At 43.0% G+C, this 103,846-nt stretch overlaps 3 protein-coding genes and 2 long non-coding RNA genes across 13 annotated transcripts in view; 2 read left to right on the top strand and 3 right to left on the bottom strand.

The window, feature by feature from the left end:
* Positions 1–4,427: 4,427 nt before the first annotated feature.
* On the bottom strand, positions 4,428–12,848 carry LOC111933204 (uncharacterized). The gene is made up of 3 exons (XR_002866562.2): positions 9,823–12,848; positions 8,982–9,076; positions 4,428–4,889 (listed from the first exon to the last, which is right to left on the bottom strand). It is a non-coding gene; the product is annotated as an uncharacterized LOC111933204 (long non-coding RNA).
* Positions 12,849–34,478: 21,630 nt separating this feature from the next.
* On the bottom strand, positions 34,479–49,339 carry PDCD10 (programmed cell death 10). 7 transcript variants are annotated; one of them, XM_086844278.1, is made up of 8 exons: positions 48,984–49,339; positions 42,533–42,747; positions 41,884–41,937; positions 40,463–40,580; positions 39,686–39,812; positions 39,271–39,349; positions 38,867–38,949; positions 34,479–37,305 (listed from the first exon to the last, which is right to left on the bottom strand). In XM_086844278.1, the coding sequence occupies exons 2-8, from the start codon at positions 42,626–42,628 to the stop codon at positions 37,224–37,226; spliced, it is 639 nt and encodes a 212-aa protein (XP_086700404.1). In that variant the 5' UTR covers positions 42,629–42,747; positions 48,984–49,339; the 3' UTR covers positions 34,479–37,223. The 7 variants fall into 7 exon arrangements, with proteins under 7 accessions (XP_086700404.1, XP_086700405.1, XP_086700403.1 ...); XM_086844279.1 differs by having other exon boundaries at positions 49,119–49,240; XM_086844277.1 differs by having other exon boundaries at positions 42,533–42,739; positions 49,119–49,191.
* SERPINI1 (serpin family I member 1) lies at positions 49,233–93,688 on the top strand. Of its 3 annotated transcripts, XM_086844275.1 has the most exons (11): positions 49,261–49,349; positions 60,712–60,805; positions 64,140–64,196; positions 73,037–73,304; positions 74,593–74,823; positions 77,296–77,490; positions 78,279–78,483; positions 85,389–85,486; positions 90,297–90,383; positions 91,569–91,658; positions 92,912–93,688. In XM_086844275.1, the coding sequence occupies exons 3-11, from the start codon at positions 64,188–64,190 to the stop codon at positions 92,986–92,988; spliced, it is 1,260 nt and encodes a 419-aa protein (XP_086700401.1). In that variant the 5' UTR covers positions 49,261–49,349; positions 60,712–60,805; positions 64,140–64,187; the 3' UTR covers positions 92,989–93,688. The 3 variants fall into 3 exon arrangements, with proteins under 3 accessions (XP_086700402.1, XP_086700400.1, XP_086700401.1); XM_086844276.1 differs by lacking the exon at positions 64,140–64,196 and having other exon boundaries at positions 49,233–49,349; XM_086844274.1 differs by lacking the exons at positions 60,712–60,805; positions 64,140–64,196 and having other exon boundaries at positions 49,236–49,349.
* Positions 54,178–58,356, bottom strand: LOC147651367 (uncharacterized). Its single transcript, XR_015274582.1, has 2 exons — positions 58,137–58,356; positions 54,178–55,618 (listed from the first exon to the last, which is right to left on the bottom strand). It is a non-coding gene; the product is annotated as an uncharacterized LOC147651367 (long non-coding RNA).
* Positions 93,689–103,224: 9,536 nt separating the features above from the next.
* Positions 103,225–103,846, top strand: part of LOC147651366 (uncharacterized) — a 15,095-nt gene continuing 14,473 nt past the window's right edge. The window contains exon 1 of the mRNA XM_086844269.1: positions 103,225–103,407. The gene's annotated coding sequence lies outside the window, so the exon portion shown is untranslated. The remainder of the gene's footprint in view (positions 103,408–103,846) is intronic.

The raw sequence follows: 103,846 nt of genomic DNA, 5'->3' as shown, positions 1-103,846 counted from the left end.
TATTGTTAACGAGATGATGAGCACAGAACGGGCACAGATCTAAAATCACTGCAACCACTTCAGCTGAGAGTGCACTTGCATTTAACAAGACAGAAAAGCAGTAGGCAAAGGCTGGATTTGATGGCCCAGTGATTGTTATCACTGTAGAGAGCATTAAATAAAATCAAACCAAAAGTGCACGGCGCTCCTGGAGCCCTGCTCATTACTGGCCAGGCAGGAAATGATGCCCTGAGTGCTGAGGGCATCCCTCAGAAAAACATCCCACACCACTTTTTGTCCACACTCTGGAATCTCACCTTCCAGCTGTAATTACAGACATTTAGCTCTCGGGAAAGCCACAGGACTTTGTCTATTGATTGCTGTAAGTTGAGGATGAAAGTTGCAACGATTTAAAGGACTGGGATTTTAAATGTGTAAACTCTGTTTCTGGCTTCAGTTAATTAAAAGGTACATTAAACTCAAAAAAAAAAAAAAAAAGGACTAATTAATACATTACCAGGATACTTAATACTTAATTTCAGATACAAGATAGCCATTTAAACATAAATGAGAAAACTTTTGACTGGGAATTGTTAAAGCTAGCAGCAAAAAAGAATCTGATACAGATTTACTGCTACCCTGATCCTAAAGGCAGCAGAGTGGCTTTAATGAGTGATGGTTCTGAGCCTCAAACAGCAAATCAGCTCCCAGTGCCCACATCTGCAGCACAGCCAGAGCAGGACAAACCTCAATATTCAGCGTGCTGGAAGCAGGACTGGGGCCACAAGACTTTCAAATAAAAACTGGCAGGGATTTTATGAACAATCCAGCTGTTCCCTCTCTGTAGAGGTCACTGAGAAGCCAAGGCCATTTAGAACTGAAATTCAGATTTGCCAACAGCTGGGCTTATTTACTTTGGTAATGGGGATATTCACACACAAGCATCACCACTCCACTCGAGTTTGGCTTTTAAAATTGCACTGCCCACATGGTTTTAATGGCTTTATCCCTCATTTATCTCTCATTTTGAGCAGCTCATGGTCACATGGAAGTGCCAGACCAATTTTTCTTTTGCTTGATGAGGGTAAGGTTTGGACAATTAAAACTAAATTAGTGAGGAAGCTCTGAAATGCTGGAATTGTCTGAATAAAAATGACAGTGTTTACACCTGGCCTTCCACAGAAAAGCAGAGAGAGCGTTGCTGCTGTCATCCTTACAGAGAAATAGCATCCCTTGGTCAGATAGAAACAGGCAGCTGATTAAAAAATTCACAGCTCATGTGACAATTAAATCAGCTTCAAAGTATTTAATTTGGAGGTTGCACACTTGGCCCTGCTGAGTCAGCTGCAGTGTCCAACACAATCAGATTCTTTCACCTCATTTCTTTCTGGAAGCTGAGCTGTTGACCTTTGAAATCCATCTCAGCCAAAGTGAACGTGTCTCACAGCAAAGCTCCCGATTTTCATCTCCAGATTCCTCACCCTGGGATCTGCAGCCCGTGATCACCTCAGTCCTCCAGCCTGCGGGGCTGGATGCGCCCGTATCCTTCATCCTCCCCACCATGGGCAGGCTGGGAGCTGGCAGGCTTGGAGAGGAGCTTCTCTAAGGAATAGGAAGTGCCAAGCAAAATTCCAAAGGCATCAGGAAGCCTCCTGGAGGCCTCAAGGACACTGATGAATGCGCCAGTCAGCTGCTTTAATGCGTCCAATTAAGCAGCTGCACAGACCCTGTCAAGCGGTTTCCAAATGGACCGAGGGAAGTCTCTCATCTTATTAAACAGAAATCACCTGGTGCAATCCCCAGATGTAATTTTCCTCTCATACTCCCATGTATTTCACAAATTAAAATCCTTTTTATTTGGTCAAACCCATTCAGGAACTGGTATTCCAGACTCGTGTTTTCAATTAACCTGTGAAGTCTGATCCAGCACCTGATTGAAGGAAGTTCTGATGTTTCCATCAAATTCAGGGGGTTCTGGAACATTTTTACAAAATAAGGAAGTGTTGAGATAGGTTTAAGAGTCTCACTGCTTACTTGAAGCCCCAAATCAGCTGCTAAGCAATAAATCTTGGAGTTCTCTATTACCTTCATCTCCTTTTAGCACAGATGGTAAAAGCTAGTGACCTTTATATTTTTTTGTCTTTCTGTGCTGAGAGCTGGAGTAATGAGAATATAATGAAGGTCTCTTTATTTTCCAGCAGCCTGGGAGGACACAGATTTTCCCAGCACTGCTCCACTGTCTTTTCCCAAAAGTACTTCTCAGGGAGAGGAACAAAATCAGACACATTCATGCCATCAGTCTCCTTGAGGGCTCCAACACTCAGTGACCTAAGCACACCCTTCAAAGCCAGGTTTACTGGAAAAACAAATGGAATTGTACTCCTGTGAATTAACTTTTCTCATCTCATCTTTATAATGCTGTTCTACCAGGCAGATAATGTAGTTACAGGCAAAAAGTGTTCAGAAACTCTAAATAGAGTAAAAACGTGTTTTGTATGGGGTTTTTTCCTCCTTATTACCATTTAGGGGAAATAAAACCCCTTCTCTCTTAATAAATAAAACCCATTTCTCTCCTAAAATCAGCTTCCCCTTCAGCTAAAAAGCTCAAACTTTCTGCTCTGGTGGGATTCTTCCCAAGTAGGATGAACACAGGGAAGTGCAGCAACAGCTGGGAAAATGGGCCAGCCTCTTGAAGATAATTAATAGCGTTAATTACTGCTTTGTTTTGTGCAAACAATTCCATCCTGAGGAGAATTCAGGCACAACACATCATTTGTTGCTGAGCTATTTGGATGCCACGTGAAGCAGCGACACCAAGGCTCAGCTGGGATCCGGTTTGATCCCGTAGCAGGAGCAGAAATGCTGTGAGATCAATTGTAGAGCTGAATAAATAAATCTGCTGAAATAAATCTGAATCAATTCAGCTGAAATAAATCTGTGTTTCCTGTTGGTCACAGCCCTCAGGGAGTCCCCAAAGGCAGGAAGAGAAGGCAGTGTCTCCCCCAAGGCTGAGGAGGATCCTTGGGGATGGATCCATGAGCAGTTACCTCCGTGAGCCTGCCCTTGTCTGCACTTTGGTTTTGCTCTTGCTGTCACCTTCAGTGCTTCCCTGAGCTTCAAACTGCCAGATCCATCTGTGTTTGCAGAGCATTCAGGGGGAGGTTTTTCATATATGCACAGTTTATATATTTATTTAAAATATTGATATAGTTATAGACATATGGAAATACAGCTTGGAGCAGACCTTGAGGGAAGATTGCAGGATAAAAGGTTTCTTGCCTGCCATCCAAGGAGGAGACTCACGGACTGGTTTGGGTTGGAATGACTTTAAAACTCATCTCATTCCAAATTCCTTCAGGGGCAGGGACACCTTCCACTGTCCCAGGCTGCTCCAAGCCCTGTCCAGCCTGGTCTTGGGCACTTCCAGGGATGATCCAGGAGCATCCACAATTTCTCTGGGCAAGAAGCTGCTTCCCCCCCTCAGCCTCTGCTTCCACAGGAGGATGAAGGGATGGGGCACAAAGCTGTGCAGCTTTTTCCATCAAACACAAGCAACAAATCCAGTTGCAGCAATTTAAGGTCACACCAAGAACCTTTTAAATCCAAGAGAACTTTTCTTCACCATTTTGGAGGGCTTCAGACCAGGTAAGGAGCAATCTGAAAATCAGATGTGACACGGCCTACTCGTACAAATACAACATGTTTAGCAAGTCAGCCAGAAATCCAACTTACATAATAAGGCTTCTAATCATCTTTTTTAAATGAAATTTTAATTATGGAAAAATTAGTATCTGGTCTAGAGGTTTCTGCATTACCATAAATGTCTCCAAAAAAAGCACATACTCTAAGAAATACCTCCCGTTGCTGCAGAGCTGGAAAGTAGGACATGTTGATGGAATCCCAAAGCAATTTTTACTAAAAGCACTATTTCTGAGAATCTGGTTCCAACAGAAGAGAGAATCCCTTGCAAGGCCACTTTCTCATGAGTAAAATATTTACAAGAGCACCCAAAAGCCCGTTTCTTCTTCCTGTGCTTTTGGTAAAAATGTACCAAAAGTGGAACAAGTTCATCTATTTCTCTTCCAGGCACTCTGAAAACTCAGGGAAGAAACTTTGTGCAAGGCCCCCACTGGGCTGGGAGGTGGGAGAAGGGGATCACAGCCCTGCTCCTGGCTGGCATGGCTGGGAACTGGCAAAAAATGGCAATTCCTTGGAAAAATGCACCTATTTGGCCATTTTTCTACTTTCATATCAGAATAATGAAACCTACAGTGCTGGGCCAAATTCAGGTGTGGTTTCTGACAGCTTTATAGAGTGAAATCAAGGGAGAACGCTCTGGAATTTGATTCTAGATTGAAATTGTATGAAAAGTGCTTTTCATTCCATGTTCTTTTTATTGCTGCTCAGTCTTCAACAAATATCCCATGCAGAATTAACCCCACATATAACAAAATCACCTTCAATTCTAATTCATTTGGATGATTCAGATGCTGGAGCTGGGAAATTCCATTTCCTATTTGTCCATCACATGATGGTCTGGTTCCTAACTGGGGGGTGGGGAAAGCAAACCTGAGAAAGCAAGAATTTACTTAAAATCCAGTTTATGTTGCCTTAACAGACAAATGGGTCAAATCAGAGGCAGTGTGAGTGTTTTCTTTTCACATCAAATCTTGTCTTCCATCACCCTCCAAAAAATTTGGTCTGAAACTTCCTGTTTTTTGGCTTTTTACTTTATTCTGATGTGTCAAAGCATACCTCTGCATAACTCCCCTTGTATAAGTTATTTACAAGTAAAATAATTGTTTCTCTCCAAAATTAGAAGATTTTGGAGATAAAAAAGGAGTTGCTTTTCTCCTCATCTTCATCCTCATCAGCCTTTGTTCTTGTCCTTGTTTTTTGCAACATCCTTCCTGTGAAAGACAAGCAAGATTTTCAATTTGCTGATTTTCTTTAAAAAAAATAAAATAAAATACAGAGGAAGAGTTTGCTTGAAGCTTGAATAATTTCTTGTAGTCTTCAAATAAAATCAGCAGTCTCTCCTACAGATAAATATATCAATTGTCATCCTTTTCCTGGAAGAAAAAAGAGAGGAAGAAAGCACATCTCTCCCCTGAGACATCTGCAGAGCCATAGTATTTATTTCTACCAGAGAAGTTCTTAAAAGTGTTGTTTTTAGAAGTCAGGATAACTCCCAGCCCACAGCTGCTTTTTATTTGTATTTCATCTTTCTACCCAACTACTGCTAAAGAGGGAGAAGTTGTCCCTAAGATATTCCAGCCTTCCACACGGTGTGTACAGGGAGTGAGGCTGGGACCTTCTCACGGGAACCCAGCCCTGGAAAAACATTTTCAGGAAAGAAATCCCCAGGAGGAGTTTGGGAGCTTCCCAAGGCCCATCACGTGCTGTTTGTAATCCTGGGAAGGGAGGATTGATAAGGGGAACCCTCCTCCTCCTCATCTTATTTGGGTGGGAGTGGGAATCAGTTTCTTTTGAGGTGCCTGCTGGGCATTCCTTGGAGTGAAAGGGATCCCTGGAATTCCCTCAACAGCTCAGACTTGGAGTTTGAAGCTTTGCTCCATTTTTCCCTCCAAACCAAACAAAACAACACCAAAAATTAAAGCCACAAACAAAACCTGCTTGATTTGCCCTTGTCCTATAGGGAACAAAAATAATTGGGCTGATTTCCTTGCACCCCACCTGTGTTTTCCATAATTTCACTTGCCTGATCCATCAGGAGATACCTTGATCAGTGGCCATCCTGGACCCAGCTCCAGCCTGAGCATCCCACCCTGCCCTCAGCCCCCTCCCAGGATTACACAGCTTCCATGGGAGCACAGTTTGCTGCAGATTTCTCCTCAAACCCCAAACAGGCTCAGCAATTCTGCACTGAGGGAGCCGCTGCTGTGCACAGCCTCATTGTTCCAGTCATTCCTTAAACATTGACTGGGGCAAACCTGCAAATCAATTCCCTCCACAGGAAAAACATCCTGCAGGTGGCTGCTGGAAGGATTCATTTCCCTGCACAGTGCAAAATGAGAAACAGTTACAGCAGGAAAAAAGCTCCTTTCAGAACTCTACCTTTATTTCCTATTCATGAATACAGCGCTCCCAAGTAAATCTCACTTTGTAAACAGTTTCCTTTATCGGGCTGGAAGTACCTGGTGAAACTGGATGTAGATGGGGAGGGGGAAAAGCTATAAATCAACAGCACAATGGACAGATTTCTTTGAGCAGAGTAAATAAATTTGCATGTTTTCAAATTGTTTTACAGACTCACGGTGCAGGTTCAAGGAATGGCCAGGAGAAACAACAGAGAATATATTTCACTTTCTCCAGACAGAAATCAGCTGAAGAGCCCACACAAACCCAGAATGTGCTGTCACAAATATCCTGTGCAACCTCAGTGACTTCAGGACAATTCCACGGGCTGCAGGCAGCACACATTAGGATTCTGTGTTTGTTGCCAGGCTGGGTTTAGACTATTTAAATTCCCTGTCAGGATCAGTTATGGTCAAATCATTTCCCATAAAAAGAGAAATGGATTCGTAACGAGACTTAATGCTTTGTTGTTTGAAAAACTATTTCAACACACTATTAAAAACTCCAAGGACTCTAATTGAACTGGTTTTTTAAGGAGGAGACAATTAAAGTTTGCTGCATAATTAACATATCACAGCCATTAATAACCCCTAAATGATCCCTAAATTTCATTTTATTCATTATGGACAAATTGAGCCGACTCATTTTAGAGGAAATACTTTAAAACACCTGTCGGTGAAATATTCCTTCCACCATCTAGAAAGAGAAGCCTCCTAACCACTGCCTGGAATTGGTGTCACTCATTAAAATCATCTTCAGACATTGTGTGCCTTCCACAAGTCCTCTGAGCACGGTCACGGGGCTGTTTTAGTCACCGCTTATCTCCAAGAGATATTCCCAGCTTTTATCAAGGAGCTTGTGTTTGTAAATAGGCAGCACAAAAAGCCACAGCTCATTTCCCCACTTTTGTACTGCGCTGCTTCATGAATCCCAATCTCTTTTGAGGAGAATTTGCACATTCACACGGTTTTATTTTAACGAGCTAAATCCTGCCATCCTTCAGGCAGCTAAAGAGATTCGGATCCCGGAGATTAATCACGGAGCTTCAGCGGAACCATTCATTGAGGGATGATCAAACTCCACAAACAAGGCAGCAGATGGTGGCCAGGGGAGGCTTCCAGGCCCTTCTCTAACGAGCACAGCACCGGCTCAGCCTCGTTTGCACATCCCAGCCCCGGCATCCAGGAGTTGTCTCCGCAGGGGCTGGAAAGCGGCGCCTGATGGCGGGACCTCAGCTCCTCCAAACTGGCCTGGCTCTTTTGGGAGCCCTCCGGATGGGGAGCTCAAGGCGTGTTTGGAAAACCCTCCCAGGCACGTGATGGGATGCTTGGGGTCACACAGCCAGCCCTGTGATCCCTGTAGGTCCATTCCAGCTCAGGATATTCACAGAACCATGGAAGGCTTTGGAAGGCACCTCAAAGATCACCCAGTTCCACCCCTGCCATGGCAGGGACACTTTCCACTGTCCCAGGCTGCTCCAAACCCCTTCCAGCCTGGCCTTGGGCACTGCCAGGGATCCAGGGGCAGCCACAGCTTCTCTGGGCACCCTGTGCCAGGGTCTGCCCACCCTCCCAGGGAACAATTCCTTCCCAATATCCTATCTAAACCTATTTTGTCAGTGTGAAGCCATTCCCCCTTGTCCTGTTGCTAAGGGCCCTTGTAAAAAGTCCTTTTCCATCTTTCTTGTTGGCTCCTTCAAGCAGTGGAAGAGCAAAATTAGGTTACCCTGAAGCTTTATTTCTCCAGTCTGAACAATCCCAGTTCTCCCAGCCTCTTTCCATCCCTCTGAACCCCTTGGTGCCTCCTCTGGGCTCCCTCGTGTGCTGGAGGCCAGGGCTGGAGCTGGGGTCTCACCTGGGCAGAATTCCCTCCCTCACCTGCTGCTCACACCAGCATTGATATTCTAGGATTCTACAAATTTCTATCACCTAAATGTTGTGCTCACAACTTCTGGAGAGGTTCTGTTGGCCTGCAGAACCCCCAGCACTGGAAGTCCCTCTGCAGCAGCTCCCAGCAGCAGGGTGAAGAATAAACCCCTAAAAGCTCCACAAGCTTATTGTTCCTTTGACATATCAGTGACATTCACAGCACCATAAACCTTCCTCATCTGAAATATTTAGCTCCTTAGCAGCAGTCAAACAGACATGCATCCTGCCTGGCACATCCCCACCGTAGATCACGAATTTATTTCTTACAGCCCTCCTGGGTGCTGTATGTGCTGAGACAACTGCATTCCCAGAAATGGGCATAAATATCTGTATTTATTTTCTCATCATACTGGCTGGGGAGTTGGGGAGAGAGAGAGAGAGTGAGAGAGAGCCAGAGTGAGAATCATACAGAGAAAATGGCCTGACAAACGCTCTGGGTGCACTTCCTCCAGCGGAGTGCTTGACATTATTCCTCATCTGCTGTGCCACAGCTCAGAGTGGGCCGTAATTATGGATTTCCAACTGGCATTATGGTTATTATAGATTAGATGTTCATCTGTAAAGACTGTCAAACCAATGAAATTTTCAGGTTTTGAGTAGCCTCCAGGGCAGGGCTCTGCTAGGCTCGCTTTCCTGAGCCATTAGTTTTATTTATAGTCTAGGACTAAACAAGGCAGGAATTAAGGGAATGCTCCTCGCTGAAGGTAATGGTATGGAAATGCTGATGTAGGTCTGTGGCAGCAGACAGGAGCAATAGCCTTGAGGAAATATTGGAAGTGTGGAGCTGAGCAGAGCAAGCAGCACCTCAAGGCTGCTTTTTGTCACTCTGACAGGACAAAGTTGTTAATAATCCCCCCCCACACTCTGCACTCAATTATCAGTAATTTAGTGGCATACAGAATATGATATGCACAGGAAAACACAGCAGCCACCCCGAGTTCTCAACAAAATCCCTGGGATGAGTTCCTTTCTCACCTGCTTTGGATTGCAGAGGCTTTGGAGGATTGAAGCACAGCTAAAGGTTGGCATTTTTCAGGCTGCTATTCCAAACAGCTTTTCCACCATAGTTCCTAGGAACAACATGAAGTTGAAATGAATCAGCCAATCTTGAGCCAAAATTACAGAAAAAACATAAATAAATGAATGGATTTTTATTATATACATGGGCTCTGTGAAAACTCTCCTTTTTAGGGCAAACAGAACCTTCAGATCCACATGGGTTTGATGCTGGTCACTGAGAGAAAAAAAACAAAGGAGGGAGGAAATGTGATTTTTGTAAAGATAAGATTATTAAAATATTGATAAAAGCTTTCTAAGGAGGTGGGAAGTGGGTGTTAAAGGCTTTGGTATCCTGTACATCACCAGCAAGTCCCTCTGTGGGTGCCATTTCCCACTGCCCTGTTGGACCTGGAATAAGGGACAATTCCAAGGGCTCCTTGGAAAGTCAGGACAGCAGCTTTGGCTGTGGCTCCTCTCAGTGCCTGTGTTTTGCTAACTCCATTGGCAAAAGTCAAACTTGCAATCACCAGGATCACAAAGTATCTGAAGGGAAGGCTGGGATGCTTCAGCTGCTGTCTGTGCTGTGAGGAGCTGAGCCAGGAGGCCACTGAAATACCCAAAACACCCCCTTTCAAAGGGAAATCAGTGAGAGGCAAAGGTTACACAGAGCACTGCTTGAAAAAAGTTTAATTTTTTGTGTGTGTATGTTGGACTTTCATGCACAATGTGCCACACAGAAGTGTTGATGGCTGCACAGTGATATTCACCAGCCGTCCCTGTTAGGCCCTACACTGCAAATCACACTCACCCCACACACCTCGGGGGAAAAAATGCATATATTGGGAAAAATGAAGTAGATTTGTCGTTGCTACTCAAAATGATCCAGGGTGAATGCAGGGGAGTGGATTGGGAGTGGCCCTGAGGAGGAGGACTGGGGTGGGTGAAAACCTGGACGTGACGCGGCCCAGAGCCCCTGCCCTGGGCTGAGCCCCAGCGTGGGCAGCAGGAACGGGGACATTGTGCCCCTCTGGCACAATATCCCTCTGAGACCCCAGACAGAGCTGCCCTGGAGCTGGGGAGAGCCCAGGGGAGGCACCAGCACGGTCAGAGCGATGGAGCAGCTCAGCCCTGGAGCCAGGCTGGGAGAGATGGGAATGCTGGACAAGAGAAGGCTCAGGGAGAGCTCAGAGCCCCTTCCAGGGCCTGAAGAGGCTCCAGGAGAGCTGGAGAGGGACTTTTTATCAGGGCTTGTGGCCACAAGAGAAGGGGCAATGGTTTGAAGCTGAAGGAGGGGAGATTCAGGTTAAATATAGAGAAATTGTTCCCTGTGAGTGTGGGGAGGCCCTGGCACAGAGAAGCTGTGGCTGCCCCATCCCTGGAAGGGTTCAAGGCCAAACTTGGAGAAATCTGGGCCAGTGGAAGGTGCCCACAGCAGGAGGTGGAATGGGATCATCTTTAAGGTCCCTCCCAACCCATCCTGGGGTTCTGTGATTTGGTCACACCTGGCCAGTGCCCGCCTCAGCCCCAGCCAGGACCTGGGGATGGATCCAGCCCTGTGTGAATTCCCAGGATCCATGGGACAATGGACATCCTGCTCCCTGTAACTGGGACCTGCAAAATGCCCATCCCAACCCCTCCTTCCCCTCCTCCAGCCTGGACAGACAATTGCTTCCCATTACTCAGGTGGAAGGCTGTAATTACCCTCATAAAAGATGCACAAATAAACCAGTCACAAGCAAATTAATCCAGTCACACCTTACTACTTCACGGGAGTGCTTTGTCTGTACTGGCTTAAACACGATTATTATTTCTAATAGGTCGAGCTGAATTTCAACAGAGCTGCCATAAAAGTGCTGCCTGCTGACAAATCAAAGGTACAGCAGGAATTGCTGCAAACCCAGCACTGAACAGGCCCCCAGCACGTTCCCATCAGATCACAGCTACAGGGACCCAAACAGATACAAAAATCATATAAAAGATCTCATAATAGCTATTATAGTGACACCCTGATCTCAAAGAGACTCAGATCTACGTCACTGGGACAGAAATTTCCCACCTGAAGCGGTGTGGATGCTTTCCCACTGATCCATACCCAGGAGGATGGCAGCACTCACACAGAATTCTGTGAAAGCCAAGGAATCTCCAGTGAAGCCTTCCAGTGATAAAATTCTTTCCACTCCTGTTTATCTATTGATTGGAAAAAGACAAACTGAACCAGGCAGCAAAATTTATATCTCCCCGAGGAGCCCCAATAGCGGGATGATATCGGATACAGGTGGACATGGCACAGCTACAATCAGGGAAAACAGATGGCTGCCTTTTCACCAGAGGGAATTTAATGAGACTTTGCCTGAGAGAAATAGGAAGCAGAAATAATCACTAACAAAACTCTTATCTTTAATTTCACCATTTGCTTTTAGGTAGAATAAATGGAGAGTCAGTGAAGTGATGCCAGCTGAAAAGTGGCAGTGTTCAATAACTTGGTAGGAAGAAAAATACACTGATCTTCACCAAAATAGAGACCTTTAGTCTTGCTTCATGGGCAGAATACAAACAGAATTTAGTCTGCCTACAACAATATTTTACAGAGTGCAACAGTGTTTTGGTGTCTGTAGATTATCACTGACTTTCTACCCAGTCTGCCAAATAAAGCTTCAGTTTAAGAGTCCAAACAATAATGAAAAAATATATCAGAACAAGCATTTAGATGATGCAGTTTGAATGAGGTGAAGTTTAGACCCAGCTGTGTGTTGAAAACCACGTAATGATGAACATCATTCTAGGTGCACTGTAAAAATCACGGATTCAGAGGGAATTTTGGCTACTTAGGAGCCATAATTCCTGTGCAGGCACATGTGGACAGCAGCAGTTTGTTCCCATCCCTGGGAGCAGCTGAGAGTTCTTCCATAAAACCAGTAAATACTCTAAATACACACTAGAAAACACAGAGAGAGGCAGCACACACCTCTGGCACTGAAGGCATTTCTCTCCCTTCACAGTGCACTGCCAATACCTGGTGTTGAGCCCAGGGGTTTTCCTGCCTGAATTTCAATCCTAAAAGGCAAAGATACTTGTTTGGAGAGTTTGAAAATAGACAAGGACACAAAAGCAATTTATCCCTTTTTATCTTTCATCTCACACTGAACAACTGCAGTGCAAGTCCTCTCCTTAGCCAGGGCAACATCGGCATTCTTGGAAATTCTGAGTTTACAAATAGAATGTTTGGAAATTGTGCCTCGATATTTTTCACAATAATGGCATAAAAACCTAGCAGATAAATTCTCTTTATCATTTCAGTGCTTTGATGATCCAGAACCATTTGAAAGTGCCCTTGCTCGTCTATTGCAAAGCAGAAGGAACAAAGCCTTAGGAAGTCAATACTGAGTCAATCCAGTGCAGAAAACACCTGAGCAATGACAGATCCGTGGCTTGAAAAGGGATTTATTGAGGACAACTGCTGCCTTGATTTGCAAGAGGTCTGGGAAAGCATTTCTTCAGTGTGCTGCAGCTTTTAAAGCAATTTAGTGACGTGCAGCCAGAGCCCAATCTTCTCCCTGCACCAAGCTGCCAACCAGGCAAGGGAGTTACTCAGCTTAGAGGAAATCAGGCTTTGATAGATTTTTATATCTTAAAAAAAAAACCCTGAAGCAAACAATACATTTCAGGAATCTATCTTTGCTTGCTTTTTCTTACAACGTGCACGGTACCTGTACCAGCACATCACACTTTTCATCCTCTTTAGAGAGCCAGGATCCAATGGATCTGTCCTTTCCAACACCAATTTTATGGTGACTGTGAAATCAAACTGCTAATTAGGAAACTAAAAAAAAAAAAATAAATAAAAAAAAATAGCATAGGCAGAGCAGAAAAATGCTCTGTTATATTCAGAGGCAACAAAGCAGTGAAAAAAATAAAGAAAAAAAAAAGATGTAAGCAAAGTAAAATCAGGTGACAGAAATCAGTAGCTACTGTGGCTACATCACACCCCTCTCACTATGGATTTTTTTATCTGTTTTCAGATAAAACAAAAAAAGAAATCTGATTTTTTATCTGTTTAACAGTTTTCCCTGCACTAGTCCAACATCAAGCTAAAACCCAATAAAGTCTATACCTTGCCTGCACCAATATTTGCTTTTCCTAGGCTGTTTTTGGTTAATTTACAGTCTGGCTCCTGCAGATTAAAACAGCTTTTGAAAAGATGCAGTTTGGGGAAACACTGGTAGCAAATCTCATTTAAATGCAGTCTAATTCATGCAGTGATAATTTATATTGACAGGACTTTGAGAAAGGAAGTGTTTGCCATTATAAGCTGGAATGCATTTCACCTGCTGGAATTCCAACATATGCATTTTTCATGGCATGAATCGATTTCAAAGGTGTTGCATGTGTTTGTTTTATGTCTGTGAGGTTCAGGGAGGCTCCATCTTCCAGTTCTATTTACAGGACAGGAAAACTGAGATAAGGAATTCCCTTGCTGCACCATCCCTGCTGGATTCACTCAACCTCAGCTTCTGGACACAAATGTAAAATTCTGACTGTTCTTAAAATTTGAACTTCCAGATTATTCTTTGCAGAGCATCACCACTGCACCTGCTTTTTCATTATTATTTAAAGCAGGGCTATGGTTTTGTAATGAGCCTTTTCAAAGTGGAAATGGAAGGTAGGTACAATACTCAGAAGACCTGATAAGACCTAATGTTCTAAGGCAGAACTTTTGTATTTAGACAAGCCCTAATGGAGCACTAAGAGAAGCCTCTTTTCCAAGAAATGCATATTATTATTACCATTTATTAGGGCTTCTCTGAAATAACCTTCCTCTGAGAGCACTTCTAATTAGACAAAGCCAAGAGCTTCATTCACATTGACCTCAGCTCCAGCACCCTGGATAATGGGGAAAGGCAGAAGGGCACAGCCTGGATCTTTGTACAACAAAGCAACGAGAACAGAACATTTTAAAAGAGTTTTCATTAGGGAGAGAAGTTTCTGCCTGTGAGGCACATCCAGGACCAGAAATGCATTACAAACCTGTTAATTGTTATTCCCTTTTAACACTTCAGCACCTGGCTGTGCACAGGCAGGGGGGATCCCACTCCAAAGCCTTCCCTTGCAGGGATAAATGTCTGAACCAGTTGATGCCAGGCCTCTCTAACTGAGGATTCTCCCCCTAAATCTCCTGCTGGGCTTTCCAAGAGTCTCACACAATGCAGGGTTTTGTGGGGACTGCCAAAAAGGGGCAGCAAAACCCACGGAGTTTTTGTAAGGTTTCTGACACAGCCTCTCTCGTTTAGCTGGAAATAATTGAGTTAAAATCAGCAGGATTTCTACCATATGTTGCCCAGTCCTTGAATCCAGGATTACAGGTCATGGTTTTTGTGAGTGACTTAGGGTTTAGGTGAGTGATAAAAATCAAACTCCATTTTCCCAACAGCATTACAGCTTCAACATTTTCCTAGCAGGGGAAAACAATGCCCTGTTGTTTGGCCATTTAGTACCAGTGTGGATGAAACTGTGAGGCAGGAAAATACCTTGAGAGGCTAAAGGAGAGGGATGGGCTTTCCCCACACCTTTGCAGCTCCACTGGGGGAAGAGCCTGGTCCTGCTGGCATTGAGGTGCTGACCCTCAGCATCCCCATGACAACAACTCAGATTTCCTGCCCACTGCCAGGCAAAGACAGCAGCTCTGTGTCTGAGCTAATTACCTGGGGGACAGCAGGAACTGCTGAAACAGAGACTCTGGCTCCATACATCTTCATTAAAATCATCCCATACACTCGTGCTCTGAACCTGGGAAAGGCTAAAAGCTGAAATGCAAATCACGGAGCACTCAGCATTGATTTTTTTTATTTTTTTTCCCCACCTTTTTAATTCCTTGAAAAGATTTCTGATCCCACAGTGTTGGATCTTCCAAGGAGACACCTTTGTCACTCCTTTGGAACAGCAGCAGGGACGAAGAAGGGCAGCCCCTGGAAAATGGAATTTAAGGAGGCTGAGGAGGCAGCAGTTGAACCGAGAATTCATTGATAAGATCACAATTAAAAATTAGGAGATGTTTCATTTTAAATCCACCAGCATTGTTTTTTTCCCATGTTTTGGCTCAAGCACAACAAACTCCTCCTGCTGTTTCTGCAAGTTCCCAGCAGAGATCTGGGTTTGCTGCTTTCCTTCACTCCAAAGCCAAGGAAGCACCATCAGAACGTGCCATCTTTGACTGCACTAGCACAGCCACGGCCCTGTGTTTATAAATTCAAACCCTCAGGCACTTGAAACTCAAGAGCATCCCTGGAAGTGCCCAAATCCAGGCTGGAATGGGCTGGGAGCAGCCTGGGACAGAGAGAGGTGTTCCTGCCATGGCAGGGGTGGCTTCAGGGCCCCTTCCAACCCAAACCTCCCGTGGTTCTGTCATTACCTTCCAAATTCTCTTCACAAAAGCTTTTCACTATTTCATGGCACTTTAAAAAAACAAATTTAAATGTTTTTCTTCCCAGTGCCAGTCAAACCTGAGAATATATCCCGAGGTTTGCAGCCAGCACATAAAACAAAACTGCTGAAACCTCACAGCACAAACCAACATTTGCTCTTATCATTTAAAGCCATAAATATAACTCTGATCTATTCTAGCAAAAACTGGCCAAAGCCATCAGAAATCTCTTCCTGTATCCTTGTAAAAATTCATTGAAGTGAGGCAGCATGATGCTGCCCTTTAGAAAATCTTATTTAATTACTGAAGCCCATTTGAGAAGCAATACACTTCATACTTGCCCAATTACAAAGTCTGCTTCTGCCCTTAAAAACAATCTCAAGCAGAGCCAAAACTAAGCTCTGATTATAATTAAATTTCCTTTTTACATGAATGTTGGTATTTTCTTATGCATTCTGAGCTCTCTGCTGATTATTGTAGGATATTGAGGAGGTGCAGGGTGCTCAGAAATGAAAGGAAGAGTAAAAAAAGAGAAAACATTTTATTATATTAATGTATAAAATCTTATATATTTTGATATACCAAGGAATCATGCATTTTTGCAAAAATATGCTGGCAAATGTTATGGGTGAAAAAAAAGAGATTTAAAAAAAAAATCATGGGAGCTATCATGATATTATCACTAATTTCAGAAGGTTTACTACATGCATCCATATAGGCATAAACTTTTATGAGCAATTAGTGGAATCAAGAGCATTGAAAAGTACAATTGCACAAACATGAAAGGAGAAAAAATATTTTTTTTTAAATTACAAAATAATAAAAAAAATATATTCCAAGGCAAAGTAGAACAAGAGCAAAGAGAAGAGGAAAACCAGGGGGAAATGTTGATTCTTGGGAGAAAGATTTCAGCAACACAAGGCCAGAATGTTGAATCCATTATTTAATTAGTGTTATTAAAGGTGTCAAGCAGGGAGTTAACAGCAGGGCCAGGAGGGTAAGGGCTGTCCCTGGAATGGGCTGGATCATAATGGGAGAGGACAGATGTTTGCAGAGGCTGAGCAGTGAACCTCAAACCCCAACAGCTCTCCTTGAGGCGCCGTGGAAAACAGCCCAGGAGCAGGAAATTGAAAAAGGCAATTGTTCTCCCTGCCTGCCAGCAAAGGGAGGATAGAAGAACATGACAGCATTATTTCCACCCAGAATAAAATAAACTAATAATAATCAGGAACATAATGACATCAGTGGGCTGCCAGCAGAGGGGACGGGAGGTGAGCAGTGGCCAGGACACCCTGGGCAAGAACAAAGCTCCTTCTGCAGCCCCAGAGCAGAGCAGCACAGGGCAGTTCATAAATCCGGGCTCTAGGCAGGCATTCATCTCATTAAAGTCGAGATTAAACTGTGCAGAGCAGGTGGGAGGCCGGGTTACCCCCGAGGGGAGGCTGAGCTCAGCCAGGTCCCTCTGCTGTCACCTGGGTGATGGGAACGACCTGGTGGGATTTGGGAGGCACCCCCTGCCAGCAGAGACAAGACTGGAGATCAGTTTCAAATTATTTTTATTTTTAGTTTATTTTTTATTTTAAATGGTTTTTAAATGTATTTTTATTTTAAATGCAGCTCTTTGACAAAACACAGAGGTTAAGGATATATTTAAACATATTTATGCTGAAAAGCACAGTAAATATGATTTAGATTTATGATTTAGATTTATGATTTAGATTTGTCCAGCAAATCTATGACTCAGGGAGACAACAAGGCAGATCTGTGTGGTTATTTTAGCTCAGAGGGGACTGAGGGAAGCTGTGACAACAACCCCCAAGTACCTCCTGCACTGCAAGGAGGGAATTACCCATTGTCTGTGTCCAGGAAAGCTCTGGGGACCTCAGACTGCAGGAAGGAAAATTCTAATTAGACACCAGAAAAAGCTTTTTAAAACTTTTTTTTTTTTTTTTTAAGAACATAAGTCTAGAAGGAATTATTTGAGGAATTAATGAATACTCCATTACTTGAAGCTTTTGATCTGTTAGAACAACTTTTAACGCCTCCTGAGTGCCACTTGTTCTTTGTGGCCAGCATCCAGAGGATGAGGAGCAACTCACCCAAGGTGATCTGAACAAGGAGAGTGAGAGGCAAGTTCATATCTAGCAATGAAGAAATGGGCAAAAATAAGTAAAAAGATACATTGGAAGAACTGACATTGAGAAATGTAAGTTGCTGCTGCAGGTAAAAGGTACAACACCCAGAAAATGTGGGTTAAAAGTCAGAAAGGTGGGGAAATGTATTCAGGAATGGACACACTGCCCCAGATAACTTACAGAAACTAAAGTTTTACTATTTCTCTGGTCAGATTTAATTACCAAAGCACAAATATTCAAGATTTTCTTGCCTTAAAAAGCGTTTCATAGCTAAGGTATCAGGCTGGTTACTCCCGTGAAGGTTCTCTTATCCAAGCTCACACTCAGGGTGCTGAAGGCAGCTTTGATTTCCAACTCCAAACTTTTATTCCCAGCTTGTACAAACTCCAAACACCAGTGCTCTGGATGTGAGCTCACACAAGGCTTTTTCCCTGTTCTAAGCAATTTCAAAGATGTGTTTTTAGTAACTCATTTATTGGCCATTGCCACCCATTTTCAGCTGCACAGTTATATCTTGCCTTTTTAAGCTTGCAGGGAGTGAAAAACTCAGGTTTTGCAGGACCTGCCTGTGGAAAGGGAGAGCATCACCCAGCTCTGGCTGAGCTCTGAGTGTGGTGGCATTCCCAGAAATGAACCTTGATAAAATCCAACTCTGTGTCTCACAATGGGTGCTGTTGAACACTCCCAGCTCAATAGATGGAGAACAGTTCAAGAAAATCAGCATCTAAAATTGGAATGTTAAATAAAACACAGGACAGGGAATATCAAAGACCAATAGACCAGTGAGGCTGAAAAATGCACATTTGCAGCTCAGAAAACACAAGTTTCACAGTTACCTGCCCTAGATGTATTTATCATCTTCCCAGCCATGGTTCCAGATACTAAAAAGCAAAAATAGCTTTAGTAATAAAAAACACAGGCCACAGGGCAAGAAAATAGGTTTAAATCTAGATACTAAGAACGCTAAACCTCTGAGGGAAATAAATCTGTAATCTAAATCACATCCATTTATAGATGGGAGACAGATTTGCTCTATAGAAGGAGCTGATTCATCTAAATAAACTACCAGGCTTGTATTTACAGCTCTACTGAGATGACTCTGTTCTCCTTCACGTGGGTATTACTTTATTACCAGCTTCCTTGGAGCAATATTTCATTTCAGAAAAATGAACTGAAAATCCAACATTTCATGTCAAACCCAGGATGCTCATTCCAGCCAGGATTAGCTGTGGTATTTAAGCATCTTTGCCCAAACCACCATGAAGCAACATCTTACCTTGTTCCCCCATGGATCCCAAGGGGATGCTTTTGGGTTGGGAGGGACATTAAAGATCATCCCATTCCACCCCTGCCATGGCAGGGACACTTCCCACCATCCCAGGCTGCTCCAAGCCCAGTCCAGCCTGGCCTTGGGCACTGACAGAGATCCAGGGCCAGCCCCAGCTGCTCTGGGCACCCTGTGCCAGGGTTTTACACCCTCCCAGCCAGGAATTCCTCCCCAATATCCCATCCATCCCTGCCCTCTGGCACTGGGAGCCATTCCCTGTGTCCTGTCCCCTCCATCCCTTGTCCCCTGTCCCTCTCCAGCTCTCCTGGAGCCCCTTCAGGCTCTGCAAGGGGCTCTGAGCTCTCTCTGGCTCCTTCTCCTCCCCAGGTGAGCATTCCCAGCTCTCCCAGAGGGGCTCCAGGCCTGGGATCCCCATGAATGAAACCACAAGGTACCTCCCCACCATCACAGTCTGAAATAACATTTTTCTCGAGGTTTTAAGAGACCTATTGAAGAAGCATTTGTTTCTCTATCGTGAGAGCTGTCCGTGCAGAGGGAGCCGGTTCCCACTCTCAGCCAGGTGGGCAGGATGCTTTTCCAGCGAGCTCCATCCCCGGCCGCCTTTCCCCCGCTTTCATCCCACCGTGCTGCCGTGCTGCCCACACCCCTGAGCACCAAAACGCTGGAAAAGCCGCCAGGCCGGGTCCCAGCAGGCCAGGTTTGCATCTCCGGGAGGGGCCAGGAGCTGGAGCAGCCCGGTGAGAGCGTTCCCCGCCGCTCCTGAGCATCCCCGCATCCCGGAGCATCCCCGCATCCCGGAGCATCCCTGCATCCCGGAGCATCCCTGCATCCCGGAGCATCCCCTCATCCCGGAGCATCCCCGCATCCCGGAGCATCCCTGCATCCCGGAGCATCCCCGCATCCCGGAGCATCCCCGCATCCCGGAGCATCCCCGCATCCCGGAGCATCCCTGCATCCCCGCAGGACACACAGAGCTGCACCCGGGAGGGAGCACGGCAGGGCTGGCCCAGCCTGCCTGCCTCTTTCAGGGCAGGGATATCCCCAGGAACAGCTGGAATGTTAACTGGGAGGTTCACTGGAGGCGAAGGGAATTTGGTAGCCGGCAGCCGCTGGAGCCCGGCGCTCCCGGGGATAGAGAACCCCGCAGGTTCGGGGATCTGCTCCTGCTGCGGCTGTTTCACTGGAGCACAGGGCACACGAGCATGGTGTGTGGCTCTGGAACACCAAACCCTTCCCAGAATTAAAGCCCGGAAAGGGAATTACTCAGGAAAGGCCGGAGGGCTCCAGCTGCAGAGCCAATTCCACTAAAACTGAGGGGAAGCAAAGCACCCGCCTTCCTCTCCAGGCTGTGCCACAAGAACAGCAAAATCTGGCTACAGAGGAACCCTGGATCCCTGGCAGTGCCCGAGGCCAGGATGGACGAGGCTTGGAGCAGCCTGGGGTAGGGGAAGGTGTCCCCATGGCAGGGGTGGCACTGGGTGGGCTTTAATGTCCCTTTGAACCCAATCCATTCTGTGATTCATGATTATGAGATAATTTCCCGTTAAAGTAAGTGCTTGTTTCTTTTCACCCCTCTGACATCTCTGAAATCCTTTCCACTGACACACTTTTGCACTCTTTTTTTATTTTTTATTATTTTTTTTCCTCAGGGAAATGCAGAAAGATCAGTTTCCCTTTTCCCTTACCTGCTCCAAGACTGAATTTTTCCAGGATCCAGCCACAGCTTTGCCTCTGACCCTGCTGCAAGTTCCCTGCCCCATTTACAGGAGCATCAGTTCATTATTGGGAGAGATAAAGGGGCACCTCTGAGCTTCATTAGGATAGAGAGAAGAATGGGATTTTAGATTTCTGGGAAGAAACCAGCAATCTTCTGGGTTCGCAGCTGATGCTGAATGCCTCCAGTCCTCAGCACCTGTGAACAGAACAAAGAAATCACCAATTATCTCCAGGTTTTGCCTCGGAATGGGATTCAGGAACAAATAGCTCACACAGCAGAAGGTCTGCCTTGCTTATTATTTTCCTCATTTGCAACTTAAAGCATTTTGGTTGGCTCTGTAAAGAGTTGTTATTTGTTTTGTGTCAACAGCCAGGGTCCTGCTGTACAATTATTCATTGCATAAACACACATTTATTCCAGCACTATCCTGCTCCTGCTCCAGCAGATTTTATTCTCTGGCTTTCACATTCCTTTGCAGAAGGAGAAGGGAGCTGCAGGGAGGTTTGTGGCTTGCAGCTCTCGTGCATCTGAGCTCATCAATCACACTCATTTCCTTCCCCACAGCCTGTGCCTGTCTCGGGTGATGTGGCTGCATCCAAACCTGTTTGTTTGATACTCAGCTGAGCGAGAGGCAGCAGAACCGCTGTGTCTCGAGTCTCTGGCTCACACACTCAGAAGGAAATCTGAATTATCAGAAGCTGGAACATCAGCAGCTCTGCATTCTGCAAGGGTCTCCAAAGACCTGGGAATAGCAGGCAGGAGCTGTGCAGCCACCGAGGCCCGCTGGGAAGAGATCCAGTAAAAATCCCCTGTGGAATCGCCCAGGGGCTGATGCAGGAGGCTGAGGGGGGAATCTCGTGGTCTCTTGAGCACAGGGATGAACAGGCAGGCTCTAAAACAATATTCACTGCTGTGCTGTGAGGAGCCACCCCTGATGGATCAGAGGAAATGTCCTGTGCTGCAGGGGCTGGGATCTCTGCAGCATTCCTGGAGCACAGGGCTGCATCAGTAACTGGATGCAGACAAGGAATAATCCTGTAATTAAAGAAATCAAATAGGGTTTGCCATGCACCTTTCCTGGATCACGTTCTGCTGTCCAGAAGAGACAGAGATTTTGCCTCATCAAATACCCCATTTCTCCAGGAAATGAGTGGATGACATCTTTCATCTATTATATAAATTTTACCATTTTTTTCAGTGGTAATAATACATAAAGTGTTTTCTTTTCCTCTTAATTCCACCTTCAATTATGTGTAAATTCGCCCGGCTTATTTTCCAAACTCCATCCTCTCTTTTCTTCAAGCTGATTTATCAGATGAAATCACAGCCACCCTCTAACTGATGCAATAATTCACTCTGATGGCTGACACACATACAGGTGAAAAAATATTGGCACAACACACAAAGTCATCTTAATAAATCATGGTAAATTAGTAGGGAGAACTCATTTTCAAGCTTTTAGCATAACAATTAAGACGAAATGAGAGTGGAAAGCAAGAGCTGAGGGCCAGGTTGGACGGAGCTCTGAAAAACCTGCTCTGGTGGAAGGTGTCCCTGTCCATGGGAGGGGTGAAATGAGGTGATATTTTAGTCCTTTTCAACCCAAACCATTCTGTGAAACTCCTGAAAAACAATTCTTGTAAACAAGCCTCTCTCCACACCAGCACGAGTACATTAATATCGCTGCCTGCACTTGAAAGAAAAGCATTTAAGGAGGAATTACACACAACTATGAAGCAATTCAAGAAATTGATCCATACAGAGGCAAGCACATAATTTTAAAAGATATTATTAAGCTTCACCTGTGGGCTGGTAGCAAGGCCATTAAGGAACTTTCCCGTGATGAACTGCATTTAGTGGGAATTTTAGTGGAGGTGTCGGATCCTGTGAGTTCCTCGGTGCTTCAATTCCTGGCTGCTCACGTGCTGAAGCGTGTTCCTGGAGACCTGCCAGGGCTTTTTGCATGTATTGGGGGACTTTGTAGAGTGTGAATTTGGCAGAGCACTGGGTAGTGGATGCTCAGGGCTGGGAGGAGTCCAGGGGCACCAACAGCCCAAGGTGTGGGGGCTGCTCTGCTTCAGAAGGGACCCAGTGGGGGGAAACCCTGCCCTGCCATGTGGGACACAGCTTCTGGAGCTGGGATAAAGAGTGAATGTCTGGGAACCACCACTTCAAACCTTTCCTGATTAACACCACTCCCATTCCATGATAAATACAGCTCTGGAGGGATTTCTCCTCAATGACTTGAATTGTGCCTGTGCAAACCTAGCACCAATGTTCACAAACACACTTCTTACTCTCCCACAAGTGCACAGCTGTTCTATGCATGATCACGACAGGTTCAAAATGCACAACTTTCCACTTAAAACCCAAGTGCCTTTGTGATTTTTGCTCTGCAGCCTGTACAGAAAGACAGATAAGGAAGGGTTGAAGCCTGGTTGTTGCTCTAGGACTCAAATCTGCAAGGCTGTAAGAGGCATTTATGAGAAGTGGTGTTTCACGAGCTTGGTAATTTGCAGTTTGTTACAAAGACAAATTTGTTTCTGACTAAATTGTATTGTAAGTCAGGCTCCTCAGGGAACATCTGACTAAAAGGTGATGTTAAAGTAATTTCCATAACATCAAACTATGAGACAAATTATAAACTTCATGGAGGAGAAAAGTGGGGGAAAGGAGCAGGAGCTGAGGTGGAACGAATTTCTTCATGGTAGTGCTCAGAATGGGGAGAGCTCAGATAATGCTGTGCAAACTGCAGTGCTGAAAGTGCTTGGAAACAAGCACAGCCTTGGCTTTTCAGCTGTTTCACAGTGAGTGACTCCATCCTTGAAGGCATTTTTCAAACCACCCAGACACCCTGCAGAGCCTTCCCCAAGGAGGAGAGTCCTGGCAGGGACAGCAGCTCAGCCACTGCTTGGGAATTTCCCTGGACCCCAAAACCTTCCCGTGGTAAACCAGGCACAGAGCAAATCTCACTGCTCAGCACAGGATTGCATCTGCAAGGGCTCCAGCAGCCACCAGTGGGGTGCAATGGGATGTTCTGAGGGGAAGGAGCAGTGATCCATTGCTCTCCAGGAGAGCCAGCTGTCATCCAGGAGAGCACAGGGGCCAGAGCAGCTCAGACCTGACACCCAGAGCTGACTGAGAATCCCAGGATGGCTTGGGTTGGAAGGGACATTAAAGATCACCCAGTGCCACCCCTGCCAAGGGCAAGGACATCTTCCACTGTCCCAGGCTGCTCCTAGCCCCAGTGTCCAGCCTGGCCTTGGGCACTGCCAGGGATCCAGAGGCAGCCCCAGCTGCTCTGGGCACCTGTGCCAGGGTTTTACACCCTCCCAGCCAGGAATTCTTCCCAATCTCCCATCCAGCCCTGCCCTCTGGCACTGGGAGCCATTCCCTGTGTCCTGTCCCTCCATCCCTTGTCCCCAGTCCCTCTCCAGCCCTCCTGGAGCCCCTTCAGGCCCTGGCAGGAGCTCTGAGCTCTCTCTGGCTCCTTCTCCTCTCCAGGTGAGCACCCCCAGCTCTCCCAGCTCCAGAGCAGAGGGGCTCCAGCTCCAGGAGCATCTCCATGGTCTCCTCTGGACTCATTCCAGCAGCTCCAGGTCTCTCTGGTGTTGGATCCCAGGGCTGGAGGCAGCTCCACAGGTGGGGCCTCACCTGAGCAGGGCAGAGGGGCAGAGTCCCCTCCCTTGCCTGCTGCTTTGGGCTTGGAGAGGGAAAACAGGACTTGTCAACCTTGGAATTCCCAATCAGGGCATTTATCAAGGCAGCTGCACCAGCTGCAGCACAGAGATCCCATCTTATTGACAGTCCTCACCTGGCAGATTTTTGCATTTAAATATTTTAATATCACTGCTGTGATTGTTTTCCTTAATGAGGCAGAGGAGCTTTCTTCCAGGAGCCTGAAAGACCTCAGTGTGCCCAGCTTGTGACAAACAAGGGGTGACAAAGTGTGGGAGGCACTGAAGGTGGCCAACACCAACAGAAAAAACCCTGTTGAGTGTAGTACAATGATTATAAATGTGAGGAATGGCATGCAGCAAGGATGAGGGCAATTTATCCTGAATATTAGAAACAGCTCAAACACTGAGACTGAATTCATGTTCTGTGTGCCAGGGGAAAGGACTAAATGACATGAGAGACTTCCTTTTCCTCCTGTAATTCCCATCACCTCATGATTCAGTGATAAATTCCCTTCCTACCTCTGCATTTCATTCAGGTCATGCACAGACACAGCACCAGGACAAACCTCCAATGCCACTGAAGCCTCTGATGCTGTGAGCAACAAAATACAGAGTCCTCCCCAAAAGTTAATAATCTCTCACTTTGCTCCAACATCAATTGGATATTTTCTTGCTGTTTGGTAATTTCTGTTTTCTTCTTACAGTTCCCACTGGATAGCTGAAGCACTGACGGGCTGCTCTAATAGGAATTGCACACCTAAATTATTCAGAGCCAATTTATATTTATATATATAACTGTACCAGTACTGGACTTTTACCTGACTACATTTTCCCCAAACCCTTTATTACCCAAAAATATAAATAAATGTCATCACAGCCTCCCTCAGCCTAGGAAAGACTTACCAAAACACCTCAATGCTTACAAATAACACAAAAGAAAGACAAGAAAATTACTACAGTTTGTCTTCTACTGTTCACAAAGCTAAAATTTCATTTAGCAAGGAGCCAAGACAGCTTCACTGGGAGCTGCACCCATGCCATCAGTTTTTAAAGACCCTAAAATTAAATTAAAATGTATAAAAAATCTTCAAGGTGAATCAGGAATTTTCTTCTACTAGAGATATAGTAATCCAGATTTAAAGAAATAAAAAACAATGCCTAAAATTTAATTGTTTTTTTTAAAAAAGGAAAAAACTTCCTTTTGCAAATGTTAGCTAAGCCATCCTGATTTTTGATCATTTTCTCCCCATGTACACACTTCTGTTTTTCTAGTTAACCACAAGCTTTGATCCATTTTTAGAGCTAGATGCAATCTGTCCAAAGTGACATTTTTTATTCCAGAAGAATTTTGTGCTGAAGAAGCTCACTCAGCTCTGCTTCAATTGATCCCTACATTATATCAGTGCTCCCCCAGGTCCCAGCCCCCTTCCAAGGAATTCACAGGACCTCTGTAGAGGGATGAAGGGAATTTCTGCTGCCTTACAGCACCATGTGAGTTTATTTCGTTTATTTTACCCAGGTGCTGAGGCATTTCTCCACTTGGCCCCCCAGCCCTGGCTCCTGCAGCCAAATGTGTCACTCAGAAAGTGAGAAAAGCCCAGGCATCCCCCCTGCCACACACACACACCTCTAAAATGAATAAAAAGGAATTGCAGCAGCCAAGGAGGGCAGGAGCAGGCCCAGGCAGGGCCCAGCTGAGACATTTGATGGGCACAGAGGAAATGTTTGCAGCGGCTCAGAGCCTCCAAACCTCCTCCCTTCAGTGGGGATAAGCCCCAGGTATTTATAGACTTGATCTCATTTCCTGTCCTGGGTGAGTTACACAAGGTTTCCCAAGGACTCACGTGCCACCCTAAGGCCATTTGGGCTCTTTTTCCCTGTCAGGTGTCCAGCAGAGCACAGAATTCCTCCTGGAGAAGGAGGATTTCCCCGTGTCAGGAGCGAACACAGCTGTGGGCACCGCAGCTCGCTCCGACAACCCCATCGGCTCCTGGCACCAGCAATTCTCTTTTTTGCTACCCCAAATATTGAAGGAGAGATTCATAATCTCTCTTCTGGCCTTGAATAGATTTTGAACGAGCCAAAGACTTAATCTCTCATCACAAAAAGATTAATCAATGCCCTTGATCTCCTTAGCAGCACTTCTCTGGTTCCAGTCACGACAATCCCGTTGGGCAGAGGGAGCCTGAACCACACATCCACTTTTCCAGCTCATCTTTCCACTGCCCCTCAGAGCCAGGAAATCCTTCCCTAACTCTGCTGAGGATCATTCATCTGCTCTGTTTCAGAAGAAAACCACGGGAAGCTTTCTCACAGCTCTCACACCAGTGACCACAACCGTTCCTGGATCAATACATCCTGAGATGTTCTGTGTGTACCCAACCAGCCATGGACAAAAATCAGCCACTTTTCCAGCATGGGACTCTCAAAGTCCCATCTTGAGGTGCACTGTGGTCAGGCTGCTGTGTTTAGGAGTGCCTGTAGTAAAAGGTAAACTGTTAATTATTACAGATTAGGGCAATGATTTGCCAAGACAGGCACCACAGTTTCATTTTTTACATTCAATAAACACAGCATTTGAGCCTTGCTTGGGCAAACCCAAACAAGCTGGCACATTGCAAGCACAGGGTGCCCAGAGGTTGTGGATTCCCATCCCTGGCAGTGCCCAAGGCCAGGCTGGACAGGGTTTGGAGGTGTCCCTGCCATGGCAGGGGGAGCTCTGGATGGGCTTTGAGATCCCTCCCATCCCAAACCATCCTGGGATTCTCTATTTAACCCCAAAAAAAGGACAGCCCCAAACTTCTTAAGCCTAAACTTCAGCAGTGCTTAACATTTTCTTTATCCCTTCTGTCACCACCTCTTTCTCTCACTTCCCCCTTTGGCCATTCCACGCTTCCTCGGGCAACTCGTCTCAATTACAAAATGTAATTTTCAAAATAATTTGTCCAGCAGAATCGCTGCCACCTCCTTCAAACAGCCTGGGAAGCAAAAGCTGTGCTGTGCTAACAGAGCCAATTTGTCCTGCTCTCAGGCAGGGATCAGGAAGAGCTGGAATATTTAGCCAGACCACAGCTGGAGGTCAGAGGTCATTGTGTTCCCCCTCACCACCACACATCAAAGGATTTTTTAAAATTATGAATTTTATTAAATGAGATACTAAAGTTTCTATTACTTTTGCATCATTTTTCTGCGACATTCTGTCCTAACAGCCACTGAAATCAAACAAGAGAACTTTTCCCCCTCATAGAGGCAGCTTGGTCCATAAAGACAGAATTCAATAATTTAGACAAAATAAACCTGGTTTCTACTAACATTATTCCAGTGTTTTGGGGCAAAACTCTTTCTGTTTTGAACTCCAAGCTCTTTCATCCTTAATCTGTCTCATATCTCTGCACAAAATTAAGCATGACATGACCCCACTCTGAAATGAAAACTTTCAGTATTACAATAAATAATCCTGTGCTTCTGGAATAAATTTGAAATGATTCCTCCTAGGAATAATTTTTCATAAAGATTCCAGCTTCCACTGTAGCCTTGAAATAAATAAAAAAAAAGATGCTAAAGAAAGTTGTTGAAACACCTGATCTTTAGGAAAAACCCACAAAGCTCAGAAATTGTATCTATGAGGTAAATAAAACTTATTTAACCATATAGAGAGTGTGGGTAAGAGAATTTCTTGGGTTTCCATTCCTTTCTCTGGCAAAAGGGAGAGAAAACTGCAGCTGCCACTGCTCTGCCAGGACAGGAAGGAGCAGTTTAAGGTACCTGAGCATTTTCCTGCTCCAGGAAGAAAACATTCAGCAGACAGATGAGTGAAACAGTTAAAATTTTCGCCTTCCACACAACCATTTTCTACAAATTATGACTATTTTCCTCCACTATTTGCTTCTCCGATTTTCTCCTGGCAATATAATCCATGCAGAAAATTATCTGAGCTCTTTAGCTAAAAAGAGACTTACTTATTTATTTCATCTCAATTCTGAAATATTTACAGGATACCATCTAATTTTGGAGTGTTCCCACACTGGAAGTGATTTGCCTTTGCTCACATTAAATGTTCCTCATTCCAAACACTGCAAAGCACTCTAAAATGTGATGTTCCCTGCCTGCAAAGCTTTCCTTTCAGCTTGGGAAATGTCAATGATGGTGATGATGATGAATAATAATAGTAATAGTAATAGTAGTAGTAATAGTAATAGTAATAATAATAATAATAATAATAATAATAATAATAATAATAATAATAATAATAATAATAATAATAATAATTTAATTATATATATATTCTTATTATTTTATTATTACAACAGTGTAGCTGAGATCAGGGCCTTGTTGAGTGCAGTCCTTAAATGAGGAGCAGGGAGGTTGAGGCACAGAAAATCCAGCAGGTGAAGTTTGGGATGCTGGAACCACGTTCCTGTTTGGGACAAGGCCACCTTTGTCCCCTGCCAGTGGGGGATGTGAAAGGGGCTGGGTGTTTAAAGTGCCACACTGATGAACACTGGAGCACAGAGGATGGGTTTTTCACAATAAGGTGATCCATGAGGAAAGGGAAATGAATCCTCTCCAAAACTGCAAATTACAAAATGATTTTTTTAATCTTTTTTTTTTGACGCAGAGTTGCCCTTTGAGAGGTGTCCTACACATTGGGAGGGGTGAATACAGTGCTGGAAAAACCAAGACACAGCTCCAGGCTGAACTCCTTCCTAGGAAGGAATTTTTGTGGGGAAGCAAGAGCAGCAGTTCCATCCCCAGCAGAGCCAGAGCAGATTTCCCCCCACACCAACACTCTCCTCCAGGAGCAGCCTCCAAACCCTGCCACAGCTGGAAACCTCTTAATGCCAACAGCAGCAGCTCAGGAATGATGTTCCTGTGCCACACTTGCTCTAAGGAAAACTTCAAACCTTGTTTTAGTACTTAATTACATCATTTCCAACACTGTCCTTCTAGTTTTCGTGCTCCATTCTCCATGGAGTGAGTTCTTGTGTCCAGTTTTAAGTTATTTCACTGAGATAAATCAACCTAAAAGCAGCTTTTTACCATGGAGACTGAAAGAGAATTGTAGGTGTATTATGTGTGAGGGATGTAGGTTGAGTGTTGGCTTTTCCAGCTCTAATAGCTGAGGGATAAAATTCATACAGAATGAAATGATCTGCTTTCTGCTGCTACAGAAATTTGGGGGATGCAGCAGCTTTTACAAGTCCTTGGAAGTTGTAAAAGGGGAGAATTCAGCCAAGCAGTGACAGTCTTGCAGGGAGAAGGGCAGCAATATCACCTCAACAACAGGAACCTTATGTAATATATATAAACCCCAAATTTCTTATCCAGCTTCCACTGTGGTGAGCGACCCCGCACTTGTGAATTAATATGGAAACATCTTGAGACATTATTTAAAGGTTTAACTAATTTGTAATCATTATCTACTGGCCTCCCACCAAAAAGAAAAAAAACAAACAAAACCACAAGACTAACACTCACCACTTGGGAGAGTTTTCAGAGGTCAAGAAAATAAATGTTAAGTCCATGTTTTTCATTAATTTCTACCACATAATTCTCCTCCAAATGGATTTTGGAAAGGGAGAAGTAACAAGTCTTGCCTGCAAGGCACGCAGGCAGCAGGAGGTACAGGCTTTGAATTGGCTTTTAAGAAGTCAGAAAACCCACAAAGCTGCCAGCTGGTAAAATTTAGTTCCAGGTCCTCAGTTCAGAGAGACAGACAATCCAGAGATGAACAGAAGCAACAGCAGTTTGCAGCTGAACCGTTCCTAGCAAAATCCATTTACTTTAGGCATTTTTGATGATGAACTTTTCCACTTGCTGCTGAAGTTGGGCTCAAAGGACAGTGACTGATAGCTTGGGGAAGAGCTGAAATTGGAGCTGGAGGTCTGAGCACAGAACACAGCCCAGTGGCTGCTGCGGTGGAAATAAATGTGTGTGGAGGTGTTCCTGTGCAAACAGCCCCATCCATCCTCAGCAGCCTCAAGGGTTTGGAAATAAACACTAAGTCTGGGCTGGAAGTTCTCCCCTGAGCTAAGGCTGAGGGCAGAGCAGGGGCACTCTCCAGCACACCTGCCCCAAAAACAGTGACCCCAGAGCTTTAGTGAGGGACTGATTTGCAGCCTGTAGAAATAAAGGATGATTTTCTACCAAATTCATTAAATAAACTGTCAGAAAAGGGTTTTTTGCACCTGATCCTTCTCTACCACTTAGAATTGCAGCCCATATAATGTGGAGGAGGATGTGGATGCTGCTTGTTTTGGCCCAAAAATGGGGTAAGCAAAGCAACACCAGCTCACCCTGGGGGCTTTTGCTTTCTTCCCTCACTAGAGACAGCACAAGGACACCAGGAATGTCCCCTGGGCTCCACATCCTTGTGCAGCAAGCCCTGGGACAAGGTTACACATCACACTGACACCTCAGGAAACGAGAATTGGCCAAGGGGCAGCTTTGATCCTTAATTCCTGCAGCGTGCCAGCCCTGCTGTTTAATTCCTGCCTGGCAGACATGAGTTCCACAGGTGCTCCCACACCTCAGCTCCATTTTCCTCATGCATTACTCTGCTCATGCAAGTTGCTGCCTTCTATTGGCGGGGAATTACAGAACCATTATTGCATGTTCATGAGAAAAAGCTCCAGATAGAAAGAGGTCAACAGGTTGAGCTTCACTTACTTTGGCACTGTCAGCAGTTGGTATTGCTCGTATTTTGTGACAAAAAAAAGTCTCTCCTTATGCTGGAAAGAAAAAAAAACCCAGACTTTGCTCTTATGTCTTGGAAATGCAGACATTTGGTTTTGAAAAGAACAGCTCAGTTCTCATTCAAATAAAAAATACTGACTTGCACAAGACCTTACTGTTAATCGTTTGCTTTGGGTTTTATATTTAAAGTCATGTAAAAAAGGCAGGTAAAACTCAGCTGAAATTGAGTTTTCTTTGCCCCTTACGCTTTGTAATTCTTACTGAATAGAAATGAGGTGGGAATTTTTTTTCCCCATTACTTGCAGCAACTGTGGCTCTTTGTGGGGCTTCAGAGTGCATTGAATTTGTATCTGACAAGACTCTACCCGAGCTCCCTAAATACTGGGGCTGGGCTAAAGGGTCCCAGGGGAATTTCACTCAGACATGGCTGCTGCAGAGGTTGTCCAGATCCAGAGGACTGAGTGGAGTCCCCATCCCTGGAGGTGTCCAAGGAGGGCCTGGAGGTGGCACTCAGTGCCCTGGGCTGCTGGGGACCAGTCAAAGGTTGAGTCCAATCTTGGAGTTCTTTCCCAACATCTGTGATTCTGAGAGGTTTCCTCCTTAACCTTCACAGACAATATTTATTATCCTTAGTGCATTACAGCCTTGAATGGAATTTCTGCTCTCCCATTCCAAACCACTTAAGAAAATTCTGTTTGTCACTCATTAAGCAGCTGTAGAGAACCACAAGAAATTATTAATACCACACGGCTGTGCAAACAGCAGGGAAAAAATGGTTACCACATTTTCCTCAACAAAATCCTTCCAATTAACATTTTAGTTAGGAAATTCACTCACCATGAAAGCATCTGCATTTTCTTAAAGGTTGTAACTCAGTCTTTTAATTTTTCTGACAGCATTTTTCACTGTGGTTCTATTGGAGATTAGATACCCAGCAGCAAGAAGGGAGACTAAGTGAATTATACTTTTAGCTCATACTTTATTCTCTTTACTTTAAAACTTCAGGAACTCAGGCATCCATTTCACCCATCATTTATCCTTGGAGACTAAGACAGCTTCAGGGAAAAAAGCAATTACCTACTATGAAAAGTCTAGGAGTTACAATTATGAAATAATAAAATGTCAAAGACACGTCTAATTTAGATATAGGGTTTTATACTTTTTAGCTCAGTGAAATGGTACAAAATATTCTCTGAAATTTTTCTATCCATCAGGTGGGATCACTCCTTTGACTGTGATACCAAATGCAAATTCACAAGTGCTTATACAGCAGATCTGAGCGTGCATTAGAAATCAGCCATTGAAAATCTATTTTGCTTACCTTGTCACCAATAATGGAATTACAGCACTAAAAAACACTTTTCCTTCTTGGATACACTAGGTAGAACACTTCTGTCCCCAGAGTGAGAAGAACTCAACTTCCCTTTAGTGTCTCTTCCTCTCAGTGCTTGAAGTGTCACTGACAGTCCCCACAAAAACAACTCAACCTCCCCCCATGGCCACCTCTGGTTAATTTGCTCAGCAGAGGAATCCTCATGATTTATAAACCTTTAATAGCAAGAAACAAATTCCAAAGGAGCAGCAATAGCAGAGTGTAACCAACCTTTTCACTGAAGTTGCCTGAGAGAAGTGATCTTTACTCAATGACACAAGGTTCTCTGGGATGGTCAGCTCCTGACCTGCAAACTCTGGCTGCTGTGCTGCCAGGGAAAGCCTTTGTGATCTCTGCATGGTGACAAGCAGCACTGCAAGGTGGCAGGGAGAGGGAAGAGATAAAACCCTTTATCATATAATCAGACTCTGATAGTGCCAAGGTGTGGCAGTGCAGCCCAAATTCACAGCCTTGCACCTCAAGTGCTGCTGAGCTCCACTCCTGACCCTGACATGAACATTGAAGCCATAAACTTGCCCAAATCTGGCAAAAATACTTGTGATGCCATGCTAGACTGGGGAAGAGATCCCAGGTGACATCAGAGAGTCAGTCCTGCTGCTGTCCCCTGCACTGCATTGATGTGACAATGCTGCCTCAGCCCCTCCTGCTCCCCGAGCTGTCCCAGCAGCCAGGCCTGGATGGGGCAAGGACGACAAGGTGCAAAATAACAAGTCAGGGGAGAATGCTCAGGCAGTCCAGCAAGCAAACCTAGGGGAAAACATCCTGCACTGTCTCAGACATCAAGGTCTGTGGGGCAGGAGAGGGACAGAGAAGCCAAGGGACATCTCCAGGTGAGCCAAACCCTCCTCCTCTGCCTTGGAGACACCAGCACCAACGAGTTTCGTAGCAAAATTCAAGCTCGTGTTACAGCATCAGGAAAAAATTGTTTTGTCTGAGCCTCAAAGGAGCAAATTTAGCATTGCCCAAAACCTTGTTCTGTTTTGAAGTCCCAACCCTTGGGCACCTATAAGAAGTGGAGCCCATGGTGGTACAAAATTCATCCCAGGACTAAGTGAAGAAGAGGGGAAAAAGAACAGTTGCTTGTGGCCAAGGTTAGTGAATTGTTCATCATAAATTAAATTTATGCAGCGTGTTAAATTTCAATATTTGAAGGGTCTTTTTTCTTCTTTCAGACTGTTCTAAAATGACATCTAACAAGAGGAATGAGGACAAAGAAGCTGGCTTTAAAATGGAACTGGGCAGTTTCAGGGCCAACATTCTACAGCACCTTTTAACTCCTGTAAGAGAAACCAAAGGACCCAGGAGCATCTTTTCAGTCCTGTTTTTCAGCACTAGGCCGTGGCTCTGCTCCTGAACCACACTCCCCACTGTTTTCTTTCAAAAGCAACATCTGCCCAGATGTGTACAAGGAAAAGAGTAAAGAATGACAAAGTGCAGCAATGCCCAGGATGATTATGCACAGCTCAGGGAGTTCCCACAGCTCCCAGCACAAACTGCCTGTGCTGCTTCCCCAGAAGGTGAATCCTGGGGGAGGATGAGCCAGGCTGAGCAAAGCAAAGCAAGATTCTCAGGCAGAACCGCCAGGGCCTCCTCCAAAGGCAAGGGATAATCACTGCTGTGCCCAATCCAGTCATTACTCTTGCACATTACTCCAGTCTGAAGGGGAAAATCAAATAAATGTAGCAATCTAAAGCTTAGATTTGGGGCAAGTTGGTCTTGACAACCTTCTTCTCCTTCCCCACCCAACAGAGAGAGGCAGAGCCTCTGCAGAATGAAGAGATAACACCTGCAGAACAAACAAGGCTTCCCTGCACATGCAGTGTGAGATCTGAAAAGCACATTAAGAAGGAGCACTTTGGTGGCAATCTAGATAAGATCATGAGATAATGTTTAATCCAGGCTGACGCTATCTGCTCCTGCTGGCTGGAGACAAGGAAGGTCTGACACCAAGACAGATTTCATACTCACCACTTCTGTCAGCTCAACATAGAGCTTGCTCTGAGCTGGGCACCTGGCACATCTCACAGACTTGGACACAAATCTGTGGCTCAGTATTAAAGCTTCCAGCCACAAACAAGTCAGCCTAAGCTTTTTCTTCACTTCTTTCTAGGCTGAGGAAAATCAAAACAAGTGATTAAGACGGTTCTTTGCTTCATTAACAAATATACAAAGTTTTATTTTGTTTATTAGATTGGTTTTCTGTATGTTAACATTATCATAGCAGTTATAACCCACATTCACAGCAGAAATTTTCTAAGAGCATTTTGCAACACTAACTGCTGTATCAGAAATCCTTAAGAGAAACTTATCTTTTAGCTACTCAGGTAACTTGAATAATAAAGTGCAAAACCACAATAAAATTTGACAGACATATGTCCCAGCTCATATTCAGTGGAAAAGAAAGGTTTATAAGACCACTAGATATGGATTCACTGCACACAACAGAAGAGTGTGACCTGAAGACACAAATTTTCAAGTTTTCCCATTACCAGACATTGATTACAATGAATAATTTTCCATTACTTTTAAGGGTAACATATAGAAATCACAATGAGGTTATAAATAAAACAGAACACATTGGCCAGACAACCTGAAGCTTAGCCCTGTATTTGGTACCTTTTACCCAATAAAGGTTTTGGGAAGAACTGATGAACAGGAACAGGTCATTTCTTGATGAAATAGCCTCTGATTTGACAAGGAATCAACTGGCAAGACATGACACAGCAGCTTGTTTGGGACACAAGTCATAAATGGATTTTTTTATATGCATTTTTTACCACCCATAGACATAAACATGGTCTCATTCAACTAATGATTGCCAGCATTAATTACTGTCCTGCTCAATCCAAGGAAACAGAGAAATCTCAGAATATTATGGGAATCAAGTCCAATTCATAAAGTATCACCCAATCTTTTGTGCTCCTCTCTCTCTACAGCCACTGCTGCAGCCTCTCCAGTACCAAACACTCTTTCCAAGACAGATGAAGTTATCACAAACTCCAGGGGCCTTTCCCTTCCTTCTCCCTGACTCACAGATTTCCATGAAGCCCTTTGGAGCTACGACTGAAGCGAGCATCATCCACAGGGACACTACTCAACCCTTCTGCTTACAGAATGCAAAGATGCAAATTAAATATCACTCTAATTTCGTCAGCTAACATTGCTGTTCTTCTACCACTTGCCAGAAAATGACAGTTCAGCAGGCCAAGCTTTAAGAAACACCAGAAAGTTTGAACTATAAATCGATTCTGCATCCCTTTACTAAGCTCACTTTGCTAAGGACACAAGACACCACTGTCAGAACAGAGAACAGCAAGCTTTAAGGACCACGTCCTGCTTATAGCTCTATGTGTAACAAAAAATTGCACAACATACATTCCCAAAGAACTCATTTTTACACAATACTCTCCTTCACATTGCTCTATTTCACTACAGTCAGTGCTCTCATCGAGGAAACAATTCCATGCACAAATAGACAGCAGAACATCCAGTGCTATTTGGGAGGCTGCAGACTGCATTTCCCCCCTTTTTGATCCTTTCAGATCAGCGAATGCGAGGGCCCAGCTGTTGTACCTGGGATAAGGCACTTGCCCCAGATGAGCAGTACAGCACCAGGCCAGCGTGCCAGACAACCTGGAGGGACCTTTTCTTCACCATTCAGAGCCAAACAAGCAATAGTTCTGTAGCAATTGTGCTCTTTCAGACTGGACTGCTCCTCCTCCAACAGCTTGTGCAGCTGCAGAAGCTGCTTCACATTCTTCCCTAAACTTCCTAGTAATGGCCACAGATTTTGCAAACTTCCAGAGGTTTATTCTATTTCCAAATCAGCTCGAGGTGCACTTCCAAGGGATTCGTCAGAACTCATGAAACATCACCAGGAAATCACAGAGAAAATTTCCACCTGTCCAGCAGCAGCTTTTAACCATCTACACAGCCAAGGTTTGTCAGTCGAGGTCTCACATGATTTCAATTCCCTGAAAAAACAAAGTTGCCTTATGGCATGCATAGTATAGATATCACTAGTGCTACCTGGAAGAGTTCTAGCTCAAATCCTCCTCCCTCCCAAAGGGGACAAATTCAAACCCCCTTTTCTGAATAGTTTAAATTCAATCTTTGCTGCATATACTTCAAATAAACCTGCGCTCCAAACCTTGGAATAGCCTAGGAGTAAAAATCCTGTTAACTCACCACTAAGAGAAGAATAAGAAAGAAGTGAGATCTAGTTTCTATCAAAAACAAAAGCACATCTCACTTCTGGGTTTATTTATTACTTTCTCAAAGACATTTTAATATAATTATTCTGATATTCTGGTCTGGATAACAGCCAAAATCTCAGTTTTAAGGAAAACCCCTCATTTTACACTGATTTGAACTCCCGGTAGCTTTAAGCACCCAAATAATTTTAATTTTTTTTTTTCTATTGAATGAATGTTCTGCAGTTCTAGAAAGATGAGTTATGCACTTTTGTTCACATACAAAAAGACAGTCTAACAGATGTAAACTATTTATTGAATATTTGCCACCAATATTGTTAAATACATAATCTTGCAGTTTTCCGCTTTCAAGTTAAAATGTCAGAAACAGAACACCAAATATTTACAATTCTTGTAAGGAATGTTACATAATGACACATTAAGGCGTAAATTCTTTTGGCTTATAATTCTGAAAAGAATGATAATAGCAAAAAGTGATGCAAAATCTTTCTTGTGAGATTATGATTAAGCTACAATGTTTTACAAAAATATGGTGTAAGATGGCAATAATCCCATTCAAAATCCTGCATTAGGCCCCTCGAGAGGGGCTGATAATTTATACAGTCAAAACTTTAAAATTTACATATAAAGGTACCCTATCCACCATTGAAAAGTACAACTCTCAACATATACAGTTTTCAGGCCACAGTTTTGAAGGTCTGGAGTATCAAGTTGGTTTGATGAATTAGTCGGTTGGCACTTATGAACACATTTATTGCCCTGTGGAAAGAGAAGAATATTGCTTCAGACACTTCTAGAAACATGGCATTGGAGAAACCCAGCATCACAGGCATCCAGGCTTTGAGAACTGGAAGCACAGGGATGTTCCACCCTGTGCTGACCTACCTGCAGCTCCCTGCTGGCAGCCAGCCAGCCTCATCTGCATAGCTAATCCCAGAAAGGCTGTGTTGATTTGGCAGGAATTGAAAAAGATTTTGGCTCTCTATCATCACTGACATCTCAATCCTTTCGTTCTGGGATTCAGATAACCAAGGGAAAAATGTGGAGCAGATGACTGGGGCTTGGAACCAGATGATCTTTAAGGTCACAGCCATTTTCTCACTCTGTGATTGTTAAACACCTTTCAAAGCTGAGCTCTCCACCCCACCAGGAATTCCAGAATTGGCAGCTCTTCCCTCAAGGAATACAGAACGTGCACAGCAACACACTATTTTAGTTACCTTTCTGCTAAGAAAGGTGTGGGGTCACAGAATTTTTCAGCTCAGTAATGACGTCTGAGCATGGCTTGGGTTTGGTGCTGCTGCTTTCTGGGGGGAGCAGGGATCTCACTCCATCTGCAGCTCACGCAGGCTGGAATTCCTCCTGACTTCCCAAGGATAGGAAACACAGGCCTCACGGAATTTCTTACACTACTGCAAATAATTAACACACTTTGAGCTTAAGCCCACAGCACTCAGTACTTGTGTCCAGGAATCAAAGCTACCGAAACCTACATTTCTCATTTCGGTACCAAATTTAGCCTCGATTTCAGGAAAAGGAGAAAAAAACAAGAATGCTTTGATGGGAGCAGGATTGTACTCCCAGCTGGTCTCAAGACTTTTCTCTCCTTTAGTAAGCACCATCTCCTGGGTGCTTTCAGCCTTTGCCAAGCTCAACAAGAACGACATCAAAGTTGGTTCCATCTTTAAAACAGAAACTTTGGCACTGTCAGAATCTGAGAGGGACCCACTCATCCTCCAAAAGAATCACTACAGTGAATTCTACAGGAATAGTGACCTCACAACCCAAGGTGAAGACCTGGAAAAAGACTTCAGTTTGAAGACTAAAATGTTCAGTTAGAAAAAGATTCAGCTGAATCATTCCAGGTACTGCAGAGCACTGTGAGGGTCTATAAAGAAAGGCCAATAAAAATGTAAATCAAAGAGAACCCTGCACAGATGTTTTGTATTTGCAAATGATACTTCAAATAGGTAAATTACTTTTCTCAATAAAAAAAATCCATAATTTCTTTGTCCTTGTATATGCATTGAGAAAAACCACACAGGGCCAGGAAATTTAACTTCTCCTATTTTCAAATTCAAAACTAACACATGAGTGTTACATGGTGGCATATTTAACAAAATTCCCTTTCCTCAAAGGCATTACAAAAGAAACAGCATTTTAAAGCAGCCATAGTAATGAGAGGACATAGGTAAGGAAATAATTAGGCAACTCCTAAGAAAGGCAGCTTACACCCCAAAGCTTGTCTGATTTTCCTGCTAGTCAAAACAAAAACCTTTCATTACGTTATGTGAAAACAACAGGACAAAAGCATACTTACTTTCCATCTTTAAAATAGGTTTTCAGAGTATCGCTGAAACTTTTGGAGTATTTTACAAACTCTTTCTTTTGGTGCTCAAGTGCCTACAAAAACAAAAACACCAGGAGAAGAGTCTTAGCTCACATATTTCTTGGTACAGTTTCTGAGAACCTTGAGGTTAAACTGATCAGGAAATTAATTAATGCTACCTCAGGAATAAAAATTTTTGGTTTTTTTTTTTTCTTTAAAAGAAACAAAGAGAAATAATTTTTTTATCTAGAACTCCTGAGAGACCCATCATACAACCATTTTGTTGTTAAAGCATGGTGTCATTGACCAGCTAAGCTCTCCTACTCATCCTTTGATCCAAAGGATGCCTTCTCTTTTGCTATCAGAAATCGTGGATGCAGAGCTGGTGCACGTACCCGCCGGTTCTGGTACTGGTATTTCTTGAAGACATTATTTACTGTGTCAAGAAGCTCCTTTATTGCACTTGCAATGTCCCTGTTGGGCAAGAAAAAGAGAATTTGAATATCCTTAGGAGATCCCACGAAATGCTGGAATTTAATCCCTTTCTGGCAGTCAAGTATTTCTTAGGGCAGTGTCTAGAGAGGAGGTGTCAGACATGATGTAGGAGACCAAGGGCAGAGAGCCATAGCAGCGTCCTGGGAATCCAGCCTTGGAACCAGCAAGTTTGGTCAAGTAACAGCCTCATTGTTTCTAAGTGGGATTGGGCTCTCTTGCAATGTGAACAGTGCTGCTACATCTACAGAATTTCAACATTCAGGCCTAAATACAGGAAGTTTGACCTCTCCATCTGCAGCAAAATCAAATACTTACTTGATTGTCTGAAGAAACCTCACTCTGTCATTGATCTCATCTGGAATCTTACTAAGAATCTGTTTAAGTGCTCGTGCCTTTTCATTAAGATCTTGGAATTCAGGTTCAGGTCTTTCAATCATATACTCTGGCAGAAAGAACATATTCAAAACCAGCATTAGTTTGTCCTCAGGTCTGTAGTGACAGCTAAAAACACGACACAAAATGCACCAGGACTGCCAGGGTGAATTTGAAGGTGAGCAGCACAGAAACAGCCATGAGCAGAGAGCTGCAGTGAATAACCCCTGTGTGAATCAGGACAGTGCAACAATCACCTTTATTACTGCATGGTGGAAAAAGAGCCCATCTTACTTTATTTGAGACATTAAAGTCATCAAATTCAGTATTAAAATAACTTAAAGCCTGCAGTATATTCTCCTTCTGTGACAGTGTAACTGCTGCTTTTAATTTGAAGCAGGGGGAAAAAAAGAGGATGTTATATTCTATATTTGGCTTTTCGTGGTTAGCATTGCAAAAGGTGAACTATGCACCCATAAAAACATAGCTCTAAACATTCATTCTCTTTCTTTCCTTCTCTTATTAGTCAAGCATGGTTTTCAGGGAGATTTAATTTCTCCAGTACTGGCATTCAAAAATAAAATTTTTTTTCTACCATGCTGAAAAAATTCCACTAAGAAGCAAATAATCTCTTCTGAAAAAAAAAAAGAAATAGAGAATTGCATGTTCCTAGTTAACAGTGTAATTAAAAAGATAATTATTCAACATAGGATTTATTACCTTCTACATCATCAGCTGCCATACGCAGAAGAGACTCTGTGAAATTCACATCCACACTTTTTTTCTCCAGAATTTTCATGATGATGTCCTGTGTAAGACCTGGATTTTCTTTTTCAGCCTGTATAGCAGAGAAATGTTATTTTCTTAAGTATGCAGGACCTGGACATTGCAAGCACAAACATTTTCATGTAAGTTGCTTCAGATACTGCAGGACTTTGCTAGGAACTTTGAAAGCCCAATGGCTTTAGACCAGTAGATTACATTAAAAACATTTTTCCACTACAAAATTCATTTTTCTTGGATTACATCACTGATTTTGTATAAGTTACTTTTCCAATAAGCCCTTGCACTCAATTTGAGTAAGAAAGGTTTTAATAAATGTCTGTCCTGTTATATTTTCATAAACACCAAGTTTTGAGACAAAGATATTGTATCCCATGGAACTGAATTCACTCCAACACAGGTGCTACTCCCCCACCTTCCCCATGACATTTATAAATGTGCCTCTCATGAGTCACATCATATACTCAGACATCATCTGGGAATTGCTCTTTCAGAAAAAAAACAGTTTTTGATTGATGATATATCTAAGTACAGAGCTGGACTAACACTGGAGCTGTTCACATCACCTGTGCTGCTACCAAAATCCTGCTCTGAGTGGAAGAAAAATGAGCCTGGTGGGTTTTTTAGCTGGCACTACCATTTTTTTACCAACATCTCAGTTTAACATTATTTGCATCCAGCTTAGCTCCTTACCACCAATTGTGAAAACACATAAAACCAACCCACAGTTGTAGGAACTCAATTTAAGACTTGAGACCATCAAAGTACATTTAGATTTAAGTGCAGGAAGAGGGAAGTATCCCAGAGCTGCACAGCTCAGATATGTCATGCCTGACATTATTTTGTTTCAATATTTCAAAAGACCACCACTTCAATAAAGTGTAAAGGAATATCTGTATTTTCACTCTTTAGTTATACAATGGCAAAGTCAGAAGAATCTTTTTTTTCCATTTACTGATGGATTTCTACACAAACACTCAACTTCATCCACAAAAGAAATCCCATTACCATTCACTTTGTAAACCAATTTCAAAGTCTGCTACGTGCCTATTGCTCATGAACACCTATTCTCCAAATCCTGTGGGTTTATTATTTATTCACTGACTGCTCCCTCATTTAAGCTTTTGTTCTGTATGGACAAGAGTCTGTTTAAAATTGCTCACTCAGTTTTCTACTCATGACATCTGCAGACATCTCAAGCTTCCAGCTCATGCAATTGTCCACTTTATTTTTAGACTACTGGATCAAGGATGAAGTCTTAGATAAAAAGACAAGGAAACAAGAGAGCTGACCTTTTAGCTTCATCATACACAGCTTACTTTTGAAACAACCATTTTTCAATGCAAGTTAATTCTCACCTTAATAAATGCTGCTCTCAGTGTCTGAGCTGCAGACAGATTTACTCTTTCTAGCTGCAATAAAAGTTTAGAATTAGTTATTAACATTCTGTTGTTATCAGAACAAAATAAGTCAAATCACACCTTGCCCTATAAAGCAAAATGGAAAGGGGGCTTGACAGAAGCTTTCAAATTGCTGGTCTGACTTCAGAGATCCTTTAACCACAAAGGAAAGAGTTTCCCCCTCAAATGAAAACAAAAATCACTGGATGTATTTTGTAGCACAAGTCTCAAAACAGAAGATTTTGAGAACACCTTGGTAATCTCTGATATTCAGAGAAAAATAAATATCTTATTAAATTACAACCATTAGCAGTAAAATTAAAATGCATCAAGCTGTTCACAGGTTTGACTGTGTGCTATTTCCTGCCAGAGAATACCAGAGCTGCATTTTTGTGAAAATCCTCTGTTAAAGCTAAGAGAAAAGCTCAGGACCAAGACAATCAGCAACCTTTAATGAGCATGAAACTGTTCACGGCAAAATGGTGAAACAACACAGAGAGAGATGTGTTAGACAAAGCTTTCCCAAGATGGACAACATGCTACTGTGGCCACATTTCCCCAAATAAAGGGGATTGATTATTGCATTCCAAGGCAAATTGGAGCTCACCTCATTAAAGACAGGGTACATGACAGCATAGAGAGGCATGGAAACCATAGAAGTGGTCTCTGCTTCATTCTTCATCTCTTCCATTGTCATCCTCATTCAAAGAGCCACTTCTCAAGGAAAACACTATAGAAGCAAAAAACTCCTCATTCACTGGAATGTCTCTTCTTTTTCCTCGTTGTGCAAGAATACTTGAAGAACTTGGAAAATCTGTTGTCCTTAGGGTGTGTGAGAAAAGAGAAAGCAAACACAAATTATAAATGCTCATGAGGGACAGGTTCTAAACATGACAAGGCACAGATCAATGTGAGTTTTACTGCCAGAATCCACGGATTTCTTATTACAGGAGTCTAGTAAACAGGGAATGACTACTTGGTGTAACTTCAAAATCCTAACTGAAAGCTATTGAGTATTTTAAAGAAAAGGTGCTACCACAAGTGTTTTTCCCCTTCAAGTTCTTATGGAATCAATTCTCCTGAAAGCAGAGATTTCATGTGATATTTACAAAAATCTTGCCACCACTCACACGCAGCAGCATAAGGCTCCTGACAACTCCCATCCAGAGAAAGCTTGCACTACATGCTGTAACCCCAAACCTCATCCAGCTGCATTGGGATTATTAAAACTACCTATAAATACTCCATATTTTTGCACATGCACCAAGCTGTGATTCTGCTGGAGACTGGTGCCTACTTTCCACCCATCTGAATGTGAACACTACATCTTTGGTTTTATATAAGCTGAAGTCATGTTTCCACTCAGGGTGTGTCACCAGCTATGTTAACTCAATGGAAAATTATTGTTCCAGTAACTGAATCTCTGTTTTGGAAGTTCTCCACCCAGCCCAGCTCATCGTACCCAACATGGAAGGATCATTGCTCAGACCCAGAAATTATGTGGAAAAGAAAAAAGGTCACCTTACAGTTGATAAAAACCCCTTGTTCCAGCCTGCTGTATTTTCTATTAATCAGATTCTTTTAAAATATTTTATATTACATAATTGAGTTTAGAGATCTGAAGTCCAAGTCAAAAATAAAGATAAAAAGAAAGATATTAAGGGTTTTAACTTTTAGATTTGCTTGAAGTATTTAATGCACCAGAGGAAGGATTTTTCCTCCTAGCAAGCTCCAGACACCAGGCATTTGCATGTCTCTGTAATTTACTGACATTTTAGTAAGAAGTGAAAAGAGTGAAATGATAAGAAACAGCAGAAACTACTCCAGCAATCAATATCACTCCCTGGGAGTATGAACAGGTTAAGAACATGCCAAGACATTTCTTCAAGCCATATTCCCCATTATGCTCTGCACTGGCTGAAGATCTCGAGGCTGTTTAAATAGAAGAACAGGTATTTTTTGTCCAGAGCAGATATATAACTGTTTAGCCATAATTATACAAGTGAAATTTGTTACTGATTACAGTGAGCACAGAGAAGAAACTGGATGATTACAAATACTATGCATCTCTCATTTGAGCTTGTGAACAGTAAAAGCTGCAGAAAAATTAAACGTGACTACAGTAAAAACTTTATACAAATCTTCTAACATGGACTGCTTATTGCAAAACCTCGCTTTGTTCCTCTTGCTGTTCCAACCTCCAAGTGCCACAGATGAGCTGATTCCTCCACAGAAAAGGATTCCTGAGACTTTGGAAAGGGGTCTGGATGGATGAAATACTGCAATAATCAGGGGTCTCACAAATTCATCACCCACCCCTGGTATTTTACAGCTGTCAAGAACATGGAAGAACACAAGTGAATATGCATCATTCCTCAAAATGTTGAGTGTTTTCCCAAGAACTTGTTTCAGTTACATAAATTCATGCAAGGTCTGCTCACATGGGGGGAGGGAACTTGTCTGAACAAGTTTTCACTCCCTACTGCAGGTACAAGCTGTCCCATTTATTATCCATGTGCATTCCCTGCTGGATGGAGATCTGTTTGTTTTGCTGTTGAATTCCTCCTTTCTGGAAGTTCAGTAAATATCTACTCACACACCTGACAAGCACCACCTGCATTCACAGATTAATTTATAACAAGTTTTCATCTGTATTCTCAGAGTAAGTTTTTTAAAATAGTTAAATCAGGTCACTGAACATTGTTCTACTCCCCAAAAGATTTTTATCACAGGAAGAAGGGCAAAAAAGGACAAAATTGCCATTAGATATAATTACTTTGTTTTTATGGGTTGGCAGTATCCACACACACACAAAAGGAAATACTAAGTGAAATGATGGATTTTTATGATGATGAAAACCTATTACACTGTGAGCTACCATGAAGAACTCATTTTCTACTGAAGAACCATAAGCTATCGTTACTAATCCATGGTACAGTAAAACCCTCATATAAAAACAATTATACATTATCTATTACCCCTTTTCCAGACACTGACACTCTTAAAAAAAAAAAAATAAAATAAAATACAACGCTCAGATTAACACAAAGGATACCAATTTTGCAATTGAAGAGGTGGGTTTATATATTCATGCACACAAGAAATATTTTAAGAGCATCAAATGCTTTCATTGCCAAGGTATGAAAAGAAATATATTCAGTTTATCACACTGCCTGTTCATTATTTCATTATTCAGAAATCTTCCTGTTTTCCAGGAGATACACTAGTGCATCACAGTGTCATGAAGTACCTGACTGCTACAATTCTCAAACTATTTATCTTTCCAGTTAGGAATCAACTTCACACCTTTTGGATCAAACTTACTCACTTCAATCTTTGCTAGTGTTAAATAGAAAGAATAATTATCTTCACAAAAACTCGGTGCTCACTGTGCTACTGAAAGTCAGTTTGTAATAGCTGCACTAAACCACATCCAAATAGCCTTGAAGAAGGTCTCAATCCTGATTAGGGACCAAATCCTCAGGAAAACGGAAGTTTCTGTTCTATTTATTAGTGGACTATCAGCAAGTCCACTAACCTTCAAAATGGCCTCACTCAAGCTGAAGTTTAATGCACATTATCACGCAGCAAGGAGGAGCTTTCACCATTTCTTTTAGGATGTGATCAAAAGCAGCTCTGCACAGCTGCCAGACTCCATGACAGTGTCTTGTAACAGCTTAACTTCAGTTCCTCCAATCTCAAAAGAGCCTTTTCTTTGAGAGGAGTTTACCCTAGATTCATCTGTCATCTGTTGTTTTTTTTTCCTCACAAAAAGGTGGAATACGACTCCATGAGAAGGTGATTTACTAGGACAGCACAGTGGAGTGGCAGAGTTGAGAAAATCCTGGAAAACTGTAAGATGTACAAAAGGTGTTACTCTGCTGGCAAACTTGTTAATTGGTCTGAGGAGAAGGCAGCAGGACACTGCCAAATACTAAACCGAGCGTGAGCCTGATCTTCCTTTTAGTTACAGTGAGCCCACAGATCCCAGTCTTTGGATCTGCAATGAGAATCCTGGGAGAGAATGTCCAGAACGATACAGGGAATTTAAAGAGAAGCTAGATTTGTCAAGTGTGCTAAAAACACCAGTTAATATAACCCTGACTACTCAGTTCTCACCCATCAAACACATCAGGCTGTATTCCAAGAGATGCACTAACGTGGAATACGTGCTTTCACTGTCAGGATAAATCTTACATGCTAACCTTTACATCTCGGCACTAAAATATGATCCCAGCCAGTCAGCAAACACAGAGAGAGCTGGTGTATTTTACATGAGGAATAGATCCAGAAAGGTTCTTGGACAGAGCTATTCCCCCATAGCCACCCAATGACATTTTAAATCATTCAACTGAACTTTAGCAGAAAAAAACCCCAAAAACCCAATCCCTGCCAAAAAGGGTGAAGAGCACAAGCCACCACAATTCCCAAATGTACAACCACCATTATCAGTGTCTAAGGTGACAATTTGCTCTCTCTAATGTGTTTCATTTACTGTCAGACTTTTGGTCATGCACTTAAATCAAGCAGAACTGCAGAGCTGCTAAATAAGAACACAACCATCACCATGTAACTACAGCAGGCAGGATCTTCCCAAATCCACACCTGCTCCTAGGCCAGGCTGAAGATGAGTGAGGTTTCCATCAAAGGAAGGTGTTTGTGTAACACAATCTTCTGAAGCAGTGCTTAAAGCAAAGAGAGCAGACTCTCATGATTTCAACTTTTCAAGTTTTAAACCAACAGAAACACTTGGTATCAATTGGCAGAGTTTCAGCTCTGTCATCAGCAGATCTACCTCTGCACTGATGTTGTCTCTATTCCCTTCTCCAGGCTCCATCCACCCTAGATCTGGTAAGTGCTTAGACATTAATATTCTTTTTTAGAAAAGTACTACAGAGGAACAAGGCCCAAGGCAATGATTACAAATATTATTATTTTAATGGCTGGCTTCTAGCAAAAATCACAGCTCCATTCCTGCTAGAGAAGACTACCTTACTGCCAAGAGGTTCTGCTCCACTTTTTGCAGTGAGCATTCAAGAAGAGGTTTCACCTTTAAGCTGATCTGAGAACCCTGAGTTACCAGAAAAACTCATTCAAATCCAAGGCCAATGTGCATGGGAGGAGGGAGTGTAGGTAACTTACTATTGCTGTTATAAAATTTATGGAAGTAAAAAGAATTGCAGAATACACTCTTTTAACTATATACATACCCCACACCTGTCTTGATAACTTTGTTTCTGTCATTAATGGTCACTTGAATTAAACAAAAACCTCTAACCCACACATATTTATTTTATTTTTTTTTATCAGATGTTACTTTACCTGCCACTCTATTTTAATTATCCATTGCAATTATTTCCCACTATATAGGTTAGATTATTTGATACAAAGCTTCAAAGCTTTGTGTTTCAGATACAGAATACTTTCCTTCTTTTTAAGATGGAGTCTGGGTGGATTCACTGGGATAAGCATACAGATCAAGCATTAGGATACCAATCTGTATTTTAAAATCAGCAATGATAATAAGAGACTTAAAAGGCAGCCTACTGAACTGATTCCATATTCTACTGATTTTTACACTAAACAGTTTCACTGAAGAGCTAATAAAAGGAATGTCACCAGCAAATAGCACTGAAGTTTTATAAGTGTCTTCAAATGCCTCTCACTAGAACAGAAATACAGTTTTCAAACATCTCCACACACGTGTAACAGTCACCCCCAGTGAAATTCACTCTGGCAAAGCAGAACTGCTTATGCATTTGATTACTGTAAGAGCACTTCTATGACTAATTCAGAAATGACACAGACCTGTGATAAATCCAAGATGTCTATTTTTAGAACCGTATCAACTTAAAAAACAAAAACCAAGCCTAGCCTGAAGTCAGGCATATAATTAGTCCGTGTTCTTTTGCTGGACTTCAAAATGGAAGTGATTTAATCTGTCCTAATACACCCAGTCCGTGTCTCACATGAGACCCTACAGCCTGTGCTCCAGTTCCACCAGTCAGCAGCACCAAAACTGTTATACAGCATAACTGAAACAGGTCATGAATGTCAGAATAAATAACCACAACAACATATCCCCCTTCCTCTTTGGGAATGTGAAAGTGAAGGCATTACTTTATCAAACACGCACAGGTATGACACAGCTCCAAAGGGATAAAAATACTTTCCAACGTGTCAATAAATACCAGAGAAGAATTAGTTCCTCTGATAACAGGAACAGCGCAAGATTTCAGCCACGCAGTATGTGTGAGCTACAGAAAAACACCAACCCAACTCACCAGTTCAGTGAGCAACTTATTGAGACACCCCAGCCCAGAACACCTCCCCTGACTGCTCAGTCCCTAAGGGGGCACAGCCCGGGGGAGAAGGAATCGCAGAATCAATTAGGTTGGAAAAGACCTCCAAGATCATCGAGTCCAACCTTTGAACAAACACCGCCTTGTCAAGCAGACCATGGCACAGAATGCCACGTCCAGCCTCTCCTTAAACACCTCCAGGAACGGTGACTCCACCACCTCCCAGGGCTGCCCATTCCGATGCCTAATCACCCCTCCTGTGAATAATTTCTCCCTAATGTTCAAGCTACACCTCCCCCGGCGCAGGAAGGGGGAAGAAGCCGAGGTGCCCTTTCTCCCTGCCCGCCGCAGCCACCTGACAGCGCTCCGCTCCGAGAGGACGAGCTAAAAATAATACACACAAAAATAAAACACATCCGGGCCTGCGCCTGCCGGGCCCGGGCCGAGGGAACCAGCACCAGGCCGGGAACCCCGGAGCGGGGCCAGGCCCCAAGCCCCGCGGCCGCGGGAAGGGCGGGGAGAAGGACAAGCCCTCGGCGGCGCCTCGGGGCCGGAGGAAAGAGGTCACCGCCCGGCCGGGAGGGGAAGGGACACCCCGCGCACCTTCCCCGCACGCCGAGGCCGCCCTCAGCCGCTTCCTCAGCCCGGCCGCGGCGCCGGGGGCGGCTCGACCGCCCTTCTCGCAGCCCCGGAGGGCGCGGCGGGCCCCGCGTCCAGCCCGCGGAGAGCCGGGCAGGGCAGGGCTCGGCACCTCACCTGCCCCAGCCCGCCGAGCCCCCGCTGCTCCCGAGGGGCTTCGCCTCCGCCGCCGCGCCGGAAGCGCCCGCGAGGAGCAGGAGGAGCAGGAGCAGGAGGAGGAGGAGGAGGAAGATCCGCGGTGTTACCACACACCAGGCGTTGTCCGGAACCGCGCACGGGGCCCTGGGGCTCGTAGTCCGCCCTCCGCGACCACAAGCCCCACAATGCCGAGCGGAGCGGGGGCGGGCCGGGGCGGGGACAGCGCCCGGGCGGAGCGGGGCTCAGAGGCGCCGAGCACAGCCCTGCACGGCAGAGCCGCGGCGGAGCGCGGAGCGGCGGCAGCACCGCCGGGCAGCGGGTGGGGCAGCGGCGGCGAGAGTGCCGGTGAGTGAGCCCGTCACTTCGCGGGGCTGTGTGACTGAATAAACCGGGCGGCTCCGGCTTATTTCTTACACCGAGCGGAGCTCCGTGCCGGAGTAGTGGAGGTGCGGAGGAGCCGCTGTCCGTGCGGGGGTCGCCGGCGTTCCCTCGGCGCCTGAGGGAGGTGGGGACGGGCTGCGCCCGCTGCGGCGGGAGAGGAGGCGTTCGGGTTCAGAGCTGCTTCTCCGATGTGGGATAACCGGGGGGAGGCTGCAGGCAAGCCCAGAAGCCGCTCAGGTGCTCGCTCGGCTCCTGCGGGCGGCCAGCGGAGGGACGCGCTCTCTCTCCGGCGCCGCGGAGCTCAGGCGCCCTCAGCCCGTGCCCCGGCGGGAGCGCTTCAGCCGGAGTTGTGCTCAGGTGAAGAAAGTGTCGCGGTGCCGTGCCCCAGAACCCGCCCGCGGTGTCCCGCGGGTCCCTGCGGCTGTTCCGGCCGTTCCCAGCCCGCAGCTGGGCTTCCAGAGCCCGCCTGTGAGGGGCTTCTCCCGCCTGTGGCAGCCCCGTCCTGGCCGCTCGCTCAGCGCGCCGCAGAGCGTGTGTGCGCCCCGAGTGCTGGCCCTTAATAGGACTAAACTTGTGCATTATTAGCCGAGGTGGTTCTACTCCTAGTAAGCTTTGAGGTTTGAAGTTTCGAATTACACTGCAGGAAGAGCTCAGTGATTAAAATTTAATATTAATGTGAAAGCATCGACTCAGTTCTAGGTTCGATTTGGCGTTTCAGATGCGTCGCTGTTAACGCTCACTCTTTTAAGATGCTGATCGCTTTTACCTAGTGTTAAGGCACACGAATTCCCCATCGTGAACATGGCAATGAACAGCTAAAGCATTAAACTTGTCAGGTATTGGCTGTAACTTCTTGCAGTGCTGGAGGTAAGGTGGGAAGAGCCGGGTGCCTGTGGGAGCAGAGGGACGATGTGCAGGTGTCCCTGAGTGTTACCCATCCACATCTCCTCCTTAGCAAGGGCACTGAGTGGGGGGAAAAAACAGGAAAAAATTCACCTGGATTGTTACACTTTCTTACAAATGTGAATTTTCTCCTTTCCACGCCGCCGTGTTTTGTTATAATCAGATCGATGGATGATCTCTCACATATCAAATGCTCTACGCATCCTGGATTAAAGGACTGCTTAAAACGTGCATGATGTGCATGAATTTTGTGCTCTTAATCACCTCTGAGCTCAGATTCTTCAATTTTCCCCTCATTTTTGATGTGATCTGGTGATTCAGTCTAATGGAAAATTACGCCCTTCTGTGTAGGAGAGAGGTGTTTACCAAAATGTTGTAGCATAGATTGAGCCAAGTGTCCGTTTAATGCTATTTTATCCTTTCAGTGAAATTTGTATGTTTTAAATAAAGCTACAAAGCTGTAGTTGTAGGGCTGCCAAAACTTAAGATCATTCCCTCTTCCATCAGTTTCGTGATACTTTTGCAGATTCTGTCAGGTCTTGGTTGGAGTTTTTGGGGTTGGACCAGATACACACTTTATTTTACATCCATTGTATTTTTTAGAATTACTCTGGATTGGTTGAGTGTGATGAGGAATAATTGCCAAGGGAAGGGAGGGAGCAAGAATGATTGATTTTTTTAATTTTTTTTTTTAATTTTTAAGGTGTGGGTTGTCGACAGAATTACACAGGGCAGCCTGAGATGTAATACAATGTGAAGGCTTTGTGGCAATGTAAAGTTTCCTGTTAAAGGCAGTCATGAGTTCAAAAATTTGACCTCATGAGACGTCTATCCTGTATTTTCACATCCTCTAGTCCAATTTGAGTTGGGATTTTTAAATTTGCTTTGAGTTTGTCTCTTCATCTGCCATTGTTAGAGATTTGCTCACATGTAGATGAAAGTTATTCATGAACGTGTCAGTCATCTCCTTTCATATTCAGGGGTGAACAGTTCTAGGAACACTATTGTTGTAATAACTCTCTTGAAATTTATTCTGTTGATGTAAATGTTGTATTTATGTGGAGCTTAGTTCAGTTTATAACCTTGTGTATCACAACACGTAGCAATGAAAATGGGTTAGTGCTGGTAGAATTCTTCACAGCAAGATCTGACTACTCCCTGCTCTTTAAAGGCTTTTTTCAACTAATGTTTTACTTCTCAAAATTTCAAATTTGTTTTTTTTTGGGCTGATCATAATCAGTGAAGACACATTGTTGGCATGCCTGAATACCTTTTAAAATAATTTCTAGCAATTTGTGTTCTGTGTGGGCAATACATTATTCTGTCTGTGTAAAGCACAAGCTGAATTAATATAGGGTACATCTGTCCTGTACTCAGTTTTCAGGCTGTCGTTATCAGAATTAAGCTATGTGTTCAAAATAACGTTAAAAATTGGTGTGTAAGCATGGTTTTCAAAGTTAATGTTTGGTTTTCTCTATTTTATATACACTTGCATATCTCTGATACACTATAATGGGCAGATGGTAGGGAAAGATGTCTGTATAGTCAACTGTAATTAGTGATAAATGTGCCTTTATGCATATATACATACTTTGTATATATGAAAAAACAGTAGTTAAATTTGGAAATCCCTTTAAAAATTTTGGGTTTAATTTGTGCCTTCCCAGCATGGTCTTGTGAACTGGATGAAACATTAGCAGAACTTAGAGGTGGGGGAAATAACATACCATGTATTCCTGCAGGAGGAAAGGAAATACTTTCTGAGTCTTGAATTATTGAATTGACAGAAGGACACATTTTCTGTAAATGTGAAATTTCTTTGTGAAATAGTTCTGGATATAAAGCTGTAGCCACTTCAAGGCAAAAGAATGAATCCCATGGTTCAGTAATAGCGGTGAAGTTTTTGGTACTTATTTTCCCTCTGTACTTGGCAGTTAAAGCAGTATAAAATGACAGGGATGTATGGATGCATCGATCCCATTAAGAATGTGTTTATTTATGGTGTAAATACCTTAGTGCAGTCACTAGGAAGGTTATGTTGGAGAAGGTCTGTAGCTCTAAAGTAATGTGAGGATAGTTCCTTGCCTGCTTGTGGCTTGGTAGCTCTCAGTAGCATCTCGTTTGGTGGCCTTAATGAAGTATCTGTGATAAAGAATTGTTCTTATGTGGTGTGATTAAAATATCAGCTCTAAGGTCGTGTTCTGGTTTGTTTAATACACTTCAAAGCTAATGATTATGAGAACTGCAGACCGTGGCTAATGGGATAAAAGCTGCGTGAGTTATCCATGTCCTTTTTGGGCTTTTAGAGTCATTGCAGAGCAGCTGTAGCTGTGAGATGGGAAAAAAGGAAATTTCTTATTCATACAAGCTAATGAGTTAAATGTGTGTATGGCTTTTGGGTTAATGAGATTTGACCTCGTGTGTTGTAAAGGATTTTTGGTTTAGTTCAGTGTTTAAGTGTTATGATAGTTCTTGAGAAATATTTTTGCAGACCTTGAGACTCTTCTTTCAGGAAGAATCAATAATGACGAGTAATTTACTGTCTAGAAGCAGAAAGTTAAAACAATGTGGTTGTATTTAGTTTTAACCAACTAGCTTCCAATTTATAGGCTGTCTTTGCGCTAATTTATGTACTTTGTGTACTTCAGCCCTGAAGTCTTTCATCATTAGAGCTAAAGAAATAATTGCTTAATAATGCTCTCTGTTCCTACTCTGCTGTGTGAGTCTGACAGTTCCAACCCCGTGATGGCTTGACGGGCCTAATGGACAATCTGCTGCTTCTAGAAAGATCTATTCTGTCTGAATCAAAACTGAAGCTGTGCCATATGTGCAGGGGGATGTCAGATGTACAAACCAAGCGCTTGTTAGCCAGCAGTGATCTCCCCAGACCCTGGAAGAGCTGCAGTTCCAGCGCTTTTCTCTTTCCCTCTATTTTTGTCATACATGTTTCTGTGTACGCAGTAGGTTTGGGGGGGGATTTCCTCATCTTGGAGAGAGAACTCTCATTTTCTTTTTAACCTTTCTGCACAACACACTGAAAGCTTTGTTTTGCTTTTGTAGTTCTGAGAATTCTCCTCAGATACCACAGAAAGCAAAATCTTTAATTCCCTTTGCAGTAAGACAAACTGCCCTAACGCTGCTCACCAGTTGCATTTTGCATCTGGTACTGAGCAGCAATGCCATCCCAGCCTTGATTCTCCTGTGCAAGTTTGGAGTGAGCTGGAGGACTTGGACATTTACTTTTCACTGTGATTTTTTTAACTGCCCTTGGCATGTCAAGGTAGTGTTAAGAGCGTGGGTACTTTGCCAAAGACAGGCTGTCGGAACTCCTCAGCATCACTCAGCCACTGGAGATTGCCTCCTTCCCTGGCAGAGCAGCAAAGTGCCAGGGTTTGGGGACTGCCTCCATGTCTGAGGTGATGTTTGCTGCCCTAGTTTTCCCCATACATCTCAGTTATATAAGCTGGAGTTGGAAAGAAAGGTCTAAAGATTTAAGACATCATTTTTTAATTGGTACACCAAAACTGCCCTTTTCCAATGCTTTTTTTTTCTCCACGTTTAAATTAAAGCAGCTCCTGGAGCATTTAATGACTGTGTACTTCAACAGCAATTGGAGTTCACTGAAGCAACTCATGTTTTCTCTCTCAGATATCTTTTTCTCAAAAGAAGCATTTGCTCCAGTTTCTAAACTATTTAAAGCAATTAATCAAAACCTAAGACGACAGGAACAGCTTCTGTAATATCAGGTCTTTAACTCGAGATGAGGTTGATGCAAAGGGAAAGTGCCCAAGTCCCCACAAGTGTGTGTAAAGCCTGTAGGTGAATGATGACCTTTTCATCTGCTAAGAGATATGAGAAGTGGGAGGAAGAAGACAGGGGAACCGAGTTATTTTTACTGTAAATATGTCAGTTTATTGACTTGTTAATTTCAGATTTATTCAAAAAAGCAGGAGGAGGAAACACTAATGTCTGCCAAAAACAAAGTAATTAGTGGGAGTTGAAAGATGTCTAATGACTCTTACAAGTACTCAAGAGGAATAAACCAGTCTCTTATTAAACTGGATATGGACTTTTAAAACACTGTAGTAATTCTATTTTATTTTTAAAATGTGCAATTGCATATGGTAAATAAAACCTCTTTATTCAAGTAACACTGTTTATTCACAGTAACATTACAGGCAGAACGTAGGGTTTTGATTTTAAAAAAAAATTAAAAAACTGAAGCTGACTCCACATTTCTAAAATAAGGATTCAGATAACACTTGACAAAGATGATGTTTGAGTTGAAGATGAGAGAAGAGTTTTAGATTAATGCTTAATATGCCTACTACACTTTCTTTCTTGGTCTAGAGTGACAAACCAGATCTTGTTTCATGACTGCACGTGCTATGGAGCAGCCTCTTTTTTTCTCTGCCAAGGGACTCTGGTTGTGATTAGTCCAGTCACAGGATTCACCAACACATCTGCTCTCCTGGTTCTGTCTATCCAAGGGAGCTGTTGGTGGAGATCTGTGGTCTGGGGAAGCTGGGAAGAAGAGGACAGCAGGGTCTGAGAATCTGAAGAGATACAAGCCAAGGGTTAGGAGGAGCAGCCATCCAGAAGTTGGAAATTAAACCTGGGAGATGCAGAGCTGAACCCTTGAATTCAGCACTGCTCTGGTCTGTGGTTGCTGTGATCTCATTTCCATCCTGCAGTAATGCTGACTTAAGTGTGACAGATAGGGATTATGTATTGTCCCCAGCTGGAAATAGTGAAAGTCTGGGAGGGCTCTTTTGCCTTTGCCTCTGGTCATTCCTCTGCATCTGAGCTGGGCCTTCCCTCTCAATCCGCTGGCCTGCTTTATCTGCCTCCCTCCATGCCCACGCCTGTCCACAGGGATCTCCCTTTCCATGCTCTGCTTTCCTCTGCTGTGCCCACAGTGCTCTGTGCTTCTGTAGAGTGTGCTCACAAATCTCTGCTTCTTTTAACCTCTAAGGCTTCTGTCTTCTGCCACCGCTGCAAGGACACAGAATTGTGTTTGTGGTGCTTTGTAGCTGTAATTACTCATGTTCTTCCTGGAGTCCTGTGCTGTGCGTGCCTGCCTGCAGCTCCCCACCTCACTGTCACCTGTGTGGCCACTGCAGGCACCAGCTCTGCTCTGAGTTGGTGCTGCAGGACAGCACCTTGGATTAGTCCTCCCCACATCTCTGAGGCACAGGGAATGTCCTGGTGTCGCCAAACCCCACAGGGATTTCGGAGCTTTTGGAGTCTCCACTTGCTCAGAAGCTACTTGGCATCATCTGTAGCTGACAGTTCCCATCTGCTCTGCCTACCATGCCTCTGTTAAAATACTAAAGAAAGCAGGATATTAGATATATGAGAAGATACCAAGGAAAACAAATATTAGAAAAAAAAAGCAAGCAGAAATATTTAATTACAGGGGATGTGGAGCAGCAGGGCATATAAGATACCCATGACAGTGAGTAAGAATCAAATTGACTGTAAGTAGATCTATTTTGAGGGGATGATATGCATGAAGCAAAAAATGCCATTAGTAGTTTATCATATAGAAATGTGAGGGAGGAAAATGTGCATGCAATATTAAAACACAGTGCACTTGTGGATTTGACATAACACATAGCAGGTCCCCATATATGAAGTGACAGCAAAATACCCTTTGGCTGCAAGGGGACAAGCTTTCACTCAGTCACGATGCAAGCAAGTTCTTGAAGTGATGGAAGCATATTTCCCAAGAAGAACACAAGGACATCTCATATTTGGAAGGGGAGAAAAGCAGCAGAAATTCAAATCTGCATCTAAGAATTGTTACAAGGAGCTGGGTCTCATAAGGATCTTCGTTACCTTTTGTGAAAGCCCTATGGAGACAGAGGTATGAAAATGTGTTCCCACTATTTGTCATCTCAGCATTGGTAGAGACTAATTAAATTGATTTGCACCATCCTTTCCTAATCCTTATCCATGTAACTATCCTATCCTGGAGTTATTACTTAATTCCTTAGGAATTGTAGGGCTTTGGAAGAATCCCTAGAAATATTGCTGAAGCACTGAGACAGCAAGGACAAAATTAACTTTTTGCTTTCAAAGGCTCTAGGATTTTCCCAGGAGCTCAGAGAAGGTAAAACCAATGGATTGGATAACTTTAAGGGAAGAAGGGGAAAAAAACTTCCTTGTTTTTAGATCTTTTGATAGTGGACAAGTCACTTAATCTTTACTTAACCTACGTTTTTCCTGTATAAAATGAGAACAGACTCTTCCTACTCATAAAAGCTGTGAATGGCTGTGAAGCATCTGGGGTTAATTTGTTACAGGTAAAGGCCTATTTGACTGTGATTAATACTTCTAACATCCTCAGTCTATATAAGCCATGTAAGCAACTAGCTGGGCGTATCATTCATCAGCCATGGTGATCTTTGCTGGCTCACAGCAGCTTGCTATAGATTTTTAGAGACACTGGATCGTTCCTATTATTTACTTGAAGGATAAATTGCAACATTTATCATGGCATTCCCATTTTTATTTTGTAAATCTTTCAATACCATGATTGAAGAACACTTTGAAAGCCAATAAGTGCAGATCCCAGATATTGTTGGAATTGTAAGGGTGTTTTGCACCATCCTGATCGAAGTAACAAATAGCATCAATGGACTGGCACAACACATAAATGTTATGTATTTTCAAAGAGGCCATTAGAACACAGCATTCATTTGGAAAATATTTGGAATAATAACCTATCATTCACTCATAGAAAATTTCAGTGTTGAGTTGCATTTCAGTGTTGAGTTGCATTTCAGTCAAGAAAATACTTGATATCCTTTAGAAACAAGAAACTGTGCTGTCACGGAAGCCTTGCAAGGTTGTGCTGGGGCAGGAAGCAGCATATTAATGTGAAATTTCCATCTTTTTCACGCTTAAGTGGAGCAGATCTGAAGTCAGTTCATTCAACAAAATGGCAATTTGGATCTATTTTACAGAGCTCACTTGAGGCAATGTGCTCTTGCAAGTTCACTTTAAATGTGGATTCTGAAACTATGGAAGATTTTTGCATATTTCAATTACCATTAGTTCTGTTTGCTCACATTTTACCTGGTTGACTAGAGAAATAAAGTTTTCCAGGGTATCTTTTGGCATATACAAAATCTAGTTAATTAAGACATGCTATACTTTCTCCCCAGAGTCAAAGTATAATGTTCAGCTGGCCGACTTGCATGAATAATCCATCACTGTGAATCATTAATTTAGAAGACAAGCTATGGTAATTGATGTCTTTATGCAAGCTATGGAAATGCTTAGGGAAATTGCTTATTTTTTTCTTGTTAGTTCCTTTCTTTTTTTCCATTTCCTTTGGAACATTTCTAGGCCTGAGTAATGTGGGTTCTGAAATGGATTCACCTGAGATTAAAGTTCCTGTGGGGATGGGATCTTTTTCTTGGGTTAGAGTAAAAGTCTGAATATTTTTCATGTGAAAAACTCTTAAAATCGTAAGACTTAACCTTATGGTAATCTCGTGTGCATACATTGGATGAACCACTTTAAGTTCTGGAAGATTCTATGAAAAGCACCTGGCATGGTGGTCTTAGCAGTGGCTTTAATGTGGTAGAAATGCCTTTAAAAATTCCTAAAAATTCATAATTTGCTAATGCAAACTAATGCAACAGGGATTTCAAGCAGTACCGAGTAAATTGGTATTTAGACCTTTCTGTGTTATCCTGAGTTGCCAGCATGTTTTTGTAGCAAACTAAGCATATAAAAGGCTGCTGGTGTGTATATTTTGTTGGAATATATATATATATATATATATATATATATATATATTTGAGGGTAATTTACCATGTAATTCATAAAGCTCACCTATATATTACATCATACTGGAACCATTATGTCTGGGTGCCATGAAAATTTACTCATTTTGTTTCCTTTCTGGGAATCTCTTCACTTTCACTCCTAATTGAAATATGAGGGTTTGCTACCACTTTACAATTATTTTGTCTGTCTTCAGAACAAGGAAGAGGCAGTTGGTTGGTATTGAATTGGAGCCAACAGCTTGGTGGCATTTCAAGAGTGGGATATCAATAACCCATATATGACTTAAAGCATATATATATTATGTAATAATGTCATACATGCCAAATATTATGAAGTCTATCCATTGATACTAATGGGACTTGGACTATGACCACATAGTACTATGATGGTTTTTATTCCATAGAGGAAACTTGCTAAATATTTCTTGTGTGTTCTATAGCTGAAATGCAAAGTGGGCCATTTCTACAGATACATTTTAAAATGTAACAATTCTGAAAATGAGCAGGCAGGCTTATTTTGTGTTCTTATTTTTTTTTTTTACCCTTGAATATTTACTTCCCATTTAGGCATCAAACTAGAGGCTTATTTGATCTCATGTGCTTGGCTGCTCCTGTTGTTTCCAGCTGAGCCCTGATCTGCTGCAGTTTGAGAAATCCAGCCCTGAATTTTGACATTTTACACAGGAGCAAAAAGAGAACATGTTCCAAATAAATTCGCATTTGTGCTGAATTCAAATAGGTTTTGCTGTTTTGGTTCAGTTTCATAAAGTAGGAGAGGTGAAATGCTGCTGATAGCTGCAGTTATTGAAAAATGGTAATCACAACTTTCATAAAGTGAGATAAGCCATGTTTATTAATGCTTTCTGTGGACATAGAGTGACTTGGCCCTGGGACATTAAATGCCTAAATGGGTTGTGTAATTAGCTTTTTTCCACTTACGGATCAAGCAGCTAAAACACACAACATTTTCTGAGCAGCTCAAATTATTTTTGTTGTGTTAGTTTAAGCCAAGGGAAAACAATTCTAATTTTTCAGGTTTTTTAAATAAATCAGAGCTGCACAGTGAACAGAACTGGGGTGCTGAGGAGGTTTCTATGCCAGCCATAAAACTCATAAACCAGGGATGACTTCTGCATTCCTATCTCTGACACAGAACAGAGGCTTGAACCATACTGGCCTGCTTTGGCAAAGAATTCCAGAATCATTGAACCAAAACCATGGCATGTAGTGGCTATGGGTAGAGACCTCCCCAGGCAACCTTTTCCAGAGCTTTCTTGTGTTTGCCAGCAAAATTCTATTGTTTAAGTTGAGCCTGATGTTTTCTTACTACAGTTTGAAACTCAGTTTGTCCCATCCACTGTGCATACACAATCAGAACAATATTTTAATGCCTTTTTTCTTCTCCCTCCACGATTGGTATCAAAGAGAGGGACTGAAATAAAACATCCCCAAACTGGCCAAGTTTGAGCTTTTAAATCCATATTAATTTCATACTTGGCTACATCAACTGGCATCATTGTTAGTCCAATTAAAAAGTAAACACCCGCCCTAAAGAATTTGCAGCCAGGCTGTGTCTCACTCAGTCCTAGGGGAATATTCCTGGTTTTTGAAAGGCACTGCTTGAGTGCCTGCCAAATGTAAGCTTTCTTCCCCACAGTAACCACCTTGACCTCTTTGACAGTATCATAAACCAAATAAATACACAGCAAAATCCCCAGTTTGATCAGGACATTGCAGGGGAAGATTTCTAGTCTGGATTTCTGGATAAAGTAATCTCAACAGTTCCTGGAGGGAGTGAATGGGGAGTTGCCACTGTCAAATAGGAGGTAAATATTTCTCTCCCTGAAGCCATTCAGCAAAAACACCTCTGAAAATTTGAACAACCTGAGGACTTTGAGGTAGTTAAGCTCTAATTTTGTAGTGTCATGGTTTGACTCTTTCTGTATAAGACAGGTTAAACAAGTAGGACCTTTAAAATGAGAAGAAGGAAATGTTTGTTTAATAAGGCCCCAGTAAAGATTTTTCCCCTAACGCAAACTCGCTGAATGGGAGTGAAAAAGTGTCTGAGGTTAGGGATCAGCTGTGACCATTCAGGCTTGTAATTACAGCTGTGATAAGTGTGTTTTCAAGTCTTGCTGTACTAAGAGTTTTCTTAATCCATTATTTTACTAGGCCTTTCATTGCTTCTCCTAGTACATTGTTACAATTCCTGAAAACTTCTGAATCATGGGAAAACAAGTGTTAAGCTATTAATTTCTGGCTCTATAGAGACATAAACTTGAGTCTTGCCTGGGCAAGTGCATGGCCGTGTCTGACATCACTAATATTGTATTTGGGAGCCACAGAAAGCACACAAATATTGCAGCTCTGTGTGGTGGGGACTGGACTGTTTAAAGTCAAGTTTTTTAATGTAGCATTGTGGGGAAAAGTGTAGTGAACTTGTGGTCCATTATTAGTAGCCTTGGTTACTGTGGGCTTTGGGAGCTGGAAAACAGAGGATTCCTGGCAAAGGCTGGATGTCTTCTGCTCTGGGCTTCCCTTTATTTTTATGGAAACAAGCACTGATGTCTCAGCTGGTTGCTCTTTAAGTGCAGAAATTCATGTCTCTGAATGTCCCACAGGTTTGGACACTTGATCCAGTGGAGCTGCTGTCACCTCTACACAGGCACCTTACTGCTTCAAACAACAAATCTCAGTGTTGCTCTTCACTTCCAGGTAGTATGGTTCTGTATATTCTGCCATGGCTGAATTTGAACAAAGAAGAAATAAAGCTAAAAGTAATTTTGGGTGGATGATTTCATGCTCTGAAGTGGGCCAGCTGTAATTTTGGTGTCTCATGTGTCCCAATGATAAACTTTGATGAGACAGAGGTGGCTGAGCTGCAGAGCCCACAAGGTGCACAGCTGATCTTTGTGTGCTGCCTCAAGGATTGGCAGAGTCTGGGTGCAGTGAGAGATGAGCTGTTGCCCATTTACACCTGGGGGTGTATTTGGATCCTGTGCAATAGCTGTCCTGTGGTGACTAACTAAAAAAATGTGTGTAATTTGGGCGCTGCTTCTCATCCAGCTGCACCAGCTCCAGGAGGTCTGTGTGCCTAATGAGTTTGCTGCTAAGACAGATTGAGTGAAAATTAAAATATTTTTTCTTCTGTGACTATATTGATGGAACTGCCTGGCACAAACTGGGTCTGAATTCCTTGCTTTGAGGTGCAGCTGTCCACCTTGCCTCTTTGACAACTTAATTTAGATACAAAAACCGGATAACCCATCTAAAGCTTGAAAAGTGGAATCTTATATATAGGCACAAGAATTCAGGTTAACCTACTTAGTTTTGAAAGCCACTGTAATTAAAAAGATTAACCTAATTTTAAATAAGGGTGTATGTTACCAACCAATGGAAAATACTGGACGCACATGAATCATAGCTTGTCATACAAAAATTGGGAGTAGTGGCACAGTCTTCTAGCAAAAGGTAGAATTAATATTAACTTGCCATAAGAAGACAGCTGAGACTTATTGGAAAATAGGCAGTTTGTTTTGGGCAGGGGAAACAATGAGGTTTCAACTGAGGTTGAAACCTTCCATTTTCATTCTGGGTGTTAGAAATTACTTGATTCCTTTCTTTAAGGTATTGGAGTTTTCGAATGATAAAAATCTTAAAAGAAAACAAAACCAAATGCAAACCACCCAACCATAAAACCCCCCAGACATCCTCTGAACAGCACAGCACGAGCGTGTTCCTGGAGCCTCAGGGAGGGTGTGTAGATGTGAGCCAGCAGAGCACAGCACGAGTGGTCTTGTTCCTCCAGTGCTTTGTGATTGCTCTTGTTCATGGGAATTGCTGCAGCATTTACAGTCAGGTCTAACGTGATGCAAACTCCTCTGTGTGGGAGAATAAGCAAGATTAAGACAAATTCAGCTCCCTCCATGTGGTGTTTAAATGGCTCATCATGGAGTGGGTACTTGGAACAGCGTCAGTTCCCATAAACACAAACCAATGAGGCTTGAACAGTGAGCACAGAAGTGAGCTCCAAGGCCAGATTCCACCTTCCAGGCACAGCTTGAGTTCTGGACTCTGAACTGAGCTTTTGTCCATGGTGAGCCAAGAGTGATGTGTCAATAGCCACAAGGCTCCAAGGCCGGGATAAATTAAACTATCAGAACAAAAAGGGAGTATTTTATTCCCCCCCAGTAAAACGAGGCTTGTTTTTTGCCTCTGACTGAAAAAAACTCTTTGGTCGTTGTGTATCTTCTGTTCTGGATAAGATGCTTGAACAGCAAGAGGTAGTTTTTCCTCGCTGCCTCTGTTTCTAACTTTCCAGTTTATCCCTTAAAGCTGCTGTTGTTCCAGATATTCTCTCCGAACAATTCAGAAACACATGCAGGGCACCAAGCTTACGTCTTGTTTTCATGCCCTGCCAGCTCTCCCAGTTGGAACAGCATGAGGCTGCTACTGTCCCATTTGTTGGATTTTGTTTGTTTTTCTTTCCTTTACTTGGTAAATTCATGGATGCTTGTGAAGAAACAAGGACATGAATGATGATGTGGAGATAAAAGCATGAGGATTTTAGTGGCGATTCTGTCCTCTGTGCCATACTGGGTGGTTCATTCCTCCTGACTTTTCTGTGTTGGTGTCTGGAGTCTTGTCTGTAAAGGGGCAGATGTCCTGGTTGCTTGCTTTCCTAAGATATTTGCAGAGCTGCTCTCAAGTGCAAGTAATTTAAAACCAGACTTGTGGAGTTGTAGAAGCCATGGAGATAAGAGACAATTGAAAATATTTGAGAATATATGAAAAATACCAGCAAAGTAAATAGCAGTGATGCTGGGGCCTGAGCGGCAAGAATTGGAACTGGCCTTAGGGTAGGAGCAAAGAGGAGTTTAATTCTCTTCTCCTTGTGGAATTCCCATGCTTCTCACTCCTTTGGGAAGATCAGCGATCAACATCCTTCAGATCAAAAAGAAATTCTTATGGAATGCCTTGTTGGAGGTTTTCCACTTGTTTTCCTTGTTTTTCCACTGTGAAAAATACAGAGTGAAAAAATCCTGCTACTGGCTGAATTTGGCATCGAGATTATTCTGTAGTTTTTAGAAAAAATAGTCTGTACTTTGTAACAGATGTTATTCTGCTATGTTAGAGAAATATTTGGAGAGGCTTAAAACTAAATTTTTCCCTCAGTTACTGATTTTGCTGAAATGTCCTTGCTCAGTGACTCCATTTTTCTGGTTCAGATCTGAACCCCCCGGGCGGCTCTTATTTCTCACCCTTTTGTCTCTGCAGACTTGGTGCTAGACCAGCTTTTGAGACGTTTTTCATTCTCATTTGGTGCCTCAGCCGTGGCTCTGCTGGGCGGGCTGGGTGCACTTCCCAGGACAGCTCTCTCAGCTGGTTTTAAACCTGGGCTTTCCTAGGTCCTGCCTGGCTCCTGGCTGTGCCAGGACAGCTCTCTCAGCTGGTGGCCGTGTCCTGGGTGCTGATGCCAGCAGCTCTGGGGTGCTCAGCACTGAGCTGGTGCTGCTGTCAGCACTGAGGCTGTCAGGACAGGCTCTCTGAGGTGTGCAGCTGCTCCCAGGAGTGATTGGGACTGGCTGGAAGCTCAGCAGTGGCTGCTGCAGTCCTGAGTTTTCCATGGAGAAAGGGACCATGAGGCAGAGAAGCGTTGGAGAAACGGTGTCTGTGCATTATAAACAGCCTGGTAATGACGAATTGCTGCTGGTAATTAATCAGGGTATAACATCTACTTTGAATGCTGGGGTTAATTGTTTGTTGTTTTTTTTTTCTCTAAAGCAATCTCTGTCTTATTACTGTACTATAAGAAAGTAATTCTGATCTCAGAAGTGTTAACAGAAGTGAATAATAACTCTCCTGGCAAGAGGGACGTTACCTAAATGTAAATGGAGCCCAGTGTTGATTGCAAGGCTGAAGTCAATATTATTTTGTAGGAAAACAAGCTGGTTTGTATGTCATGCTTGCTTTCAGTTCATGCACTGACAGACTTCTATTCTGAAATCCTGATGCATTTTAATTAACTTTCTTCATCATCTTGACACAGCTATACCATAGCCTGATCCCTTTTCTTCTGAAGCCCTTGTGAAGGGAGATGGGCAAGGTATGGAAGAATTAACTTCTATTTTGGTCTTTTGAAATGGTGTTTCACACCATATACTTTTTCTATTTAGTTATTCTGGGATGATTTAAAGATTGTCATTGTTCATTGTGTTTTGTTAAGGATATTTGAAAACTTTCCTAAGCTGAATCATGGGTTTTTAAAAGACATTGAGCAAAGTATCCTCGAGAGATGCACAATTTCTAGGTCCTTCTCACGCAGTTTTTCCTGTTCCTATGACCTTAAGTAGTGAAGGGTTCCTGTTCTGTTTTTTTGTTTCTCCTTAATTAGTTGTGTCTTTTAGTCCTCCTACTTTGGAAGGTTTAAAATTGGCTGTGAGAGCTTGTATAATGTCAGGCAAAGTACACAGACTAATGAGTGACTTTATGTATAAATAGGGAGTTGCAAGAAGAATGCTTGAAACATTGTATTCCAAACTCACTTGCTGCAAATGCTTCCACAGGATATAGTATTAATATAGTTTGGTGCTGCTGAAACTGTAATATCATCATGCATTACAGCAATATCTGTGACATAAGTGACAGCTTTCATCACTTATAAAACTACACTCCAGTACATGCAGGAATCTCGCCTTTAGACTCCAACTGCAGTGATTGCATCTGGCAGTTGCATATGGTGAAACTTAGCTACTGCCCTTTTAATTAAATTATTGTGGGAGCTTGCTACTGGGAGCTTCATGATCAACTGAGTTTCACTGGGAAATAACAGAAATGGGACTTACTGTAAGGAAGGAAATTTGTGGTATGTGCAAGGCAGGCAAGAAGTTGTTCTTGTGTCTAAAATAACTGATTGCAGTGTTCTATCTCTGCTGTTTCTGATGGAAAGAGACTATTACAGAATTACATCTCACCCTTCCTTTTCCAGATAGCCCTAAGGAAATCTGAGGGAGGAAAAGGAATGCTGCTGTCTCATTTGGGGTATCTTCCCTAGATGGTCGCACCCTGAGTGGAGCACTGCATTGGCATTTTCACTGAAAAGTCATTGCAGAGGTAGAATGTGTCAGAATTGGTTCTTGAGAGCCTCTGAGACCCAGCTCCCCTCCTGTGTCTGGGCATTGTCCCTCCTTCCACAGCAGTCAGGGCAACATCTTCGCCAGCAGACTAGTGCCCACGGGAGAGACTCATTCAGAGAGCTGTGCAGGGCTGGCAGCCTCACTGGGACAGGAATGGATGGTAAAAACCACCAAAACCAAACAGTCTGTGCCTAAGATGTTTCTGTGGAACTTGCCAGGTAGAACCCCCCATTTTGGTCTGCCTGTCTACACAGCAGATCCTGTGTAGTATTTCAGTCGAAGCCTTGAAGCTCTCCCCAGGCAGACTGTGTTGACTTCCTCAGATGAGCCACAGGCACACCCCCAAGTTCTGAACCTTTCAGAATCCCCAAGTTCCATAATGTTTCAAATTTTCTCCTTCACAGAGCCTTGTGGGTTTTGTGTTTTCTTATTTATAGCTCTTACTTTGTGGGGCACACTGGAGCTGTCAAAAATAAGGCACTCTGCCAAAGTATTTCTAAAAATTTGTTTCTCCTAGACAGAAGAAACAAACAGAGAAATTGCATCTGAGTCTTCCCAATTGCAGGCCTTACAGCAGTAGATTTGGAAACAAGACCACCTTTTTTAATTGTCTAGACATGTATTTAGATGTTCGCTTTAGGCTATTCAAATTTAAGTATTTTGGACATGGCTTCTCAGCATCTCTTTTTATTTTTTAATTGGAGCTGAGGGAATACGCTTGAGGAAGCGCAATTAAGACAACTTTGGGTTGCATAATTGCCTCAGCAGGTTAGTGACTCAGTGCCAAGCTCCATGAAAGTTTAAAAACATTTGGGATTCAATGGAAAAAAATGTCAATATGAAAATTTTCAATGTACCATTTGCCTTTCAGGTTTTCTCAATTCTCTTGGTGCCATGGGGTCATTTAAAAAAAACAGAAATGAAGAATCCTGAAGGGCATGACTTGGCTGTGTGTTGGAGAGCAGGGTTTTAGTGTGGTCCAGACACTTCCTGTGGAATGAGTCTTCCTTGTGTTAGTCACTCTATACTGGAGGCTTAAATTCCCCACTATTTCCTATGTCATCATTGTGCTGCTCTCTAATGCATTTAACCTCAAGGATTCCTTCTCCAGAAGGCAATGGCACCATAATTGACAGATGGTGATAAAATCTCTTAACTTATTAATAAGTGTTTGTGCAGATTGAGATATAGATGTCATTGCACTGAGCCAAACTGATTCCAACAAGTTCAGTGGTTCCACATGTGTCTGTAGAATCTCTGCTTGACAAGGTCAGATGCTCACACAGGCTAAGGGTAAACATCTTTTAGGGATGAACGTTTTTTGCAGCACAGAAAATGTTAAGTACATGCCCTAACATGAAGGAGCTGCCTTGCAGGCTAAATGGAGCACATGTCATAGTGCAATCACACGGGGATGTGCCTGCCTGCTGCCCAAGGGATGTGGAGTTTCCCAGGGCTGTCACCACTGCCAGGGACTGTGCTACAAATACCCAAAGTACTTTGGAGATCCCTTCACGTGCTGCTTGCACTGTCCTCGATAGCTGTAGCTTAAAACATTTAACGGGCATTTAGTTATTTTCCCATTTCCTTGGCTGTGTTCTGTTGGTCCTAAGCAATAACACCTGAACTGTGTATCAGTTCTGGGAGGATTGGTGTTTGATTTGCCTGCTCTCACCTCCAGCCAGGCTCTGTGTGGCAGCCCCAGGTGTGAGCACTGCTGGCTCTGGGTTCCCCAGCAGGATGTTTGATGCACTGCTGTCCCCTACATACCTGCCTGTTTTCCTGGCTGTGGAAAAGAAATTGTTTCTCAGCTCAGGTTTGAGCTTTATTTCTCAGTCCCTGTGCTGGATGGAGAGAGGGGCTGAGTGCTGGGGAGGACAAGGGCATGAACACAGTGAGCAGCTGATGGGAAGAAGTGTCACATTACTTCTGTGGGGTTTTCCTGTGGTAAAACCACCACATTCTGGAGGTGAGAATGCTTTTGCTCCAGTCGTGCTGGCTGGAGGTGCAGTTTTGGCCCAATCTTCAAAAAAAATCTGGCAGGTTCTGTTGCTGGACAAAGCAGAAGGGACTGAAAGGGCCATTCTTGTGTTGTTCAGCAGTGGATCGGGTGGGTTTGTAAAAAGCTTGAGGTTTGTGGTAGCAGCCACGTTCCCCTGTTGTTGTAGGGCCTGAGGCAAGCCTGAACTAGCTGGGAGCAAATCGTGGACATCACTGGGAGCCTTCTCTGCACATCCTTCAGGGTAGCCATGACAACCACTCCTGGTGTGGGGAACAGCTGAGGAGCTCACTGACTGCTCCTGCATCCCCTGTGCTCAGCTGGGGCTCAGGGGGCTCTCTGTGGAGGGGATCTTGGGTTCATTGTCTAAGCTGTGCCCGTTTCCTAAACTGTTGTTATTATTTAGGTGGTGCCTCTCTCTGATATTTATTGGTAGATGTGACTGCCAACAAGAATTCCTAGTCAAGGTACCTGCAGCAATCATTGTATTTACCAACTGGCGAAGCAGCAGTGCCTGGATTTCACCAAATTTACATCTTTCCATGATTCACCTGCCACAGGCATGGTGCTGTTCTGCTTGGCTGTGGGGGGAAGGAGAATCCCCCAGTTCCTACCTGGATCCACACAGGGCTTTTCCTCTGACCCAGCAGGTCTTGTTCCCTGAGCAAATCCGTCTGTTGCTTTATCAAATCCTTCTGCCAGACTTCTGTCTGCTCCTGCAGCTGCTCCTTACAGGAGACAATGTAATCAGAGCTGTAACCACACTTGTTTTCCTCCCAGGGTTTTTTTTTAACACACTGATCAGGAATCAGCAGTTTTTCTCATTTGTACTTCCCACACCTTTGGTGTTTAGCTTGCAGGTAGCCAAGAGTAATCTTGAAGGCAACTAATCTTAGTTTAGTCTCTGTGTGCTGAGGAACCAAGGCAATGTATCACAGCTTTATTTTGTAGGTTTTTAAAGCCATAAATTAGTTTCTTTATAAAACCCTCTGTAAAGGTGTAAAAGAAAAGGAAATTATAACCCATTTTTTCAACCTGTCTGACAAGTACAAGGTACTAGCATTCAACCCTTAATTGAATTTTTGGCACCTTCCTACGCCAAGTCCAGGTCTTGCTGTTTCAAAATTCGTGGTACCTCGTGTCTGTGAACTCAGTTGGAGCTTGTTGATAGGATATCTCAAAATATCTCGGCTTACAGAGAGCGCCTGCCCCTTCTGAATTTTACTGGAACCGAATAGTTCAGAGTTTGTGGGTGTGAGGGGGCGAATTTGTTCTGCTTCCTCTTAGTCATCCCAGCCTTATGCTGGGGAAAGGCAAGAGCTGGATAAGCAGTCCTGTATTTATCAGATGAATGTTTTTCTTCAGACACCACAAGAATGGGTATCCCTCGTGCCCATGCACAGGAGAACACCTGGGCTGGCCCGGGGGCAGGTGAGCAGCAACACTGAGCTGGTTGTAGCCACTTGGGCTGAATTTTGGGACTTTCCATTCTGAAATGCTGAATAAAAAAGTTTCCTAGATATTGAACCAGGTTTGACCTCAATGCCAGTACCTACTGAAGGATGGATATCTGGTATCTTGTTGGTTTTAGTGTTCCATCTCTGCTTTTTTCCCCTGAGAACAGTCTCAAGTCAGAACAAAACTGATACACTCTGACAAACCTCTGTAGCAAGTCAGGAGTTGTGATGCACAACTGTTCTTCAAGTAGGGGCTGTGGCAAGGAGAGTTTATTTGCACTCATTCCTTGATTGCCTGATAGGAGAGAGGTGTTCATGCACCAATTGATGAAATTAAACAAAACTCAGAATCTGTCTGACACACCCTCAAAGGAGAAATTCATACCTTGGGCCCTAATTACTGTATGGCTGAGGAGTGAAAGCATTTTTAACAGCTTTTTTATGCTTAGAGTTAGCCAATGAAAGCAAAATGTACACTGTAACATTTGAAACTGATGATTGTTGATTTCTAAACATTGTTCAGTGGGGACGTTGACTCCTTTCCCACTGCTGCAGGATGATTTAACCAGATTGCATTGATGCAAATCAGCAATGACAGACTGTACTGGGGATGTCTGAGGAAGACAGAAAAGACTGAGTAAAATTTTGATGATACTCCCAGGGACTGTTTAAGTTCCTGGATGTGCATTACATAATGTTCAGCTTCATTTCCTTCACTTGAAGTGTGTTTGTGAGTAGGGTGCAGGCAATTTAAAGATGCTCTCAGTGCTGCTGCAGTGACAATCCAGGGTGCCCTGGGCTCTGACTGGGGAGAGATGCTGAGAGGATGCTGCACCAGAATCAGTCTCAGCTCTTGGTCGGATCCAGCCCTCCTGCCTGAGGAAGCACAAACACCAAAGTAATCCAGCCTGAAGGGGAGGCAGGATCAGAGGAGCAGGAGCTGCTCTGGCTGGAATGATAATTAAGAGCTGGATTCCCAGTTGTCAGCAGAGCAGTGTGTGCATGAGCCAGAAGTGTGAGAGGAATTGAACTGAGGAATTTACCACGGACGTTTGCCATTAGATGGATGAGATGAGACCGTTTTCACACCGGTTGGCAAGGATTGATCAGATGTCTGTGGTGTTTTACAGCCTCCTCCCCACTGACCAGCACCCACAGATCTTTAGCTTGCTTTAAAGCATCTTCCCTTGCATTGGACTCATTCACTTATTTTTATATTTTCACTTTAGAGAGCATTGCCAGCAAACGAGCTGATGAATTCTCTGCCTGTATCCATGTGTTCATTCCTGCCTCCCTGTCTTCCTTTCCCCTTGGTGTCTGTATGGGGAACTTCACTCTGAACTTCATTAGAAAACCTCTCTAGACTAAAATGATGTGGAAGGGCAGGGGAGGAAATCTAAATTGTTTGGTTTTAATTCATTCCTACTGGGAACTTCTATTCTGCACAGTTCAGCCTCTTGTATTGCCATCAGTGGGATTTGGCTTGTAGTTAAAAACATAATTTTGGTACTTTGTCTTTTTAAGAGCATTTCAGTATAAATTCTATTTGTCTCCATCTATGTACTTAATCTATTTTCTGTCCAGCTAAATAATGAAAAGTAATACAGCTTAATTATTTCACATGAGGAGCTTTTGGTGAGTGGTCACGTAGAAATATGATTTTGATTTGTGTATAATGTTGGGGTTCCAGCATTGTCTAATAACAAATATTTTATTATCTTTCAGACAGTCTGACCTGCATGTTAAACACTTAATTAAGATGTATAAATTTCTCCCCTCCTTCCCCTATGCAATTATTTAAGCCTGTCTGGCAGTAGTACGTAGGACAGAGATCAGAGATGGAGTGCTGAACAGCTGCCTCTGCCACTGCAAGGCTGGGGGACTTCCCTTTTTGAAAATTGCAGATTATTTCACATCTGTTTTAACCACATCAGGTCTCCAAGTGAGCTTGAGCTCTTCTTGATCCAGGAGTGGAGAGCTTTAGCTCTCTGTATAATTGCATCCATACTGAGCTGCACCACTTGTTTGTATAGATTAGGGTGGGAGAGCTCCCAAATTTGGGCTCATCCTCAACAAAAGGAAGATGAGCTCCTGCTTATCTGTTTCCTGAGTACCATTTCTGGTGCCACTATAGACCTGTGTGATGGAGGTTTGTTAAGCTTTTCTTGCCTAGTGCAGCTTTTAGGATAAGAGAATAATACCTGTGCTCAGTCTATCACGGTGCTGTGCTGGCTGAAGTCTTATGTAACACTGGCAGAGACATGCTCCAGGGCTTTTAAATAAAGAAATCTACAATGCCCATGATCACAGAGAAATCCAGCTATTTTCTGTAACAGAAACATTAATATCCTTAAGTCAATAATTTATAAATGGGCAGGTTAAAAAAATGAACTGCTATTAAGCAGTTGTTGGGGAAGTTTGTGGTGTGTTGATAATGTTTAGGGTTATAAATAGTGTCTCAGTGTTTCTGAGATAAATAGTGATGGTCAAACTGGTGTTTTGCATTGGGCAGCAGTGAGGTGCTGGGTAGTTCTGTCAGAGCACTGGAACATGCAGACAGAAGGATTAAAGCTGGTGCTTTAGGCTTTTATGACTTATCTGTGCTGTTCCTAAATGGAATAAGAGCCTTCAGTGGACATTTTTGCTATCTTACTAAGTATCAGAGGAAGATTGATCAAGTAATCCACAGAAGTGTTGCCACCATAGATAATTTATTGGAAATGTAGAAAGGGGAATATTTCTTACATATGTGGAAAGAATCAGAGGAAAAGAGATGAGGGGCAGGGGAGCAGCCAGGCTTTCCTTTTCCACTGAACCATGTGGGATTGCTGCACTGGTTCATCTCTTCGATTTTCCCAGTTCAGGACTGAACAAAAGGCTGATGGAGGCTGGGGGACAGGAGGAATCTTAACTAGTGCTGGCACCAGTGGCTGCCAAGGCACGTGTGTGTACCCTGTTGTTCTTTGTATTTCCTCAGCTATAAAATGCGAGTAATAACACTTAAATTATGGATCATTCAGTGCTGTGTGAGTGAATTAGATAATGCTACATAGGCCTTTGAAGATGAAATGCAGAATATAAATGTTGTATAAAGCTTACTTTGTGTCATGTCTATAAAACCCCTGGTAATGCAGCCCCAGGATGGCTGGGAAGCATAAGGAGAGGCACTTGGGCTGGCTGCATGCAAATCGATTCGGCCGAGCAGCAGCATTCACACAAATCTGTGCAGTGCTGACGAGCCCTGCAGCCTGGCACAACAACTTGTAAACACTTGTGGATAAAGCTCTGAGCCTTGTCCTGTCCAACCCCCTGCTTCAGCAGGATTTGCTCTGTTGTGTCTTGGAGACAGAGTAGCAGAGGGAAGGAATTGGAACGGGAGCTCTGGTGGTTGCTGTTTCTCACCCAAGACTTGCAGCAGTAGTGGGTTGCATGCCAAGGTAGCACAGAGTTTAAAGGAAAATAAAAATGGAAGGATAAAGTTACACATTCCCTGCTCCAGGAGCTGGAATTCTACTATCAGTAGTTGTGTGATGAGCTAAACTGGGGTAGAGTGAGAACTGTTGCTTATCCCAGAGCATTTCAGCAAAGCGGGGAGGATGGATTAGTCAGAAGCATCAGTGCTAACCCTTTTTTAAATTTAGTTTCCATCCTTGTTCCCGCTGTTGGATCTTTCTCACTGTGCAGTACCTTTGTCCTCTGAGGCTCTCTGAGCGAGGGTTGACTCCCAGCTAGCAGAGCTACCCAGCTTCTCACTGGTATTTACTAACAAAAAGGGGTTTATTTGGTAACTAAGGCATGATTGATATTTTTCCTTTTTCTTTCAAAGAATTTTTGGCCGCTTGCCATGTGTTTTGCAACTGAGCAACATCACGGAGCAGTAACTTTGTCAGGGGTGTCAGCCAGCTCTTTGGCAGTGTCTGAAACAGTTTTACTTGTTGGGGGCTTGGAATGACTTAGATAAACAAGTTGCATCTTACTAGAAGGTCAAATGAAAGAAATAGCACATTTCTGGGTCTTCTTGGTGGAGAAGTGCAGAAATACAAACCAGGTCAACATTGCTGAACAGCCACAATTCCAAAGGGAAGTAGGGAAGGGCTTGCTGTCTTTGGGGTCTTTTTCTGTAGAAGTCTGGGGCTGGAAGACTTCACAAACATACAGGAGGTTTTTTGTGTGTGAAAATAGATCATTACTTATGCTGTAACGGTGTCTCCTCCAAATAACTGCATTGTGCATTGAGCTCTAGGGATTTTCTTCCCCCACAGATTTAAGATTAAGAAGTTGACTATTCTTCTTTCTTTCAAGTTGATTTTATATTATTCAAGCAATCTTATTTTGTCTCAAATTCATCTTGCAGGCCTTAAAATCTCAAGACATGTATTTCCTTGGACTGCTGTCTTTGCTCGCTTTGCAAAGCGAAGCCTTCAAGACCAATTTTCCTGATGAAACCATTTCTGAGCTCTCTGTGAACATTTACAACCAGCTGCGAGCCACGAGGGAGGATGAGAACATCCTGTTCTCCCCTCTGAGCATTGCCATAGCCATGGGAATGGTGGAGCTGGGAGCCCATGGAACCACCTTGAAGGAAATCCGACATTCCTTGGGGTTTGACAGCTTGAAAAACGGTGAGGCCTTTCCATCAAGTCATACCTTTTGTGTTAGAGAAACAGGAGCAAGGGTGGGAGTGGCTGCTCATGTCCATGGGTTATTAATCACTGGATTTCTCGGTGTCCTTGATGGCCTGGGCAGGCTCAAACATGTGGGTTCTGCATGAGCTGAGAGACCCTGACCTAAAACCCTGTCTAGGGTACCTGAATCTTCAACAGTTGCAGCTCACACTGCTCATCTTGGTTTCTGCTGCAAAATAAACTTGCCTTGGCCTCTAGAAAGAGAGGATTTTTTAGGAGCATTGTTTTTAGGGATTATAATGAAAGCTGGTAAGGAAAGAAGTAGTTTCAGCAAAATTGCTTCTACTGACATCCAAGTAAGAGGTTTGAAACCTGAGTGAAATTTCTTATGCAGTGTTCTAGATTTGGAATCTTCACTGAAAGGATCTTGGGGAGGAATTTCTGAACACAGACATCAAAATGTGTTTGTCAGAACCGCTGCAGAGCTGATGCCTCTCTGTGGAGGCTGCAGCACCAACTGAGTTCTACATTGTTTCTTTAAAACAATAATTAATTATCCCTTAGCTGTAATGGAGGGAGTTGTGCAGTTGATTTTTTCTGGGCTGTTCACTATTCTGAGATATGAGTAAAAGTGTTCCCATGATTTCTGCTTGGAATATACAATAGCAATCAGTTTTTAAGGTTTATTTTGTTGGGTTTTAAATTAAAAATTTCACCTTCAGGCATATGATGCAGCAGTACAAGCTTCCTGTTTTAAATCAGACTGTTTTAGTCCTATCCAGAATTCCTCATTACCTGCCAAGGGTTCTGTACTGCCCCACTAAAGATCCTGAGAAATTCTAGACCTGCTTTTGGCATAGAAAAGACTATGGGAGGTCCTTAGTTTCAAGATTTGAAGTTAATTTTTCTTAAAACAACTGGCTAGGATGGAACAGAAGTTTTGTTATGAATTTTTGATGGCAAGACTTAGAAATGGAACCTGTAAGAAGAACTTTCTAAATTTCTCTTTCGGTGTAGAAAAAATTTCCACTAATAGCTTTGCCCCTGGTGGGACTCAAATGTCTCATTAATTAGAATAATTTTAGCTAGTAGAAAATACAGGCTCTAAGTAATATGATCTTGGAGATTATTCCTTCAGATCTGAAGGTGTGTGTAGGTTTAGAAACAAGTTTGTTTAAAAAAGATGTCTTTCCTTTGCATAAAACATTTTTGTGAATTTTCAGCAGAAAAGTCATGGAATAATTTTCCTTTCTGAGCCACTGAAGCTGTTCTTTCCCTTCCCCAGGTGAGGAGTTTGCCTTCCTGAAGGACCTTTCTGACATGGCAACCGCTGAAGAAAGTCACTACGTGCTGGACATCGCCAACTCCCTCTACGTGCAGAACGGGTTTCATGTCAGCGACAAATTCCTGCAGCTGGTGAAAAAATACTTTAAGGCTGATGTAGAGAATGTAGATTTCAGCCAAAGTGCAGCTGTTGCTACTCAGATCAATAAATGGGTGGAGAATCACACAAATAGTAAGTCCATGTGATCCTTTTGTAGACTTCCTGCAGGAAGTGTTTCTGCTCCCAAACTTGTGCAGTGATGTTGGGTTGGTGCTTTGGCTTTTATCTGTTCTGAGACTGAAGTTTCTCCTCCCAGGAAAAGAATTCTAGTATTTCTATTTTTTCCTGTGTAGGAATGATCTGTCACATTAGTCATTGTTGATCATGTGGCATCTATTTGAATATTTGTTCTCTGTTCTTACCATCTGTAACATTTATTGAATGAGACTGTTTTAATGGTAGGCATTTTGATAGTATTTTAAATGTTAAAAAACATGAGAAGTATTATTGCTAATGGCAGAAAAGTTGTCTGCAGAGGGGTTATTGGCTCATGCTTTGGATGTGTGGAGTATCATTCCTCCTCTGAGGAGCTCATACTCACAAGGTACTGAGAAATAGAATAGTAGGGAATAAAAAGATAATTTTGAACCACAAAATCAGAGTGTGTAATGTAATATTTTTCAGTGTGAGGAAACGAGATAGCATGTTGAGAGGGTAGTTGATTTTAGGAACGCTATCAACAGTTTCACAACACAAATTTGCAGCAGGGGAGTTAAGCACAAAATTACTGTTGTAAATATGCACATTGAGAGCTGCATGGTGCTGGCTTGGCTTGGCAGCTCCCAGAGAGGTGGCATTTCCTGGATCCATGCTGAGTCCCAATAGCTGGGAGTCTCCTGGTGTAGGGATCAAAGCATGTTCGCATTCTGGTTCATCTGGCCCATTCTGAAGCTTGATATTTTAACAGTAATTCATGGAGGTCTGGCTCTGACACATTTGTACCATTGGGAATCTGAAGGGATTGGAGTCACCTGGAAGGAATTAACACATCCCCTTGTAGTCTGAGCACTTAAGAATCCATAATGCTTTATGGAAAAGCACAGCTCCAAAGTGGAAAAGCACCTCCTGCAATGCTTTTATTCCATTTTGAAAATGGTCTAGTTTTTTTTCAAGGGAACACAGCAGCCATTCTGTTCCTAACAAACTGCCCTTTCTCTCAGGCTGCAGAAATAGCTGTGTGTAAGTGATGCAGCAGATTGCAGAGTGTTTCCATGGATTTAGTGTCTGTCTGAGGGAAAAGGAGAAGCAGGGCCCACCAGGGCAGCTGTGGGGCTCTTGGTGTCAGGCTGGGATGGTTCCAGTCCCTCAGCTGGTCCCTGCCCACTCCTTGTCTCTGATTTCCCCCTTAGGAAAGGGGCACAGCACAGGCAGGTTTTCCAGTTCCAGCACGTTCAGCATGATGGGAGGCTCGGAGCAGAAAACAGAACCATCAAAGGTTTCTCTGGGCAGAAAAAGTCTAAACATTTCATTAATGTATTAACAAGATGTGGCTGAAAAAACACAAAGAAATATGAGTACCAGCTAGAGATCTAGAAATGTTTTCCTTCTTGGTTTCCCTTTTGTTTTTTTTCCAACTCCAAGTGAGTAGTGGTCACACCTCCCTCCTTAGAACTTTCGAGATAAAATGAAGTACAAACAGCAACCCGGAAGAAATCCAGCCCTGTGATACACAAATTTCACACCAGTTAGTCAGGATCATATGCTCCAGAAAGCAGAATTAATTTGTTTTTTAAACCATGGATTAAGGAGTAATAATCAGACCGAGGAATGTGTTTATTTTAACACTTTGCATTGCAATGTCAGCTAAAAATAGAAGTGAGCAAGAAAGTAATCTGAAGGAGGCTGTATTTCCAGAAGAACAGTGACAGATCTGGTCAGTGCTCCCAGTTTACCAAGCTGGGAATGATTTTGGTGAAATGCAAGGCATTTGAGATGAGCTACAGCAGGTACCAGACTGCATTCTGATGCAAATGACTTATTCAGGAGTAGGAGCAAAGCAGCTGCCATGCTCAGCTGCTGAACCTCCCATGAATAGAGCAGATGCTAGATGGTTTTCCTCTTTTGCTTTTCAAGAGCTAATGTCACTGGAACAAATGCTGGGAATTTATGTGGATTTTTGATGCTCAATCCTGGCTTTGAATTCATCAGATCACTGCATGCATCGCTCCTTCAGAACTGGCCCAGGTGAAGCTGCAGTGGGTGCACTTAAATCCCTTTAAATCAAGCACTCATTTAAGTGCTTCTCTGGATTGGAGCCAAAGTTTGTACAAGTTCTGACCTTAAGATGGAAGTGCTGAACTGTTTCGTAGCAGCAGGGCAAACATTCCAAATGTGACTCTTTTTCCATGTGACTTCCTTGTAGGGTATATTTAGTAGTGATCAAGAAACAGTTGCCTAACACGTACTTGATGGAAGGCTTTGCACACCTACACTGTGATTTAGGTTTACAAAACACTGGCACTTTAATTGGAGATTTAATGAAACATCTGAATTGGAAATTACATGTTAACACTGCTTTTTATTTTCCTGCATTTTTCAAGCTGCCTTAAGTTTGGATTTAATGCTCACTTTGACATGCAGACTGACAGCTGGGTTTCTTTTTAGGTATGATCAAAGATTTTGTGTCTTCAAGAGACTTTGGTGCTCTAACTCATTTGGCTCTCATCAATGCAATCTACTTTAAAGGCAACTGGAAGTCACAGTTCAGGCCTGAAAATACCAGAACTTTTTCTTTCACTAAAGATGATGAAAGTGAAGTGCAAATTCCAATGATGTACCAACAGGGAGAGTTCTACTACGGTGAGTTAGACCTTTAGCAATTTGGAGCCACTAAATCTTCACTTAATGGGTTTGTTGCAGTAATATCCATTTGTATTGTTGTCTCTTCTTCCACCTAGAATTTTTAATGTGCTGCTTGCCCAAAGAAGGGACTCAGAGTTGGGTTTTATCTTCCCTAATGTGTGTATTATAACTGGTAGCAACATTTATAATGACTTGCTTGGTGCCACAGGATGGATTTCAGAATGTTTATCCATTGGATTTAAGCTCTTCGCAATTCTTGAGCTTATCACAAAAATATTTTTCTTGTGCTGTGCTAAACATTCAAATGAATAATGTTTGCTCATTACTGTTGGACCGGTAAAATAGAGGTTCTTTGAACAGCAAAACTAATGATCATTTTTAGTTGGAGCTTGAACTCCAAGTGGGTTTTAAAATGTCTGGCACTGGCACCGTTTTGCTCAATCCCATCACTGAAAAATCCTCTCTCCTGAATAAAAAATTCTGCCCATTTCCCTGAAAGTCTCAGCAGCCTTAAATTTTAGTCTTTTCTCTGCCTAACCACTGAAAGTTATGTCCCAGAACTGTGATTATCTACAAACTGTGTGATAACTTGAACTTGCATTCTTTAAGAAATCAAATGTAAGCCTCAAATTCTGTGATGAAGAAACCAATATAAATTTTATACAGAATAAAGAGGGTCATTTTTAGTTCCAGTATCTAGTAAATACTACCTAGGATTAGGCCTATTTAAACTAATGACAGAAGGAAATTGTTCTAACAGGGTTTTTGTTGTTCTTGTCCTCTAGGAGAGTTCAGTGATGGCTCCAACGAAGCAGGAGGGATCTATCAGGTCCTGGAAATACCCTATGAGGGAGATGAGATCAGCATGATGATCGTCCTTTCCAGGCAGGAGGTTCCCCTGGCCACACTGGAACCACTGGTCAAGGCCTCCTTGATTAATGAATGGGCTAATTCTGTGAAGAAGCAAAAAGTGGAAGTGTATTTGCCAAGGTGAGAGCGTGCTCCTGTGTCACTGGAAGGGGGAATTGCATCCAAAGTGCTGGAGGAGCAGAGTAGGGAAAACTTGAACTGATCTTGCTCAAGCCTGGAGTGATGCAGCACCTATGGGAGGGTGGCTTTGACAGCAAGGCCTGGGGAGTGCAGTGCAGAGTGCTGGTTATTTCAGCAGCACACCTGCACTGCATCTGCACCCCTTTCAGAGGAGAGCTCTCCAGAAAGGAAAGTTCCCTCATCAGAGGTACATCCACTCAGAATGATGCACAGAGTAGTGCAGAACTCATTATGGATAAGTTCCATTTAGATAGGAGCCACAGAAATATTGGAAGTCTGAACTACCAAATGTTTCATTTAGGTGCTAATTAGATTTCTATGTGCTGCTATTTTCAGAAGTTCTAGTGGTGTGTCTGTGCAGATACAAATGGATGAATGCTGAGGGGTAATTCCAGTCAATTTTGGGTTGTTTTTTTTCCCAGCTGCAAGAAGTGATGCTTTTTCTCCTCAGTGCAGCAAAGAATAATGAGACATCAGTACCAGAAGGGCTGGAATTTGCCAGTCCATTTGCAGACAGAGGCTGTGTGCTCAGTGCAGATTTGCCCACATGCACCGTTAGGATCTTTCCTGGAATCCTACTTCATCCACCTTCAGCTATTTCTCATGCCTGTGCTCTGCCTGCCTTGGTAGCAGAGTTGTTTACTACTCAGTGTCACTAATAATGTACAGCTGGATCACATTGTCCTTCAAGTGATTCATGATGATTTCATGGAAGTGTTTATGTAACAATGGAGCCCATCTCTGAAAGGAATCACATCATTTTTGTGGCACCGTGCACTGGGTATGTGGCTGCAGAAAAAATAAACCCAAGTGTTTCCTTTAATCATTAAAAAAGTTCTTTGATTTCAGGTGACTTGGAGATGTGAGCTTGTTCCATTTCACAGGTTCAGACTCCCTGCAGTCCATCCTTTCCCAGGCAGGGATCCCTGGCCAGGAGCTGAGCACAATAAACGAGGCCAGCCAGGATGAATTAGGTTCAGTTGGACTGGTGCTGTCAGCGTGCTCTGATCCCAAACTCAGATGGAATCCACTTCTCTGTAGAGCTTAAAGGCAGAGAGTGGAGGGTCCAGCAGCATTTTGGGGCTGTTTTTCACTCCCCATAATAAGTTTCTGTTATTTTAAGCCCCAGTTTCTTTGAAGAAGCAGGGAGAGTGGCAAAGAGCTGCACTGCAGGTTGTACACAGACTGAACCCGCTGGACGCTGTTCCTGGGATTTGTTTCTTGTTTTTCTCTTGGAGCTTCAGGTCCCAGAGGCCTCTGGAAGTCCACTAAAACACGTGAGAGGGGAGTTTTCTCTTAGGCTGCTTTTCCTGTAGGCTTGGGCAAACCCAGATATTTATGAAAAATCTGAGGATTCTTCCATCCTTCAGCTTTCCTTTTATACCTGGCACAGCAGCCTGTGCACCAAATGCTGAAGTTGGGCACCTTCTCTCCAAGAATTTCTGGAGTGGGAGAGCCACAGCAGATCATGGAGATCCTCCACTGATTATGGAGAGAATCTCTAAAAATGAGAGTCTCTTCAGTATCTAAACACAGGAATGGCATTGAAAACATATTAATTATGTTTATGACTTGGATTTAGTTTTTATTGGTGATTTGGGGTTCTGTTAGCAGAGACTCCAGGGTTCTCTGGAGCCAGATTCTAAGATGGGAATTTGAGGCCTGGGGTTTGTGTGATCATAAAATGTCCTTATTTATTCTGCCCTCAGGCTGCTTGGTTCTTATCCAAGAACCTGAAAGAATGGGATAAACACCTGCAAATTCAGGCTATACAGAGGCAAACCAGGTAGAAACACATGCTAATCACCTTCAGTGTTTTCAGATTACAAAAGAACTATCCTGAGCTTGGAATTCTGTATAGGAATTCCACAGACTCCTTACAAAAAATCCAGATATTAATTGCTCCCAAGGTGTTGGGTTCCCTTTAGGGATTCAGAGGTGATCTACAGGATTTTGTCAATGCTCTAAATAAACACTTCATAAATATTTGATGCTGTGACTCAGAAAGGCATGTTATGAAATGTGGCCTCCAGGCTCTGTCCACTGAGAAATTGAAAGCAGCAGTGGAATAAAATTAAATTTTTATATCTTGAGAGATGCTATCCAATTATAAAGTGAACATTTTTTAAACTTATACATTTGTAATGGGACTGAATGACTTGCCAAAGCAGAGTTAATCACAACTTTGCAATTTCTGTCTGCATTATCTGTGTGCAAATGAAATTGTGTATTATTCCTCTTAATGGCAAAGGAGAGATTTGTACAGAATTGTTAAATTATACTTCCTCATTTTCATTTCCAAGTCATTGTTTCCAGTTTAACCCAGACTAAAATGATCAACATTTTAATCCACTTTTTGCATAGGAGTGAAACAGACCATGAATCTAATTTACAAAGCTGTCTCTCCAACATAAATTACTTGAAGAGCATGGGAGGAGCTGATACCTACTAGTGGTGCTACAGTTTGCAGATCTCCTCTTAAGGATTGTTCCAGTGTGCCCAAATTTCTGAAACAACCTTCTTGCTTTTTTGTGCATTTAAAATAGCTTTAAAATCTTCAGATGGTGCCAAAATGATAAGTGGTGTTAGCTGAAGGTTGCTTTCTTTAAAAGAGAGAAACAGCAAGCACTAAAAACACCCCACAATGAAAATCCAAACCAAAATGAAAGAAAAAATCCTTGAGCTTTCTGGTTTTACTTTTTAACCTGCTGTCTCAAGTCCCCTTTTGATGAGGAATGGGCCAGTGCTGATGGTCCTTGAGATCCAAGCACAGAAGAGGCACAAAACTCCCTCTGGAATACATTCCCACCCAGGTCCTGCAGATTTAGCCCTGGAAGGAAGGATCTTTCCAGAGAAAGCCCCACAATCTGCCTTGCTTCCCCTGCCCAGAACAGCTGAATGGGTTTTTTTGCCTGGTTTTGTTGTTAGTGGGGTTTTTTCTGCTCTCTTTGCTTGTTTGTTTTCAGAGTATGAAATCCTGGAGGCTGCTTCTAGCACCTGGGGACAACCTGGCTGAAATTCCAGCCGGGATGCTGGAACTGATAGCAGCTGACAGCTTGGCACTGCAGCCTGGGTGCAAACAGTGCCTCAGTCCCCAGGGCCTGTTCTCCAAGCAGGAATATTGATGTCAGGCACTGCAGCCATTCCTCTGTTTGACTGTCCTTCAGCAGGATTTCATCCATCAGAACCAATCTAAAAACCTGGGATTTTTTTGCTTTGGCTCACTCAGAACCCTTTGGAATTTTGAAATGATGGTGTTTGGGGTGGATCACTCCAGGCTGCAGTTCCCCTCTCCTGCATGAACAGACCCTGTACCCTCATCCTCCTTGGCTCTGTGGATCCTGAGCATCTAAAAATCACAGAAAATTCAGTGTTTAAAGGGTTGCATGACACCACAGAAGATGAAGACATCTTTTTTTCTTTCTTAAAAGCTCTAAAGTAGAAGATGGTCTGATGTGGAGTGTTAATGCATAACTACAGAATGTCAGTGACATAAATGCATCATTTTATTCTAATGCTTGTGCAAGTTTTAAATTTCATTACAATGTCCTGATTCTCTGCTAAAATCTCCAGAGAATTGCTGGTTTCTCCACCTAATCTTCTCTTCAGTGTCTGTTTCTCAGACTTCCCTTTGTGGTTTTTAAAGCTCTCAGTTGCTACTATTCCGTGATTTTTGATACTGAAGTATTTAAATCAGATTTTCAGAGTATTTTTAGCATCAGGAGTTCCTAAGAGATTGTGGGGGAAATCAAAAATTACCATCTGGTTCGTTATGTGCAACAAACAGTGCAAATAACCAAGTGTCAGGGGTAGTATCGTGGAGCTCAACATTGCCAAAGTCTGGGAAATGAGATGGAATGTCAGTTCTGTGCTCTAGGTTGTCAGCTTTGATTTTGAATGCCATCCTCACTGTCTGTAAGGAGTGCACAGAAATCCAGATCTGACTGAGGGGTAACTCCTGCTGAATGTTTATGTCAAACTGCAGAGCCTGAAATTAAATTTCAGAGTGTGGAAGCTGCCCTGTTACTTTTGAGAAAAGGCCTGTTGTGATGTCAGCTAAAATATCGGAAATCTCATTAATAATTGATCTGTTCCTCTCACTGCTTTCCAGAACATGAGGAAAGAGGGGAGATCTGTTTGGAGTGGGCTTTTACCACAAGACAAAACTCCAAGAAGGGAAGTAATTAGGTTTATTTTCGTGAAGGGATCATTTGATATTTGTACAGCTGCTGTGGTATTTTTGATCTGTTTTGTTGGTCATAAAAAGCAGGAGCTCACCTCTGGAGCTGCTGGGCAGCCCTTCACTCATCTACCTGCCCAGGATTTGCCTTTGGAGGTTGCAGGCAGGGAGGCCCCAGTGGCTGCTGCTGTCCTTCCCCAGGCATCCTTTGGCTTTATAATCGACCTGTTTGTTTCCCTTTCCTCAGATCCACGTTCAGTGAGGCTTCCCAGGTTTATCTTTTTCCCTAAACTCTCCCAAGCCTCCCCCTTGCTCGGTGTGCAGGAGCATCCTGTGCCACAGCTGCTTTCTGGGTCACGTTGCACTGCTGAGCACGAGTGTGTTTGCTGTCTGATGGCAGAGACTCAAACCCACCCGCCTTCCATGCCTGTCTCGCTTTGATGCCCTGCAGTTGGAAAAAGATGCTTTGTTTGCAGTTATTTTTCTTATTTTTTACCTCAAAATTTGTTTTCCATGCAGACTTTGCTTGCTGCTTTCTTATCCTGATATTCCGTACTGATTTGACGCTGCTGGCTCCTACCTAAATTGTGTTGAAAGCTTGATACATTTAATTTTGGGGTGAAATAAAAATCAAAAAGGGAAACAGACAGCACTGAAATTTTTATAAAATGCATTTTAACATTCGTTTGCATTCTCTGTGTGGTATGTACAGTTGGAAGTGGTTTTCAAAACATTTTAATGTAAATATAATATAGAAGGAAATATTTCTGAGTTTATTTTCGGTGGACTTCTTTACTGTGCAAAGCAGGACTTCTGGACTGGACTGTTCTATGGCTTTGGGAATCAAGTCTCAATTCATCATTTTTATGGTTTTTACCAAAGTCTTTAAAGTAGTTCTGGACACGTTTTACAAATATCTTGTGAGAGTAAAAGCGGTTTTAGTTTTAGAGCCTAAAGGTCAGGGACATTTGATTGAATGAGCAACTTGTAGACTTGTTACCACAGTAACTGATGCAGAAGCTGCCAGAATACCATGAGAGGCTTCTTCAGTACTTGAATTTTTGTTGGTCTCTTCTGATTCTTTAGAGAACTTCCAAGGCAATAAAACCACAAGAATCAGTTCCTGTGTTTTTATTCCTTGCATGCCCTGGAATTGGTCTGGGCAGGGTACATGAGCACTGCTAATGCCACCAGTGATTTATCAGGCCTGAACTATCTCCAGATCCCATTTTAAGTCCTAAAATTCTTCTCTGGATAATGATAATTCTGGATGATATCCATTCCACCCCAGATTTTTGGCTTCCAGTGTCATTTATAAGTTCATTATGAAAGTAGATTATGTACTGGATTTGTTTCAGGTTTGTGCAAGTGAGGAAGATCCACTTGACTCTTATCCAGTTCTGCTTGATGTGCAGATGATTCTTATTCAAGCTGCCAAGGCTGGTGCATGCCAAGGTGTTGGACATCTCAGCTTTTCATCAGCTGTGCTCTGCCCACAGCTCTGGGCCAGACTTTCACCTGAAAAGAACATGTTTTTCCATGGACTTGGGGAGTTTAATCCCAAAAAAAGGAGATTGCACAGAAGAACTTTGATTTGCTTCTAGCACTTCTTTGCCCTGTCACCAAGGACTGAGCAGTGGCTGCAGAAAGCAGAACAGCGTCCTACAGCTCATGCTTTGTGTTGGACAGCTACAGCCAGCCACTGCCAGCACGTTGTAAATCACTATAATTCATCTGGGCATTCTCCAGAGCACCCAGAACTCACCCCATGCAAGCAGTTATAGTCACTCTCCTGTGTTTATCAGGAGACATCTGGTATTTTCTGCTTGGGGCTGCCATTACTAATATTTTTCTGCCATATTTCTCTGTTTCTCCAGCTGTCCAGTCTCTTTCTGGCCATGCATAAAGGTTTTTTTTTGTTTTACTGACACCAGGCATAGCTTTTACAATGTTTGAAAATCAGTCTGTAAATGGAACAAGCTTTTGCTTGTTTTCCACTGTCCCAGGTTGTCCAAAATTCTGCCCTCAGGATAGATCTTAGTTTGTCCTTCCAACACACTAACCCAGCCTAGAAGAGAGTTTTTGTCAGGTTATACTCAGTGCATTTACACTAACAACTATTTGTTTTCCCCACTCTTTACTCACAATCAAAACCCAATTACAATTGTGCCACCACACTAATTAGAAGCTGAATCAGAAATGCTTTATATTCATATTCATAGTTGGTCTTTCTTCTGCTATCAAAGTAAAAATGGAGTATCTTTCTTACTCCTCCTTTGCCAGCAGCTCTCTGGGAAGTTCTGCTGTCCTTTGCCTCATTTGATATTCTGTTCTAGTATCTGCGCAATTAAATTCAGGTTTTAGAGAAAACCTCTTGTGTAAAAAGTAAGCATTTCCATTAGCTGCTGCATAATTTTACACTGCAGTTTTATGGGCAGGGTCTGCACATACCATTAGCATATTTTTGATTGCTTCTATATTAGAAAAAAATCCAGCTGTGAGTAAACTCATTTGTTTATAAGCATTTTTTGGAAGGTGTCACTAGCACCGGATCTCCTACTTTGCATTATTTATCGTGGTGTTTTCACCTAGAAAATTTAATCTTCTAATAACGGTAAGTAGTGCTTACATCTGGCTTTTTATAATTTTCTCTTCCATTCTCCAGGTTCACAGTAGAACAGGAAATTGATCTGAAGGATGTCTGGAGAGGTCTGGGAATTACAGAGCTGTTCAGCAGCAGCGCTGACCTCACTGCCATGTCTGGTAAGAACTTCTTGTCTCTCGAGGTAGATGAGGAAATACATTTTTCACCTGGGAAAGTTCACTCTGAGTGCTTCAGAACTGGGTCTCATTAGAACTGGAGACAAAGTGTGATCCCCTGCAAGAGGCAGCTGCACCATGGAGCAGTGCACGGGTGGCAGATGGGATTCACACCCAGGGGGTCGCTCTGGTTTGTTCCCAGCGTGAGGAGCATTGAGCTGCTGCACAATTAATTCCTCTCCCCAGATACCTGGAAGCAGCACGGGAAGGAAGAGTTTGGAGATAAAAGCCATTTAGTTACAAATGCCACCTGCATTCAGCAGAAGTTGAAATATTCAATACCTTTTAAAATCCATGTGGAAATGAGATATTTATGCTTTTAATACCTCCTAAAGCTGTTCATAGAGTCACAGAATGGTTTGGGTTGGAAGAGACCATAAAGAACCTCTCATTCCACCCCCTGCCATGGGCAGGGACACCTTCTGCTATCCTGGGTTGCTCCAAGCCCTGTCCAGCCTGGCCTTGGACACTTCCAGGGATCCAGGGTCAGCCACAGCTGCTCTGTATTGAGGTGGCACACTGCCACCTGTAAGATTTGGGGGGTTTTTAGCTCTCTGTGATACTCCCCAGCCATCCAGGTAGGTTCTTGTCTAACCCTGGGACAATCACACCTGCGTGCCTCAGTCAAAACACACTGGTAATAAAGGCAGACCTTCCTCCCACATTCACAGAGGAATATTTGTGATGTTCATATCCTTTCATTTTTGCTATGTTTGGAATATTCTTTATAGTGTATCATGTAGCTTATTCCACTGGTTTGCCACTTCCATTTTTCCAGTGAAACTGGGGAAAAGCTGGCTTTAGCTAATATGAAAAGAGTTTAAATAAATGAAAAACACCTTTTTTCAAAGAAATAGCATTTTTCTGAAAAACACCTTCAATTCCTCTGTCAGCTCAAAGAAAAGTCAGCTTCCCACTAAATTCTGGTCTATTTATGGGAAATTATTTACTTGAGAAAAAGCTCCAAGGAGAACAGAAAATGCACAGGGAACCACAAAGGCAGCACCTGGCTTTTATTTAGATCTGTGTAAAATTCATTTATATATCAGGGCCATCTATTTATCAAGAGGTTGGCAGAAAGAATCATGTGCTTGTCTCTCAATCCATGTGACTAATGATTTGTTTAAAGTTTTATATTTCTGACAATTGTACTGTGCAAAATCAAAACACTGTTTTCTGCATGACTGAATTAACTCCTCTTTAAAGATTTACTTGTTACTTAAGTATAGAGCAGTGTATAGAGAAAATTCATGGGTTTTATTGTAGCTTTCCTGCTTTTCACTGAAAACAGGTTGTTCCACCTGGGCATGAAAAGGTTATTTGTAAATTAAGCATGAAAAAATGGTTTTGAGGTAATGTCTTTAATGAAAACCCCACAGATGATGCTGTCTAAATTAAGTTTTAATTAATTTAAATACAGAATACTTTCATTCTTTCTAATTTTCATAATTTAAAATATGGGTGAAGGAAGGGAGAATAAGTCATAAAGACAAATTGTTTAAAGCTGACTTTTACAGACCCCTGAAAGGGACATCAGGTAGCAGGGAAGTGGAAGTTGGAAACTTATGTGCATCTCAGGGTCAGCCCTCTGGAAAATCTGGCACTTCATGAGGCCTTAAATGCAGGTATTTCAACAAAATCTTTAACTGGACATTTAATTTAGGAAAATATAAATCAAATTAAATCTAAAGAGATTTTTGAGAAATTTGGTTGTGTTTCAAAATCCTCTCCTCCTTTTTCTGCTGCTCTGGCATTGCAATTTCAGAGTGACCCTAATCCTGTCACCAGATGCAGGCAGATTGGTGAGCTCAGCAAAATTCTGTGTGGCTTTAGTGGATATAAACCAAATGACAGGATTATTTTTCAATATTCAGAATTTTTTGCTGTTTCCCCTCAATTTGAAAAATGGAGCCAGAAGGAGCAGCTTTACCTTCAGGAATGTCTGGATTCTGAGCAGCCAAAGAGAAAAGTGTTAATCCAGGTGCACTTTTCAAATGTTACTCCCTTGTAGAAATTAAGTTCTTTGACAATTGCCACGAGTGAGTAGGAGGACATTCCTGTTGGGCTGTCAGCTCTCCTGTATCCTGGCTCTCACTTTCAGAAAAGACTCTGACAGTGTTTACTTGCATCTGATTCCATCAGGTGTCCAAAATAATCTTGAAACAACTCCTGCTATTTGAGATGTTATCATTGTGATTTTATCATATCACATCAATTTGCTGCTTGAGTGTTTTAACACCACTCAAGACTTAGCATTGAACTAATTTCAATACTAAAACTCCCCTTCTCCTTCAAATGATTATAATATTCCTGTCTGTTTTATAGAACCTTAAAAGCAGCTGCTTTTAATGCAAGCTGACCTGGGTGCCAGCGAGCAGCAAAGGGATCTCAGTGACTTCCTTTCACAACATGAAGTAGTTAGGAGAGCATCAGTCCAGTAAATAACTCTTGGAAGTCTTGACTGACATCCATATAATTTTTCTGGGACAGCCTAAGCAAGAAGAGCCAATATAAACCCACATGGTATTTTTTTTTTAAAATGAGACTTGCAGAGCAGCCAGTTGGCAGCTGAGTGGGAGTTTGCAGACATATGGAGAGTAGTGACAAATGAAGTGTGGTGCCAGCAGAGTCGTGTTCATTAGGGGGCAGCTCCAGCTCCCTCCCACTCCCCATGGGTCAGCCTTGGGCCTGCACAAAGCTGAAACTTTGGCACCAAATCCCCAGGGGACTTCCCTGAGATAGTCACAACCAAGTCAGGCTGGTTCTTGTGGAAATCCACAATCAGAGAAGCTCCTGGAGAGAAATGAAGTGATGGGAGATGCTCAGGTGAGCCCCTGGGAAAGCTGCAAGGAAAGGTGGATAATCCTGAGGAGATGGGTGTGAGATGGGAGCGTGGCAGCAGGGATGTGACACTCACAACCTGGATCAAAGGAAAGGCTGCCTGAACTCCCAGGGACAACATTGTGCTTTCATAGGAAAATAGATTCATTCACTGCAGGGAGAGATGAATGGGAAGGATGTGCTAGTGGCAATATAAAGAGAAGAATCTAGAGAAGGTAATTTGGGATGTGGAATTGCTCTTTTCATCATCCAAGGACAAAGATATCCAATGAAGTGAAAGGCAACAAATGGAAAACAAATAGAAAGTGCTTCTCTCATGAAAAACTTAACCACAGGGATCTTTGCTGGGTGTTTCTTGAGATTGGCAGGACTGAAAAAAAATGAAATGGCTCCAGGGCAATCAGAAGTCTCTATACTACACTGAATTAAGGCCCTCTGTGTATAGAAACTTGGCTTAGGGTATAAGGCACATGCTGGGTGAGAGGGTATTTTTTTCTTTTAAGTTGTGCTGCAGTTTCCATCCACAGGGCTTTTCCCATCTTCTTCTGAAGCAACAGTTCCATAGCTGGTAACTGGATCTACTGCTCTTATCAGCAGAGGCACTTTCTGTGTTCCTGTCAACTTTAAATGTTGGTTTTAATACTCAGATCTTGAAAGCATTCACAAGTAGAAAACCTTTTATAGCTGATGGCAAATGTTTGCAATGTTTGTGCTCTCAGAATTAGGGCTCTGAGCCCATCAGGTGGAGACCAATCTTCTGAGATGCTGTTTCCCATCAGGAATACACCTTGGAGTTCCATATGCACCACCAAACTATGCAAAATAAAGCACTGGGAGAAAAAATGTGGAATATTTCTGTGAATATTACAGAGCTCAGGATCAGGCTTCAGTGTTGCAGTAATAAAGAATTAATTGAAATACATGATTAGGCTAAGTGGGCGTTTCTTTGTTAATGAACATTAAAATGTATTTGGATTTAAGAGTTTTGCTTAATGTTAAAGACAAGTGGGTGCTGCACATGTCCCATGTTTTAAAGGAACAGGGTAGGAGCTTGATCCCAGCTTTCAGGACAGCATTGCTGAAGGCTTAGGGCTGAAGTCTAGAACTGGTATCAACAGCCTCATCTGTGTTTTATTGCACACAGTCCCAGAGGGGATGATCTGGGGCTTCTGTTGGTGTGATTGAAGTGCAGCAGCAGAACTGGGAGGTTTAATTCAGTGCTGAGTGTACAGAGCAGCAAATGAGATCTGCTGGGGAAAGACTTCTCCAACTGCTGCTCCTCGTGGCGTTGGTATTACTGAGTATTCCAGTAGAGCTGATCCTTCAGCATCCAACACAAACCAGTGAAACATTCACTGACTGCAGCAGGAGCAGGCTGGGACTGGAATTAAAATACTGACAAAGGATGGGAAACAAACAAGTTTGAAAAAAACCAGCTCTGTGGTGCTTCTTGCAATAAATATTTATCTTCAGCTTCTTGTAAATATAATAGAGGAAGAAGGAAAAGACCTCATTTTCCTGGAGGAAGTCTGTGTTGTACCTAGTGCAGAAATGAATATTTTTAAGTCTAAGTATTTGCCTTTAATGACATAATAGTTTTTCCCACTAATTGTATTTAAAATCTTGATTCCAAGGGCTGTTTTTACCCTCTCTGCTATACTGGGCTCCAGGTAGTCCTGAGCTATTTTAATATCCATGATGCAGGAAAGCATTACAAATGTGAGTGAGGTAAATTCTGCTGTTAAAAGGTATTGGTAGAAGGTGTTTTAATGCAAGGGAGTTCATCTCCTTCCCTGCCTGGTGCAGAAGGTGGATAATAGTGTTGGGTTTTTGGCAGTGTTTGGGGAGGGTTCTTTAAATGCTTCAATCTTATTGTTGAGCCACTTGAAATATGTTCCCCTTTCCTCTGCAGATAACAAAGAACTTTACCTTGCAAAGGCATTTCACAAGGCATTTCTAGAAGTTAATGAGGAAGGATCAGAAGCTGCTGCTGCCTCAGGTACCTGACTGAAAAGCAGAATTAAATCAAATGTCTGAGTATTCTGTGCTAATTAATTTTTTACAACTGATTTGCTGTATAGCCAGGAAAGCTAAATAGCAGCATGGAGACACAGCATAGCAAGTGTGTTGCTTGCAGAAGAGAATTCTGCAAATCAGAAGTGTTGGCATTTTTGTAACATGTTTTACAAAGAATTTTGAGCATCCTCTGAAAAACCTCTTCTTTATTTTGTTTCTGATTGTCAGGAGAGTACAGACTGCAGTTTATGTTTCCTTTATGGAACTTGAGCTTTCATCATTTTTCACCTGCTAATTGAGATGGTCAGAGGCATTTGATCCAGCAGAGTTAGAGGGAGGATGAGGGTTGTTGTGGCAGCTGCATTTTAATGCAGCTCATATTCAGAGATATGAGATGGGAAGTGCTGAATGCACAAGCAGAGCTGTCCCCTGTTAATGCTGAGGGAAGGTGCTTGGTTTACATGATTGTCACATGAAAATAAGTTCCATTTGTTGTCCATATGTATCATTAGGTGATTTCTAATTGCCTCTACTTTGCCAGACTTTGAGGAAAGGAAGAATTACTTGCCAGGTCTGTGCTGAATCGTGCCCAGCTGTCTCTATGGACATACTTCAGTCTTTATGAACAGCAGAGTGAAAATTTAGAAGTAAATGAAACACTAGGAATTAGTAATAATATCCTGGAGAAATCCATGCACCTCCAAATAAAAATAACAAAGGGCCAAATTCTGCCTGATTGACAGATAATTTTACCTTCAGCTCTGCATTATTTAAAGACACCAGCCAAAAGCTGCAGGATCAGCCTGTTTAATTTTTTGCATATTCCCTAGTTATTAAGGGTTCCCTTTCCCTCTCCACTGTGTAAAACAGGTCAGCAGTGCTGGTTAATGCAGTGCACTTCCCTCTGTGAGTGAGCAGGACTCATAACTCCTCTGAAGGCTCTGGATCTTAAAATTTATATGCTGCTCCCTCAGCCTGGGAAATTGCAGCACTCTGAATTGTTAATCATTCTTAAAGCCAGAATAGGCAATTACTCTGCAGGTCTCTTTCCTTTTCAGTGAATATTTTCCTGCTGTTTTTTGGTTGAGTGTGGGACTTCAGTGGCTGCAGGAAGAGCAGGAGAACAGGCAGAGCTGTTTGACAAAGTTCTGTGTTCTGTTTCCTCTAGGAATGATTGCCATCAGCAGAATGGCAGTGCTCTACCCCCAGGTCATAGTGGACCATCCCTTCTTCTTTTTGGTCAGAAACAGAAGAACAGGTGAGAGTATTGCAGACTTCTCTAAGTTTTTCACAGCACATCCTCAAGCAGTCAAAGGAAAATTGCATGTTTTGACCAATGGGCTGGGCTTGTATTATGAATTTCCCTCAGTTTATTTTAAAATGCCCAATGTTGAAAGACTCACCCTCTCCATGGCCCTGAATCTTTGTCCAAATAGAACACCAACATCTGACATAACCCTGAAAAACGCTCACAGAAACGAAAAATTCACCATTTCTGTTGTGAGAACAGAGTGTTACTGCCCTCAGTATCCATAATCATTGCACTCCCTGAGAGCTTGGCTGCGGTCAGAGCAGTGAAATACATTCCCAGAATCAAATGATTTACATAATGGAGGGACATTACAGCTGGGAACAATTCTGTTGTGCTCTCCAAGTGCTCTGTGGCAGGTGAGGGATGAGAGCAGCACTCAGCAGCAAAAGGGGCAAGGATTAAGTAATTCCTGAGTCTCATATTTGTAATTTGCTGTAATGATGTGGATGTGACTGGGTGATAAAACACTGCTGTGCACCCACGGAGTTTTTATGGGTCTGTATTTGTGCTCCCATCACAGGATCAGTGTTTACTAAACCATTCAGTGGCAGTGAGGTTTAGTCTGGTTAGGCAGAGTCACTTGTGGGACTTCATTCAAGCACAGCACTGAACGAGCCACTGAGAGGAGAATAAAATCCATCCCAGCTGAAACCAGGCCAGCAAGGCAGGATACCAACTCTTAGGGGGTTTTAACCCTAATAAAATTGAATATTCTTACTGCTGTGGACACATTAGACAGAAAGTATACCTGGAGGAGGGTATCCGGCCTTCATTGCTACTCAGTATCCAAAAATCTCCTGGAAAAGAAAAGTTCAAATCAGGACAGAGTGGAACCTGGTCACTTTGGGGCAGGTCTTAAATTGCAGAACTCTTGTTGCATGTAGTAAGAGGGGTTGCCAACAACTGTGGCTAAAGGCTCAAAGCTTGTTACTAATCCAGAAATCTGAGGTTGGAAACCTGTTGAAAAAATCCTGTTGACTGCCCTTCCTCTCCAGACAAGCCCAAGTGCTCAGGTTTGGTTGCTGTCTTCAAGCAGAGCTCTTGAGCCATGTCTTGTACCAAGTTCTGAGGCATTTGTTCTTGTAACAATCACACAGCACTGCTCTAGAGGTTATTGTTGGTATTCATCATCTTCAATCCTCAGCTTCTTTGCTTCTGACACCTTTCCCTGCCTTCCTCCTTTCCCACTTTCTCCACAGGTACCGTGTTATTCATGGGAAGGGTAATGCACCCCGAGGCAATGAATTCAAGTGGCCATGACTTTGAAAAGCTTTAACTGCCACCAGCTACCAAAAGGAGGAGATAAGCACATAAAGTTTGAAGTTAATATATTAAGGTTTGCTGTGTTTTCCCCCAAGATACTGTTTCAAAACGCTTTTGGATCTAACTGTGTGCGAGTCAGTTCCCAGAGGAAAGCTTACAGTATTAAAGTAATGGTTCTGTTTCTGTCATTGTGATTGCTGTGTCCTTAAAATAAAGTTGTGTACATGTCAACAATTGTTTCTTGTTCTAGTGAGTTGTAAAGCAGAAAACTGCAAATCCTTTATTTGTAATTTTTTTACAGTCCAAAGACTGACTTGATCAATGAGACAGGAGCAGAATGTGTGCAGCTCTGAATAATGCAAATGGCAAAGCTTGGTGGGCATTTCTAGAGCTGAAGAAGCACATGTGGACACTGTGATCTCATCCTGTCCCTGGCACAGCAGGGACATCACAGCCTGTGCTGCACTGCTCCATCAGAGAAAATGGAGCAAACTGAGCCGAGTGGATTTGATTCTCTGACTGTGCTAGACTTTGTGTGAACTCTCCCACGTGATTCTCAAGTGCTGCTTTTCTGGATGCTCCTGCATGTGACTCTGCCACTGACCTCCCCTAAGTGTTGATGCCAATAAAACCCGATCGCATGAATATTTGAGACCTGTCAGTGTAGAAAGCTCTGTGTGTGACTGAAGTAAAGGAGTTCAGTAGTAATGGCATTCGTGTGGACATATTTTTTCTCCCCCACAGCAGTTCTACTCCTCAGTTTCTCATTTCAGGGCTCTAGAATGTTCTTTCTCAAAAAAAAAAACCACCAAAAACCACCCCAACTTAAAATTGTCTAAAAATGTTCTAGTCATAAATAAAAGTCATGAATAAATATCAAAAGAAGAAATATCCTCCTTTTAATTTCCTAACTTTTTCTTTAGAATAGAGTGACAGAGAGGAGAATGATCCATAGCACAAGGAAATATCAGCAAGGGCATTAGTTGCTGTTTCCATTTGGAAGAGGAGGAACAGTACCCACTGTCAGCAGAGAGACATGGAATTATTTCCTCCCTCAGTGTGCAAAATACAAAAAGAAAAGAGGTTATTAAAAAGGTGAGAGAGAATAGGAGGGAGGAGCTCCTTTGAAACAGATCATAAATACAAAGCTTTGGAAAATAAATGGGTTTTTCTCAGTCAACAGGAGTTTTGTCTTTGGAATTCTATGGGAACAAATGCATTTTGGCTGAAGTACAGTTCCAGGCTTCTCTGGCAGTCACTTCAGAACAGCAGAGATATTGCTCCCAAAGTTATTCATGCAAGGAGAACTTCCAAAATCTGACACATTGTTCACTCTTTTTCTACTGCTGGTGCAGCTCCTGCAGGTCAGACCGGGACGTGAGCGATGTTCTCTGTGGAGATGGGAACGTTCCCTTGGAGAAAGGGCTTTGGAACACATCTCCAGCCCTTCCTCCTCGAACCCCTTCACAAATGGGGTTCCTAAGTGTGCTGCTGGTGCTTATCACCTTTCTATATAATAGTCTGGACTGGGTGAGAAAGCTTTTGTATTCAGATTTAGATGGAAATGGTAATTTTAGCTTTGTGTAGCTAAAAATGTTATGCTGGGGAGGGAATAGGGAGTGCTGCTCAGAAGGAACAGGGGCTAATTTTACCAAGACAAGTGTCTCACTGCAGGTAAAATGAGCTTTGATGTGAGTTACACAAGGACTGGTTCTTCACATTTAAACTGCTCTGTGGACATCCCCTTTTGTCTGTAAAAGTCACCATGTGCTGAGGATCTCCTGTGGATTTAATCTTAGGGGAGCCTTGTTTTTTAAGCTTTTGAACATTTTTAACTTTTTTTTTTTTTTCAGGCTGATTTTTGTGGTGTTCACTCTGACTGAGAAAAGACATGAGAAACCTTCAGTCATGTTTATTCTCAGTCCATCAAAAGTTCTTCCTGATCTTTTGTCTTTTCTTTGTATCAATTCCTTGCAATATATATATTCCTTACCAAGGGAAGGGCTGAATACAGATTTGGGCTAAAGCTTTGGATTTTGGAAGGACAGCTGCCAGGCAGAAGCGCTTAGAGAGGATATCAGACAAATGCACAGAATTCCCCTGCAGCTGCATTGAGCAAAACTACAATGGAATGATGCAGAATCACAAATTCCAGATCAAATTTCCAGAATTGCCTGAGTGGGCACATAGGAGAACCAGCAGGAACAGAAATGCAAACACTTGTGATTTCACTTGCTGCTCTCCCAGGCCTTACAGATGCAAAATAACCTTTTTCTGTTGCTTTGAAATTGAGAATTACCTGGCTTACAACAACAGGAATTGATTTATTTCCATAGTTTGAAGTAGTAGTAATATCTTAAGTATTGTTGCCAGTTATTAGGTATATGAATGCTGTTCCATGATGGTTTTTAATCCAAATTTTGTATAATATTCCTTTCAAAGACACTACAGCTTTTTCACTACAAAACTAGCAAAATTGGTTTGGCTTTTTCTGGCTTTTTTTTTTTTTTTTTTTTTTTTTTTTTTGATAGGGAAAATTTTTCATTTGTAGCTCATCTGTGAATTGAGGTGTGTAGTCTTCAATTTAAAACTGTTTTATGTTGAAGGCTCTATCAGAAAATAAATCAGTGGAACATCTCTGCTGGTGCTGATGAAGTGGCCCGTGGTATGAGGCTGCTGGGGTCCTGCTGGGTGCAGTTTCCTGATGGGATCCTCTTCTCTTCCTTGCACACACGTCCTGGAGTCCAGGTGGGAATGATTTCCAGAGCTGCACCTGGAAAGGTTTTCCCCACAAATCCCTTCAGCAGTGGTGCTACTACTGAAAATGGATTTATCTGACAGCTAGGATCCCACTTGGACGTGACCTTGAGCACCTGAGGAGTTTTGTTGAGTCTGTATTCAACTAAAATTTGTCTTGTTATGTGAGTTAGGATGGGTTTGTTGCCTTTCCAAGCAGGAATTTTCACTCTCCTTCCACAAGCCTCGATAGTGGCAGAGTGAGCTTTTGTACCAGTGTGTGGGAATCAAGGACATGAAATTCCTCAAAGAAATAAGATCCTGGTGTTACACCAAACAAACCCCAACTTACTCAAGCCTCTTTTGGCTAATTTTTATTTGTCAGTGGTGGACAGAAGAAGAAACCACAAGATGTCACTCTATCCTAAGGAGATGAGAAGGACTTTCCTTTTGACAGGAATCCTGTGGGAGTGTTGCAAAGCTGGATATCCTGAGCAGAGCCCAAGAGCAGGTAGATCTCAGCACGGTCAGTGAGAGATGCTGAGTTTGGAGCACATTTAGCCCCAGATTGTCCCAGAGGAACAAACCCCCAGATACCTGCTGTGTGTTGCAAACCTCCCTCTGATTCTTGCTAAGGGATTTCTGCAGGAGTTCCATGGCTCCCTGGGGAAGTTTTATCCTGCATGGTGCCGATCAGCTTGGTGTGGGGTGAAATAGCAGGACTGGGTTGTTCTTTAACCTGTCCCCATGAGCAGCCCCAGAGCTCTGCTGGGGTTATTTCAGAGAGCCACTGCTGCAACAGGACCCAGCATTTCTGTTCTACAGGAGGGAAATAACTGGGATTGACTCATGGACATGTGCTGTTCTCTGTTGATTGTCTCTTAAATTTCCCCCTTTCCCTCTCTGCCTTACACAGTCACTGGAATTCCTGCATGAGCAGATTCCCAGTGTGTTCACCCTTCCTGGGGAGGAGGCAATATTGTTCCTGTAAGGATTTTCTTAAAATGCCCACATGGCCGACTCCAAAAGTGGTGTTTACAAGCTCGTTCTCGAGTTGTTCCTGTCCCTCCTATTGGGCAATCCTTGCTTTTGTCCCTGCAGTGGAGAACAGGAGTAGCTGGATCAGAAAGAGATGGAGGAGTACCCCAAACCCCAGTGCAGTGCCTTGGTAGCTCAGATAATACCAGCAAGGAGCTGACTTCCCTCCGGAGCTGCTCTGCATCTCCTGGCACAGCTGGGAGGAGCAGTGGATTCCCTGAGCCTGGAAATCTGTCCAGAGTTCCCAAGGGTGTGGATCAGGCTGCTGCAGTCTCAGGGCTCCACACAGACAGGGCACCTCTCTTAACTGCTTCTTGGGCTTCTGGGGCTTCCAGCTGGGCTGGCTAAGGGCTGTGAGCGAGGTTCCACATGAGAAACCATCCTCAGTGCCCATCGGTGATGCTTTGAAGCTCGTTAGCGCTCTGGATCTGTCGCCCCCTCCACCAGGGCTTCTCAAATGCCATTCTTTTCATACAGCGCTGCCTTCCAACAGCATCCACAGGAAGATTTTTTTTCATATTACAGCACTAATTAGAAGCCCAAGTCATGGGCCAGTTGCTGGAGAACTGAATGAAAAGCCTGGCAGAAGTAAGGATTAAAATGCAGCTGGAAGTGCAGTTTACAGACAATAGCACAGTGCAACAGTGAGGCTGAGAGGCTGATGAAGGACATCAGGCTCAGCTGGGCACTCTGGCAGGCAGGTAAATGGAGAAAGGTGGAAAAGATAAATGTATGAGCCCAGATACAGATATTGATTGTAAAATTCTAGCTCTGCTAGGAGCTGGCTGAGGAAAGAATTGGAATTGTTCCTGCAGCTCAGGAATTGAGTCCATTCCCTGGGTTTTTATCTTTTCAGCCACACTGAATCACAATAGGAATGATGGCTCAGATATGACCCAGGCTTTACTGATAACAAGTTGTTTTACTGTCTCTCATAAACACACATCCTCCCTGTGGAAGAGTGATCTTTTTGGAGCAACTGAGGGAAAATTCCTGCAGAAAAAAACATTTTGTGTTTGTGTAGAAATACTTTTAAGAAAGGAAGGGAAAAGATACAGAGGGAATCTGGATTGTGTCGAAATCATGTTTTTAATGTTCTCATTAAGGGATTGGAATTGCCCATGGAAAAAAATGAGCTTCAACCATTCCTTCAAATATTCTAGTGCTACCAAAAGTGTTTCAAGCCATTCATAGGTTTTTACTCTATTTACAGGTATTCATTAGAAGTCATGTTTTAAACCCAAGCTGGAATCCTTGCAGGTGGTAACTGGGTGATAATTTTGCCTGAACAGAGTGAATGAAATATGTTAAAACACAATAAGAAATGAAAGATATCAGGAAGTCCCTCTTGCCCTGAGACCTGTAAGGATCATGCTCTGGGCAATGCCAAATCTCACTGGTCACCAAGAGTGTGACACAAAAAGTCTGTTTATTTGGGCCTTTTGTCATTGCCAGTGTATTTTGTAAATGCATGTTTCTAAAGTCAGCGGCCAAAAAAGTCAGCATAGCTTGACACAGGAATAATAACATTTCTGAAGTTTCTTACAAGACAAATATTGGTCTCAAAAATCTTTGGCTCTGCTGGGAAATGTTCTCCTTGGGTCAGGCTGCAGCCTGGGATCACCAGTGTGTAGTGACAGTGTCATTTTCCAGGAGCAGCACCGTGGAAAGCTCTCCTGCCAGCTCCAGAGCCAGGATATGTCTTCATCAGCTGAGCTGCTTTTGGCAGCACACTTGGAACGAGCTGAGCTTCAAGGTCTCTTCCAACCCAAACCATTCTGTGATTCTGTGATTCCATTAGAGCCCTCAGCAAAATCCAGAGAGGGAAAAGGGGCCAGTTCTGCTGCTGCTGCTGCCTGGTTTACATCTGTCTCCATTGATTTTTCCTCCACAGGATTTTCTCTTTGGTCAATACATAAAGAAAATCAGAGACAATGTGCTCCACTTCAGATTTTTTGATCAGAAGTCATTTGTGAATCATCCCAATATTTCAGAGCCAGTCTTACTCCTGCAGTTCCATGGGGAGCAAAGTGACCAGGCTGACTGGAGTGATTTTAATTCATTTATTTTCATTAAATATATTTTATTAAATATATTTTCTTTTATATATATACATTATATTATTTATTATATACATAATATATCTTATATATTGCATACTATATATAATACAATACATATTATGTATTTTATTTGTTTATATAATATATATTAATTTTAATTAATGTGTTTATATTATTATAAGTATATATTATATTATATTATATTATATTATATTATATTATATTATATTATTATAATATTATATTATATTATATTATATTATATTATATTATATTATATTATATTATATTATATTATATTATAATATTATTTATTATATTTATTATATTTATTATATTACTATATTATTTATTATTATATTGTATATTATTATTTATTATTATATTATATATTATTTATAGATAAAAGTGCTCTGAGGAGGTGATCTCTTAATGACTGAGCTTTGAAATCTTAGCACCTGTGGGACAGAGAATGTGGAAGCATGAGCAGAACAGCCTTGTGTCAGCCTTACAGAAAGTCAGGGATGTCACCAGCTCTGATGAGCACATCCAGGCACATCATCCTGAGGGAGAGCTCCCAACAGAAATTAGGGAATGTCAAGTTCCACAGCCTTAAATTCTTCAGTCGAGCAGACAATCTTGTAGTGTCCAAAGAACTCAGAGCAAAGAGCATCATCAGGAAAAGCTGCATTGTCATCTGCAGCCTGTTCCAAGTCCCTTTGTGCTCCATCAGGAAAAGATTGCCATTACTTTTGTCAGGTTTCTCTCAGGCCATGCCCTGGAGTCTGAGTTCAAAGAACTGGCTGGGAACTGACATACCTGGGATTTCTTGTGGGTAGAAAAGTTTTGCCCAATTTTGCCAAAATTGCAAAAATTACTTTAGGGCACTTACCTGAAGATATGAAATAGTCTTCTAATCACAGTGTTTCTACAGAAAAAAAAGGTGAAGATTATGCATGCAAGATTTAGAATTTAGAAAACTGCATTTTGTCTGTTACACATGCACTCATGACAGGTGGGTTGATTATGGGAACCACAAATCCTGTTATTATTTTGCTACTAAAAGTAAACAATACCTAAGCCATTACTGCATGAAACCATGAGATAATGCAGTACAAAATAATGAAGTCACTCTGTGCCTCTTGCTTTAGAGGCTTTTCCTTGGTGCAGGATGCCTGTAAGGAATGAAAAAGGTTCTTTCCCCCTTCCCTTTCTCAGACACTGCCTTGGCTAGGTTCTTCCCTCTCAGAGCCCCGAGTTAAATGATGAATTTTGGCCTCTTGAAAGTGATGGCAGCAAATTCCTCTGCCTGCAACCACTGCACAGGGAATTCCCCAGGGTGAGAGGAGCAGACAGATGAAGGCAGAGGCCCTGGGGAAATAAAGGAATATCAGTGTTTAACAGGAGAGGCAGTGGCAAAGCTCCCCAGCCACTGGCAACCCCCAGGGCCCTGAAGAGGAGCTCACCCCTGTGGGAGGAGCTGGCAGAGCTCTCCCGAGAGAATTGCTTTGGTATTACTTGGTATTTTCTAGATAGAACAACTCTCTAGTAGATTTATTGGCAGTGCACTGAGTGTCTTGAGCACAAGTTAATTCGGGCTCTCTTAGCCTTGATAACACTTGCTTAAAATATGCTTCCTCCTATGGATGACAAGAGTACAGAGATTATATTTTGATAGTTCCATGACAAGTGACTTCCAAAAAGCAACATGGAAGGCTATTTTTCAGAAGGGCCATTAACCAGCTGGCAGCCTGTTTTCCACCCTTCATGGCAAGCATGATAATCTGAGCAGCATTCAGGAGCAAGGCTGATCAAAGTCTTCGCTGTTTTCCCAGGAAATGCATCCTGATGACTCCACGGAGAAAGGTTTTCAAGTGGAGAGATTGTTTTACATTTCTATCTCCCTCAGTGCTGCAAAGCCTGGCTTATTTTTTAGGGTTTCTGTACAGAGTCCCTTTTTTTTTTTTTCCCTAGAGCTTGGGGAGTATTAATTTTGCAAGTGTGTTCACATTCAGCACAGACATCTGATGACAGCATCTGATAAAGCTGGGGGTATCTGTGACAGCCTCGTGCTTTTGTGTGTCACAGCAGTGGTGACTTCAGCTGCTGGAACACTATCTAAACCTGCACAGACACAAGCTGAGGCTCATTCCTACCCAACACAGCTGGCAGAGCAGATAAAATCAGTATTTATTCCTGGTCTCAATCTCAGAACTTAACCAGCACCTTGCTGATAAAATTTTGCTTCAGTGGGGCAAAGGGAAATGCTCTTTTCCCAGCTGGTCACACCTGAGAGCTGAAGGGAGGTGCTGGCTCAGGTTTGCTGTGAGGATGGTTCCCCTCCTGTCCTCCCCTGCCATCCCTGGCTGGAATTTGGCACAATCCAGGGCTTCTCCTGCCTGCATTTCATCCCCGTGGCGGGGCCCTGCAGAGGGAAGGGGATGTGGATGTGGGGTCTGACTCCAGGGTGCAGCTGGGGCAGTGCCAGGGCTCGGAACTGGGCTCTGCTGTGCCCCTTTGGCTGCATCCCAAGAGATCCATCCCTCAGGAGACAGCCTGGAGCAGAGGGTGACCCTCACTGAGAGTGGCAGAATCCAGGAATGGGAGAGAGAATCCCCTTGGTTTGGCTCTGGGCTGAGATCCCTGCTCTCCTACACTCCATGATGTCTCTCTAATGCTGAAAATGGGAACAGTGGGATGCTGTCAATTGCTGGCTGTAAAACCAGAGTAAAATCTGTAAAACCAGAGTAAAATCTGTAAAACCAGAGGAAAATCTGTAAAACCAGAGCAGGGCTGATGTGCAGGACAGGCCTTGTCCCAACCCGCTGGCCAAATCAATCACCCACTGGTCAAATCAATCACTCTCTGGCCAAAGTAATCACCCACTGGCCAAATCAATCACTCTCTGGCCACATCAATCACCCACTGGTCAAATCAATCACTCTCTGGCCACATCAATCACCCACTGGCCAAATCAATCACTCACTGGCCAAATCAATCACTCTCTGGCCACATCAATCACCTACTGGCCAAATCAATCACTCTCTGGCCACATCAATCACCCACTGGCCAAATCAATCACCCACTGGCCAAATCAATCACTCTCTGGCCACATCAATCACCTACTGGCCAAATCAATCACCCACTGGCCACATCAATCACCTACTGGCCAAATCAATCACTCTCTGGCCAAATCAATCACTCTCTGGCCACATCAATCACCCACTGGCCAAATCAATCACCCACTGGCCAAATCAATCACTCACTGGCCAAATCAATCACCCACTGGCCAAATCAATCACCCACTGGCCAAATCACCCTCCGGCCTGCTTGGACCAAAGTGCCAACAGATTTATACATCAGGAAAATGCAGTGAACAACCAGAGCATTTCAAAGCAAGCTGACAAACCTGCAGTACTCAGGAGCAGCAGCTGATGCTCCCTCAGAGATGCAACACGACTCCTATAATCACAGAAATGTATTTAATTCTGTTTATTTAAACCAGCCCCGTGTTTTGCTGTGAGCATTCATCATCTGGTGTCACACAGCGGAGTAGGAAATGTCACCCTTTGAGTCACATCCCCAGTGCTCTGTTAGCAATGCTCTGGCTGTACTCCACAGCTGGAGAAAAAAGGGCTTCATGCCTTGCTGCCTGTAGAGCAAACACGCTCTTGCAGCTTCATTTTGTATTCAGCAGCTCTCCAAAACAGTGAAGGCAGCATGAAAAATGAGGAGGAACACGGCTGAAGCTCAGCTGCTGATCTTTCACAACTCAACTGCAAAAACTGCGAGGTCTGAAAGGAGACTTTAAAGTACAGGTATCAGCAGAAATATTAAACTGCCTTAATCCAGAAAAGAACACCTGGTCACTCAGTCATTTCATAAATGAAAACAGGGCTCTCTTCTTCCCCCAGCACGAGGCAAAAAGAAAATTCTAATTTCCCGACTGGGAATACAGCACAGAGCTGGCAGCAAAGTGAGGCAGTGAAAGATGGTGTGGTTAATGGTTGGGACTGGTTCAGTGACCTGGCAGGCCTGTGACTGGAGAATATTGTGACATAAAGTGGTTTAACAGCACCTTCATAGCCCCTCTAGGGCAGCAGTGGGCTTGGAGCCTCTTTGCAGTCCAAAGATGAGGATGGATGTGAAGTGTATGGGGTTTAATCCTTTTTATTCTCCCTTAAAGAAAGGCTGCTTCTCCTGTCACCTCATCTCTGTTAAAGCAAAAACGTGAGGTGGGGAATGACCTCTGGAAAACAGAGATTTGTGTGCAGAGGGGATTTGGGGCTGAAAAGAGCTGAAGCAGAGTGAGGCACTGGATGAACTCATTCCACTTCCAGGTTTGTCTTTGCTGGGCCCTGATTGAAACCCAGCTGCTGGCAGGAAAACCTGATGGATGTGGATGGATTCCTGCCCTTCTCAGGGGTTGCAGCTGGGCTCTGGTGTCCTGCAGTCCTGAGCTGGTGTGGAAATCCAGCAGTGCCGGGAGCAAGGGCGAGGAAAATCCGTCAGATGAAGATGCTTTAAGGTCTGCCTGGCTTTTGGGTGTATCCAAGTCCAGAATCCCCTCTCCACCGAAGCCTGATTTAAGACAGGTACGGAATGGGATGTGGATGGGAAGTGCTTGTAGCTGGAAATGCCCTGCTTGGCAGGCACAGCCCCTGGGCTGCGGGACACAGCCGTGCAGAATCACCCCGGGAGCGGCTCAGCTCCCCCAGCACTGCTGGAGGAGAACCTGCTGTAGCCCTCAGGACACCAGGATGTGATACAGCAAATGCAGTCCCTGACTTTGAGCAGGAACACATGTTCATTACATTTAATTCCTTTTGGCAGGCCGTGCCAGCTCCTAACTTTAAATGCAGGAATTGTGGACAGCTACAGCGTGTCTGTCTCCTGCCCATAAAGGAAGCACTGGAGAGAAGCAAGGTTCATTCTTTCTTTGTGTAACACAAGGCTGCCATTTGCTCAAAATGAAAGCAAGTGGGAGTAAATTATTTGGATTTCCTGACAAAAGCTGCTTGAACACAACACCTT

This window comes from Cyanistes caeruleus, chromosome 10, assembly GCF_971803275.1.
Source record: "Cyanistes caeruleus chromosome 10, bCyaCae1.hap1.1, whole genome shotgun sequence".
Lineage (NCBI taxonomy): Eukaryota > Metazoa > Chordata > Aves > Passeriformes > Paridae > Cyanistes > Cyanistes caeruleus.
This window is presented reverse-complemented; position numbering and strand designations above follow the sequence as displayed.

Excerpts from the sequence above, each read along its gene's own strand:
- PDCD10 (XM_086844278.1), bottom strand. The coding sequence starts at position 42,628 with ATGAGGATGACAATGGAAGAGATGAAGAATGAAGCAGAGACCACTTCT. Across the intron at positions 41,938-42,532 it reads TGTACCCTGTCTTTAATGAG|CTAGAAAGAGTAAATCTGTC; the intron begins GTGAGCTCCAAT and ends CTTTTATTGCAG. Across the intron at positions 40,581-41,883 it reads TGAGAGCAGCATTTATTAAG|GCTGAAAAAGAAAATCCAGG; the intron begins GTGAGAATTAAC and ends TCTGCTATACAG.
- SERPINI1 (XM_086844275.1), top strand. Across the intron at positions 77,491-78,278 it reads ACAGGGAGAGTTCTACTACG|GAGAGTTCAGTGATGGCTCC; the intron begins GTGAGTTAGACC and ends CTTGTCCTCTAG. Across the intron at positions 85,487-90,296 it reads TGACCTCACTGCCATGTCTG|ATAACAAAGAACTTTACCTT; the intron begins GTAAGAACTTCT and ends TTTCCTCTGCAG.